Source organism: Aptenodytes patagonicus, chromosome 7, assembly GCF_965638725.1.
Source record: "Aptenodytes patagonicus chromosome 7, bAptPat1.pri.cur, whole genome shotgun sequence".
In the NCBI taxonomy this organism is placed as follows: domain Eukaryota; kingdom Metazoa; phylum Chordata; class Aves; order Sphenisciformes; family Spheniscidae; genus Aptenodytes; species Aptenodytes patagonicus.
This window is the reverse complement of record NC_134955.1, coordinates 69,180,232-69,292,082: the sequence shown is the minus strand read 5'-3', so window position 1 is coordinate 69,292,082 and position 111,851 is coordinate 69,180,232. Positions and strand designations below refer to the sequence as shown.

Genomic DNA, 111,851 nt, shown 5'->3' with positions numbered 1-111,851 from the left:
TTTTGGGACTTGTGCTTTGTAGAAGGGAACGTAAAAATCTACAGTGGCCTTGGGAGCACGAAGACGGCGTGAGGTCCAGCCACAGGCAAAGCAGCTGGGCAGGAGGTGTCTGCACAGGGTTTCCAGGAGAGGCATCCCTATCTCCCGCAAGCTTCCACACCAGGGACAGCTGGGACGTGCCGGCAGAGCAAGTGAGCCACCAGCCAGGTCTCTGCAGGGAATTCACGCCACAGCACAAGGGAACCGAGGCCACTTCTTTGCACCGTGAGATAAGCAGGACTAACCCCCTCCCGGGGGCTCCTGGCTGTGAAAAGTTGCCTGAACCGAAGTATAAACCTGCACCTGGAAGCGGGACGCAAGGGGAGAGGACCAAAGAGCCTGCGCCGAGGACCCGGCTGGGCACGGCCCGGGGACTCGCTTGAGCGATCACTCCGCAGCACGCGCGCAGGAAACGATGGGAGACACCCAAAAGTAAACGACAGCGATAGAAAAAAACACAAAGAAGCTGCTTATATGGGGGACTCCTGAGGAAAAAAAAAAAACAAACCCTGAGAAGCAGCACGTACCACTGGAGGGTGCCAGGCAATGAACAGAGCAGGTGGGATCAAGCAGGTGGGATCCTGAGAGATGGGGTAGGTTGGGGGCGGGGGGGGGGATTGTCATCTTAATAACAGCTTTTGGTTCTCTTACAGATTTGGTTCTTATCGCTCCCTCCTGGTTTTTTGAGCTGCACTTTCAAGCTGAGTATTTTTTCACCCCGATGAAAACAGATTTTCCCATGATGACAAAACCAGGCAGGCTCCTTCCCAATCCCACACCTAAAAAAAAAAAAACAAAGAGGCGGGGAATAGAAAACTTGTTGCAGAAGTGCCCGTTGGTGAAAACAGGCTGTTTCCCACCACAGCCGCCAGCTTTAACGTACAACCGTGGGAAACGCAGAAGTCACTCAGCTTCACGACAAAGGCAATTCTTGACAATGCTCCTGGGGCTTCCCAGGAGGGTTGTTTCCAAATAGGACAGACCATTTGGGGGAAAAAAAAAAAAACCACAAAGGGCTGGAGGGGGCTTTCATTCATTACTCTTTCTCCATTTCTGACCACCACAGCATTCGCCCGCAAAGCCACGCTGTACCAGCAGATTCCCCGTCCCCGCCCACAGCCCAAAAACTTCTCTGGTTGCCTTTTCCCCACCCCGGCCTGGTTTATCTTGTGCTTCGGCACGGAGAAGTAGGTAAGAGATTAAATAAGCGATTGCTTTAATGCCTTCTTTTTTTTTTTTCCCCCCTCCTTTTCTCATCCAGGCTGCAGAAAAGCCTGGGCCAGCGCAGCCTGATGAGGGCTCCTGCCAGCGGTCGGCAGCTTGCAGGTCAGGCTCACCGGTCAGCGCAGCCACGGCTCCAACCGCAGCACAGACACCACCTGCCCCCCGAAACTGCCCGGCAGTACAGAAGAGCAAACGTTAGGTGTGAAAAGGGCTACACAAAGGGACTTCCCTGGAGCACGCAGGCAGAGCCTGCTTTCCTTCTGGTGGCTCTGGACGCTGAGAAGCGACAGGGTGGCTGCAGGCTGTCCACGGGTGTACGAACACAGCCGCACGCAGCCCCCCTTCCCTCTCTACTGCCCACGGGCAAAGCTTTGGCTACAACGCTCCTCGGGAGCCTGGGAATCTGTAAGTTTTGTATTTATTTCCCCCCTCCCCGCCCTTAATTTTGCAGTACCTGCATCCTGGGAGGACAGCGGGGAGGCTGGAGGACAGCAGGAGCGTCTTTAAGACAGCCTCCCCACCCTGAAGGGGCAGCACCGCTTCTGCTGGCACAGGCCGAGCTCATGGCTGTGCACGGTGGGGTGACCCAACCAAGACTTCGCCTTCAAGGCCTCTTGCTGCACCTGCCTCACGTCTGCTATTAGGATGTATTTGTTCAGGTAGTTTAAACATTTGGCCAGGAACCAGGTACTTCCTCAGTGAAGTGTGATGAGGCATCCAGAATGGCTTAAGAAGCGCACAGGAGGATGCTAAGCCCCCAACGAGGCTCGAGGTGTGCAACAGCCAGCCCAAAGCAGCCTCTGCTTCCCACCTTCCCTGCCCCCCTGGATTTGCTGTTGATTTCTCGGGCACCGAGGACCAGTAAGAAGGCGACACCAAATCTTGGGGTGGTTTTTTTTTTGCTGCCCAGTCAACAACCGGGGACTCAGCGGGGGACAACAGCAACTACTGTCCCAGAAGAGCAACCCAACACCTCATGACAGGCTTGGAGCACCTCCTAGTGCAGAAACAACCCCCGCCGCCCAAGGAGACGGGGCACGTGCCACTTCGTTGCGCGATGCCACGGCCTCCAGGTCACCAAGGATGCTAGCACTCCAAAGGATAATACTGTGCTTTAATGTTTTAGAGACAATGGACTTTTACGCGGTACAACAGCAGGCTGTATGTACTATACATATATACACACCGGTTGTAGTTAAAGCTTGTGTATTTGAACAATACCAATGTTCCAAAAAAAAAAAAAAAATAAATGCACCAAGTCTTACAACAACAAAAATGTGAACAAAATCCAAGGCCACAAGTATAGAGAGGTATGTTTTAAGGACTACGGGTCACATGGAAATAGAAAACAGTGGTGGCGCAATGCAAACTTTATCCTGAATAGAGATAAGTGGTTAAAATGCAACTTTTCATTACCTCAGGAGCAAGACAGCGTTTTACAGAGACTTAATTTCCAAACTAAAGCAAGGAAGAGAAACAAATGTACTAGTGCGTGCCCCTTTGGTCCTCAAATTCTCCTTCCAGTCGTTGAGCTAAAAAGAGAAGGAGCTTTACTCTGAACTTCAGGCAAGAAAGATTTAAGGCTTTTCAGCTGGGTACATATACTGAACCGGAAAGCGGCAATACCTGCTCTCAATCATTTAAGGAAAACAAATGCCATAGAGTTAGTGTATTTTAGAAATGTGCAATACATACCTTGTTTACACTAGCAGACAAACACTCTTTAGCACCTAACTCTACAGAATCCAGGACAGAGGATATCGTAAAAGATTTTTCCAATAATGCTGTGAAGGTCATCAAGGTAAAATTAGTATAATTAAACGCATGAGGTTGTCGCTCTTGAAAGTTCTTTAGGCCCAATGGAAATTTGACCAGACACGATTTTCATTTCGTTTCCAACAGGGGTTGAAGCAAGAGACAGGAATGTTGGTTAAGATCGAGCTTGCCAGACCAGGAACTGCCTTTTAGGTTAGCGTACAGAACATCTTGGAGTCATATTCGGCGAAGCAGATACGACTGTGGGAACCTGCATTGTGGGCATCCGACACCCTGGCTGACATTTTATTTTGTAAGTTTTGTCTCCCGTGCCTAGTTTGAGAAGGGTGGTTTTCATTTGCGCCTCATGTTTTCCCAATTAAGAGTTACAAAACACCCATTAAAATTGTAACAAAGTATAAGAAGTTCAGCCAAGTCCAGCTGACTGAAACTTTTTGTACCAATACTGCCACATACAGCGGTTGCCCCATACGCAGAAAAAAGTGGTTGAATTCATTTTGATGGCCCTGGAAATGCTTTTCTCAATTGCTCTTACGAAATAAGTTCTTGTCATTTCAGGTTACTTTGCCCCGAAACGACCTGCCGCCAGGCAGGAGAGGTACAGTGTGCTGCGTTCAGGATTTCAGTGCTCACCTTTGGTCCAACATTTTATGAGACGCAGATCTTGAAATACTTGAAGAGAAATCTTCGTTTTCAGGTTATCAGACTAGACTGAGCTTCTCAGTCTAACCCATGGAAATCCAAGAAGGAAAGCTCAAGATATAAACATCATTAAAAACCTCTTTGGCTACCTTAGCACTTTGCAGACAGGCTCTGGGGTTTTTTTTCCTCCCCTCTGTTAAAGTTTGCTTAAAAATAGTAAGAAACTGACAGTTAAAGTGGTCAGACATTCCGAGGCACAGAGAAGAAGGTGCATAAAACCCTTTATACTGAGATAAGACTGTGCCCCCAATAATTTAGAAGTTAATTCCCTGCACGTTAAGAGGCTAAGAAAAGCGTGTGTGTGTGAGAGAAATTTAAAACAAAAAAACCACACAAAAAAAGAGGGTTAATACTAGCAAGAATATAAAACACCACCAGAGGTAACATCTCAAAGAGGTATAACGTACATATCCAGATATTGAAACAGCCACTGCAGGACTTGTAATAAAATATAGCCAGAGATAATTGAGGACCACCCTTTCCAGCAGAGGTACAGTATTTGCAGCGTAAGTGGTCTTACAAGGATCCACAGCCTTTCAGTTGTTTCCTGTGCTGCTCCATATTTATTCTAACAAACGTAACTATTTCATAAATATCCATTTCACCCCCAAGCCCCACTCTTCTCCTAACAGCAGCATATTCTGCATTGCAGATGGAAAAACATTTCCAAAACCCTGTTCGTAGCTTGTAATTCTGTGACATCAGCATCATTGGAAATCCAGGAGAAGCCTACCTTATTGTTACATTTTTCATTCGCCATCAGAAGTCTTTTACTGCACAAAGACTATGACAACAATTCACAACAATTTAGTTTAAAAGTGAGATGTAGGAACAAGTAAGAACAGACAGTGACACTGAACAGAACAATCTCCAGAGTGCGTTTAGAGGATAACACAGTTTTAGCTCCTGATGAGTGTCAAGAATTCTTCACGGGTCTTTGGATCTTCCCGGAATACCCCCAACATTGTGCTGGTTACTGTCTTACTGTTCATTTTCTGTACCCCACGCATTACCATACACATATGCCTAGAAGAAATGAGAGAGAGGAGTCAATAAGTCAGGCATACTCAAAAGAAAGAAGTAATCCCACGAAGAGAGAGGCTTCTTACACGGTCACGTTAAATTCTGGGGAAGTGACAAAACCTCCACATCCAGAATGGACATCTGTCAGTAGTACCTCAGCTGTCCTCTGGAGAAAAGAGTCAAGTTCCCAGCCCCCCGCCTTCTCTCCTCTGATCCTAGCAAAAGCCCACCTTTCCAAGGTGCATTCTGATCACGGGGACGTGCCCGTTGCTAGTCCCAAGCAACTTGAGGAAGTAGAAGGTGCAGTGAGGCAGAGCACGGCCCCGGCGCAACTGGGACCGCTGACCACACTGCCAGCTGCCACATCTCTGCAGCGGATAAGGTAGGCCCCTGTTTTAAACGGCTCCAACCCACCAGGCCGTTTCGCTGAACGGGAGAGGATCACTCCCTGCCTCATAAACAAGCACGGCACACAGCTACCGCTGCCAAAGAGGCAACACACAACAGCTCTACAGCACACAGCTGGAATCACGCGCGGCCCGTACACCACCACAGAACAGCTCAGAGTAACTTACGTAGCTTCAATAACCACTCCAACTCCAGCGGGCTGTAAGGCTTCTGTGATGGCTATTGCAATTTGTTTGGTAAGGCGTTCCTGGACTGAAAGAACAACAGGGAGTTCAGACGCAGTGTTAAATCGGACTAGCATCAACACCACCACTATCTGCATAGCAACATTGCATCCTCACTTCCAAGTGTGCCTGTTCCCCACCACCCCCACACACGTACTGCTCTTCCTAAATAAATTTTAGTAGTACCAAATCTTATCTTATGTTTTGTACCCTGGAACAGACCTTTTATTGGCTTGTTTATGTTGGGAGTTGTTTTGCATTACACCTTTGCAGGAATTGCATTGCCATGACTTGTTATAACAGCTCTTAAGTTTCCTATTACACAGGTACATTTTCTTGCTCCTCTATTTTCTTTCAGTTTTTATGTATTTGTTCACTGGCTTTACTGCTGCACTAAATGGAGATAAAAAATGAGCAAATTAAGAGAGTCTATTGTCCTGCAAAGCTTTACTTCCCGCAGCTCTAGCACCCTCTATTCACCAGTCTGACATCTAATGGTCACTAACACTTCTATCCCCAAGAACAGGCCAAATTTAACTGCAGGACAGTGACAGCAGGCTGAGCCCAACCCAAGGCCTCAGATCCCGCAGCTTCCTCCGCTTCTCAGAGGCAGCGGGCAGGCAGTCCATAACATGGCAGCTCCCGCTCCATCTCTTCAGACAAGAATTCTTGAAGGCATCTCTCAAATTATCTGTAGGAGAGTTCATCTCCAGCAGCATCCAACTAGTTTAGTTATTCCTGGCAGCTGTATCTTGTAGCACATTTATCCTCTGAATCAGTTACTGCCTACATCTATTTTCATAGGCAGATTTTACTCCTCACTGGAAACATGTGACATTTCCATGACAGAGGATGACAGCTGAGAAACTCCTGTTCGAGAACACAGTGCTTTTCTTCACGCTAAAATTTGCACAGCTGTAGTCCACCTACAATTACCAGTACCCTGAGCTAGCTAGCAAAGGACTGCACACAACAAAACCAAAAATTCATCTGTTTACCTTGTAATCTTCTACTGTATATTTCCACGATCCTAAAGGAGAAAGGAAAAAAAGACAATGTTATACTTATTCCTATCTAACCATTGTCTGATCGTCACAATTAACTTGACACGATCAAACAAGATCACTGTACGGATCTGTGTCCTTCCTGGAAATCTACACGACATCATGCTGCTGCTCAGCCCCTGGCTGGCACGGCTCAAGGACCTCCCTTAGCACATCACTGTGTTTAGTGACAGGTACCCCCTACCTGCCACCCCAGAGACTGTTTCAGGGGCAAACCTGTCACTTCTCCTTAGAGCTTCTTCTGCTGGCTGTTACTTTTGAATTACTTGCAACTGTGTGATGCAGGTGGGTGGTGGTACAAGGGAATCCATGCCCAAAGACTCCCTGAAAGCTAATCCTTGAACTGAGATCAGACTAACTCCTTTTGCTTCAATCTAAACCAAATGCTGTTTTAAGGACAATTCAGAATTGGGATTCCCAGAAGGCTACTGAAATTAAGCAGGAGATGTTTTGGATTCTTGCATTTAACCGCAGATTTAACTAAGAACAACGAGACAGAGTTGTTTTTATTTAAAACAGATACTCGCCACCCATATATCACACCATCCTTCACATTTCAGTGCAGCGTTTACCTTAGTGCTCCTCTCAAACGTGACTTCAAGTTTAAGCCATTTGTGGGGCAATGCAAGTGATACTACCATCATTTGTAACCGCAGTACATTTAAGAAAAATGTAACTCACACATTTAAGAAAAATCTTATAACTGCTCTGTAACTCAATGGGTTACTCATGCCAACCGCAAATCCTTAATAACACGTCAAGTGGCCACGTAAAGAAGTTGCTACAGAAAGCTTCAATACCTGTCTGGTCAGGCTAGACAAAAAACAGACACTGGCTGGCAGCCTGAGGCTTTAGTTACAAGAAACATTTCTGACAATGAGGCTTGCGTGCTGTTTTGGAGAGAGAATTATATGCAGAAACTCCCCTCCAGAAATGAAATAGTTGTGTTATAGCTATTCTAAACGAAGCAACATAATATTTAGATTAAATATATGGAGAGGAAACAAGCTGATGCTGAGATATTTTTACACTGGTATTGCATATAAGAAGTCCTATAAGCATGTTTATGTAAAAACAGTTATTTGCATTAGCATTTTCAAGCCTGAGCTTAAAATCCAAAGAAAGATGTTTGTTTACTGAATACAGGTCATCCACAACTACAGAAACTCACCACATTAGACTAATCCTATTACGAAAGATTAGGTCTACAGTACCAACAGCCTCACAAATCTTTGTTTGAACACTGGTTGCATTATATAGGGCACGAAAGGGAAACACTATTTGGCCCACCAATCTCTTCATGGTAAGCACTCAAAAACAAGTGAGGACTGAGAACATTTTGTTATACAAAAATCTAATCTTTTCATTATTGCAGTATATGGGAGTTTTACCCTAGCTTGAAAAAAGAGGCAAAATTTAACCTTTCAAGCACAGCACAGGAAGCCCTGCACATATCCATGCATGTTTCTATACTGAGAATAAGTAGTAGGAAAATTGTACACTTCTAGCACCATGTTGCCACTTGCATTAAAAAAAAAAAAATCACCAAAGCCAGTTTCGAGCTCTTGTTTACATCTGCAATTCAGAAGTAACTAGGGACCAGAGCAAGCACAAATCAACTGATGCATATTTCAAATGCGATCCTTAATCCTGCATTCAAGCCCTGCAGAAATGAAACGAAGTCCTAAAGACGGTCTCTTCAGGAAGGATGTTCGCCTTCAGAAATCCAACTCAAAAAACCCCTCACCACTTAAAAAGATCCAGCCACACGAGCGCCAGCCAACACACAGTGCAAGCCATGAACTGCCACACAGACATCCCCAAGTGTAAGCAGCTACAGAAGGCAAAGTCTTTCGCCCAGCAGCTGCAGTGCTGTCAGCTCAGAATCTCACCCTACAGCTTCAGCAGTTAGGTACAGCCACAAAAAACATTTACGAAAAGATTTAAGTGTTGAACTGCCTGTTTCAGCCTTTTAATCGGAGCAAAGTACACTCTGTAAGCACTGCTAGACGATGTGAAGATGGCCTCCCTGCAATATGAGTTACATTAGCAAAGATGTCACCTCCAAGGGCCCTTCCGCTTCCAAACCAAATTCACTGTTGTGCAAGCAGAGCACAGAATAGAGCTGACTGACTTTAAAGCATTTTAGTGTCATACCCTACACATTTCTTACCCCCTAAGAAAACCCAGCAGGCATGCAGATTTACAAGGCTAATTCTCATTAGTATTACTGGAACTACAGCAAGATTAACAGACATTATCAGGGAAAGTATAAGCAAAACCTATGTGGTCTTTCTGAACTACAGCCAATTTTTCAGATTCATTTCTCAAGAGAGACCCTTCCACTCTGGTCCCCCAGTAATCTGCTTATTGAAGGGATCTACCATCCCCTTCCTCACCAGGACTAGAATGTGTCACTTGATAACAAGACTCAGCGCAACAACTGATCCAAGGGCACTTGCTGAGGAAAAAGCTATTTTACTAACAAATGTATTTCTCAAGTGTATAACTGCTTTGTTTCTTAGGCTGAACCTTATCTATAAAATCTACCCCACGGGTCTCTCAGCAGGTCTCGAGTGAAAGAAAGAAATGCCAAATTTATCTGTTAGCCGACTCTTCAGATAAAAGCTTTAGATTCACATTCTATCCATAGAACGTGTTCATTTACAGTTTGGAAGTTTTGGATTTTTGTTCTTATCGGTCAATATACACAGAAGTAGTAAACTGCTAGAGATCCCCACTGGTTTTTGTGGCCTGCCTTAGAACGTGACCAAATCCTCTGTTGTTCTTGCTTCTGTGCTCCCTACAGGCACCAATGCTTTGGATGAACGTACAAAAGCGTTACGGCTCTACTACAGTCGACTGATGTGAATTAACACAGAGCTCTAAGATTTATCTGTCCTCTCCACAAAAAAACCTAATGCTGAGGATTGGTCTAAATCCAAATCCAGGACACAAAATGGGCTGAGCTTTAGAGGGGGACCAGATTAGAAAGATTAGCACAGTTAGCACAGCTTGGAATCCTTTTTACAAATTCGCATCACTTTCATTACACTAACACTTACCTAGCAAGCTTGCTGAGGCCAAGGACTTGTTTGTTAGGAAGATAGCCAATATGTACCTAGACAGAGGAGAACAAACCATTAACAGAATCAAAACCACACTTCCAAATGCCTATGAAACTCATGCATAGAGAATGAGATGTGCATTTGCCCCAGAACTAACTCTGGAACAGTCCAGAAGTCCTAGCATGTGGGAGGAACATGCCACCATGCAAGCCTGAAAAATTGTGGAGCTAACGGAGACTGTAAATGCCTGGTGAGGTCAGTGTCCTGGTGAAGAACAGGTAAGTTTTCTGAGGGGGAGAAAAATCACAACTCTTCAAGAGTCAAGGCTTATGTTCCAAGTCTCAGGAATGCTACAGAGTTTTACTACATTTGGGTACAAAAAGCAGTCAGTTACTCAGCACAGCGCTGTTCATCTAAAATAAACATGCTTTTCTTTCAAGACCTAAAAATGGATTTAGGGAGCAGGAGGGAGAGGGACTGTACTTTACTTCCAGTGAAAGTTCTGATGGCAAGAAATACTTAGCCACCAAAATCAGGCTGCACTTGCTGATTTTTTTTTTTCCCCTGCTTTGGTAGTACCATAGATCACTGTATAATTAAGTCAGCTTCCATCCTGCTCGAATACGGATTTGCTGAACATTCATACTGAACACGTAGTTGCACTAAGGTGGAATAAGTTCTTGAGAAGAAAAGTGCTCAGATACGAAGGTAGGGGGAAAGCCATTTAGCTTCTTGTTTTTAGAAAGCAACATAGGCTACTGAATTCAAGTGGGTTTACAGTTATAACAGATTATAAGCCAGCGTTTGTGTCACTATACCAGAGACTTGAAAAATTAGCCAAGATACAGTAGGGGAGTGTCAGTGTAGGATTCTGTCTCAGCGCTTTGCCTAGAGGCCCCATCTCAGAATCCTGTATTGCTGTACCTGCAATTAGAGGTACCACAGTGCACCTAATTACCTGGCTAACTTGCTCATTCCTATCACTTCTGTTGGGTAATCAACCCACTGACACCTGAAAAGACATGAAACATTTCAGATAAAGTAAGAGACATAACTTAGAAACAAGTGTTGAATCCTGTTCCCCATAGAGTGTTTTTGTGAATTTCTTAATTCCATTTAAGATAGAACTGCAAATACCAGACCTACTGGTCCATATTTGCAGCCTGTTTGATGTACCCAACAGGAGAATGGTTAGTCTGAGAATATTTAGAGGCATACCAAGTCATTTAGCAGACCATTATACGAGCAGGACCAATTCGGTGTTTGCGAGGAGATTTCTCCAAACCACACAGGCTAAACAGCTAGATGTAAAAAGAATGCATATATTGCCACAGGAGTAACGAAGAGAATATACACAGTACGTGTAACTAAGAATAACAGGCAAAATAGAAAGCTTGCACAGAAAAGGAAGTTACCTTGTTTTCCAGTATAAAATACTAGCAGTAAGAAAAGAAAGCAGATGAAATTGAGTTGACTCAACTAAATAAACGGCTGGTTTCTGTTCGGGTATTTTATTTTTGGGAGACAGTTTACCTGGAACACATGTGGTACCGATCGAATTTTATAGACAACAAAAGCACTTGCTACTCTCTGGCCTGTGAGTACTTTATGGTAGAACAGATGGATCAGAATAAGCTCCATCCTTCTGTGCTGATATGGGAACGAAGGGGCCGAGATGTGCAGAAGGGACTATCCACTCCAAACTCTTCATCATGTTTACAGCGGTTAACTTGAGAATTTTTATTTTTCAAGTTGTTGGCATCACAATTTCAACACCATCTGAAACACCAGCCCCTTTCACGGGACTCCCAACCTAAGCAGCCTCCTGCTAGTCAGTTTTGACCACCCCCTCCCTGACTGGGCTTGCTTATTTAAGACAGGGCTGCTAATCAGAAGTTTGTTCCACTCGCAGGGGTTCCTGAGATGAATGTGCACTAGATAGCTCTGAGCCAGAAGCTAAATCCATGACAGAGCCAGCGTGCAGGGTGAGTCGGTTTAATATCAAGATGTCTGCCCTCAAGGCTTGCTGCTGCTTCACGAAGAAGAGCTTTGATATGAAATGTCAGAAACCATTAGATTACTTAGACTAGGAAACATTGAGCATTATATTTTAGGAACTTAAATCCAAATAAAACTCACATTAAGGAGGTCTTCCTTATTTGTATTCTGAAGATTAACTTCTAGAATCATAGCCTTAAGCAGTAAATACTGATAGCTTTAAAAGCTTTGTAGTTACAACTACAAAGTCTTTTACATGTACTTTAGGTCTTTTAACATGTATTCCCACATTTGTTTCGTGAGGAAGAGTTACCTTTCCAACAAATGGAACGAGGTGATGCTCACACAATGAGAACATGTCTATGTCCTTCACAATTACCATCTCATCATGATCTTCATCAAAGATGGCGTCATTCAGAACATCTGAAATTAAACATTTGCATTAAAAAAATATATATATATATATGCACAAGCATGGAAGGTTCTTCCAGCCAGTATCTGAGAAAGCTTGTAGCAAGAGCATAGCTCCTTCAGAACTACAGATTTCAGGGTTAAGATATGGGAGGCAAGTAACACCACAAGTACACTTTGGTTTGCAGATGACCACACAATTGCTACAGTGCTATGTCAGACTACCTACATGCTACACCAGAAGTCAGCCTATAGTGTTTTATTTAAAGAATAGTTTGAGCCCAGGTTAGAACGAGTCTAGTCTTTGCAGAATTACTGACATCTTAAGAGCAATTAAGACTACAGCTGATAAAGCCAGTGCTGAGGAGGAGAGCACATCTCAAAGTGGGCTTCCGTTAGTGCTTCCACATACCACAAGCAAAGCTGAGCCTCAGGTTTGAGAAAAGCTAAGCCATCACAGCAGTTTCTTCAAACAGTACCACACCAGCATCACTACCTTCAAGGAGGCTTTGTACACAAATAAGATACTCTTATTTCATCCTGAACCACACCAGCCAGCAGCTGTTTAGGCATACACAAAACTCGAAGAGACAGATCTGTATTCACAGATCGGGGGAGAGATTTGCTGTCCTGAAACCGAAAGCAGGCATGCACATGCATACTCCAGCCTAGTTCTGCATCTCAGAGTTAACAGTGAATTGAGGTGGAGAAACCCGCAAAGATAGAAGGAAGAAGAGACAGCTCAGTAAGAAAAGGAACATATAACGTGACACTTTGCTAGCCTCAGAGCTCAGCAGAACAGATCCTCAGTTGATTTTCCAGATTTAGCAGTCCCCTGACACGTCCACACGCAATCCTGATACAGGTTACAGCAGATCACTATAGTCTCCACAAAGACTGCAGGCAGCTGGACCATGCTTGCAGAGGTTAAAAGTAGAACAGCCTTTTGAAGGACAAGAGAGAAGAGCTGTATAGAAGGGGGGGGCGGAGAGAAGGAGGGGGGAAAAGGGAGAATAGCAAGAGAGAACTAGCTGTACAGAAGGGCTGATAATCAGAACAAAGAACTCTGCAAACAGTTAGCTTGAAGCCACGCTGACTACTTGGAGTTACTTCCAGGAACCAGAGTCACATACACCATGGCCAGAAGGGGAACCAGGGTGCTCAGGGACTGCCCAGCTTCATCCATGGTGGAGCTTAGCACCTGCAGTGGCAATTACACAAATCTAATAGTCTTGTCTGCTCTACTTGCCTTTATGCCTTCCCCTGACATGCACGTACACCTAATGGCCACCATCTGTTGTCGATAACGTATTATCATCATGGAGCATTTTAATTTCCTGCTTGCTATCAGCACTACACAGGTAACCCTGGAAACTGTGCACAAGATGTTCTGCCTGCGACGCACGTTCTTTCCTGAGAAGGGCTGGCAACCTGCAAGACAGCGAGGCTGAACCTCAGAAGGTTTTTGATCAGGTCAGAGAGCAGGAGTAGGGGGCACAAAAGAGGCCAGGAAACAACTCTGTAAAAGCACCTGATTTTGTTCTTCAAATTTCAGAGTCTAGTTTATACCAAACACTGTTGGAGAGGATTTTGATTACCTGGGGAGCATCACCCAGCTGTGTAACTATGAATTCAGCCAGGAATAGCCAGAATCCAAAACAGAGCAGGCTCAGAGGAGAGGGAAGGGGAGACAGAGCAGCTGTCTGGGTTCTTAGCTCCCTCCTGCAGCACTCTGCAGACGTGCCATTTCTACAGCAGAAAGGCAAACAGTGGTTTCACAAAACCTGCTACTATGCCCATTATTAAAACAAAATCCAAACAGATTCACAAAGCATCTCCAGAGTGACTGCTGCTGTTATTAGACCACCAGCTTGGCTCATACCAGCCTTGCCAGGAGCATATCAGAGCCCGATGTTAGATATGGATTTACGTCAGCACACTTGCGAAGCAGACTGTTCAGAACAATCAAAAATGGCCACATTCTCATTAAGTCATGGTAATGTGTGATGCAGCATAAGGCCAAAGCCACAACAGAAGGTACTTCAGCCATGAAGTCTCATATATATGTACATATATATGCATATACACACTTATTCATGTATAAAATAGCTACTAACAGATCCTTACAAACTTCATCTAAGGAATCTATTACTGGAATCCTGAAGAGCCGTGTTGTATCACGGAGACAGCTGTTAGGCCTATTTTAAAGCTGGGGGAAAGAGAAGGTTGAGTGACCTGTGAAGTACCACACAGGCAACTTAAGGAACAAAACGCATCCTTCTCACAGCTAAAGCAATCAAACAGGAACACAAAGGTCATCCATCCTTCTTGCATATCCCCTCTTAGGCTACAGCCCAGAGTCACAGCAGTTTGGGCAATGCCCCCTCACAGCCAAAGGAGTCTGAGAGGTGCATAAGCAAACAGATCCGTGCATCAAGAATATAACCACACAGCTGTGGGGTGCTTCTCATTTATACAGGTCTTGCCAATTTTGCACCTTAGGTTTATTGAATATTAGTGGCAAGTTGCAGCCAGATCACAGGTGATACCTGCTCAGACACATAACTTCTGCAGTAATGCCTGCAGCAAGGTGTGCTGATTTTAAGTCAGCACCAGTTATTCCTTGAGAAGGAGGGCCAGAGCCCGTAAAGGAAGAAACCAGCTTAGCGTTAGCCCCTCCAATAACCCCTTCACAACTGCCAGATGGTACAGGGAGACAAAGGTAAAACAAAATGTGAGACTGAAGGCCCCTACCCGAGTAAGTGGCCATGGTGTTAAGAGAGCCCCAGTCACCTCCATCCTGCTCCAGTCCCTCCTGCTCACACTTCACAAGCCTGTCCTCCTGAAAATAAGCCTAGCTTGAAGCCTGCCTATCCCTTTACTTCCCCCTTTGAAATCCAAGCCTTGTGTTGACAAAAGAAAAGTTAGGTAAAAGTAGCTGTGACAAGATGCTGTGCTATGTCCCACTGCAGCACTTGCTCTCGGTAATTACACAGGAGAGACTTGTTTGGCAGAGACTCAAACACTCTGTGCAGGGAGGCAACACCATTTTATCTAACTTTGTCTGGGTTTTTGCCCTTTTTTTTTTTTTTTTTTTTTGAAGTCATTCAATTTGCAACAGCATCAAACGGGGCCCTGACAAGCTCAGCCTGCAGCACATGTTCTGGAGAACTTAATAGAGCTGAAAAGACAGAAGGGAAAACAGGGCCTCAGATTAACCAGGCCAGAAGCAAAGCTGGGGAGAAATCTGTGCCTCTTTTCCTATTCTTTCATTCCACCTACCAGGGCACACTGCCTGCTTCACTAGCTTGATTTCGGTTTCCTCATTTGGAGGCCCCAAAACATTTACTCTTGCCACTCAGGGCAAGATCTGAAAGTTGTGTTGTCCCTCCCCAGGCCTGTCCTGGTTCACACAGAGCAATGTGGCTGTTACATTGGCTGCGTCTCAGCTCTGAAATACCCACCTGCCCTTCCAATGCAACTGCATCTTGTCCATCCCTTCTTCCTGCAGCACCAGGATCTTCAAAGCAAAAGCTCAGAAGTCAACAGGGCTTTCAGAGGGAAGGAGAGCTAGAAGGAAATATTGCTAGCTTGGTTTCCTGACAAAGCAAGGCACCTGCAGCTCAGATGGGCTCCTCCTCAACAGGCTACTTTTCCTTAGTACGAAAAGGAAATTCTTCCTCCCAAATGAAGCAACACTTTTACTCCCTCCAAGTACCACCTACGCAATCACCCACATCAGTAGGACAGGACTAGTGTCTCCTCTGCTAGCAAGAAGATGGGCATGTTCACACATCGTCCCTTGGCCTCTCACAGTCATACCTCCCTCACTCTGCTTTTATTAGTCACAGCTATGCTCAAGTGCTGCCACCAAGCCCTGTCTATAAGCCAAAGGAGACTGCAAATAACACCATTTTCATTCTCCACCACCCCAGAAAAACTAAGGGAATTTACTGCTTAAGTCCTTAAGCCTAGACACATCATGTTAATGAAAAGCTAAGATTCAAATTAAAATATATGGCTGGGAGGAAGGGAACAAGCATTATATGCACAGTCGGGGCACTCTCTAGATTATTCCAGTTGATTTTTCCTTCAGCCCAGAGTTCAAGTCCTGTTGTAGAAACTTCAATGGGCTGCTAAAACTGAACAGTCACCTCTGGTGCAAGTTAACTCCTGAAACAGAGCAGAATTAATTTTCCCCTTTAGCTTCAAAAAGAGTTGATAAAAGCAAAAAATCAGAATTGGATGAAGACAGAATGAGAAAGACCTTTCAGGATTTTGCGTCAGAGCTAAGCAAAAAGACCTGTTGCTATAGAAACTATTTGCATGGCTTTAATGTGACACAGACAAGCAAAAGCACCTCCGGCAGCCAAAGAAGCTAGAGCCCACCCGGCAGCTGGCTCAGTAGGTGAAGGGAATGAAGGATGGCAGCACTCTGCAGAGCAGCACTGCATCAGCTTCACAGCACTTCAGATGTCCCATTTTTACTATGCCTGGGACAGAAGACTGAAGTGATGTAGGTTATTCTCACTATCAGTTAAAGTACTTCCCCACGGTGTTAAGTTGCCCCACTTTAGAGGAGTCAGACTGAGGATTGTTCAGTGTCAAGAGGATGAAGACAGTTTCAGAGATTCCCTGATACTGTTCCTTGAGTTCATCCATCCTGGCAGAGACGTAAGGCACAAGGTTCTCCTGATACCCATTACACAGGTCCAGACTGTCCTCACTGACGGCCCCTATGCTCTCCATGGTGACCCATAAGTCGCAGCAGGCAGCTGAGGCCGTCATAGGAATGGGTTCAGGCCAAGGGATGCAGACGTCCTGTGAGGGCGGTGGGGCAAGTCACACCATACCAATGCCCGTTAGCTTGAACAAACTAAAGTACAGGCTGGGGTCAGGTACCTTCTGCTCTCCCGGGAACACAGACTGAGTTACACCAAAACCAGTGGCAGGGGACCTTGCATGAACTAGGAACAGGTCGTGGTTTGGAGGATACTCCAGAACAGCAGTGCCGTGAGCCAGAGCCCAAAGGCTAACCATTCATTAAGGTATGCTGGCAGATACCCTTGCCTCTCTCAGAAAGAAGTTCCTCTTCATCTGAAGACAGATGTAATTGACAGAGCAGGAGCCATGAACTAACAGCTGAATGTGTGGTAGGGAAACCAACTGACTACAGGGTCAGAATTAAATCTGGAAGGAAATTGCTATAAAAACCTTTCAGTTGCTGCTGGGTAAGCAATAAGATGTAGAGTCAAACTGAAATGTTTTATTTATTCATGCGATGACGCTACAGGATAACTGTAGTTAGAGAAAATATTCCAGACAAGAAACAAGTTATTGCAGCTTTTCAGTATTAAAAAGGTACCAGGAATTTATTATGCATACAGAGAAGAGAATCAGGCTACAAAAACACTCATTCATATAAAGAGAGTTTGTACTGCTGCAGAAAGTTAATGACTTCAGGTTGCTAAGAAAGGGGGTGGTCTGGGTATGCCATTTGCTTCAAAAGTCTTGAAGAGCTCTAGAAAGAGCCTAAGATGCCACATTACTATTTAAATAGGCAGCAGAGTTCAAAAGCTGCAGAGAAAATTAAATGAGCACTATGTGGCTTCCTTGCCACAACATACCTTCCTAACAGGAACCAAGAGAAACCTCAGACACAAAAGAATTTACAAGTTTACGACTAGTATTTCAGATTTCATCACTGCACGCCAAAGGACTAGAAACAGACATTCAACTTCAGACAGGAACATTTGCTTCAGAAGCAAATCTTAATTCCGCAGTTACCAAAAGAGAGGTGAACCAGATGTGTAATTTAAGGCACATTTCATAAAAGCAAAGACAGAGGAAAAACATCATTGCTATTCAACTAATTCTGGCCATCATTTGTACAGATTCGTTTATTTTCCTGTAAGACACTTTCCATGTTGCAGTGAGAGAGTCAAGTCTATTCATAAGAGATCAGTTATTGCAGACTCTCAGATGAAGCTACGATTAGGTTCTAGAAGCTGTTCTCCGCCAGGAGGTTTATTAATATGAGGGAAAGCAAGGTTATGGAGATGCTCATTGAAATGGTTATTGAAATCCTGATACATTTTAATGTCTCATGTCATAGAAGATGCTGAAAGTCCCCCCCATCCACACTTCTTTCTGAAATTGAAACAAAGGAAAATCAGAGAAGGTGAAACACCACTTTGGAAAAGCAGCTGCATGAAGAGATCAGAAGCCTTTAATAGTTAAGATCCAAGAGGTTAAGAAATTTAATAAATTCCTGACAAAACCCCAAACAAACTTGATGTTACTTGAGCATTAATGGGCAGGGGAGATCATCCTGGAAAGTCCTACAGCCCTAGTTCCCAGCAGAAGTTTTGCTGCATTGAGTACCTGTTTCAGCACGGTAGGCTTCACTCATGTGGGGGTAGAGGTTGAGGAAAGAAACCCCCAAGAACCTTAACCCGGTATCGCCCACCCTCTGGTTTACAAGAAACAAGCCATGGCCATACCACAATAATGCTGATGTAATAGATTAGACTGTTGCATCTATGCGAAGCAAGAGAACTTGCAGTACCTTGCTTCCAGGAAAGAATGAAGGAACTCACCAGCTCTTAGCAAAGGGCAGTGCTGCTCGTCAAACAGCCTTGTTTGTTTAAGGCACTGCCTGTCTATTTTTACGTAGCGATGCTTAGTACCTCTCATCCACAGCAAACTGAGTAGGCTTGGAAAAATTTATGAGCTTACACCATTGTTGTAATCCGTCAAAACACCAAATCCACACAGACAAGAAGATGAAGAAGAGCGTATTAAGGTTGCATTTTTTCACCCTTCACCATAGGAAAAGCACATAAACTAATGAGAGAGGAAAAGCAACATACACACAGTTCAGCAGGTGTTAAATCTACTGTATGAGACCTAATTAGTTGTTATTTGCTTTAAAATAAAAGCTGCACAGTAGAGTCACTTAGCTTCCAGGCAAATAAAGCATACATGCAGCCTTTCAAACCACAGAGGTTCAGAAAGCAAAGTTATCCTCTCCCAGTATTTCCAATTTTCATTTCCCTATTAAACATGCTGAAAGGGCAGCTGAACCTGCCAACATGCTTGAAAGCTAACATACCTACCAGAAAAGTCTTCCAGCCTTTATTCATGTAACAACTATCGCCATTACCAGCAAGTACACTGTTTAATGAACATGCTGGTTTTCTTAGAGTGCTTATGGATGATGAAAACAAGTTCACTGTGCTGCAGATGCAGGCAGCTTGTTCAACCTAATGCTTCCTACAGGACTATACAATCAGAACCAACTCCTTATGATTTACCTTTTGAAGCTAGCATCGTTGACACTCACTGTAACTGACACTGTTTCTGTAACTTATCAGTTAGCTCTGCTTAGCAAGATTGATTCTGAAGTCTGAAGTCTTCAGCTTCAGTTACAAGTTAGTACTGTCTGCAATCTTGTATTTCCATTTATTCACTCATTTACTGCATTTGCACATGCTTGTGCTTTGTAGTATTTATATATAGACTCAGACAGCACCTCCGAGTATGACATTAAGCCTTTAGTAAAAGGAGGGACAGATCTGTCAAGGTTTAGTCTCTGTGTGGCAGGCAATTGCCTGAATCAACTATAAGAAAGCTAACTGCAACTGGCTATCAACAGTCCTGCTCATCTTTATTAACCAAGAGGGCAGGTTACCATTTTGTAATATAATTTACTCCCAGAAGTATGAAGCTGATAGATCTGACCCTGGAAAAGAAAAAACATGTTCTTGGATGCTCATGCAGAAGCACTGCAGGAAACTGAAAAGTAAAACTTTTGGTATCCCGTCTGCTCTGCCATCCTTACCAATACATTAAGAGGTTTCTGTTGCAATGGCTGTTAGCCTACACAGATGCCCAAGCATGAACTGCTAGCATTTTTTAATCTGATTCCCCAGGTGGATTTTGTTTGAAGTCACTGGAGGCATTCTTGCTACTCCAATGAAAGTTTGATGACTAGTACTATAGAAGTGAGATCAATACATTTGAATACAATTTGTCAAAGAAAGAGGTTGAGGCCTTTAATAAAGCCAGGATTAATAAGAGAAAAGACATAATCTAGAAAGAACAGAAAGAGCCAGATTTAGACATTTAGCAAGTAAACTCTACTAATGGCTCTGAAATACAATACTGACCAGCTGCAGAACACAGATAGCAAAGATCAATAGGGGTAAAGCAGGAACACTGTTACTCTGCACTGTGGAAAACAAGCTAGGAAATACACACACAGTGGAAGCTGGAAAGCAGAATCAGCTTCTCTGCTATTCACATAAATCTGAATGGAAAGAAGGGACAGAATTTAGATGTAATCTTCCCTACAACACTACACAGTTAAGCTATGGGAAGTACAAAAATACAAATACAATCAGGTGTCATGGAAGCAAAGTGACAACACCCAGGAAAGGAGATCAAATGTCCAGCACATGCCCAAATGTATTATGTTCTCAGACACACGGTAACCAAAAGATCAAGAAAATAGTTTGTTCTTAAGAGTGAATTATCAATCAAGGCTCAAAAAGAAAAACAATACCCATTTGCTGCCTCGGTTGAAACCACACAACAGCTCAGCAGCTTCCAAAAGCTTTATGGGTTCCTTAAGCCAAACTCCCCACTTGCACCGCTTGGTCTTCTCCAGTGCCGCCACCACAGAGGACAGATTGCTGCAGGGCAGGTAAGGCCATCATCCCTCACCATACCCAAAAGCTTCCAGCAACCTGACTGCACTCAAAACCGTTCAGTGACAAGTAAGAGCAAGGCGCCACTCAAATCACTAACCTCTGAGAGCAGTGGGCAGCATTCAAGGCAGTCAGGTAGCTTAGTTATGTGACCAACCACATAACCCCCGTGTTCTCACTTAACAGCAAGCGAGGCTTGAGTCAAGCACATTAAACACTGAGGACCTCCCGCAGTGTACTTGCAGCTTTACGCTCTCCATCCTTCACTATATTTAATAATTTGGGAATATATCTATTACATCATTCTTTTTAATTTTCCATATGGGAACACAAATGTCATCAGAAGTGAATTGCTTTTCTCCTGCCTACCTAAGGCAGATAGTCAAGCAGACAAACTCAGAAGGCTGATTTTAAAGCCCGTAGCTGTACCAACATTCACTACCTTGGTTCGCCTTTGTCACTCTTTTCTGGCTGTACAGTCTGGCAACATTTCCATATACTGGCAAGGGCTGTGAGCCCAGCTGGAGACAGGTGCCTGTTGCAACACACTTTGCTTCTAGCCCTGGGTTTGTACGATCACCACCACAGACTTTTTCCTTGAGAAACCTTTTATGAAGAGGTGGGACTTACAGCTATTATAACTGTCTGTTATCTCCTGCCTGTTGGGAGGGTAAACTTGAACACACTCCTCATACATCCTGCAAATCACTGCTTTAACCTCTGCCTATCCAGACAGTTCCACATAAGGAGATGAATAAACTGCAAAATAAACCTGAGAAAACAAGAGGTCAGGTTTTTGCTGGGGTTTGGGTTGGTTTTTTATTTTTTGGGGGGGGGGGGGAGGGGGGGGCGGCATATTGTTTGGGTTTTGTTTTGGTGGTTTGTTTTTTGTTGGGTTTTTTTTTTTTCTTTTCTTTTCTTTCTTTCACAAGCCAGTTCCTGGTCTAGTTCACAGCCTGGCTAGGCAGACAGTTGTATTAGCATAACCAAGTGAACAGCACATCGGGATGCTGCAGTAGAGACAAATAGCAGGAGCTGCAGTCCCACAGCTAGCCTTGTTCCCAAAGACTTTGTAGTTGTTGGCTCTAGGTTTCACAATGTATTTAAAACTCTTCCACCAAGTGGAAGTTACCTCCATATCAACTCTCCCAGCCAGCTCCTCATCCACTAGTCATTTTGCTAGCTGCTGTGAACTTGACCTTCAGCTACAGCTCGCTCTTCTGTTTGGCTAGTACGAGTGGGAAGACTGGAAGCTGGGTGTTGTGCAAGAAGAGGTGAGTAGCTGGAAAGTAAAAGGATTCCCCACCTGACACAGGAAGGAATGTTAGTATCACAGCTTCATTTTATTTCCTAGAAAGGAAAGCAAAAAGCAGTCCAAGAGTACAGCACCCAGCAGTGACACTTTCTACTCTTGGATACAATACAGCTGAATATCCCAGGTGTGGATATTCAGGAGGGGACTATCCAGAACTACTCTGCTTAATGAAATGTACATGAGAGATTGGGACAGACTATTCAGGTCCCAGAGAATCCACACTGGAGCAGAAAAAAAGCTATTAAAAAAACCTTAAGGGAATGTGTGGCTCTGCACACAAAACTGGCAGCAAGGTAAGAGAAGACCTAAGATGGGCAGCAACCTCATCCAGGTTCAGCACAGAAATTCATGCTCAGACACCATCACTAAAAAATCCTTCTGCTAGAGACTGGCAGGATGACTGAGAGACCTCCTGTGTTTTACAGCAGTAAAGAGACACATGCAATCCCCAAATGAGGAAAGTTATTTCCAGTAGACAAAGGATTATTCTGTGAGACCCTATGAAACCTCATCTCAAACACACCGTGCAGCAGGACTAAAGGAAGAGGGGAAAGAGGATGGCCACTGCAGCCCAGAGCCTATTTCCAGATGTGAACCCGAAAACCTGGTTTGGTCAGAAAGGCAAAACAAAGATCGAGGCAGAAATACTCTTCCTGGGGGAAGCCAGGACATGACATCGGCACATAAGTCAGCCGTGAGTAAGTTAATGCTGGAAGTTATATGCAATCTGATTTCAGAAGAGACAACAGTTGAGAAGTGAAAAAGAAACTAAACACCAAATCCACCCTTTAAGCTGAAGCACAGTGCACTTACGAAAAGGACTCTGACGTGTTAGCAGAAGCTCCCTGATGCCAGCCATCCGCATGGTTCAGCCTTTTCATTCAGCTGCAACACCCTGATGCAGTTCTGGGGCAGGCTCAATACACCACTGCTGTACTCCGGAGAGCAGAACACGCTCAGCTCCTTTCTGATTCGCATTCAAAGGTCCTTGCTGACAGTGTTTGCATCCCTTACGCACTAACAGGAACTTGCCTTCTACTGTAAGAGGGAGCAGAAAGGGAAATTCCCCAGCTTCCCGAGCCCTTTTTTACCGTTTGTACTGGGTACAGTCCTTAGTGGAAAGGCTGAGAACAGGAAAACTGATGTAAAAAGTAAATTTTCAAGCAGGGTTTACCCTGCAATAGAACCAAGAGACAACTTTGGAGCTGCTGGTGATGAGGAGAACAAATCCCACCCAGTTCCTCTCCTCCTGCCCTCAGGGAGGGCCCGCAGCCAGCAAGCGGATAAGACACTCGCCTGGGGCAGGGATGTGAACCTGGGGTACCTCTCTACACTTGCATTCACTGCAGGGACCCTGAGATGGGGCAGCGATCTCCCCGGCCTCCTCCTGTCTCCTTAACGCCTCAAGTTTCGTTCCCACCTTTGCAAAACCTCACCTGATAAAAGCATCAGCAGAACAGGACCTTTTCTGAGAAAATTCAAGCCACCTACGTCTGCTAATAGAAGCCAGCGTTCCTACCCCTTCCGAACGCAGCCTAGCTCAGCTGGGGACAGAAGAAGGTACAATCAACAAGTTCCTGTGCCAGAACTTGAAAAGTTTACACCAGAAGAGGGAAAGCAAAAGCGCTTGCTCTGTTCACCAAAACCAGAAGCACAGAAGTTTATGACAGAATGTGAACTTTACCAGCGTGGAGTTTAAAAAAAAATAAATCGGGGGGTGGAGAGGACAGAGAGACCCCGAGGTACAGGTGTTTCTGGCACACATTGCTGATGACTTACTGAGGAGGGGCATCAGACGGACGGTACGGCGGCAGGGCAGCGGCGAAGCCCATTTTAAGAAATAAAGTAGGAAAGCCAGCACCACGGCTGGTGTCAAAGCCCCGGCTCCGCCGCCCCCGGCCCGGAGCCCTCCCCGGGGTGACACCCGCCCGCCCGGGGGGGAGCGGTCCCTACCCGAGATGGTCTCCTGGTAGCCCTTGGTGAAGAACTGCATGGCGGTGGCCGCCCTCCAGGGCGTCTTCAGCAGCCCCTGCCGCTCGGGGTCCTCGCCCAGCGAGCGCAGGATGGTGGTGTAGGCGGCCGCCAGGCTGGGCAGGCTCAGCTCGTTGTCCTCCTCGCTGCGGGGCCGCTCGCCCCGCCAGCCGTCCCCGCTCCCGCCGCCGGGGGAGACGCGCTGCTTCTCGGCGGCGGCCGCCGCCGGGGAGGCGGGGGGCGGCGGCGGCCTCTCCTGCCGCGCGTACCCGTTACAGCTCCGCGCCGCCTCCATGGGCCCCGGCAGGGCCCGGCCGACCCGCCCGCCGCCGTGCGGGCAGCGCGCTGTGGCGGAGCCCGTCGCCGTCAACGCTCCCGCCCGCCTCAGCCCGCCGCCGCCTCAGCGCTCCCGCCCGCCGCCTCAGCCGCTCGCTTTATACCGCCCGCGCCGCTGCCATTGGCCGCCGCCGCCGGCACGTCACCCGCTGTGTCATGAGCCGGCCGGTCTCAGCCCGCCGCGGCGCGGAGGGTCGCGGGGAACCGGGGGCCGGGGGATCCCCCGGGCGGGACCCGCCGGCAGAGAGGCTGGGCTGGCAGTACGGGGGGGGGGGTCAGCCCCCGAGCCGTTGTAGGGGAGCCCCCTCCATCGCTCCAGCGTGGGGAACGTCCGTGGGGAAGCCCAGGGCGAGCGGCAGGGCTGCTCCGGCAGAGGATGGGTGGGGAGGGTCCCGCTGGGATGCGGGTCCTTGCCACGTGCAGCAGCTCCCCGCATCGTTCTCCATTTTCTCTTCACCCTCTCAAACTTCGAGAGGTGGTCCTGTTCCCGCCAGGGTGACGCTGGCGCGTCCCGCTCAGTAGCTCCCCGCTGCTGCTGGAACACCATCATAACCGTTCTGGGGCGCTTTGAGCGCTGGCGGCGGGATGCATCCACCAGAAAGATCCCGGGAGTGCGTTTATCCTCCTTCGTGACAATCCCTACCACTTAATCACGGCTGGGTGTCGGTCCCTTCAAACCTTATGAGCTCTGCAGACACCTTCCCGCTGCATGGCTCATGTGCCCCGATGTTCTCCTGTTCCCACCTGCGGCTCTGGAAATGCGCCGTCCCTGACGATTGAGACCAAATTATTTCGGGGTTTCCGCGGGGATCTGGCTGGGACGTCACCCCTGCCAGCGGTTTGAGCATCCTCCATCCTCCAGGCACTTTTGGGGCAAATGTGGGAGACAAAGCGCAGCTTGTCTTTGCCAACGGCAGCTGTCAGGCCTTTCTGCCCCGGCCTCACTTAGGGTTCAAATGTTGTCGAACAAATAAATGCTGGGGCGAGTGGTTTGGAAGGGAGGTCCCCTCTGGCCGAAGCTATTCTGGGATTTTATGAGGTAGAAGCTGAGTCTTAAGGTTCAGCTGAGCATAGCGTGTGCACTCCATCGCCCATCGCCCCAAGCACAAGCGGGGTAACTAATATTTTCTGGATTACCATCAAAATAAATGGCCGAGATGCTAAGGGACACAGCAAAGCCCTCTCTTTTCACACGTCATCTGTCCGAAAGGCAGCAGGGGCAAATTCTCCCCCCTTGTGCCTAGGAAATGGTAAATTGCTGGGGAGATAAGGAGGGGAAGGAGCTGTCGGAGGGATGGGGCGCGGAGCATGACTCACTGGCTTTCCTCCGTCTCCTCCTGGCGCAAGAGCTACATTTAACCGAGACAAGCGACAAAAAAAAGAAGGAGGGGAAAAAAAAAAAAAACCCCAAACAACCCAGCAGCAGTAACGCGCTCCACATTTATCATTCCGTTTCCAATCATACGTTTTACCAGAAGAGAGCCAGGATGACTCAGGTGAAATCAAGGGGCCGGCGCTGGCCTGCAGCCAGCCAGGCTTTAGTGCGGTTTCATTGCCCCGGGGCTCAGATCGGGGAACAGAAACTGCCGCGCCGGAGGATTTGAAGCCCTGAACTCCATCCCCGCTCCTCCCCAGACACCCACCGAGGTGCAGCTGGGTACCTCGCATCATTTCGCAACCCTCTGAGGACGTCCAAATCCTCCGTATAAGCTAGGTGGGTTCCTTTACTAGAAACTTGCAAAAAACGTTCATGGGGCTCAGCAGAACGACTACCACTTTCCTTTGGACCTAGACTAAGCTGACGCGGTTCAAAGGGTTGGGTGGCATTTCTTAGGAGCTACAGACCACTGAGACCTAATCATCCGTATGAAAAAGGGGTTAGTAAAAGGCATCTAATTATCTCGGCACTCCCTAGTCTTTGCTACCTTTATTCTCTTGGAAAAGGAGAAGATAAGCTCCCTCTGGAGTCACCCCCGACTTTATAACAGTCTGAACTCAGCAGCTGCGGGAGTTGGTTGTAATTCTCCTCCTATTTATGGGGCAAGAAGGGCAGTTGCCACCTTATTTGCTAGGGTAAGCACTGCGTGGATTCGCAGAAAACCACTTTTTCTGGGTATGTCTGAGCAGAGGTTGCACACGGGGGAGCCGGTGCCAGCAGTTCTGCCGACAGCATTTGCAAACGCAGAATTAGTAGGTTTAGGTAATTTAGATATGTGTCAGGGTGTGTTAGGACACAGCCCGATTTCCAGCCATGGCGAAGCCCTCTCCCTCTGAAACACAAACCCACATCAGCTGGGAAAGCAGAAGCACTAATGCTTGGCCTTTTTTTTTTTTAAGTGCCTTATGATAAGATTTTATTGATAGTTGCCTATTGATTACACCCCATGTTCTCATGTAGCCTTCCCGAAGAAATTTTTCTTTGCTATTTCTGAGTATATCCCCAAAAAGGTGAAACACAGGCTATAAAACAGAAGAGCAGCAGATGGTCCCGTGCAACGTTGTTAAAAGATACTCTGAATTTCGTAGAGGGAATCTGCCCTGTTTCTCTTTCCCGTGCTCGCTCAGAGCTTGGGGGTTATTTTCGCTGTTGAGAGGTTGGAGATTCTTAGAAAGCAACAAAACAGGGAGTGCAAAAAGCTCCGAGGCTGTAACTTGAATTATTTGCAAGTCTAGAATAAGGTGTAGAGCAGGTGAAAGCCCAGTGCACCCGCTGGAGGGTACCTGGGGTGTCCCTGGGAGAGCCAGGGGATGCTGCAGGGTGCCAAGGTGGGGGCACGGGGGTGCATGGTCCGTGGTAAAGCCCATCGGAGGCCTCTCTTGTCTTCAAAAGTAGAGAAAATACAAAATAGGGACAGGATGGAGCGGGTTTATATTCAGGCTCCAGCTCCTTGACCTGTTTTAGTCGGTCGAGCTTCCCCGCGGTGCCAGTGGCATTGAGCGGGACCCAGCGGGGAAGGGCTGGAGCGTTGTTCCCTGCATGCCCGAGATGCTCCTCAGGGTTTGAAGAGCGGGCTTTCGAAAGAAACCTCGTCGTGCCAAGCTGGTTAAGGATGAAGAGACCCTGGGCAGTCTTCACTGGGTCAGATGAAGCCGCCTAAAAGGTATTTCAAGGGCAATTTCTGCGCTGACAGCTGCTAAAAGGCTGAGATATATCACGCACAAAAGACACCTATTTTTCCTCCATTGACTATAAAGTGGGAGCGTTTGGGACTGGGCTCAGAGCTTAAAGTTCGAGATGATGAATTCCACCTTTTCAAACCATCTGCATCGACCCAGCGTATCATTAACAGCTCAAGCAGGAAAAGAGCAATGCACATCGATCCTGCTATTAACATCAAGCCAGAACGTGACCCGAACGTGATCCTTAAATAATAGCTGAGCCCACAGCGGCGATGGATGGCAGCGTCGCAGCCTACTGACATCCGTCCCATGCCCTGGAAACACAGCTTGGGATTTATCAGACCCTGGAATCACAGCGCGTCAGTTTAAAGAGTGAATCACGAGCAATTTAATTCTATTACCCAGAATAACAAGCAAAATTGATAACAGGCTCCTAAAATACTAACCTCTTACAGGGGGATTTGTTGCTCTGCAAGGACAGAGGATCCCCAAGGTCTGAGGGGTTTTCTTCAGATGCGATCTGCGTTTTAACTTCCCTGGTGAGGTCTCACATTTTAGAGCTGAAACTGGAAGCGAAGGCAGCAGTTTTGCCCTGCCCCGGCTTTCCCCTCACGCCTTCACAGAGCAAGGACGCAGGATCTCACACCGATGGACTCCTCCAGCCTTTGCTCCCCGAAATTTGGAAAACTTCAGAGGGGTGGCCCGGGCAGGCTGTAGGAGGTAAATTCATATTTATGCTTTTAAGAACGTGAAAACAGCCCTATAACACAAGTCTCCAGGCTCCCGTGGACCTGTGCCCTATTTCCGACGGGAGCTATCTGACATCGGCCAGGGCGATCTCTAGGTCCCTCCAGCCCATTCCTAAACCAAGGGCGGGTTTTGATTCACACGCCGGGCAGACGGGAATAGCAGCTGTGCCCCCGCATCGCTCCCCTCGGTTGCTTCTCACCGTTATTACCCCGAGATCGATTATGTGATTTGTAGACTGGATTGTTCCCTGGTAACACGCGACTTGAAACTATTCCTGCAAATTTCCTCTGCCATTCGTGTCCAATTGAGTCCAGCGTCAAGTGGCTCTTTTGGCAGCCCGGGTAGGTATGTGTGTTTTGACTGCCTTTAAGTAAATTAATTAATATTGCATTTATACGGCAGCACATCAGCCGGGAGGTGAGAGAAGCGGCCAGGTCTGCTGTTCTCCATCAAAAAACTCTACTGCATGAGACACCCGACCCTCTCATAGGCAATTCTCACCGCTATTGTCTTCTCCTCAGACTAGCCAGCCAGGACCATCAAGTTGAGTCACTCCACGACCATCACAGTTATGTTCTTTAGAAAGAAGTTGAGGTGCGTTTCATAGCCAGAAGACGTTTGAGAAGGGAAAGCTTGTCCAAACACAGGCCCTCCTTTGCCCAGCTCCACCCCAAGCATCCCAGCTGGTTGAGTTTTCTTGACTTTCCCACCCCAAAACTGTTCCCTGTTGGTATACGACTTTCTTTTACTGCCTACGAGGTAAGAAACACTCCCAGCTGGAGTAGCCAAGCTGCTCCGGCTGTGCGCGCCGTCGGAGGCTGGTGACAACCACAGAGCTCTGTGAAGGTGACTTACACCGGGTTCATAAAGCAGATCTTCATTTGAGTCTGATGGCATTGCTCACTCCTGCAGCAACAAAGGGAGAAGGAGAAGTTATAACCAACAGTTACTAATTTTCTAATCAGGGAATGCAATGCCAGACAAGCCATGGGAACGTGGCTTTAGGTGGATGCAAATCCTCAGTGAGGGACACAGCAGAAGCCCTGGAGAACCCTAACCGACACCAGCGGAGCTAACCCAAGGACGAACCAGGTTTGCTGCAGAAACCGGAGACACAGGACATCCCCAGAAGCCAAGAGGAGACATCTCTCTTCCCTGATGGAGATGAGCATCTTAACTGTAAATGCATTGCCACAAAACATTTGCTATCACACTCCAGTACCAAACGCTTGAGATAAACTTGTCGGATGTTGTGCTGCAAATAGACCTTCTAATCTGACCACTACCTACACTGAAAACAACAACAACAAAACTTAAAACTCCCGGTATGAAAGGCGGCAATCAGCTTTACGCCATTCACTTGAAAACAGCTACCGCTCTGTGCTGTGTACTACACGTACTCGGCCTCCTCGCCAGAGGCTGCTTGTCACTAGGATTTAAAGCACAGCCAAAGAAAACTCTCCAAATCCAAAATAACACAAGTCGACACGGATTCATGACATGCGAAGGGCAGAGATATTTTTTTGTCAGGATTTGGCATTACACACCGTTTAAAAAAAAAAAATAATAAGAGTAGGGTATGCAAAATACGATTTCGGTGATGTTGTTGGAGCCCAGCTGCAGCATCGCCTGCCCCTCGGCTGCCAGCCCGCGGGTCTGAGCCCAGCAGCGAGGGACAGGCAGCAGCAAGTAGCTCAGGTAGAAACCGAAACGTCGTGGGAAGAGTGCTTTCCTCCCCCGACGTACCTGTTGTCATCCTCCACACTCAGCTCGCGCCTTATACAGCAACACGATGCTCCGAAGGCAAGCGAGGCTTTTTGCATTGGTTTTATCAGCTCAGCTCGGCGGTGTCGTTTTCTTTCATAGCAAAATTATATTATGGAGCAAGTGCTGGGAAAGCCAAAGAAAATATTCTTTAGGAGGTGAGCGGATATTTTATTTATTTACAGTACAAATGTTCTTTCCCTGAATAAATGCCGAGCTTCCTGCAGATCCGGCACTCCCTCTGAAGTCCAACAGGTTAGCAACACTCCAGCAAACCTAGCAGGTAATTTATAGATGTTTTTATAAGATAAAGGGCTTGAAATGCTCTGTCAGCTGCAGAACAGGGGAGGTGGGTGTTTGCTACTTTGGATTATATCCCCCATGAAAAGCTGTCAGACTCTGCCCATCGTTTTGGGACTATCCTTGTTGGTTTTTAGTAGCTGCATCTTTCCGGCAAGGAGCATCTCTGGAGTAAATATGGAGCAACAGCAGCAACAGAGGTAACTGAACAAAACGCCACACGCACAAATATTTAGCAATATTCTCTTTTGCAGGCTCCATCACCTGCTATCTGTTTTCATACGCTACTTCTTTTAACATGACTTTCTTCTTCAGAAAAAGTGCATGAGGAAGGGGTTTATTTATTTTTTTTTTTTTAAGGTCAAATAACATAATGAAACAGAAGAGGATGACAGACTCAGACGCAGAGAACGAGGAAGAGAAGGTGCTTTGTGTTCCCGGATTTGAAGAGGAACGGCAATCATCAGGTAGGGGCATCGGGGTTGGGTTTAGACGCAGCAAAGCGTTTTGGCACAGCAACATGAAGAGCACGGTCGCAGCAGAGCCCCAGTGGCGGGTCAATAGCTGGAGCCTTTAAAATCTGATCCAAAGATCGGCTGTTTCAGTGGTGTAATCCTCTCTCTCTGGTTTTCTGAGCACAGTAGGAACCACCAACGTCAGGCAGGTTTCTTGACATAGTTTCCAGGTTGGCTTTTCTAGAATACCTGGTTTTTCAGTGGAAAGATGGCAAATTCAGCACAAAGAAGCATTTCTGAAGAATTCAATGAAAATCTATTAAATTCTTTGGGGGACATCTTTAAAAAAAAAAAAAAAACAACCTAGCCGAGATTTAAACTGTTTTCACTTGAAAATCCATTCCACGTTTTCTGTTCATTTTTGGTTTGGCATTTCATTTCCACCCGAATTGAAAGTTATACTTAGCGCTGTCCCGCCGGTGCTTTTGCTGGATGAGCGCGCCCCGTTCCCGGCTGGCTCAGCGCAGCTCCCTGGAAGGCTCCAGGTGATGGAGGGTGTATTTGCAGCTCTGCCTGCAGCTGCGTAATAGAGCAAAATCCATCTTTGATGAAAGAAACGCGACAGCAGCCTAGTGGGAGATGATCCTCCCAGCATAAAAGCAGCTGGGTACTCGCTTCCACGATCTCTTGGCTGTTTATTTTATTGCTGTGGACAGCAGCAACTGTCATAATTAAAAATCCCTGCTGCAATCGCCATTGCCAACCATGCAGCTCCGATGCAAAATTTCAGATCTGATGCTGGAAACAGTTTTGCCGCCTCTAACCAGCCGTGGGGGTAGCAGTGAGATCCAGACTGTGACCCCAAGGCTGCGGACATTGGGTTTGATGAAACCCACAAGCATTATAGAGCGAAAATTAAGCCAGGAGAAAAGCAAACGGGAACCAGGGACGTGCAGGGTGGTGCCCGACATCCCCAGTGATTTCCATTAAACCATCCACAAAATCCAGGAGCCTCCCTCTAAACAGACCTTTGGCGTGTTTGTTCAGAAGAGCTACATGATTGCGAACGTCCAGCTCTCCGAAAACTCTCATGGAAGTTTACTTTGGATGTTCCCTTCCTCCTACAGGAGCCAAAAGGACTTTGGATGCTCTGTGGGACCAGCCGTTTGCAGCAGCGGATACCTACCCGCCTCCGTACCGGATTTGTGCCTGTAGTTGGAAGCAAAGCACAGCCTGCACAACAGGGCGGGACGGTGGACAGACACGGTCCCAACAGCCAGAAGCACAACTGGCTTCAATGGCCTGAGCCCAAGGTATAAATATCTTGCTCAAGCCTTTATATAGAAGCCCTGAGGAGTCACTCAGAAAGCTTGCTTGCTTACTTACTGCAGAGGGTGACTTGATTTCTCGTATTTGGCCTGCAGAAAGGGCACCTGACAGGCAGCTCAGCTCGAGTATGGATTCTACGTATACAGATGAAAAGAAAGGCCATCCGTTCACACCCAGCCCATCTCGCAGCGCCACGGCCAAGATGCTCAAGTCGTCATCAGAACAACCTAGCCTAGCAGAAAGAAAACATTACACAGTTCACCAAGCTCATAGTGATTTTTCTATCAGGCTGTTTTTCTTACCAATGCAATTCCGTTTTTCTCCAATACAGCCAAATGTGGAAATATGCTTTACTGCTTAAAAATAAATCCCAGTCTCTGATACAATCATTTCTTTCCAAAGGATGTAGAAAAATCACTATAATACACCACTACTCTCCTGAACTTCCTGTATTATGCCAATACAGAAAATTAATTATTACTTACATTACTTATTATTTGCTGTCTACTGTCAGCATTAAACAAATAAAATGTCCAACAATATGTAAGAACTGTGGATGAAAAAAAGCATTTAAATTGATAGGTCTTCCTCTATTTGTATTTACCATCCCTGGTTGACATCATGACACACCACCACCACCCCCCCCCTTTTTTTTTTTTTTTTTTTTTTTTTACATAGAGTGAAAACAGGAGCTGTTTTCTCCAAAATGACCCACAATTGCTAAAAAAAGTCTATAGCAAAACACATCTTACACTAAGATTTAGTGGCTTTTACAGAAATCTCACTGAATCTTCAATCTACAGATTTCAGAGTTAAAGGTGTGTTCTAAATGGGCAGTCATCTGCCTTTTCAGTAATAATGTGAAGACAAATAAAGAATGAAAAGTTGCGCCAGGGGAGGTTTAGATTGGATGTGAGGAAAAATTTCTTTCCTGAAAGAGTGGTTAAACATTGGAACAGGCTGCCCAGGGCAGTGGTTGAGTCCCCATCCCTGGAGGTATTTAAAAGACGTGTAGATGCGGCGCTGAGGGACATGGTTTAGTGGGCATGGTGGTGTTGGGTCGACGGTTGGACTCGGTGATCTTAGAGGTCTTTTCCAACCTTAATGATTCTATGATTCTATGAAAAAAAGCAAACGATGAAAGGATGTCCAAACCCAGGGAAAAAAACCCTAGTTTAGAACTCTTCAGTCTCAGTTGTTACGCTAGAGTTAAATTATTTTACCTTGTCCTTAAAAAAAAAAGTTTCAAACTTGGAGTTTGCTTCAAATACATTTATTAGACATACTGCCTTTTCTCCAGAGAAGGTAAATACGACTGCCTTATGACTTGTAGGCAGAAGTCTGTTTACTTTCATTATAAAAACTGCAAAGACCACCACCTTAAAACAAAGAAACATTCACATTTTATTTAAAAAACAAACATTACATAAAACAATACAGAGATTTTCAAGTACTGAGCACTTTCTGGACCCTGCTGAGGCACAGATTGGGAAAGTACATTTGCATAGTCTGGAATGGCTCATTTTTGCACATCTGACCTTCCTAATTCAGCTCCTGTCCTGGTTTTCTCTCCCTGCCCAGATCAGGCTGCTCTCTGCCACCGTCACAGCCAGAGACGTTGAAAATGCAGCTGAACATCAGCACCATGTTAAGCTATCTTCCCCTCACTCCCATTTCTTTGAGTGACCTTCTCTTACAAGTGTTTGCAGCAGGCAGAAGGAATGGTACAGAAGCCATTACTTTGCCTCTCTAAAATCACAGGACAGCTTTTGGACATAGTTTATCCTTTCCAGAATGACTAATCCATATTTAGCATCAAATATTACAAGTATCGAGGCGCACAGCTACACAACGCTGTGTGGAACTGTGCTTCTAGGTAACAGGTCCATTAGTATTAGTTTTGCTATCAAGCTTTATGCTAGTAACTTGCAAAAGAGCGGGAGAGTGGATTCAACATTTCCCTCAAGAACTGGTAATAAAATACTTTCTAAAAGACTATTTGGAGCAAGGCACTCTTTTTGCTAGTACTCTTTGAGCACAGCAGCAAGTTTCTCAGTACAGAACTACCTAACGTTTTCAGAAAACAGACGCTGAGAAGGTACCACGTTACTTAGCTTTGCTTGAACGCAAAAGCTGACAATCTGACATTTGTAGATTGATCTAAAGGCTTTGGTTTTTTGGATAAATTTGAGTCCTCTGATTTTTGCTCCTGATTCTTTTTCGCTTCGTCTTCATCAGCTGTGGGACGCTTTCGCTTTTTGTCTTCTTTTAAATCATTAACCGTTCCTCCTTTTGCTTTCTCGGTCCACACCTTTGAAGAAAGTACATCATTAAACAGAAAACCACTAATTAGGCCACAAAACTCACCACTTTATTTAATACACCTACTTTCTCTGATTATAAGGAAGCACTGAAATAATTCCTGTTAAGAACTAATAAGGATCAAGTTAGGAACAATTTCCTCACTTTCCGTTTTTGTGACAGCGTTCTCCTTCAAAACTATACTTCATTTGAGCCTGTATATTAAATTGAAGCTCTCGATTGTCTTTCTGGACAAATAAGAAGCCCAAAAGGCGTTAGAACAAATTTAAGCCCCAATGAATGAAGCCTGCCTATGTCACTTTTAACTCCTTCCCTTCTCTTTTGTTATTTCTTCATTGATTACGTTTCTCTCACATGCCCCACTCTGGAAAAGCTGCTTTCTGCTATTACTTATTATTCAGATAGCTTATATTTTCATAAAGTATATGTCATAGATCATGGCCCTTCTTCAAAACTGAAGTCCATGAAGATGGAGGACAGTGGAATTTAAAGAAAAAACTCCTAACCGAAAATAACCAAGGGATTCCGTGGGGGGAAAAAGTTCTCAAAAAACCAGAATTAGAGAATGCTTTCTTACCATTCTTTCTTCTGACGACAGCATTCTAAAGCGACTCATGCCTTCTTTTATTACTTCTGCTTCATTCAGATCAGGATTATCTGTCAAAATGTTTGCTCTGTTCTCTTCTAGCCACATCTGGAATCCTGTCTTTGGTCTAAAACAAGCACATGAAAACTGTCCGTGTAAGAAGGCTATAGGAAAACCATATCCCCCAAAACAACATTTCCAAACACCACCTAACTGGACTTTTTTGTTCTTGAAAGAAAAGACATATATATATAGTCAGCAGTTTGCTTTCTCCTATTGCAGTATGCTTAAAGAACATGCTGACAAGGCAAGACGAAGTCAAGCATTTTTATTAAAACTGTGATATATATGGAAATTAACATTTCAGTTTTAGAATGACAAAGCATAATGGTTCTCTTCCTTTCTGACAAGGTCCCATCAACCTAAAAATAGAGCACATATATTAGCATGTTTCAGCTAATCCTTTTCACAATTCTCCTTGCCACTTGTTTTAGAACATTGTCTGTAAAGGTTAATGAAAAGAATGCTAGTCCAAATGAATAATAATTACCTTCATCTTCCTCAGTTAAATGAAGTCTAAATGAAACATGATTATAATAATGCAAGTTTCATGAGGACTGGGATTGTTAGAAAATACATCTGCTCCAGAGGAACAAGACAGATTAGAGTCTTAGCTAGGAAGAGACATGCTCCTTAGGTGATGTAGCTTTTCGTTTGCTTTTTTAAAAAACACGCTAAAGTAAAGCTTTTACACTTTCACGTAAAACCCTTTGCTTTTAGACCTCCTTTGAGATTTGCTAGAGATGTTTAAACTTCAAGTATTTCCTATACTTGGAACTGGCACAGCAGCACGGTTTCATTTATCATTCAAAGGTCATTATCAGATGCATAAGTAGTATCAAGGCAAAAATCGTTGCTTAGAGCCCCAAAATGACATTTTGCATTGTTCATTTATTATTCACTCACGCATGTATTTGTCTCAGGCCGATGCAAAACTTCTACTTTGAATAACACTGCCATGCGCACCGGGAAAGATTTAACGAACAGCATGCTTTTCTCTGTTCTTCCGCCGTGACTGTAATGTGGCAATTTGAAAATCCAACTGATGTGTTTTATTGCAGGTTTGTTTGATAATATGCATAGTGTAAGTAGCAGTTTACTAAATTTCTGAAGCGAGTTCACAAGCGTGACAACTTGTGAGCTAACACTTTAATCTTGATGTTATGCTACTTCGGCCAGTCCAACGCCTTCAGAAACAAAATAGTTTTTGGACTTTGGACTTGCTATTCTATTGAAACTGGAACATGGCATCGAGATGCAAGCGTCCACTCACCTTTTATTTTCAGTGTTCTCCTGTGCAGTGACTTTGACTTCATGGGACTCGTTTCCTGCTTTTTCTTCTCTTTCTTCCACTGTTTTTTCACTAGAGTTAGGTGTACGAGCCTGGAAGAAGGAGGCTGCTAAAGCCTATAGAAATTAAGGTTAAAAAAGAAAAAGGTAAGGACACCTCGCTCTCAGACAACACCTACCATGTAGCCTAACAAAAACCAAGCCTTTCCTAACGACATAATCATCACTTGCATTAATATAGCATCTAATCCGTTCAATTTCAGCACAGCAGATGTTTAGTTAACACTATTTCAAATAAAAGCACAAGATTCAGCACAGAATGTAATTTCTACAACTGAAAATGTTTTTTGGCTGTTTTATGTGTTTTATAGTTTCTGCAGTATGCTTAAATGAACTTTGCCATCTAAGACGCTTTACTCAATCAACAGGGTTTCATACTTGATAAAAGCCAGTAAAATTCAATTTACTGTTCTTTGCTCACTGAAACAACGTAAAAAGACTAGAAACATTACCTGCTTGGACTTGGGTTTGGGAATCAGAGGCTTTATAACTGGAGGGTTCTGCTTGTTTACGGCTCGACTGCTAGACAAAGAAGTTTTCTTTGAGTATTTGCTCATAGTGTCTAGAACATTTGCTGAGGGGACCACTGGGTCCTTTTTGTTAGATGACACCTAGCAAAACAAATAAATAGACATTTTATTTATTTTCTGTCATGTTCCCCTCCTCTGTCGCTCCCAGATATCTATCATAGTCATATTGTAAACTTTAGATATAATAATCGATTGTGATTTTCAGAACACCGCAATCAAACCAGCTGCAAAATTCTTACCTTAAAGGGATTCACTCGTCCTTGGCTGCTTGATGCGATTACAACTATTTAATAGGAAAGAAAAAAAAAAAAGTAAAAATGTGTGCATGTGTACACACACATATATATAAAAATCTATGACGCAATGTGCACATTCTAGATGAGTAGGTGAAACAACATCAGCCTTATTTCCAAAGAACAAGGCTAACACTCATTGTATGTGTTTCAGCCTCTGTTCATTGAAAATTGAAGAGGAGAACTGAATCAAAGGCATCAACTATTCCACACCAAAGAAAATAAGTTCCCACCAAGCTTGAAAGTGGTCGGATAAAGAGAAAGACACTTTAATAACCCCATGAAGGTTATACTATACGTGCTCAGCTCTTATTAGTCATCAGAAATGCCACACAGGACCAACAGCTTAAAATACAAATCCACAGGAAGACCCAGTACTTCCCCCACTCCCAAATCCGTTTCCACTCCTATTGTTCTTGCCAGAGGGCTGGCAGGAGGGAAGAAGCAAGCAGCAGCAAGAGGTCGCATTCTGCCCCTGCTGCTCAGATTCACAGTTCTACGGCAGGGTTACTAACTCTGCCTTGTAAGTGCAACCAGTAAATGTGCCTGCGATTAGTAAAACAAATCAACTGATCATTCTTCTCATTTTTCCCCCTGTCCCAAAGAATGCCTTCATGACACAGGCAGGCAAGACAACTGATTCGGCATCTGGCACAGCTAAGGCAATCAGAATAAAGTTATGGAACATCATTAGGTAATGAAGACATCAACAGGAATAGGGAACCTCTTAAAGACATGAGAACAACAATCAGTGCAAGTTACCACTTGACAACACTGCTATGCACTGAATTTTAGTAGTAATGGGAGAACGGAGGATAAAAACAGGAGCAGATGTCGTGAAGCATGACAAAGTTCTCATCCTGGAATAAATGGAGATTTACTCACTAGACTTCGGAGTAGTCACCTCTGCTGAAGTGACACCTTTGGAGAAAGGATTTGGTCCTTCAGAAAAAAGAGAGAGGTACATATTCAAGTGCAATAAAATGTAATAGCATAACTTCTTTAAAAACAAAACCCCAAACAGACAAGTAAGTTATAGTAAAGCAATCTGTATTTTAAAGCATGACTTTCCATTTTCAAATTGTACATACACTTTTACAAAATCATCTGTTATCTCTACCTAGATTTAACTTAGAGTTGTATACTTATTCCTTAAACCTTAAACTTATTCCTTAAAGTGTGCCCAGCAAGCTACTTGTCTATCAGTTCAACTCCTGCAAGACTTGAGCTGAAACCAAAAATAATGGTTTCACAAGGTGACCCAGTCCATTAGAAATAGTATCAGACAACAGAAAAACTCCCCAAGGGTCCCTCAAACGGTTACTAAGTACAATGCAGAAGCAAGCTGCGACAGAGCAGATGACACACTAAACTTGTTACTCTGCAGCGGCTGCAGGCACAGTCTGGAATACAGACCCGCTCACTCAGGTAGGCACTACCACTCATCTCCCACAGGGAATTCCAGGTAACGGGAAGCCCGCAGGCGGGAGTTACTGCATCTCACCCTGTTATTCCTGTGCATTTTTTTCACATGTCAACACCCAAATAAGACAGATCAGAAACTACCAGACCTGTTCTGACTAGGTAGCAGAAAACCTAGTCCCTGCTACAGTTGCAGAGTTTCAAAACTCAGTGAAACAAATGGGATTATTTTCTATTTACATAAATGGCTTCTAAATCAAACCTCCTGTACCTCACTTGTGGTGCCCCGTGACAGGTGGTGTGCCTGTCTTTCCTAAATTTTATGTCAAAAGAACAAAACAAAACGACAGACAGAAAACCCCATTGTTTGCATAGTCCTATAGACTGCTGAGTTATCCAAACTACAAATTACCTGGGAATTTTCTAGAATTCCGTATTAAGTCTATGAAAGACACATCTAGATAACTTCCAGCCTATTCAGAGGATATATTTTTCTTACTCTGTTTATGCACTTCTGGTGTTTCTTCTGCTTCCTCATAGGCATCAGTTTCCTCAGCATCTTCCATTTCTTGGTCCTGCTGAACGTTTCTGACCGGCAGCCGACTCCACTCCGTGGCAGAGTGGCTGTAACTAAATGGAAGGAATTCATCAGAAAGGAAGTGCTCACCACATTCAGAAGGAAAATTGGAACAACAGAAGGCTAACTTACTTACCTAATTTAGGAAATAAGAACAATAACATTTGGCATTTATTTGCATTATATCTCGGATTAAACTGTGATGATTACTAAAAATAAAATAAAGATTCATTATTCACTTCATTTCACCCTGAAACACCAAGTGCAGTCGCCTGAAGCGGTACTCATGTAGTTTTAAGACAGATCGCACACGGCTACGAAACTGCCTGGAATTCACACTCAGCTACACGTACATGCGCTGGCCTTCAAACAGCTCCGCACGCAAGAGCGAGCACCCGAACAGAAACAGCAACCTTTTGCCACCTTCAGAGTGCATCGCTATTGTTGCCAGAACACTTTGCTGCAAATAAATATGCAACCATAAAACACCTTCTGTAATCTCCATTTAAACACATATACCTCCAATATCAAAATCCAACACCAGATTACTTTTCTGCTTACATGAATAAATACACAGGTGGTAACACGGATACATATTTTCAGTCCGAAGCTTAGGCAGCAATAACCTGATTATTCTCTAAATTCCCAGTATAGTAGTATGTACATTTCTTGCATTTCCCTCCTAATCTTTGCTGATTACTAAAATCTGTGTATACATAAACTGAAGGTTCCTTTACTTCAACCAGAATGTCAGTGATTAATCTGGCGCTAAGAACAATATAGTGTTTGTGATGAATTTTAACCCTCAGGGTGGCTGAAGTCACAGACATGGGATTTTTGCTTCCATTCATGACCCAGAAGAACAAGGTAGAGCATTTAGAAAGGAGTTTTAAATGTGCGGTTTCACACAGAAGAATAAGGGAAAGGCTACAGGGAAGTTCAGGGACTTATCTCTTCCTCTTGCTTAAATAAGTTCCAAACTTCACACACGAAATTGCTTCTGACAAAACGTTACGACATTTTTCGGCACTATCAGGCTGGTGGTTAGCAATTATTTTCCTTACAGCTGTACCGTCCAGAGGCCAAGCAAGAACGCAGCCCTTCTGTATGGCCTCTATTTTTAAAAAAAAAAACCCCACACATCTTTTGCCTCATCGTGCTTTACAAAGCACATGCAGGTAGGAGAGGAAAGGTAGATAGCACAGAGGGGGGAAAAAGGCATAGCAAGCCTGTAGTATATCCACAGCTTCGAAAAGCTGGGGTTAATTAGGAGGCAGTAAGACTAAATAGGATACACTGAGATGGGATACTGAAAGAGGGGAGGGCTGCAGAAAGATAGAAGGATTTTAGGATAGGTGTGGAATGAAGTGGGATAGAGAGGCTGATACAAAGAGGAAAAATACAGGTTGCAGTCAAATAACCAAACCCCAAGCACAAGCTAGAGGAAGGGGAGGGCGGGGGAAAAAAACAATTCTAATCAGAGCAACTTGGTATTGAGTCTGCTTTGCCTCCGAAGCTGTTGTACACAGACATACAGTAAGCAAGGAGTGGAAATATTTCCCTTTGTGTTAGTATCCTGGTACTAATGAGTCCTCACAAGATATCAACAAGAATGTACCATTTTATATGTACAATTTATGAGCAGAGCAACACAAACTGTTACTTCGTAACAAATACATTGCAAAATATGGTCCGGAAAAGTGCATCAACTGGACCAAAATGTTAATAGATCAGTAAAAATGTTCCCAGGTCTTTAATCACAGAAATTTGTGTTACCCAGCACTCGGATGCTTTCGGAAATCCTCTTCCTCCTCTTCATCTTCCAGTGCTGTTGCCAACTCACTTGCTTTCTCTACAGCCATTTCACTAAGTCGCTGAGCTAAATTTAGTCTTCGAGAGCGAGAAGCATACTTGATAGCTAAATTCACAACGTTTTGTGTCATGAGGTCAGCAAGTTCCACACAACGAAATTCACGCTCCAGTTTACAAGAAAGCTGAAAGGAAAGAAGCCTTGAGAGTTACACACTTCACAGTTACACAGCTCTCAAGACTCTAGGACCAGAATATTATGGTCTTGGTGGAGTGAATGAATAAAGCCAAACCACCATCAATCATGAGCTGCATAGCAAAGAAAAAGCTCTTTTTTTTTTTTCCTTCTTCCTCCCACTCTTCATACCGATAAGCAATAAGAGTATTAACTGCAATCCACCTCTTATCGTAGTCTGTGAACTAGCTGGATTGCCAATCACTAGCCAGACTTCTAATAAGAGGAATCACCTCCAAATTTACATCAAATGCCATCTACTCAAAATAAAGTCTCAGGGGTTCTTTCTATTCTTTATTTATTTGTACTTACGGCAAACAGCTTCATTAGAAGTTCCTGCTGTTCTTTCACTGATTGACTTTTAGCATTTTCATCAAGCGCATAGCCATTTTCTGCCAAGTAATCCACATGGTTGTGAAATACAACAGAACGCCAGTACTGTTCCTGAAAAAGGGAGAAAGATGCATGCTGCGGTCAGAGGGGAAGAAACAGCCCACAACTTAACGCCTAACAATTTACAACGTATTTTATCAACTTATTCTTAAGTGTTCCTTTCATCTTATAATGAGGGTGAGGGGCAGACAATTCTCTTTAAAAGCCAATGCCTGCTGAGGAAAAAGTAGACCACACTAACAACCATCTGTATACAAACTGATCCAAACAGTCACCATACATGTTAAATTCCATTTATATTACAGGCTTTCAGCAGGATGAGACCTACATGTTCACCAGTATGCTACCAGGACAGGCAATTCTAGAACAAGTTGATTATTTTATCTTCTAACTTCTGTCCCACAGCAAATTGGAAGGATTCCAGAATAACTCAGTGACTGTAGGAGTAATAACTCCCGTTGTTCAGGGAAATACTATTATGGCTATTAGACCAGGCTAGCTCTGTTACAAAATAATTATAAACTTAATTCAAAATGAGGATGTTTTCATCAGATGTATTGAAATAACGTTTCTTTACCTACACAGAAGTACACATTCCCTCAAGCTAAATTAACAGTTCCTGGCGTTTCCCTTCTATTATATTGGGGGGGGGGGGGATGTGGAAGACATACCCCATCAAATAAAGAACAAGACGACTTGAACCGAATGAAGGAGAATTCATTAAAAATGACAAAGTATTTCTTATTGAAACTTTTTACCTACACTTCTATCAAAGAGAATAAATTTCAAATAGCATTAAACTGCCTCTAAGGTTGAGGTTAGAATTTCATGTTCAGTTCTATTTTGTGCACTACAGCTGAACCCCACAAAACTGAAATATTTAAACCTATAAAAAATTGAAGAATAAATACAGATATTCTTCTCTAAGTTCTCCACAGGTACATCTTGCTTCAACCAGCCTCTACCTTAAGAAAATAAGTCAAGCCTGAAGGCCTATGTTTTCAGAGTGATTATATGGATTGGAGCACTTCGCACATCTTTCAAAAAAACACGTTCCAGAAATTTTGTTACGCCTAAAATATTAAAAAACAGGCACCTTCAAGAGGGTCTTGATTTGGATCCCAAAATGTGGTGCTTCCTAGAACATTAATCACTACCGACTAAGAAATAAAAAAAGAGAGGGATAGAAAGACTTCGTTGGTCAGAAATAGATTATGTGTAAATATAACCTTGCATCAGCTCTAACAGCTTTATTTTGTATTCTTCTACAAACAGCTGTGAACCAAACCAAACCAGAAAAGCCGTACAAAACACCGAACCCAAACAACCTCCTTAGTCACATGTTTTACTCAGACTTCGTACTACCCTCTTTCATAGTAGAGATGATTAATAGGAATCTTGTATAAACCCTACTATGGGGACATCTGAGACTATCAGCTGTGGACTCAAACACCATTCCGTACCTCCATCTGTCCCTTTTCTGTTGTAACTTGACAGTAAGGAAGTTTAAAAGATAATATTGCTACAGCAGGCCGTGGGAGCGTAGGAGGGAATCGGGCTCCTTTACAAGGAATACACCTGTGCAAGGGAAACAAAAACCACATACAATCCTCGTCACATACAGTCACCAGTTGTTCTACACCTAAATCATGTCTCCTAAGAAGCAAGGTACTTTAACAGGATCTGTTCTTTAAAAAGTAGTATTGCTTAAATATAGCAATATGTAAGATTGCATTATAAGGGTTATTTTTACATTGCAACCAATAGAAGATTTTAAAACCAGAAAAGCGCGTACTGCTTTTGTTCACACCAGAAACTCCAAACGTGGCACAGAGATCTGCCTCTGTTATCTCGCACAACACACGATATAACAGCTATTACAAAATGTAAATGCAATTTATTAAAATCAGAAACTACTGAACAACTGAAGGCCACTAGAACAAGAGCAAGCACGTCTACCGTTTATTTTGATGAGGAGTTTTGGACTTCATGAGGAGAGTGCTATGTTCAGACACACACGGGGGAAAAAAAGGACAAAGAGAAAAAAAAAAAGAGAGGGGTGAAACAGATAAGCATATACTAAAAGTGTAGGCTGACTGTTTCATTATATTTAAACTAGTACTTTCTGGTAACAATCACTTAAGCAAAACATTGATTGGGGAAGAGCTGTATTTCCAGCAGCACCAATGCAGCATTGATGAAAATGTCTGGTTTTATAAGCTACTGTTTCAGACACTCGAAAAAAAAAAGAACAGGAAGCATTAGTGCTCTGGCTATCTGTGTTAATTAAGGCATATGGTGTTTCTACAACAACCCTTCCCCCTTCTTATCTTTAATATGCTAGTGGCTTTGAATAAAATGTTCTTTGCAACTCAAAAAGTAGCACACTCTCTCTTGGAGTAGAAGATAAAAAAACTCATGACGACAGACTCACAGTCAACCATCCCATCAATGTGATGTCCCCTGCACATTTTTGGTGAATTTTCTGGAGGCCAACATGACTTAATAATTTGGAGGAAGAAACAGACAGTGAATTGACATTTACCAGTGATATCAAATTATTTCCCTTATTACAAAAAACCAGGCAATTACAAAGAATGTCACATAAATTTAAATTTTTTTGGTTGGTTTCCCACCAACCTCTACAATTGTGCATGACTAGCAAAGTAAAAGAGCCTAAATTTCAGTAAAATATGTGAGCTGATGGATTCTGCCCTGGTAGGAAAAGGACACAGATTACTGAATAAAGAGGACTGCAAACAAAGCTTAGCAACTAATTGTCCAGGACGCATGTTACAACGAAGAGAAACAGTTATTTAGACATCACGAGTATCACATTTTATAAAGTAACGGCTAACTCTCAGCTAAATATTTCAGCAATTTTACATACAAAATTGCTCTTTGTGGCCACAGTTTAAACATAAAAACAGACGGTTCCGATTTATCTATGCCTAACGATGTAGATTAGTTACAGGATTGGATTCTTCTCAAAGGGACAAAAGGGGAAAACATAGCTAAGCAAAAAAAAAACCAACCCCACAACCACCAAAACAAAACAACAAAAAACCCAAAACGCATCAACAGCAGCAGCAGGTTCGTAACAGCAACCGTAACTTTTTAGCAGGTTCTCTAGCAAAATGCAGTCTTATGAATGTGTCTGCATCAGAGATGTGTGACTTCATAATAAAGTGCACATGCGCGTTAGCCAAGGCAAAAAGCCACAGTTAGTCAGTTACAAATTATAAAACTCTAATGAGTCTATTCAAAACCAATTTTAGCAATGAAACATCCGTGCAGAATTACATTCATGAAGTAGATCATTTACTGTGCATATTTACTAGCCACCTGTTTTAGTAAAAGTTGTTTCCAGTTTCCCTTAGTAAGAAGTGCTCCGTAATTGAAAACCAAGACAAAGAAAGCACTTCCTTGTGAAATATCTGACCTGAGCTGCTGGGGATTTTCATGGATGCCAACTACCCAGTAATGATCAGATTTTCCTTTGCAATGCTCTCTCGTGTTACACACTGGAATCCAAGTATTCCCAAGTCCTCGGTTCAACATCCGCACAATTCCCTCAGAATCCACGTAACAAGGGGTACCTGTTTGTTACAAATGGAAACCATTATTCTGACAGGCAACTAATTACAACACGAGTAAGTTTGAACTGCTGGATACTGCTGGGAAAGGATGGTTTACGTATCTCAAATACGACATCCTCTCACCCAAACGGTACAACCTAGCTGAGAAAAACTAGTTTCCTTAGAAAGATGCGCCACCTTCTGACAGTCAACACTACTGCTAGTTAACTGACTCAAGTTCAAATTTAAAACATTGTACGAAGAAATCAAAGTCCTACTACTTGGGTAGATTCCCCAAAGAAAATTAGCTATTTCACAATTACTTTTTCTGGTTACCATGAAAACTTCTCCCAAGCTACCAACTTTTTGGGGGAGGCTTTTGCCGAGATAGTTGAACATGCCTATTTATGGTGTACTAATGCAGTTTATTTCTTTTTGCTGAGCAGGGCAATCAGTCGGGAAAACAAGTTCTGATAACATTCAAGTGTATTCTATTCATAGCGGAAACATATGAAAGATTTCTGATAAATATATTGAAAAAATAGAAAAGTAGAATTTTGTTTAGCATTGAGGAGATCGAAAAAAAAGTGTAAGTCCCAAGATCACCATTACTAAAAGGGCATCAATCAGCCAAACTCTCCTCCAAAATTCCCCCAATACTGTCAAGATTTCTCAACGTCACTCATGCAGATATTTCATACCTTCTGCGGAGAATCCAACCCATATCAAATAGGATTTCTTTGTAAGAGAAAGAGGGTCTCCATGCAAAATTTGTTTCTTCTTTTTTCCAAGCTCCATCAGCTGTATTCCAAGGCATTGGTCCCCATCAAACCCAGTACCTAGGAAGAAGTTGTTCAATGACTATGTTAGAAAACAAAATAATTGTCTTGTCTCTTGGCTAAATTTAAGTTTTGAATCAAAAACTAATTCTAATGCAGGGTTATCCATGAATACCACTGTCAGACGAGCGACTATTTGTCATTTTGGACATACAAAGCATGTACAACAACTACTTCCTTCATTTCCTACAGTAATTCATTCTGGCGTATCTGAAACCCAAGTTTAATCTATTCGTGTCACTGTTATAAAATTCTCCCCTTCCCCACACGTTAATCTAAGCATCCCAATATAAAACGTAGGCTTTACTGTCAGATGTCAGAGATCTGTGGGCTGTGACAGTAAAAGCATCACCAAGAAAAGAAGAAGGATAAGCATCATCAAGAAGAAAAGAAGAAGGAGGATAAGTAAAATACTTCTGGTGATTACATACAAATTAACCAATGTTTGAAGCCAGTAACATGAGGATTGAAAACATAACCCCAGTTCAAAAAAAGGCAGAAGGGAGAAAACTACCTCTGTGATAAATTATAATCAGCTGCTCTCCATGTCCTGCCATAGACACCACTGGACCTGGGAGACTGAAGATCTCTTTTTGAACTCCTCCAACTGTAAACACACGAACTAGTAAGGCACTAGTGGCACAAGCAGCCCAGCCTTGACCTAGACAGATAGCCTCAATGTCTTCATCCTTCGGCATATCTACTGTCCACTCCTTGTTTGCATCCCATGAGCTAAAATGAATGCAGTGGAGCTTGCTAAAGCAGAGACAAGGAACAATAGTCAAATATCTCAACATGAAGAAAAAGACAGTATCTTAAAATATATTTATATATTACATTTTTATCAGAGACCTGGAATCTACAGGTCATAGAAAGGATCTACAAATTACAAATGGTCATTTGCAAAGGTGTTACTCTTATTATTCAAGAACCGAAGAGCCAGCTCGACCTCCAGCAGTGTAGATTTAGAGCCTCTAAAGACTGAAGCAGAGACAGCTTAGAGGTCTGAGGGGAGATTTTTTAGATGGAAACAGGTAAGTGTCCGGCTTAATTAACATTAAGAAGAACTGAAGGTGCTCGGTACCCCTGAATATCAGCCCTTGTTACAAGTCTGTCATATTATGCTATCTTTCAAAGGGAAAAAAAATTAGGAACTTCAGTTCTGCCATCTTAATAATTGAAAACTACCCACGACCAATTCACAGACACCGTGGCTTTTGACAGATTACCCACTTCCGTTGAGAAAAAAAAAAAAATAGAAATTCTCAGAGTCAGACAACCAATACATACAAATCCTACTTTTAAAGGTAAAGGGTGCTTTTCAACTTATCACAATGCTGTATGTGTGGAAAATAAGAAAGTTCTTTCTTCAAGATATTTCCACAGAAACCAGCAATAAAATATTGTTGCTATTGTTCTTAAATGCAAGAACAGAGTCTAGCTGGCCCAGCTGCATAAATCTTTCCATGGTTTTCATAAACTTGTGTTCTTCACGCTTAGAATTCTTTGGGTATCTCCAAACATGTCGTCTTAGCAACAGTGTGAAAAGAAATAGCATGGCCCTTACAATTTACCTTTGATCTGAGCAGACTGAAAAACTGCTCTTCGTGTTTACAGTTTCCTTTGAGTGAGCAATGCATTAAGTTTCCAGTGTATATATATTTGAAAAAGGGATTAAAAAAAAAATCCTCAGGAAGCAAAATACATCTTTCAATATTCTTGAAGTCTTCAAATGGGTGGATGTGAAAATCCTCCTCGAAAGTGGTCTCATAAATAAAAAGCACGATCAAAAGCCAAAAATCTCAAAAAAGTGATAGAAGCTGAAATTAAAAGCCGAAGTATTTGAAACAAGATAAGTGTAATTCCATACTATGGGTTTTGCAGAGCAAGGCCATGACTTACCTGGCGAGTTCCTCTGTACTCTCACAGGCTAGTAAAATAGCTTCAGTAGAGAGGTCAGCCATGGTGTGATTCAGAGAGTTTGGCAGGTGTGTTGCATGATGTACGGAGGTATCGTGAAATTCTATATCTATAGCATTGTCTTGCTCATCATTGTAACAGCGAATGATACCAACAGAATTCCATACCTATTAAAAAGACACCCCCCCCAAAAAAAACCCCAAACAATAAATCAAGCATACTGCCCTCAAACAGCCTGCTATAAAACTTTCTCATCTGAAACAACAGTAGGTGGGAGGCTGGAGGAAGACTGAAGACTTGTGTAGTCAGGACTTGTAGTTTCTAAAACAGCTGAATTAGGCAGAAACTGGTTTCATCCTCACTGCTTAGCCATCTTTCTCCTTACAAAATTAAGCGTGAAGAACTTGCAGTCAGAAAGAAATAGTGGATGACTTGTACGTACAAGTCTTAACAGCACAAAAATATCCACAAGTTCTGCCTAAAAAAGAATTTTAAAAACGATTTGCTAGAATTCAAGAGCACAGGTACCAACTGTATAGAGCTTGCTTTTGTCTTAAAGCCAAGTATTTATTTCTACATCAAAAGCAATTGAAATGTAAAGCATAACATTATGCAGTCTTTGCATTAAGGGACAGCTACTTTCCACTATTCAGCTTCACACTGTGAAGTATTAAAAAAAAAAAAATTCTTGGAAAAGATTAGATTAAGACACAGCAAGAACTGGACAATATGCAATATTAACAAAGCAACGAGATCTACATAACCACACAGCAGCGAGATTTACCATGAAGCGATGCATGAGATGTGCAGGAGTGGAGCCAGACTGGAATGGCTTTTGCTTGGGGGTTGGCATTGGCCCATCATAGAAAGGCTGTTGTGTAGATGGTGGTGGTAAAGCTGGAAAGCCACCAGTCTGATCATCATCGTCATCCTCCTTTTCAAGAAGACTGGAATTAGCTTTTATCATCCCAATATCTAGAAGTTTTAAAAAAAAAAAAAAAATTACATCTGCACATATTATTATGACAGAATACAGGTAAAAAGTTTAAAACAGTCAAGATTTCTCTGGAAAAATAAGGCAGAATATATCCGAGTAGAGGATGCAAAGAGATCGTCCCAATAACAGTGCTAAAGAACTCTGGAAAATCAGTTCATTCTGTACCTAGTGAATTATCATCATCATCAATTATTGCCCGTCTCAGATGGCCTGAAGTTGGCATAAGGTCATCAGCATCATCTTCATTAGCTCCAGCCTTTGGGGAAGACTGTGGTTCAATCATATCTCCACTTAAATAGTCATCATCATCTCCATCAAAGAGATCATTGTAGTCTTTTGTCACTGTACTGGCAACCTAAAACCAGATTAATAATCATCATAAAACTTCTTTTGGACATGGAATTCAAGAAATGAATTAAACACACAAGAGGAAACTTTCAACACACAAAATGGAACGTTCAATATAATTTGGTAACCTAAATAATCACGTTAATTTAAGAAATAATTGGTACTCATCACCTTGTCATTTGGTTTCTTTTCATCACCGATATTTTCCAACAACCCCAGATTTCCTTCAGTATCTGTATAAGCGATTTGCCTATGTTTGGGATGCCATGCCAATCCACAAATTGAGTAATTTTTCTCATGCTTCATCCTAAAAAGAATATAAAAATAATGGATTTTTAGTAAGCTTCTCAGGGCAGAAGCCTCCCCAAGAGTTATTGTAAAAAGTGGTAATATTTACTAGTATTAGGAAGTGATGTTACACATAATAAAATAATTAATAGGCCACCTTCAGAATAAACAGCTACTATAAAAAACTCGCAGGCCTTCCTTTTCTATGGAGAAAACCATTTAAACTTTAAAAAAAAAAAATCAAACAGAATCATATTCTTAAAACAACAGCTTCCTGATACATGTAGAAAAGACAAAGTAATTCCCCAGCAGTCACACATTCCAGAACCATCCAGTTATAAAAAGAACATTCAGTTGTTTCTCTTGTACCAAACTGATGAGTTAATCCTCTCTCTTTTCCACCCTTTATTCTCACAAAAAATCCTCCCATTAATTATTTACATAATCTGTCTTTAATTCTTAACATAGGCATTACAGTAACAATCATGTTTCTTACCCAAAATATTCAGACAGATAAATCATCCCTTCTCTTCTTCTCTACCTCACTTAATCATACTTTTTTTTTTTTTGAAAGAGAGATGCTTTAACTAACCAAGATAAAGTGCATTTTGCCAGTTTGTCCTTTTTTTGCCTACAGGTGAGGATGGCTGACTGATGTATCTGTATTTCCCTTTCCCTTTAGAAAATACATCTCACTGCCAATGACCTTGGGGTTTGCGACGTGAGGATAATTTCCCATCAAAACTATCCTTTAATCAAAATAATGAAAGATATTTGCACACAGAAAACTAGACTATGGAATTTGAACAAAATCCACATTCATGTCCCTTCCCTATTCTATTTCTAAGAATGTAATGTTTCCAGATACTTCTAGCAGAACGTTAGCAGAAAACTTACAGATTTGCCCCGTAAATCTTATTAAGGCTTTTCAAGAGGCAGAGTTCTACATTGGCACAAATAAGTCCTACAGAAAAGATAACAAAATTCTATTTCAAGAAAAAACATGTACTTAGGGATTTATGGAACAACAACACTGAATACCTCTCTACGCACTCCTGGGTTTCCACATTCCACACCACTATACTCCCATCCACACTTCCAGCTGCCAGATACTGCCCGCAAGGAGACCAGGCCACAACATTCAAGAGCTAAGGAAAAAATAAAAAATAGGAAAAAAAAAAAATTATTACCAATGCACACACAGCATTCATATTCTGGAGCTTAAAACAGACAGATATTCTGGAATTTAAAAAAAAAAAAAAATGATGATCTTTAGTAAATCACATCCAGTCTCCTGTACTAGAGCTGGCTTTAGGTAGTCCCCTGCAAGAACCATTCTTTCAAGATTAGCACACTTCCCCCCCCCCCCCGAGAATACCCATCTTCTGTCATTAAACACTGTCATGAGGTCGAACAAAACCTGATTCTAGACACGTAGACAGAAGCGCAGTATATTTTGCAAACTCAGCACTAAACATAACTATTTATTTCGAACTTAATACGGTTTCATAAATTAAAACCCAAGACTGTGTGTTCTCTATCTTAATAACACTAGGAAAATGGTCCTCTTCAACCCAAAGATTTCCAAGTATATAATGAGGTCAAAAGAAAGAAGATGGCACAGTTAGGGCTACTACGTAGCTAAATTTCAGCTTCATAAAATGTCAAGTGAACAACTGATACGTCCGCTCTGTACAGAAATAACACTCTTGACATTTTCCCTAAAACACTATGTATTTAGAGCAATTTGTGAAAACAGATGTTCGTCAGCTGCAGTTGGTGACTCACCGGTAGACCTTGAAAATCTAGTGGGTTACTATAAATGAAAGAGGGCAACCAGAGCCACATAAAGACAGGTTTGACACTCATCTAGTGTCTCTTGCCTTGTTTTCCAACACAAAGTAACAGGATCAGAAATTAAATAGAAAATGTGAGCAATCGTTACCAAGGGGCGGGGGGGGGGGGGGAGATACTGTCCAGAAGATAATTTCTAGCAGAATAACATTTAAATTATGGAAGATTTAGCAAGCACCTGGTTTATGTACCTACCTGTGTGATGAATGTATCCGATAGATCACATTGACTATCCCAGGTTTCTCTTCTGTATAGTTTAACAACTTTATCTACAGGAATTGCCAGCAACTGTTCAAAGGAAACAAGAATCAGACAATGTAGAACAAGTTACCTTTCAAACAGAACATTCAAATAGCATAGCTCCTTCATCCAGAAGTATTACAGTTGTGACTGCCTCGGTATTTAACGGTTCTCTAGTATCCTAGCAATGCCAACTGAGAAAGTAAAGAAAGATGAAGTAACTTGAATTACAAGGTTCTTTAATGCTTTCCACATGCAACATAGCAAAGCATGCCTGTTTTTGTTTTAATCTTCATTTCTTTCTGGCAGAAAACCGAAGGTAATGACAGCTGCACCATAAGGTTAGAAGTTCTTATTTATGAAACAGCTAACACACGCATATAAATAGTTTTCAATGCTCTGAGCATAAGGCTTACATTCTCCTTTTCCCTCCCTCCCCAAACCTCTTTTGATCGGGTTACAATTTCTCAACAAATCTTATTTGAATAGCTGATTCCTGAAATAGCTCATTTCATCTTTCACAAAACTACATAAATGTTATTGACTGTTTATTTTTTTAGGATTTGGGGTTTTTATAGACTTCTAACAATTTGCTTTGTAAGAGAAGCAAGACAACTACTTACATTGTGTGTGTGTGTGTGTGTGTGTGAGAGAAGAATTAGCCTAAAAATTAAAAGTATTTGTTTTTATGCAATATGGATATTGAAACAATTTGTACTGCAGGTAACATTCTCTCTTCCACAGAAAAGTTATACATAATGCTATCATAGCAGCCAGGTATTTTGAAGAGTGGACACGCGTGGACAGACACAAAGTCAGGGAAACAAGATTATTCAAGTAAGAATTGTGAGAAAACACTGGAAAATACTCTTTAGATGCAGTATACTGGCATGTCAATAAAGGATGAATAGGTTCTGCCACACTATTATCCCAGGCAAGAACAGAAGCCATAAAACAATTTTTCCAAACGGCCAACTTTCACTCAATTCCCTGTCCTTTACTTCAAGTATGGCAGGGCATGCCTCATTTCATATAGGTTCGCATTTATCTGCTCCTTCCTCCTCCCCCCTTTGCATTATCAGATGCTGCAGAGATGTTCTAGGTTACATGCTAGAGACACCTATATAGCTATACTAACTCCCCAGCCCGTTTTGGTAAGTGATCCATACATGGTACTACTGCAGCAGTACATACACAACGCACTAGACCTGTAGTATGTATCGGCACCACCTTTAGTCACAACAGAATCAACTTCGTTCTTCAGGTGAGAAGAAAGGGAACAACTTACTAAGGAAATATTTACAGAGCAAGATTACTGACAGGGCAAAATTTACTTGAAGTAGAGAAAGACTGAACTCTTTTGATGCCCTGTTGCAAGCAATTTGATTGTTTCCCTCGTGTACAATGTTCCTTCCTATTCAGCGCGGCATGACTGTTTAACATTGTGTTGGGCTGACAGCTGGACTACTGCCAAACGCAGTCTGGAGCTTCAACAAGTAACCATTTCCAGGCTTTTCCTAAAAGTGCACTTCACCCCAAATATTTTCCTTAGTCCCCGGAGCTGCAATTTGGGCTTGCCCAGATTGAATTCTACTGTTGGACTCTCAAAGACAAAAGAAGGATTAAGATGTGGCTAAAACAATGTCGCTTACCTTCCCACTGCCAGGTTGCCAGCCAAGCCTGCATATTGATTTAGCGTTTATCACATCATTACATTTCTGCAGCAGCGGCCAGCTTGTCGTGCATGTCTGAAAACAAAATACCAAAAACATGAGTTTTCTCGCTCTGTGAAAAATCTACTGTACAGTACAAATTCTTAAAGGAAAAGCGTGGAAAAAAAAAAACCTAAAAGGAAAAAAGATATACCATTTTTGGAACTGAAATAATCTCTTTCATCCAAATAAAATGGTACATACTGCCTTAAAAGAAACCAAACTGAAAAAATACCTTGCCAATATAGATCTGAAACTATTTTAATGACAATACAACTACTTGTAACAAATAAGATTACAGAACAAGTGTTTTTAATCAAGTACAGAACAAATGAGCTCACATATTTTTAGGTTATAGAGAAATCCGGCCAAAATGCATTTGTCAAACCCAGATCAACTGCAGCAAGGTGACACACATCAGCCTGAATCTCGCCACAGCAGTATGAAGAACGAATGGCTATATTCTCAAATTACGGCACAGATACATACATCATACTGCCACAATCCTAGGAGACTCTTAGTGTAATTGCCCCAAAAGGCACCTGCTGTCAGTCTGGATCACGAGATTTCACGTTAGAAGCACGCTTTTGTTTTAAAAAAGCAGCAATCCACAAGTGTGGGGGTACATTTTCAACTCTACTTACAGGAATAATTCCACATGGATTCTTATTCCAGTCAATGGCATTTAGCAAAAATAATCCCACATAGATACGCAGAATTGCCTTATTAAAACGTTCACTTGAAACCTCTTTTCAAGTTCCTTAGAGTTCCAAGAGCAGAAACTAAATTTGATTCTCTCACTAAATCTAATTTCATACAGGCCCTGAACTATTTCAGCCAAATACTGTATTTCTAATAAATTATGTTCTTCAAACTGTGATTTGCATCCTTCTTCTGAGAAATTGTTGTGAAGTTTGTAATAAACAAACAAAAAAAAGTGGAATAGCAAGCCCCTTGTCCATAGCCTTAAACTCATTCAAATCTAAAAGGTTGAAATGCACTGAGCTGAACCTCGAATCCTTAGAAGACGAAGTATGTGTGCCACAGGCAGAGAGCAGAAGAAACTGAAGCAACACTGTGTCCAAAGTCCCCTATCAAAGAAAAATGTTATCATCATGGGCATCACCTCAGTGATCCTGGCATGTGAAATCCATCTCTCTTCCCAATCTCAGGTCAAAGTAATCGCGTTCCTATGATCAAGGCTAACCAACCAGACCACTTCTAAAAGAAGATACTGTGCAGCATCTCGGAGCATTATTCCACCTTCACCAGTCAGTCTACAATCCTGAAAATTATTCATTATTTCATAGGAAGCTTGGTAAAAATAAGTAAAGAACAAAATACACCTAGATAGTTGTTTATTAGAATAAAAATCCTTCCTTAACCCTGAAAGCAATGAGCTGAAATTGCGATACAAGGAATCCTTCGTCAATTGCTGCCTTTACACAGAAGCGTTATTTCTGAACATGCTGAGGACAAAACACAATGTTGGCCAATGAAGAAAGATGAACAGAAGAAATCAGGGCTTCCACAGACAGGAAGAACAATCCTCAGCTACCCAGGCAACATTTCATAATCAGGCTTTGGAATTTCTCCCAGAAGTAGATAAAAGCATTCTGTAAAGCGTAGTTAGATTTCTTCCCCAAAAAAACGAATTCACCATCCATTTTTTCAGGTGCTCCAGTGCATAGCTACCCTTTTACTTGCACAAGAACTTCAGATATAAAGATTTTGTAAATACTAGCAGCAGCTACTGATGACATATCATAAGACAAGAAGCATTTATTCCAGTAGGGTTATTCCAGTCCAGCTCTTCTCGCTGTCTGTGAAATCCTGGATTTCTTATGAAACACTTAACTTTGAAAGGCAGGCCTTTTACCTGATCTGCGATTTTCCATACTCTGACAGAACCATCACAGCTTGCCGATGCCTACGGAAGAGATTTTTGTAAACACATTAATAACTAAAGACATAGAGCAATTAATGCTACAAAATTGAAAAAAATCCCTACAACCAATGCTACAGACATACAATATATAGGCAGTTTTAGAGAGAAAGCATCTCTGTTTAAACCATTTTAAGACTTAAAAGTTTCTAGTACTGTCATCTTGATAATTGTACGTGACTCCAAGTTACTGTAATTACAAACCCTCATACTTCAAGTGAGCTGATTATCCGCAAAAGAGGCTCAAAATTAATATTAAATTTCTTTAGTGAGCCATCTTTTCCCCTCTAAAAGCAGATTAGCATTAGATTCCAGAAGAACACAGACAGTAATTGAGTAGTAAAGCAAAGACTGAGTTCTCCTGGGAGGCAACAAGTTGTCACACATTCCATCATCAGTAAGGTCAGCTGAAATGAAGTAGTCTCATGTGCCCCATCGCTGACTTTTTTTTTTTTTTAAAAGTATGTATTTATTTTCTTTCCCAGGGAAAAGGATATTCAAAGTAGAAAGCAAACAAGAAAGTGTTTTTACCAGGTAAACATCCCTGGGGTCAAAAGACAGGCTTAAAACAGGAGCATCGTGTCCTCGCAATGTTTTCTGCTTGCTGCTATCAGTCACCTCCACAACTTTGACCATAAAGTCACTGCAGATCACAACGGCACAGACATAAAAGTATTACATTGGCATCAACGATGAAAAACTATGTGTTTATGGCAATAAAAACTGGGCAGTAAGTATCTTTTGGGGAAGTTATGGCTCTCAACACTGTATGATCTAAGGGAAAAAGAGAATCTTGAGGCTTACCACAATAGGAGCAAAGCCAGATTATCTTTATCAGAAAATAATTTTTGTTCATGTCAAAGTTCATCAAATATGGGTGCTCTTTGAAGAGGATATTATGTACACGACCATATACCTGTTTAATATAATATTCTAGATGACCTAATGAAAACCTCTGCTTAGATACCAGAGAGCTGACTTAACAAGAACTCTGTTGAATGGGACCGATATTCATTACTACGATTATTTGGCCATGTGGTTTTTAAAAAAAGATAGAGCAAGTAATTTATTTTGTGATGTTTTTAACAGGATTTTTAAGACCATTTAGTGTCTCAGAAACAGTAATGGATTTTTTTACAACTTTATTCCCTCCTTCAAAATTACAGACATCACTGCAGTTTAACTCAAAATATCAATGCTAACTTCTAAGCCAAAGAGCTCCTGTGACAATCTTTCAGTACCACTCCCTCTCACACTTCATTGCAACACCCTCAGAGAGAAATTTAATTTTAGGACCTAATTCTATAGGGTTAACCATTACTTTAACTATATTCAGAAACACAACCTCAGTTTTGTCAACTATCTGATGCTAACCAAACAGTCATAAAAGGAAGTCTATAAGCTGTATTGCGAGACAACTAAAAGTATGTTAGCCCTCTTAAACAATGCAAGACAACTTAAAGAAAAAAAACAGGCAATAGGATATTTTTTGTTTATTTGAGAAGCCACACAACTGTTTTTCAAATAGTTCACGTGAACTTTGGCAGCCAGCTGGATGTTAAACTTTTATAAAACTGAAGTTTACAGACTTCATGTAAAAAAATGGAGAAATCTGTGACAACCAAAAGCAATTCTTCTTAGCTGCATTCCTTCACTTCATGGCTGCCACCTTCTCCTTCAGTACGTTACAGAAGACCTCACTGAGGGGTGGCCTCACAGTCTCACGAGCTCTTTTTCCTAACGTGAGGGCCCTGGTCAGGCTGCAGAAGTACTGGGTTTTTGTAAAAGTTTTAGAAACAGAAAAGAGTTTTGCCGTCTGCCTAATCTCTCTAATCAAAGTCAGATCCTGGGGCAGAGCTGTTCCCTCAGAAACAAGCACTGGCAAAGGGCCCAAACTCATGATCCCTGTCAGATTTAGAGATTAGAGTGGTTACTGCCCCCAGCTGTCCAGCCTCCCAGTTTTGGTGGAGCTGGTGTGTCTGCTCCGCAGCTGCCAGAGTTCACAGTCCAGCACATTCATCCAAATTGCTTTCTAGTTCAATTCACACTTAGAGGAGCTAGGGAGCAGATGCAACGCTCTGCCGTCTCTACTGTGGGGATGGAGGGCAAATTCCAGCAGAGAAGCAAGCAGACAGCCTGGGTTAGCTACAGCTGCCCGGAGTTTTCACCAAATCCAATTAAGAATCACCTGAGCCTTAAATAAATGGGGAAAAAAAAAAAATTGCCTGCTTGCTATTTTGCCATCTGTGTTAATGGAATAGAGTATATTACATAAAAGCAAACACGCTGCCCTACGAAATTAACTAACTATGCATTTAATTCCCCTCAGTCAAGTCTTGCAACTGTCATCTGTTATCATTTGGCAGAATGGTGATGATACTTATGCCAGAGAATGACTCAAAGCTCTCGCACAAATCAGAACCCATCTAACTTCCGCGTATGTATATACATCTGCGGCACCATGATCCTGAACAGTCAGGACATTATCTTTAGCGCACAGTAACAAAATCCTTGATGCTGCAGTGAGATCCATATGGGCGAACACTTATGCTTATGCATTATAGGACTGAAAGCTGAAAACACTCAAGCCTCCTAAAGAAAAGGAATTATTTCACAACACCAGATTTCCATTTAAAATTATTTGGTGGATCAAGTATCTCTCAGAGCGTTGTTTCCTAAAGTCCTTTTCATTCCTTTCCTCCCCTCCACCCCCAGAAGGCATTTTGCAATACTTTAAAACCCTCAGAAGTATGTGGATTAATGACCTCATTGGTAAAAAAGAAAAAATCAGCATGCAAGGAAGTTGCCAGATTTTCAACAATGGCAATGCTTTTCCTTATCATGCACAGATTACCTAGATCCAGCAGCAATTTTGGTACCATCGCTATTAAAGATGACATGGTTTGCATTCATGGTGAAACGGGTAAGGATGCCATCTGGAGCTCCTTCAGGAAATGTATGTATCTGAACAGTATTGTTTGATACTGCTGTGATCAATCTTCCATTCTAAAAACAAAATCCATCATAAAATTTGTTAGTTAAAACACATTTATGTCCACGGAGCCAAAAAAATTGCTCTGATGTGCCTAATATTTGGGCAGATTAACTTTAGTAGTCCCCAAAGAGGTCTGACAGTAGGAGTAGTAGGGGAAATATTCTTTTAACTTGTATTTCTTCTCCCAAAAATGCAGACAAGCACAGTAACTTTAATACTTTATCACTTTAACCAAACTATTCAAAACTAGAAAAATTATTCTCTTACTTTCGGTCCTGTAGAAACACGCTGCTAGATTTAATACTGAAACTCAAGTTGCTTCAGCAGATTTAAAATCCATTATGCTAACCACATGGCAATTTACTGCATCAAGACCTTCCCAACTTGTATCTTTACTAAAATAATGAATACTCACAAGTCACTAACGAATTTCAAAGAGAACTAGCCAATCTTCTGGTGGATGGAAAACTCACTCCTTTTACATAAGCAAGAAAGCTCTTAGAACAGGAAGGCTCCTGCATCCTATTTAGATGAATATGCTGCAGTATCAGGAGAGGGCACCCTCGGATCGAACTTCTCAGTTAAATGCCACCGGGGAAAGATGAGAAGTTCATGAACTATAGCTTAGTTCTTTTCAGAAAACAGAAGGCAGACGTTTACTAAAAATGAATCCAGATTAAAAGAAGTGCAAAAGAAAAGAAATAATTATCCTATACTTGGAAAAGTAATATCTCTTCTTCAAGTGACAATACTATCCCTCAGTTGTACGTAGCAGTAAGTTTTTGAAATATATAGAGAAATGCCTTATTTTCTCGAGGGTTTTTTTGTTTGGGTTTGGGGGGGGATGTTGCTTTTTTTTTTTTTTTTTTTTAAGGTGCCTGATGTTATAGTAAAAATCCTGAAGATAAACAAAGCAGCAGCCAGTACTAAATAACCTAACTAAATAAGAGATGAGATTTATTACCTAGATTACATTGACATCTCAGATCAGTTCCTCATGATGTTTTCGTTAATGAAGAATAATTTTTTAAATAAGATCTCCTGAAGTTAAGTCTCACAAAGCATTCTTAGTCTCACTGTTTAAAAATACAAAATCCCTCAGAACTAAAAGCACTTTACAATAAACTTAAGACCACAGGATTTTTCCTACTGGTATCAAAAATTAAAACCAGGATTTTCCCTCCTCTATTCATTAACACTTTTAGCAATTTCTGGCTCGGCCACTGATTTGCTAAGAAAACTCATTCAAGTCACCCCACTCGGTTTGTGAAAAGATAAGTAACGCGATGAAAATCGACAGCAAAATACCCTAAAAATCAATGATGAAAATAGATTATACAGGTATTGAGGAATAGATACATGATGTGTGTTAAAAACGATGTAAGAGGTTTCACTTAAGGCAGTAGTTCTGAATAAGTTTCAAATGAATATTTTTAAAATATAATACATATATGTTAATTCTCATTTATTTCCTCTTTCATACTCCTCTCCAAAATCACAAATAGTTTAAAAACAATTTAAAAAATTTCCTTTATCACTGCAAAGTTAACTACACGATATCTGAAGAACTGATACAGACTTCTGGAATTCCTCTCTTCTACAATTGTCACAAAGACAGCATTTTGGACCTTCCGTTACTAATGTAATAGAACAATTGCACGTAAAGGAAATACTGTGAGAATTCTCAAGCTAAATACATGAACATGCATAGTAAAAAGAATTATTTTCTATTACACAAATTCATATAGGTAACTTATTTGCCTTGGTTTTTTACAAATAACGACTCCTGAAAGATCTACTAAAAGGAACTGCCTTGACATTAAAACAAACAGGGCAGGTTATGCTTCAAATGCCAGGCAGTCGGACTACAGAACTGCCTCTAGTCAGCATTCTCACAAATTCTTACAACTTATGCAAGCAAGAATCCTGTTCTCTTCTGACTTTGAGTATGGTGGGTCAGAGGCATCTTTGGGCTAAACAACAATTTTGAGAGCAAAATATCAACCAATTATAAAAAAGTATTACCAAAGCATTACCAGACACTGACTTTGTGAAAGTAGTTTTTGACTAATACAGCTTAAAATTCCCTGGACCTTAAAACAGGCCCACATAAAACAACCTCTTGGCTCTTTTTCCTAACGCTTGATGATCACATCTTACGCTGGGAAACTTTTTGCAACTCGCATTGCGAGAAAACACTGAAACAGCCTAAAAAGTTCACTGCACAATTAGCTTAATCTGCTGGGTTTGTTTCTCAGAAAGGAGATCAAAGTCAGAAATGAGTATAACTGAATGCGAAGAAAGAGGAGGAAAAAAAAAATTACAGAAGTTTAGTATAAGGAATAATTCCTCTGCAATCCTGTATGGGGTAAAATGAATTGTCAGAAGTAGTCTCGATTTACATAAAATACTTCATTTAGTTGAAATAGTCAAAAAGTCTATAGGCACATTTAATCGATTAAATTTCTGTGTATTTCAGAAAATTATGTTTTCAATGCTTTAATATTTTCACTCAGACATAAAGGTAGAATATGTTCATATGCTCAAATTTAAACCCCTGCCGCTCATTAAACAGCATTCAATTTATTTTGTCCATACATTAATCTGAAGACAAAGATCTACATATTTAACATACATCAGACAGAGGTCTACATATTTAACATACATCAGACTGAAATGCGTTATATACAGCATTATTCTTGCCTTTTCCTGTATATTATCCCAGCGTATGCTTAACGTCACCCACACAAGCAGCATCCCCGAGCTTGAAAATCCAGCACCTGTACAGTCATGTATCAACACCAGCATGACAAAACTTAGAGGAGTTCTGTTAACGACGATACCTTTAGAGCGCATGAATAGGCCTTTTCTCCCACATTAATGGACTTCGGATCGTCATCATCCAGGTTTTCCCAAATCCTAACATCTCCATCACTGCCACAAGTTACAATGCAGCTGCGGAAAGACACAGGCCTTGTTAACATTCAGGAATGGAAAGGACAGCCACCGTGACTTTCAATCCCAAAATGAAAATGTTACTAAAGTGTTAGGGCTTTTTTAAAACTGCAACACAAAACCTACTATGCAATACAGCGAACACCTACATTTATTATGTCTAAGTAACTTATTAAATCTGGGGGAGAAAAGTCACGTCTGGTAGCATAACGCAGTACCTTGAGTCTCCGATAACTACCTAGGCCTGGCACTCATCTGAACTGACCCTTAGATATTACCGGTCAACCCATTTTTCTCCAGGACCTCGAGCGAATTTTTCAAAGGACTTAATTCGCACTCATTTCGCCAAGAACTGGGCATTTAATTGCTTCTTAAGACTTTGAAAACTTACCTTACAGCTGATTTCAAAGTTGAGGGCAAAACTAAGAGCATTAATGCGTACTTGACTGAAGTTTAACAAGCTTAACATGTTCCAGGCCTACAGAGCCCTTAAAAAATAGTTAATACGGAATTCAAGTTGGCTGGAGTTAACTTTCACAATTTTAATGCAGTAAACAATTACCTGAAGTCACAGAGCAAATATACAGAAGTTTGCCCGGAATTTTTAATTAAAGACATCATGAATCTATAATCAAGCCTTGCGTTCTTTTTTCCTAAAGCTGTTTGCAGTCCCAAAAAATTCCAATGAAACAGCAAAGTGTTACAAAGCCAGTGGTGAAGCCGTGACATTGCTCCTCTTAGTTCTGTAAGGTCTGTACTTTGACAGCAACACAACACTCTTGGTATTGAATATATATCAATATATTGATATATATTCAATATATATTGCTGGGGAGTCCAGCAGTAGTGGACCTGTGGTATTTGGCAGATGCCTGCATCCTTTTTTAAACATTTGCATTGTAATGGCAAACAAGGCTTTTTGTGGTTTTGAGGGACTGTTATTAGACTAACTCTTAAGAGTAGTCTTTGTACCAAGGTTAATGGACTAAAGAAAGGAGTAAGAGAATATGGACTTAAACCATACTCAATAGATAAGACTTACTCCTTGAGTTCATTTTGAGAGGGCTTGTTTTCTGGTTTACCATTTATTTTTAACCAATAAAAAGGTAATGGCAAATATTTAGTTTATTTTTATACATTCAAGAACTAGCGCAAGAATAACCAGAAAAGATAGCAAGCCCAATATTGGATTTCTTCAACTGTATTTTTAATTTCTTAGTGCATATGTGAACATATTTACTCCCACACTACATTGATTTCTGCTAGATTCTATGAAGTCACTCTTATAAAAAGTGCATATAGAGTTTTTATATATATACGTACATACTATCTATAGATACATATATATATGCTTACATTTAAGTTATAAATCAATCACTTCAAAACTCAGGGCATCACAATACGTCATAAAGCCAGTTCTCAACACAGGCAAAACCCAAAGGATTTGCCCGACCAAGCCAGGCCATAAATCCATCCCAGCATCTCACGCAGCAGTGGCTGGTACAGAAACTCCTGAGAAAGCAACAGCCAGGAACAAGACCATCCCTCCCCCGGGTTACACTTCACCGGGGTCCCTCGGATTTCGGCGGTTACCTCCCAGTGTCATCGAAGCAGACGTCCGTGTGGCCTTCGGTGTGGCCGTACCGCATCGGCTTTTGCGTGGAAGGCATCTTCGCTCTCACCTGTTTATTTACGGAGGACAAAAGGGGGAGAAATAAAATAAATTTTAAAAAGAAAAAGCTTCGGGAAGAGCCTCAGACGGCAGGGCAAGGTCAGAGCTGCTGGGACACCCACCCACCCACCCAGCCACCCACGGGGGCTGGGGACACGGGGCTCAGCCCCCAGCCCTGCCCCGCTCGGCCTAAGCGGCTTACGGCCCGGCAGATGTTGGACACGGCGCCCGCACCTCCTCGCCTCGGAAGGGCCCGGCCGTGGAAGCGAACCAAGAAAGAAAAGGAGGGGAAAAACGGGTCACGGGAGGTCGGAGGGGCGTGGGGTGCCGGGGGCCTGTCCCTCAGGCACCTCAGCGCCCGGAGCAGGCCGAGCCGAGCCGAGCCGAGCCGAGCCGAGCCGGGCCAGGCCGCCCGCCGGCTCCTGGAAGGGACCCCCCCCCTCCCAGTCAGAGGCTGCGGCTCCCCCCGCGCCGGGAAAGGGGTCCGCGCCGCCCGCCGGGGCGAGGGGGAGGCCCGGGGTCGCGCCACCTTCCCGCCCGCTCACCGCGCCGGCCCCGCCGCCCGCTTCGAGCCTTCCCGCGCTCGGCCCCGCCGCGCCCGGCCCCGCCGCCCAGCCCGCCCCGAGGGCCGGGCCTGCCCCGTCAGAGCCCGGGGCGGGGCTGCGCGCAGGCGGGGCTGGGGCCGGCCCCGGCCGGCCGGGAGAGCGAGGATGGCGGCGGCAGGCGCGGCGGGGGCCGCCTCGCAGCAACTCCGCTCCGGCGGGTGAGGGGACCCGGGATCCGCGCCGCCTCACCCCGGCTGCCGCCGCGCTGCCCGCCGCCTGTGGGAGCCCGCACGCCGGCGGTCGCGGAGGTGCCGGTGGCCTTCCTCCTCCTGCCGTCACCCCCGACGCCTCGCCCGCCGCGGGTCAGGCCGCCCTGCCCGGCTGAGGGAGCGACTTGGGCGGCGAGCGGCTTCCCCGGGGAGAGCAGCGCGATCGGCCGCTCCCTCCGGACGATCGTAAGTTGGGGTCGGGAGAAGCCGGGCGGGCGGGTGACGGCTGAGGCGGTGTCAGCCGGGGTCTGCGCCCCTGTCGCCGGGGTGGGCTCCGTCCTCGGTGGGTGTTCACTTGTCCTGTGAAAAACCCTGTGTGGCTGCATCCCCGATATACGTATCTTAATGTATAGAGTGCGTATATATTTACTGTATATACTTAACGTATATCTGTTTAGTGGCAGTCCCTCAAGAGGCACAGGGATGGCAAGGAAAGCCCAAACGAGGGGCGCCCCCCGCTTAGCCGAAATCCCCATTGCAGCGAAGCGTTGCAGAGGGGCCGGGGCGTGCTCTCGCCCGAGTAAAGGCTGCAGGGTCAGACCCCTTTGGAGATCGTTATGGTAATCACGGAATTGCGCCGTAATTACAGCCATCCCGATGCGTGTGCTAGATAGAGCCGGCAGCGGTTGTAGTTAGGCAGGTAGCGATTGCGCTGCAAAAATCATTAAGCTTTCGTGTGCCGAAAAATAGGAAGAAAGCGTCGTGGTTTATTTCTCGAAGGACAGAAAAACGTTAAGAGCTTCGACATACCTGAAATAAGGAGAAAAAAATCCGAGTTAGCTGTTTTCCCTTTATGTAGCTTTAATGATCTGGCCCAGTTTGTTCCTGCTTCTAAGAAAAATTGCTTCCAGGCAAGACCGTTTTATCTTCAGTTTTGCCCAGCAGCGGAGTTATCAGCGGTTGGGGTGAGCAGAGTGATTTATTTATATTGGAAATGTGGTCGGGCTCTCTTTAACAGTCACATTGTTGGTACTCTCATGAATGAGTGACAGGATTACAAAGCAGGCACGCTTCTTTTAAAAAAAAAAAAATATATATATATGCCCAGATTTCATTGTTAAACCATGTGGAAGCTGTGTAGAGACATGTTTTCCATGGGTGTATCCTGACGTATTTCAGTAAATCGTGATTTCTGGCGTTCTAGCAAAATGTTTCGAGCTGAACCGCTTATCAGATGAGTGGGAAGACCAAGCTATTCTTACAGCAGCCTTATTGCAAGCCGCTGCCGGGGACGGAGACAAATGCACGCAACTGTATTTATTTTTCTTTATTGTTTTAATTTGCAGAAACTCTCGTACAAACTGCACCTAAAATATTCTACAATATAAAAGCCGCTTTAAGTTCAGTTCTGTGCGATAACTAAATTCATTGTCTGGAGGCGCTACCTGCTGGGATAACTCTTTGAACAGCATGGGAAAATTGAGGGGAGGTTGTTCGGGGGGTGGGGGATCCCGTGGTCACTTGGCCAAGGGACTGCAGGCCCAGTGGCTTTGTCACATCCGAAGTGGCACGGCATCAAATGCAAGGTTATTCTTTAAATCCGGTCGGGAACTCAACCTGCTGCTGACTTGATTAATAGGTGTAAGTGGCTGCGAGCGGAGCGGCAGGGCGGGAGCCGGGAATCACGCTGCTCTCCTGTTCGGTTTCTGGGTGGAGCACGAAGTGTTGGTCATGGACCATAAAGCTTTTACTGATTTAGTGCTGCTGCGGTCTGCCAAGCGCTGCGTGCGTCTCTCCTGCAGCACATGAGCAGAGTTTCATTAAAGCAGTACATACGAGCAGCCCTCGCCTTTGGCACCTGCTTCCAGATCACTTCTGCCTCCTGGGTGTGAATAAAATAGCCCCAGTGTTGGGGTTAGGGGGGCAGGGGCATGCCCCCCTCCTCTTACAGTTCTGGGGGAATACAGACCCCAGATGAATCAAGGGTATTTCCAAGTAAGAAGTATTGTAGGTTATAATTGGTATCCTTAGACAGTAATTTTCTTGTGTGTGTGTGTGTGATTACTGCTTTAATTTGCTGGAAGGGTCTCTGGAGTCTAGGTTAGGTATTTTTGGACAGTATCATAAATTAAAATAAACATAGTCAAAACTGAAGAAAAATAAGTTAAGACAGAGGAATTGAGACTTAACGCTATCCTTAATAGGTTGGGCTTTTTTCCAAAATAAGTCAATAACAGCTCAACTTCAGTGGAAGGTCAGGTTTTAAAATGCAGTCTCGCGGCCAAAATCTAATTGGGTGAAATTAATGAAAACAGCATGTGACCGGTGAGAATTTTTTTTAAATAACTTTTATGTAAGTTGAAAGAAAAAAGAAAAAGTACTCCAATTTATTACGGCTTGCTCTTCTCTCTCAGGATTTTATCAGCTCTAGAAGAATGTCAACTTGTATAACAATTCCAAAATTGATTTATTGTTCTTTGTGTGAGTCTCCTTTTCTTGTTTAATCAAAGGCATAATACAGCAACGCTTTGGCTTTTGTGTACTTGGACAGAAAACTTTCAAAGTATTTCCTTCACTAGAAGGGTTGTGCAGCGTGGGAGCACCAAAGAGGTGGTGGGATCTCCATCCTCAGATGTTTTCAGAATGTGGCCAGGCAGTGCCATGGCTTCCCTGAGGCCACGCTGGCAGCGGTCCCGCTCCGAGCCGGAGGGTGGGCTGGAGACCCCCCACCATCTGCTCCTTCGTTATACCAAAAGGGAAGCAGCTTGATGAAGAGGACTTGGAGGTACTGGGCTAGAGGCAAGGGTCCAGTGGCTCAGGACAGAAATATCTAGTTAAAAGCAATTCAGTATTTATTGAATAAACACAAAAAAAGGGTCTGTCTACGCTTACGGTTTTGATTCTCCTGTTGGAGTTACTGGGTATTTGCCGCTGATTTAATTAGACGTATGGTGAGGCTGTAACTGTCTTATCACAGTTGTTGATTGCAGCCTCTCTCTGGCTAGGAGGTAATATTGTTATTGCCTCCAAATAGCTACTAGATGCTGCTTTTGGTTTGGGCTTGAAGTCTTAGAGTCGAGGCATCAACGCTTGAAAGGAAAAGCATCTTGTGCAGCTGTTTGTGCCCCCCCCCCCCCCCCTGCAGCCTGGCGGGAGACGTGCCTCTGAAGGAGGGAGCTGTGCACGTTATGAAAACAACAACAAAAACCACCCAGCTCTCTGCTTGTCCTCAGGGACCGTAAGCTGTGACAGTGTTGGATAACCTTGAACTACAAGCCGGATCCCGTGGCCCGAAGTGAACTCTGCTTATCCCTGCACGTTGCTTTATCTCTGCCGTTTGCTTAGGCGGAAGAGTTTCAAGCGTAAGGGTTTTGTCAAATCTGCCCGCTTCTGAGATGCCTAAGGGTATCCCCGCATAGAAGGAGGCTTTTGTAAGCAGGAGACTAGTTGTATCTACCAAAAGGATCTCAGAACTGATGCGTGTAAGCTGCACAGTGCTGGACTCCTCCATTTAACCTTGCCCCGTAGGGAAAAGTACGCTCCGTGTTCCCTCTCTTTTATCCTTGCCCTTCTCTCCTGCTCTTTCAGTTGTGCTCCAGCCATTAATGGATGTACGGTGCACGGCATTTCCCTTGGACGTTTGCAGCGCAAGGAATAGCTGGGTTAGGTGGACAGCCTTAAGTGGTAATACAGCACTGAATGCCTCGCTGCCCTTTCTGCCTTTTTCTTTCCCACACCCACATTATTTTTGGTCCCCATTTTATTGGTGGGGCTGTGAATCACGGATTCGGAAGGGTATGAAGGCGTGACCCCTTAGCGTAATGCCAAACGGTGGGATTTGGGCACCTAAACACGCCGTGGCCAGCACGTGTTTCAGAAGGCAGCTTGCCTGCGAGCACGCGGACGTTTGTAGCAGATTTGGAAACCAAGATTTTTATCTCCCGAGTCTCAAGCTGACCACTGAACCATCCCTTCCTCTTCCTTCACAAGGTCAAGTTCAAACCTGGCTTTAGTAGGATGACATCCCTTTTTCTTCATTTCTTCCATGCTCTTTTCACGGGTCTAGTGTTATGTCTGATTAGCAATTACTGCTCTGATGTGGCAGAATTGGCGCCTCGGTTCCGGCAGCCTTCAAACCCCAGGGAAACAGCCTTCCGTGTTGCTGGCTAATGGTGCGTGTCTTACAGCATCACGTGCTATTTCTCCAGTTTAAGTTTCAGGGTTCAGGTACCACTAATGATTCGCGATAGAAGAAAGGTAGAGAGTAGAAGGTGGCTTTACAGTTAAATACAGCAGCAACCCAGAAATGACATAAAACACTGAGCTTATTTCAGTGGCAAGGCTGAAGTTAGGAGATAACGGGCCTTTTCAGCACTTCTGGGTTTTGTACGTTTTGCAGTTTTTAATTAAAAGCCCATATTCCGCGTATTCTTATTCCTTATATGGGCTGGATGTGCAGAATGAGATAATTGAAGGTTTCAAAAGCAATTGCAAACTGTCGTATCCTAATTTTTAAGTACTTGCCCTTGCAGCCTCAATGATCTCTCTCTGTCCAATTAAAAATCCCATATATAGAGAGTTAATGTATTTTACCACAGGATGAATCTACAATAACTTTTTGTCTTCAGTTACTTCAGATTATCACCAGGGTAAATGCGATTGCTTTTTTTCCTCCTTTTTAATTGTGGAGAAGATTCAGTGCTCCACTCTATTTGTTTCCGGATGAAAAATATCAATGTTACAAAAGCAATCAATGAATCTAGGTCTAAATAAAGGTCTTTCGGGTCTCATATACAAATGTTGCCTTTCTCCTATCTGCATTGCATCCTGCAATGTTTCCACTGAAAAGTGGTTTGCAAAATCCTGAGAGAAGAAAAAGAAATCTTTATTTTAAGCTTTGATTTGTCATTTTTGGAATATGGACCCCGTTCTGTGATTCCACTTGGTACCAGTGAGGTACTATTCATCTACATTGCTCTAATGCCAGGTTTTTTTCAACATATTTGCAATATTTAACCTATCTTACCCCCATTCTACATTTCTGCCTCTCCTCCCTTCCCCTCCCTTTTCCTTTCCCCCACAGCTCTCAGGTCTGTGGGTTGTAAATAAGGAATGCAATGTCAAAAATTCCTGGGTGAAAGTTACATCTGGGATGCATTTGGCCCACAGATTGCACGTAAGCCTTTTGGCACGGCAGTCTTATTCTTTTACTGAAAGCAGAGGCTAGAACTCAGCCTGCGCAGCCCCGGGGGACCGCAGAGAGGTTGTGTCATGCTGGCTAATCCTGATGATGAGAATGGATTGAATGGAGAGAGGAAGTGGATGCCCTTTTCTTTTCCTGCTTAGTATTTACCATGTCAATTAGTTTTAAAAAAAAAAAAAAAAACCAACACAACAGAAAACCCACAGCCAAAAAACCCCAGTGGAATAGAGCAGCTGTACATCATTTTGGTGCAAAAGCATCATGGTACGTGATGGGAAGTATTTCTACATTCTGCCATGCCTCGGGAGAGTATAGCATACATAACATATTGCTATCTATGTACCTTGAAAAAAATCTGCTCTACTTTCAACTGAGTAATCAAGAGAGGATTTTTTTTTTTTTTCCTTTTCAAAGCGCAACATTCAAAAGGAAACTCTCTTATCTATTTGAGAATTCAGTACGCTTTTGGAAACAAAAGAGAATGAAATCAGCAACCGTAGGTCTCAGAGCAACACTGATTTTAATAATGTAAACTTTCTTCTCTAATGAGTAATAAGCAGTTCCATCTTTCATGGCCTTTTAAAATTGCTTTTAGTAAGGGACTGGATTTGTTTTAATCCTTTTCAGTATGTAAAGCCCCAGATATTTCAATCCCTTAGGGGCTCAGTATTTTCTAGCTCCGATTGAAAAGGCAGAGAAAAACAGCTTTCAGAAATTGACGGAATCTGTGACTGATACAATTTAATTTTTTTTTTATCCAGAGAGTGACCCAAAAGTGTCAGTTAAGAAGAAGATGTCTGGCATCCCACCCTGTGGATTAGTAGCAAACAGGCATATCATCTAGGTACAGTAGCTCTTTGTGCTCTGACCTAGTTGTTTCTGTTCTGGTTTGTTCTTTCTTCAAAGGTTATTTGGAAGAGGTGCAGAATTTGCTCAATAAACAGCTAAAGCAGTATCACCTGCCACGTGAAGTGCTTCCCTTTAAAATGGGCCCTAGCCCCATAGGATTGCCAACACCTAACACTGTCTGCTCTGCCGCGTAGGCAGAATGGATGCTCTAAAAACGCCTAAGATGGTTTATTCTGGAGGATGCTTTTCCCAAGGAAGGGTTAAGAGAGCCTTGTCTGGGATCAGGCCGGTATTTGTGGGGTGTTCTAGTGAATTCAGCTTGATCGTATTATTTGTACCTGGTTAGCAATTAATTGTCGCTGTTGTCCTGTATACACCTGCATTGGTCTTGTGTTGTGCGCATGCATAACTCTTAACTTAGCTGTGTTTTCTTTTTCCTTAGATACTTCCAGAAAGTGCCTCGAGGAAGCTTCCTCATGTAGAAAAATCCTGCAAGAAACACAGTGCGCTTTCTGGCAACTTGTGAAGCAAAGCTGTCAAAATGGCAGAAAATAAGGACAGTAATATTAAAAACGCAGATGTGAGACCCAAAAGCAGCCGGAGCAGAAGCGCGGACAGAAAGGACGGTTACGTCTGGAGTGGAAAGAAGCTCTCCTGGTCTAAAAAGAGTGAGCATTGTTCTGACGCTGAAACAGCAAGCGCTGCGGGAAGGTCAGGGACTAATTTAAGGAGCCAAGAGAGGAAGTATAGCTGCTCGTCTATCGAGCTGGATCTAGACCGTTCGTGTGGTCACAGGTTTTTAGGCCGGTCTCTCAAACAGAAGCTGCAAGATGCTGTGGGTCAGTGCTTTCCCATAAAGAATTGTAGCAGTCGGCACACCTCAGGACTGCCATCAAAAAGAAAAATTCATATCAGTGAGTTAATGCTAGATAAGTGTCCTTTCCCTCCGCGCTCGGAGCTAGCTTTTCGGTGGCACTTGATCAAAAGACATACAGCCCCTATAAGTCCAAAAGCAGAAGACTGGATAATTGCTGATTTATCCCAGCATGAGGAAAGGGAGGACCAGCTGCGAGACGATGAGATTGCCAACGGGGGAACAGACTCTCCCTCCCAGTCCTGCGACTTTACCGACAGCGGTTCCTCTAGGGGTGATTCGAGGTCTGAGTTGGTTACAGGTAAGGTGGTAAGGAGCAGTAAAGATGAGAGCGATATGGACTCCGACGATGAAGTTATAACACTGTGCACAAGTTCTAGAAAAAGAAACAAGCCCAAATGGGAAACGGATGATGAGCTGCTACGGATGGAAACACCTCCGAAATACCATACGCAGATTGATTATGTCCACTGCCTAGTCCCAGACCTCCTCCAGATCAATAACAATCCCTGCTACTGGGGAGTCATGGATAAATACGCAGCTGAGGCGCTGCTAGAAGGAAAGCCAGAGGGAACATTTTTGTTACGAGATTCTGCCCAAGAAGACTATTTGTTTTCTGTGAGCTTCAGGCGCTACAGTCGTTCCCTCCACGCGCGGATAGAGCAGTGGAATCACAACTTCAGCTTTGATGCCCATGATCCTTGTGTCTTCCATTCTCCTGACATCACGGGACTCCTAGAGCACTACAAAGATCCAAGTTCCTGTATGTTCTTTGAGCCGCTTTTATCCACTCCGCTAAACAGGACTTTTCCTTTTTCTCTTCAACATATATGTAGAACAGTTATTTGCAACTGTACAACTTATGATGGTATTGACGCACTTCCCATTCCTCCGTCGGTGAAGCTGTATCTGAAGGAGTATCATTATAAGTCGAAAGTTAGAGTACTCAGGATTGATGTACCAGAGCAGCAAAGCTAGAAAATATTTTTATGAAAGAATGAAATTGTCTCTAAACAGACAAATAGTGTGTTCAGTCTTTCTTCCTTCTAGGGTTTTTTTTTAATAGCAATTTTTTTTTTCTTTTTCTGCAGATTATTTACCACCCAAACTAGCCTCTGTCTGAGGCTTTTTTATCCAAATGTACTTTGAGTCTTCCCAGCTCTCTTTTTTAGAAATTATATTCATTGTGGGCTTTTGGTACTGTTCCCAAACTAGAGTTTTATGGAATTTCAGGTAGACTTTCCTGTATTTCTATAGATGGATAGTCTTTAGATCTAAAAAACCCTAAAAATCAGTTTTGAACTTGATCTGTCTTTTATATTGTAATTTACGTACATTGCTGACATGTTTGAAATAATGCACTGTTAACTAAAGATTGACTCCTCTGTATTTTCTGCATTTCTTTTAAAATGAGTGCTCTAGCCTCTGTGTGTGCGTGTGTATGTCCGTCCATATCCAATACAGTAAATTCATCAGTCTATTTCTAACATTACTATTCCTAGCAAAATGAAGTTTGAAAGAGGATACGACCTTTCTATAAATACATCCGGGGACTAAACAGCAGGGAGGGGAAAAACAATTCAAGTTAAGGACAACACTCAGTAGAGGAACAAACGTGGATAAACTGGTCGTGAAAAGATTTTGGTTGGAAAAGAGGAAGGCTCGTAATCGTCAGAGCAGCGGGGTTCTGGAACAGCTTTTCGTTTTGTATAATGGCAGTAAAAAGCAAACTACTCATAAACTGGGATTTGATCAGTGTCTGGAAGGGATAATGATATAGTTACTTATGGTAGATGGGGCTTGGACTTGGTAACTGTTTCTATGTTGCTATTTCATTATATGAAATACCCAGTTTTCACCATAGGAGCTGCTGCTTCTGTAATGATAAAGCATGGGGCGGGAGGGTGAGAAGGAAGATATTTCCTTAAAAATCTGCATATTAAACTATCTGATCTTGCGTGGTCGATCCTGAGGTGATAATGAATAACTCTCTTACTTTGTTGGGGGGGGGTTAATAGGTATAGTTTAAAAAAAAAAAAAAAGTCTGCAGATTTTTCTTGCAGTGCGAAGCATTTGGCCGAATGGCCTCCTGCCAAATTCCGTGTACGGGAAAACCATGCATGGGTAATGCTCCTAAAAGCATTGCTTACATTACACGGATAGGCAGATCTGCTGCTGAATTATTGGTGAAATCCCAGTGAGACTCAGTGGATCCGGGTTCAGGCGAGAAACTCTGTGGCTTTCCAGGCTGGCCTCGGGGTGCAGCTCCGGGGGGTGCGGGAGCGACCTGCAGTTCTGTTGTCTTCGCTTGCGTGCGCTTTATCTCCTCTCACAAAACTGGGCCCAGAACTACTCTGCCAAAAGTATGCGAGATGATGTAATTGTAACTACAACCACCGCACTGTTTCCTCTCCTTTGATCACAGGGAGCGTTTGCATCCTCTTGAAATGCTTTTGAAAGGGAGACCCCGAGCCTGCACATTACAAATGTGTTTAATTTCATGCATGCAGAAGATCTTATCAAAAAGCAGCAATTACCCCTGTGCGTGAGGTTATGCATGTGTGCAGGCTGGGAGCGGCGGCAAACAGTGCTGTAGAGTCTCGCTCCCAGATTGTAGACTAAGCAATATTTCTATTTGAATCTTTTAATTTCACCTTGTACAGAATCCTACGGATTTGTGGACATCAAATCCATCCTGCAAGCTGGGTACTCGGGAGTTACCAAGGAAGCTTTGCCACGCAACTCCGCCGGGGACCGGCTACCCTGCCCTTGCCCACCCCTCCCCAGCAGAGAATACCCTTTCCGCTAAACCGCTGTCATTGTGATGATGTAAACAGATTTCCAGGGACATCTGCTTAGAGACCAGCCCGTTTGTTTTCACTGTGTTTTAAATAAGTTTTGAACCAAAGTCTCCAGGGAGAAAATGCTAACACACCAGTCTGTCGCATCGCACATGGATGGATACGCTAAGGGACAAGCTCTCAGCTGCTGTAAATCAGCGTGGCTTTATTGATACGCTTATAACAGCTTATACCAGCTGAGATTCTCCCTCCTCCATATGCCAATGATAATTGTATGACTGATGTCAGGAAAATTACCCTTTTCTTCTGTAATCTTTTCCTCGTGCTGCTTCCATTCAACTGGCGTTGCCTTTTGCATAAATTGTATTTTACCAAGGACAGCTTCATACTAGTAACTATTTTTCCCTCTATCTATCACTGCCATTTTCCAAATACAAAGTGAGTGAGCACCAGGGATCATCTTTGCTCTGCTCTTTTACGCTGTGCCCGTCATGGTGGAATGGTGACTGTGGCTGCAGTACGAAGTAATAGTATCTGCTTCAAAATCTGACTTCACAGAGTGACGTCGGAGATACCTGCAGTCTGCTTGATTAAAATTCTCTTTCAGAAACTCTTAATTAGGGCAAAAAGCTCATAATTTTAGATAGAGATTAGCATTATTATTTTTATCGCAAGACCACAAAAAATAGATTTTGACCCAAAGTTGTCCTTGCTTTGGAAGTTAACAAAGGCCACCATCTCTTTCAAAATCAGCGAAGATTTTGTGCCTTCAAAAGGAAAGGCCATGAAAGAACCTTTTTTGGGGTATAGTTCCCCAACGCCCTGTGTTTTCAGTGTCGTTCTGTGTGCAGCCTACATTGTTTTGACATTCGTTGATGCGTCACTTACCCCAAAAATGTCTTGAGCCTGCCAATTTTAGGAGACCTATATAACATAGCAGTTGGGGGAAGAAGGTGCAGCACATAAAAACAGTGCCTTTGGACTGTGGGCCAGTTAACTGCATTTTATTTAGAGAAATCATACGTAGAAAACGTCGATGAATGGGGTTTTGTGGAAGTTCACCCTATTTTTTTCTTGTTTTATTTGTCCAGATCGTTCATACCTGTGTGACATTTGTACCCAATGGCAGTGAGTTGTGCATACGTGTGCAGTCTGTGAGAGAAAGATCCAGTTCATGAAGTACACATTTTTTTATGAAACACGAGAACTCAGAAGGTCTATTTTGCTTAAATCCATGTACCCTTTTTTTTCTCTTTTTTCTCTCTCTTTTTTTTTTGTTTTAAATAAGCCTTGTAGAAATTAACTGGTTTTGCAATATGCCAAGAATTGTCATCCTAAAGTTTTCCTCCCGCTGCTGTCATTAACGGTCTTACCGGTGCTGCTCGCTCCAATAATACTTTATAAGACCTTGCATCTGAAGTATGATCCAAAGATAACCAAGTCTTGAAGTTCAGTGTTGAAGCCCTCTAAGAAATTAGCCTCAGAAACAGGGTAAGAACTTCCATTTTCTAAGCCCCAGCTCTTGCAAGACAGAGATCCCAAGTTCTTCAGGATGAAGATTACATGTGGAACAAGGAAAGGTACGGAGTTGTGCGGAAAAACACATGCTCAAGACTACGCGGCAGGGCAGTGGCTGAGCGAGGACGTAATCCAGAGGTGACCCTGGCCACAGCCCCCCTGTTTTGGGGCACCCAGCCAGCTCTGCATCAGGAATTGTGTCAGCATGACGCGGTTCGTATTGTTTTGAAGGCGGTTCCATAGGAGGACAGTAGAAACACAGCGTATTGAATGAGTGTGAACAGCTTCTGGTAAGAAAAAAGATGTGATTTCGGGAAACTATTTTTGTATAAGGGAGGGGGAAAATGTCGGGCTCTTGACACACACTGGGCAAACAACATATACGAGCTATTTTTACAGGATGGTTTCAAAAAAATTAAACACTCTTTCCATTAATTATGTTCTCTGGAGTCTGCTTTTGCCTGAAGTGACTTTTTGCAGCTCTATAGTAACGTCAGTTGTTGGCCCAGTACCGTCAATACAGAGCAACTCCAGCTCCATCGGAATCATTGATGGATTTGGGGTAGTTTGTGTGTCCGATAATTGGGAGTACACGTTTCTTCTCGATTTTCCTATTCTCAGCACTTGTCTTGATGAAATCCAGGGCACATTTGGAACAGGCTATGTGTATCTATAGTAGCATATCCAACTTAAAAAAAAAAATAAACTAGTGATCATAATTTAAATGCTTTCCTTTTAAAGACGCTGGTGTGTTTCCAAGAGAAAGAAGAAATCCTTGTATGATGCAGTCATACATGGCCTTACTGCAAAATTGACATGCTCTTAAATAATTAAAAAGGGGGATACTTTAATTTTGAAAAAGGATGCTGGAGGAAGGAGGTTAAAGGAAGCTTTTAGTCAGCTCTAAGGCTAGATTTATTGATCTAGTGATCAATCCCTTTCTCTTTCCTGAATTTAAAGCTAATGGGAGACTGTGGTCAGAGATGAGTGGCTTTTAGTTAAGGTTTTTGACTCTTATAAATAATACAACAAATGTCCTAGTAAGTAATAAGAAATAAGATACTCACTCATTCTTTTTAAATAGAACAAATGTGGCAAACAAGACTCGGCTGTAATTTTTGAAGTAATTTGTTAGACAAATTGCTCTTCTCTACTTCTTTTACAAGGGAGACATAAACCATTACATTATTTATTCATGAATCATAGCCATTAAGATGATAAATCAAATTATCAGCTTCCTGTCTCTCTTCGGTTTTAATCATTTTTTATCGTTCATGCAATATAAAGACGGCTTCCTTCCTATGAAACAAGAGACCTTCAGAGACCTTTTTATTGTAAACGTACATTTCCTTCCCATTTTTAAGTATATCCTAGTGACTTTCTCTGTCAATTTTATCTGCAATAAAAATCCAATAAGGAACTTGTACATTGATTCAATATAGCAAAGTTAGCTATGAAGTAAGTGATTTTGGTTAACCTCTGAAACAACGTGGTACTGGAAAACGCACTTAAAGGATTTTTTTCTGCCACCCCTAAATGTGCATGGTAGTATCCTACATTTAATAGAGAGAAATCTTGACACAAGCTCACATACTGATAGCAGGACCTTTCTCAAAAGGTTTCATATGAGCTCTGCAGTAGCACCGCTTTTTTTATACATCTAAGCTTACTTTTTCTGCTATTTTCACACAGCCAGTATGTCCTTGCCCCTTCCCATAAGGTGGGAGAGCTAAGGTTACTCTGTGAGCTGAGGGCGTTTCACGCAGCCTTTCCTCGCTTGCTTTCCGTCTGCATCTGCCTGGTTCAGCATCTAAAACCGTCGTAGGACGAGCCGCACGTGACGTGGTGTGGGTGGAGAAGTTGTCCATTCAGAAAGAAAGGCACATCAATTTCCATTCCGAACGGCGGCAGCTAACTGGTTTTAAACTTGATCGTCCTTGTTAAATATTGCTCTCAGGAAGCACCGATGAGGTCAGAGTTACCGAGGATGGAAGGAGAGCCCCTGTCTGCATCGTTAGAAATACTCATCTGTGCTACAGTGTAAAAATCAATACTTGTTTACTCAACTCTATGAATAATAGAGTTTTGAACGTAAATATATAATTTATGCATCTAAAATCTATAGCATGGGGCTGACGTGAGTTGCAGTAACTTCCCTTTTCCCTACATCCATTTTAAAAATCCCCTGGGTGTCTGCGTGATACATTATCTGGCCAAAATGCGTCCTCAGGCCAGCCTCCCCGCCGGCGGGTCCTTACGAACACCTCCCTGCGGGGATCCTTGCAGGGTTAGAAAAGACTGCCAAGTGCCCCGCGGATGTCCTCGCGTGGGTACTCCAGTGATTTTATCGCTGGGGAGAATCCCTTGAACGGCGTGTGTTTGGGACCGGTCAGAGGGATGTCTGGATCAGAGAGCATAGCTCCCGTGGCGACCATGGCGTAATTCAAGTCATAGCAGGCTCATTAGCCCATTAAGGATGTCTGGCCACTGTAGAGGGCCAAAGCCAGAGTCCCTCTGCGAAAGCTGGCCCTTGTGAATACGGGTCCCTCTCCTCCCCACCGGTGCAGAGGTGCGAGGACGACTGTCTTGCGAGATACAAGGACGACTGCCTCGTGGGGCAGCTGCCACGCAGGCAGCGGCGTCTCCACATTCCCACCGCGGTGGCGATGCCTTTTTGCAGAGAGCATGCCCTGTGAAGTCCACAAATGTTTGTCTCCCGGTCATCCTCATTATGCTTGTGGCTCCTGCATATGAAAACGGTGCAGCAGGGAAAACACCGGGCTCGTGTTACGTACCGTAACCCAACAGCACAAAGCCATTGCTGGAAAGTACCAACTTAAGAAAGATTTGAATCCAGCTTCGAGGTAGGAGGCCCTATTGGCTACCTGGGAGCCCTTCCATCTTATTTTCCTTATTTTTCTTTTCAATTCTTTGGGGAGGAAAAAAAAAATCTTAGTTATTTCTGAAGTCTCATGTTCAGCCACTAGCTAAGGGCATCTCTGAGTTTGCCTCAGTCAAACGGGTTCATTGCCAGACCTTTTTTTTTGACGCGCATCAACTGGGATAGACTACAGTCCACTGCTTGTGCGAACGTGGGATTTTTTGTTTAAGGCAAAGGCTGGGTTTGTCCTTCGTAGCAGTTACGTGATTGTGTTTCTAGGTCAGGTCTTTATGCGTAGTCACATGAAGTTTCAATTTGGACAAAACACCCAGTAAGGGTCTTGATGCTTGATGCAGTTATGGTTAGAAAGTTGTCTGATCAAATTTTGTTTCCAATTAAAAGAATTGGATTAGCTCTCAGACTGAGACCTTCGCTGTTATTTTTAGTCTACAACTAATGAACCCCTGAAAATAGAGTGTATAATGAAAATACGGTGATTGGTTCTGCTGGGATGGTTGGGAAAATACATTAGCAGATCAGAAAGGGTAATAAATCTTCTGTCACAACCTTCCTCATTAAACTAGATAATTTGAAATTGCCTCTAGTGTATTAAACAGTTCGTTATTTTGTAGGGGAGCAACACACAAGACAAAAGAGTAGTGTTCTTTTAATTGATATCCAAAGCCTGAAGAAAAAGATCAAGCAGATTTAGTCAAGAAAAATCAATCTGAGCACTGGCAGTGTCGCTATACAACTTGTTCGGAGCCATCCGAAACGTCACGTCCTCCGACTTTGGGGAAGGAGGAAAGGTCTCTAGAAGATACTGGGGGAGAGAGGGGCAGGGAGAAGGGAACAGCTCTACTAAATCTGACATAGTGCTTTCCTCCGCCAGCACAGTTGCGAAATTAGATAATTTCAGATCTGTGGATATTTTTTTCTGATGGTTTTGGCACATTAGAAATGAACAGCCCTCAAAACTTAATTTCTTGACTTTATCAGCACCTTAGTGTTACTCCAGAGGCATCTAATGCTTCCAACAGGCAAAGGGTGCCGTCAGCCCGGGGGAAGGCTGTCTGCAGGAGCACGAAACATAACCTGAGTGGGAAATTGCAGCAAGAAAGGGGAATTTGGGGTGACAGCTGAACCGAGGAAGGAACCCAGTGCCGGTGCGCAACAGAGACTTTTCTTTGTGTGGCTAGCTATGACCTCTCATCAGTAGGAATGGGAAATCTCCACCCTGGTGTTTTTGGCAAGGAATTTCTCTGTGTGACCTTCAGCCTCCCCAGAAATTCCTCATTTTTCAGGACACCTTTGACCTGGCAAGCTGGAGGCTGAGGGCAAGCTGAAGGCTTTTCTTGTCCATCTCTTTACAGCAAAAACGCTGGCATCAGACTAGAAGATGCCGGAGATCTCGCTGCCGCCAAGGTAACACAGGGTTGGCAAGGGGAACATCCTGTCACTTTTATACTCCTGTCGTTTTTATACTCTCCGAGCCAAATTATATCTTGGTGTGATGCTGCTGGCTCCGGTATCCTCGTACACAAGGAATCGTGGTCCCGTGCCCAAGGAGAGGGCAAATGTGAAGGGGAAATAGGAGAATGTTTTATTGGGGAAGACATATTCAAAGGTGGCACTGAGTGGGAGGGTGTGAGTTTGAGTACGCCAGCCAGATGAGGCACTTGCCCTTTGTCTCTTTTACGTTGATTCACTAAGAACACACACATTTATTAAGATAAGCCAAAAAAACCCTCCTCTCCCTGTTTGAGCAAATGCCTCTTCCCGAGTCCTCCTCTCCTCCAAGTGAGTCGGAAAAAAATCAGCTCTCGCCCTTTCCCAGCCAGCCTTTCTCAGGCATGGGCAATGCTTGGTTTCTGCTGGATATTCCTTCCTGACAGGATCTTCTGCTGCCACAGGTACGATCTGTTGGTACAAATTACCTGAGTGGGCGGCAGATTCTTGGCTAGACAAAAGACTAGCCAAGGAATAAAAGGATCCTTTCTTTCACAGGAGCCAGGGGGATGCACTGAATACTTTGATGTTGTTCTTCATTTAATAGCAAAAGCACAAGTAAATAATCCCTTGCTTTATCTGATGCGCTCCTTTATTGTGGTTTCAGGCAGACAGGATTATTGCGAGGGAAGGGAAGGGGTAGAACAGAGAAGACCTAAGGGGAGGGAAGGGGGAGGCAGGGAAACTGGGGAACCGGAGTCGCCTCTTTCCAAGGGCTTCCCAAGCCAAGCGTTGTGCCCCTGCTCTTCAATCTCCTGTCCTTCCTCCCCCAGATTGCACTCTTAGCTGCTTTGATACCCACAGGCTGTAACCAACCAGCAGGTCCCGGAAGCACATTTTGGAACCCTGTTTGTCAAATGTTTGGCCACGTTAGGGCAGAAATTATTCCAGATAAGTTCGTTCAACGCTTTATGAGCTAAAAATGGCACATTTGTTACCGCACAAATAACATATGGCATTAGCAAATGAAATTTAATGTTGCAGCAGCTGAAATCACAAGTGTAGCTTATCCACCTTAACCTGGAATGACCCGTGGTAGGAAGCGAAGCGAAAAGATGTACACCTCCGTCCGTCCCACGTTGGCTGGAGTACGGTCACGAGCATCCAAAATCCTTTCTTTCACTGCCTCTGCCAGCTTCGGCTTCATCGTATTTGTACTCTAACACAAGAGTTTTGCACTGACTTGTCCAGTTTTATATAGAAGTGGAACATGTGAATGGCCATGCCAGGCTGGGCCAAAAGTCCATCTAGGCGAGTGCCCCATCCCCAACAGCGGCCACAAGTCAAGGCTCAAGGAAGAGCAGCTCAGGCAGTGGCCGGCCCAGTTCAGCAATGGGTGCTTTACTTGTCTGAAAATCAAAATAAGCATCACTAGTAGTGAAAATGTTACGAAGTCATTCTGAATGAGGCTCTAAATGGCTGTATGCTGGTGTTTTTACAGTCTAAATGCGACAGCGTGTCTTAATTTCTAACAGTAGGGAGATTCATTGCAAACAACGGACTGCTCATCAGTGAATGAATGAGAGTAGATCTCCACAGAAGTATACTTAATTCATTTGCCAATTACAGTTCATTTTTAATTATGAAACTACATTTTAGCCGGCATGTAATATATACTTTGTCTGAAAGAAAAGTAATTTCTAGCAGTATCAGACCTAACTACAGTTCTGGCTATTAAATCTTTGCTGAGAGGGAAAGAGTCCATTCATTTTTTACCGCACTTCAGCATAATCGTTTTGAGGTCTGATCCTGCAACCTGTGCTAACTACTTGTTCCTTAGAAACAATTTGTGTGATTAGGAGCTATTCAGAAGTTTAAATAGCATTGCACTTCTGGTTTTTACCTCCTGTTACTTCATTAAACCTGCGGTTCAAAGAGCGGAGCTGGGGGAAGGTCTCCTGTTTGGGGAGTTGGTTCTTTCTGCTATTTTGGCAGCACATCTTGTTGTTTTGCCAGAACGTGTTTAGCTAAAGTAGCGCCGAGGAAGGAGTGTGACATGGTTCAGAACGAGACTGGTTTTCTCAGGTCACCAACCGGCCTGGACCCTGTGACGCTGGGCTGAAATATTACCGAAGAACTGTTATTCCTGTTCGTTATTTGTATTGCAACAGTAGCTCGATACTGCTAACCTCAAAACTAAAACAAGGAGATGCGCCATCTCCCGAAGAATTTCAAGTCCAAGCATAAAATGGGAAACAATATATGAACATAGGAGAGGTGGTGGAGGGGAGCGGGCTCTGCAGCAGTGGTACTAACCAAGCCCAGGGCAGCAGTCGTGGGATGGGGAATCAAAGGACGGGAATTCCGCAGAGGAGGAGGAGAACGAGCTCCTGCCAAGCCAAGCAAAGGCAACGGGGGACCTGGGAAAGCAGGCAAGCTGCAGCGGGCAGCGGAGTTTGCTGGAGGCAGTTTTTAAGTGCCCATTCTGCTAAACTGCCTCCAGCACAGCCCTGGGGAGCACGAAACAACAAGGCAATTAAGTCCTCAGATCCCTGTGATATTGTCAGAGTGGAGCCCAGCATGTTTTGCAATGTACTTTATCACAATAGCCAGTTCCTTTTCTTTCTAAATGGCTGTACACGAGGAATATTTCTGCTAATTAATTAGGATGCATTCACCCCTGGGAGGGGGGGGGGGGGAAGAGCTTACAGATTCGAAATCTGTTTCTTCAGACAATATTACAAACATTTACAGGGAGTAGCAGCGCTTACCCCCAGGCAGGGAGAACTGAGATAACACATAATGCTCACTCATACAGCCTGGAGCTGTAAGACTCTGGTCTGGCAGGGAGGAGAGCAGCCCGGCTGCTGGGAAGACTCGGGATGAAGTTCGGACGTAGGACTTCCATGAAAAAAAAATCCAGTGCCGGATTAACATTTTTTTGCCCTGCTTCAGTGAGAACTCCCACGGGTAAACCTGCACAAAGACAAACCTGTCACCCAAACGCAGCCAGGCTGAGACTTTCTCATCTCAAACCTCATACAAAAAGCCCTGAAATCAATGAGGAAGCTTTGCAATGAACTTTGGATCAGGCTCATTCCAAACCTTCCGTTATCTCACTTCCAATTTATCACTGAAACGTCTGTAATTCTCCCTGGGGAGCCCTTCTAGTATTTAAACAGCTACTACCCTGCATAATTTCTTCCTGTTTTCATAAGAGAGAAGAGGAACTGAGAACATTATGCTGAATGCCTCAAGAGTCCAAAGAATAGAGATTTTCATGGAATTTTCTGAATTTATTATCATTGCTAGGGATGTGGCTGGAAACAACCCCCAGGTTAAAAAGTTCAAATATTTGTTTTCTTTTCTTTTTTTAGTGGCTCTTGCTTGAAATGATCCCAACTTCAGTTAATTCCAGCCACGCTTGCACTTTAAAGAAGCTCTGTCAGACAGATATTAAAAATATTTAAATCCCATTTATTTAAAGGAATCCTTCATACTTGGGTGACTATTGACTTGACAAATCCATTTGACCTAAAATATGACTAAGAAGTGTATTTGCAGTGTGTTTATTAGTTCAGAAGGAGTCTTTCCCGGGCTAATCTCTTTTCCGGATGTACTCTTCCAGCAGGCTGATGAAAAATAAGACCCAAAGAAGGAAGTGGATTCTTAACAGCGGTCATGAAAACGGCTTTATTCTCAGGGCATTTTTGCATGGCATTAGCAACTAAAAGGCACCACTTCAGCGCTGGCACTTCAGCTATTTGCTGAATCAGGGCCTGAAAGCTGAAGGGAAGGAGGAGGAATGACATGGCTGTTAACGCCCACAGATTTTCTCAGAGCATTAAGTGACTATTAGCTGATGTGACAAGATTTTACCGGATTAAAGTTGCAGTGGATGTGCTCTTTCGATGGGGTAGCCCAAAACTGACAAGGCAGTTGCAGCCGTCAAGTCCCTGCCTGGAGCAGGGAGGGTAAAGGTAAGATACAAAACCTTAGTCCTGGAATGGACGAAACTCCCTCAGCTGCACCAGGTACCTGGTGAATGTTCATCCCGGTTCAGCATAGAAATGTTGGGGGGAACTATCCCCGCTCCGAGAGATTCCTAAAACTACTGAAATTAACAGGTGAGCATCAGTTTGGTCTTCATCTGGAGGATTTTGGGTCAGATGGCCAGCTTCTGTTCAGCTGCTACTCACACACCTCCCAAATGTGTGAGTAAAACAAGAGCCCCCCCCCGAGCCAGGCTCTCCACCAAACCTCATGCAAGCAGAAAAGGCAGCTCAGCCCACGCTGCCACGCACCCCTGGATCAGCACTGGGTGTAACGCTTTCCACGCAGTGTTTTATACTGAATACTCATGTCAATAATCCATCACACACCCTTCGGTAGCACCTTTGTCATATCAGTGACTTACAGATCCTTCACGAGCTCAAATGATCCTTACGTGCATCATTCCCTGAATTACTACAAGCCATTTGACTGTAAATGTGTTCTTTGGCACCAATCAGCGGATCGTTGACCTTAGCAGTACGGCTACCCCATCAATATACATCTGAAGTAGAGACATGAGCAACTTGGTATCGAACAAGTAATTCCACATATAGAAAAGCATACGTCAGCGGCTGTGCAAAAGTGGAGATCTCAGAGGGTTTGCAGAGGAAGCGCGGCCTGCCAGGCAGAGAGGAGAAGTGCCTGAGCACAGAAGCATCTCTCGATGACCAAACAGATCCCAACTGCTTTGCACAGAAAGATAAAACGAGGCACAAATTGGCACCATAGGGAAGTGATGAAAAAACTGAGCGAGGTTTAGCAATCCGGGCGCATTCTTCCTGCTGGGAGCTGCTCACAGGATCGCAGAGAGAACCAGCAGGCACCCCACGGCACGAACAATACCTTCGTACAGGACTGGCCCTGCCTTTGGAGGGTCGCCAGCTCTTGATGATGCAGATGTAACCCCAGACTGCCGATTGCCAGGGGCTCGCAGGCTTTGTGTGTGTGTGTGGGGGGGAGGATCATTCCACATTTCTTGTCTTTCTCCTTTTCCCAAGTATTTGGTGCGGCCCACAGTCACACGGGACTCGAGGCCAGCTGGACCTCGGGTCTGTCCCACTATGACTATTCTTAAGTTTCTCCACCAGGGATGTGTGCGTGTGCCTGCGTGTTTATATCCGTTAGAGAATCTGGGCTACAGGAAAATCAACTCTGCCCTCATTGCCAGGCCAAAGCCTCCGCAAGCCAGCTACTCCTCGCCCCTTTCTCGCTCTCCAAAGCGCGAGCTTCATTTACAATTGCAAAATAAGAGCGAAATAAAATAAGGGGTCCTTTTATTTGCTTTTCAAGCTTTTGAAAAAAGAGATTTTCCAGCTTGTCTCCACAGCAGTGGGCACTTGAAAACATGATCCTTCAGAGAACGAAGGGCCATAATTTCATATTATCATCTGCCCGTTGGAGCCGTGGCTGTGAGCCAAACAGCAAATGTCACAAAACTCCCCGAGAGGCTGTGAGGATTGCAACACCGCACCAGGAACCACAGTTTGGGATTGGGCATGCGGAGGAAGGGGGAAGGGGAGGACAGAAAGAGGACCGATAAAGGTTTGGATACCTCGGCGGAACCATGGTTCTCTCTTTGGGGATGGGGAGGAGGTGAGCGCCTCCCTGAGAGGACAGATGATGAGGTGGGTTTCATTGGTGTCACACAGAGAGGAATTTTCTACTTCTTACTCACTAAAGAACAAGAAGTGAAGAGAGCTCTGTCTTCTGCTGCCAGACATAACCACCAGCTCCAAAATCTGAAAACAACCTCGCGCAGTAGCTTGACGCGTGATCCAGGCTCCACCTATCCAGCACTGTGGAAAGAAAATGTACCCAAAGAATTCACTCCTTGTCACAGAAAACCCGTGTGTTAGTGCCTAAGTGACTGTCAAAGCGTCTTTAATGACAGTTCACCTGCTCATAACTTCACCACAAGAGACAGCCTTCTCTTCCAACAAGAGATTCCCTTCCAGTCCAATCCAGTTTATCTCATCTCCTCAACAGGGCGCATTTGCCATCCCAAGGCACTTTGAACCGGTTTTATGATTTTATCTTCGTGGCAACAAGCCTCTGCCTTGAGAAAGAGCACTTATTAACCAGAGACAGCATCATTTCCAAAGTGATTTATTTTATGAGGGTTTTGAAATAAATGATCAGTCAGTGATTGGCCATAGGGGAAAAGCATATAAAAGCTTACCACATGCATTGAACTTACCATCTGGTATCCTTTAAAATCTAGCTTCAGGGTGGCTCAGCTAATTCTTCAGAGCGCACGATGTTCACAGTGCATGAAGCATGAGTATAAAAGCCGAGTGACATAGCCCAGTAAGAATCAACACCGTAACCGAAGCTTAGGATCTTATATCTCACTGTTCTAGCCCATCGTCAGAGACTGGCGTTTTCTTAACTAAAACTGACGTTACATTCCGTAATTTTAATCTCGTTAAAAAAAATAAAAACTAATCCTTTTATTTTCTGGTCGGATAGAAAAGGGATGCCTCCGCTGTGTCGCAGATTTCCTCCTTCTGACTAGCTGATGTGAAAGCGGGAGGTACAAAAAAGATAGCGTTATTGTTCCTCTGAATTGATTGTTTGTGGCATGCACAGCCCTCTGGGTGCGATAAAGTTTCCTGACTCTGATGCTTGTCACATTTCAAGATCTGTGTTATTGTCCCTGAAAAGTACTAAATCGGACTCGTTGGGAAGCCAGGAACTGAAATCCCGTGATAGATAATTGAGGATCCAACAGGAGACATCCAAATGCTGACATTGCCTGTGCTCCTGCGTTCCCAGCAAAACTAAGGTCGATGCCCTCACGAATGGTATGATACTGCTTATAGTATAGAATTTAAAACCCAATTTAAGTATTGTCTGTTGGCCTTTTCCCCAAAAATAAAGGCTAGGGTAGGCAATTATGCCCAATTTTGCCACTGAAAGACAAGAGAGATGTTGACAACCTGGCGGGAGTTCGGAGGGGGGCCGCTGGCACGGCTGGGGGGCCAGAGCATACGGCGTATGAAGAGAGGCTGCGGAAACTGTATTTTTGAGCTAGGAGAGAGGGGAGGGGGGATCTCACTGTGGTCTCCAGCCACCCAGAGGGGCGTTACAGAGCAGGCAGATGCTTCGCAGAGGTACGTGGCAAAAGCACAAGAGGCAACAGTCACAAGTTGCAGCAAGGGAAAGTCTGACGAGATGCAAGGAATAATGGTAGTAGTCACCGTGACTGTATTTAGGGACTGGGCTGGACGTCCAGAGAGGTTGTGCAATCTCCGCCTTTGAGACACTCAAAACTCAAGCGGACAAGGTTCAAAGCTAGCCCTGTTTTGAGCTGGAGGTTAGACCAGAGCTTCTTTCCAACCCAAATATTTATATGATGCTGAAGAAAAAACAAAGTGGCCTATGCTTGTGTCCTGGTTTTGGCAGGGATAGAGTTAATTTCTTTTCTAGTAGCTGGTACAGTGTTTTGGATTTAGGATGAGAACAAAGTTGATAACGCACCCATGTTTTAGTTGTTGCTAGGTAATGCTTACACCAGCCAAGGACTTTTCAGCTTCCCATGTTCTACCGACTGAGAAGGCTGAAGGTGCACAAGAAGCTGGGAGGGGGCACAGCCAAACTGGCCAAAGGGACATTCCATACCATGTGACGTCATGCTCAGTACATAAACTGGGGAAAGCTGGCCGGGGGGGCCGCTGCTCGGGGACTGGCTGGGCATCGGTCGGCGGGTGGTGAGCAATTGTACTGTGCATCACTTGCTTTGTGTATTATTATTATTATTATCATATTATTATTATTATCATTTTATTTCAATTATTAAACTGTTTTTATCTCAACCCACGAGTTTTTCTAACTTGTGCTCTTCCAATTCTCTCCCCCATCCCACCGGGTGGGGGGGAGTGAGCGAGCGGCTGCGTGGTGCTTAGTTGCCGACTGAAGTTAAACCACGACAGCTTGTAACGTAGAGGCAACAGCACAGGCCCTGCAAGGTGGACCTGTAACAAAGAACATCATCACACCAAAGCGGCCCTTCTGAATAATTTAAATAATACCATCGCAGGTCCTACAATGGAGGCACGGAAAATGATGCCCCTTACTAATTGGGAGCCAAATTTCTTTCACACAGCTTCCATTGTCTTCCTTAAGAGCTGCACGCAAGCTCTAAATTTGCAATTTCATCCCAACTTTTTTTCCATTACATAATTTAGAGTGCAAAGTAATGTCTTCTGATAGGATGTGGCCAGGGCTCGGTGTTAGGCCCCCCGAGTCCTATTCCTAGCACTAAGACGGATCAACTGCACACAAATTATGTGAAGTCTGCAGCTCTTTTTACAACCTTCAGCATATACATACACGCAGATGAAGAGCTACGTTTGCCTAAAGCAGGGGGAAGCTGCGTATACAAATAAATATTTGTACAAAAATTCATCATCCTTTCAGCGTCTGCAGAAAGGGGGGTACCTTTATTACACGTCGGGCGATCCTAACGTCAAGGTTGGCGAGGTTGGCTGGTAAGGTTATTGATTAAAAGTGCTGCCGCAGTCCCAGTTTGTTATTTAAGGTGAGACTTCATCACCGCCGTCGGCCGCATGTGTGCTCCTTTAATTAAGGTTTCTAACGACCAGATTGCTCAGGAAGTAAACGTCATGCTCTGGGGACTCCTGCTGTCACCGCTGCCAGTCCAGGACACGGCAGCAACCGCCCACGGCGAGGCCTTTTGAGCGTGGAAAAGCGAAGGTGAGCTGAACCGCTGCGCCCGGCTCACAGCTGGGAGGAAGGCTGATTTCACTCTTATTTGCTCATTTCTCCCAACGAGGCCACGCCAGAAGTGCCGTTTCTACACAAACTCCCAGTGATCGCTGTACTTGGAAAGGCAATTGCGAAACAGCTGTGAAGTCAGCCCAAATTTTCCACGGCATTTAATGAAATTCGGGGAGAGCAGATTAACCGAGTTACCGTGCCATCACGGGACTGGGTCAGTAGCAAATACCCTTTCGGTTTAGGTAGTAATGATTTATGCAAATAGATCAGTAAAAATATCGCGGTTTCATGCCTGTCGCAGCTACCGTAGCGCCTGGGGTCCGCTCCTGCTGAGGATTTTTCCCAGTCGCTTCAGAAACAGCCGAATAATGACCTTGAAAACTGCAAATAGATGCACACTCGCGAGGGGAAGGGCGCCAGGGCACGAGGCACGAGCTCGGCATCGCCCGCGTTTCTGCCGAGTTTCACGGACTTATCTGCACGTGCAAACGCTTGCAGGATTAGTGCCAAAGCTCGGCGGGGCAGGGCAGGAAAACGGTGCTAGGTATTTAGTCCTCCTTACCGCGAGGGTCTGAGGATATGAAGGTACGCAGGGAGAGGGGGTTATCTCTTATGAGAAAAACTGCCAAGCTTTCAGGTGCGCCATCCACCCTTTAGCTCTGAAACGTGAAAACCGGACGTTTCGGGTAACTTTTAAATAAAGTCTGGTGGGATTTTGTGCTGGCCGAGAGGGAAACCCGGCAGCCGAGACGGCGAAGGGCTGCGGGCCTCCCCTTCGGTGGGCGGCGGATCGAACGTTGCCAGGTATTCCCGACCCTCCGTGCTCCCAGGCCGCTGCCGGGCCGGGGGGAACGGCCCGTCCCGGGCCGGCGGGAGGCGCCGGCCGGATCCTGTCAGCGCCGCGGCCTCCCCTGGGCGCGCGGGGGCGGGAAGGCGCCACGTGACCGCGCGGCCGCGGAGAGCCCGCGCGGGGAGGGGGCGCGGCGCCCTTCGGGGGTGGGGCCAAGCGCGTGACCTTCCGGGCGGCGGCGGCGGTGGGCGGGGCGTGTGACGCCATTCCGCTTCCGCCTGGGCGTCGGGGTGGCGGTGGTGCTGCGGGCCGCCGCCTGCTGCCTCGCTCCTGGCCTGCGCCGCGCCGCGCCGCGCTCCTCCCGCCCAGGTACCCGCCGCCGCGGCGGAGCGGAGCGGAACGGAACGGAACGGAACGGAACGGAGCGGAGCGGAACGGAACGGCGGTCTGCCGCCCGTCCGGCCCGCCGCCCGTCCGGCCCGTTAGCCAGCGGGAGGGAGGGCCTGACCACTGCCGGGGGGGGGGGGGAGGGAGGGAGGGAGGGAGGGAGGAAGGAAGGAAGGAAGGAAGGGGGTGGGGGGGGTTCCATCCTACACCGCCCCCGGGGACCGCCGGGCCGCAGCTGGCTCTTCTCCCTTCAGACCCCCGGGAGAGGCGGGCGGGGAGGTGCCGCCGCCTCTCCCAGCCCCGGCGAGCTGCGGATGGGGTGGTACCGGGGCTCGGTGGCCTCGAGCGAGCGGCAGAAGCCAGCCTCCCCCGCCCGGAGACCCGCCGCCTGGGGAGGGCGTATCGCTTCGGGGTGCCGGCGGAGGCCTAAGGGCTGCCGCCGCTTTCCGTTACGTGGGGCTGGCTTTGCTGGTGCCTGCAAAGCAAAGGAGGTTCGTTTGTAGCGGGTCCTGCCTTACTCTGCGTACCGGTGGTAGGTGCCGTGTCCTGACTGGGTGAAATAGTCTGTCGGCTTGTATTTATGCCAGATGGTCGTAATCTGTAAACGACTCTGTAGATGAACGTGGATCGCATACAAGTGACTGTTTAACTGGCAGGTTCTTCACTAAAGAAGGTCCCAGGCGAGTCAATTTCTCATAGTTCATGAGCAGCTGATGCATTTTATCAAATGTTAATGTACTGAAGGTAGCTGACTTGCTGGGAAAGCTAGCGCTGCGTGGTATCAAAGGGCACGTTGCTTGGAGAGAGAACTACTTACCTGTCAGGTTTTATCTCTGAGAGAGAACTTGTTTCCAAGTGAATTCCTTGGAAAATGGTGTTGATGTGATGCTGTCCAACCTTATTGTCAGTAGGTGTAAGAACAAAGGTAGCTTTCTCTTTGTTTTAAACAAAAGCGACACACCCTGAAACTACCCTTCCCAAGGCCTGTGGAGACCAGTGGCTGATGCAAAAATTTGTGGTAAATATCAAGCCAGTCCTCGGAAGCACTTTTGATATTCTTGAAACTTGAGTTAATTCAAGTACATTTTAACAGCGCCAGATCAAGATGTGAAAGATGCCAGCTGTATCCACGCAGTGAGATCGTATCCTGAAAAGCGGTTATCCTGGAAAAGAGCCTTTGTAAAGGAGCAGAAGGGTGTGTGGTTTTGTTTGTCACTGTTGAGGCTAGAACTGGAAGATGACACACAGTTTTGATGTTTTTATTGGGCGGGACACACACACCAAAAACCCTGCAGTGAAGATGTTTAATAGTCACTCACACTCGGGGTCGGTACGTTTATTTCATCCAAAACAAATGAAAATAATTAAGCTGATAATTCCTGAGTATATAGCTTTGGTAGGAGGCGGACATGGGTATTCTTTAAACAGCTTTTACAGCTAGTTCAGGAAGACTTCTGAAGAATTGATAATTGGAAGCTAAAGCTATAAATGAGAAATAAAGCACGCTTTTAAAAATGAGGATAACGTGATGAGAATGGGCTCCATAGCTCTCAAGAAAGTTTAGAGGCAGCTGTGGAAGATACGTTTTAATTATTCCGAGCTGCTGCACTAAAATATCTTTTGCAAGAGTCACGGGGTGGGATGGTGTGGACAGGAGTAATCTTTGGCAGTGGAGACTCGCTGTTCTCCACTGGGTTTGTATCACAGCTGGCACACAAACAAGCCACCTCAGAAGTGATATATGTTTGTGGGGTTTGGAACCATCTGCTTGTGATGTGGTGACTGTCTGAAGTGATTAGGTCTGCTCTTGGTGGGGAGGCAGCTGTGAAACTGAATGGCCTGTCATGGGTGGGAAACCGGAACAGATTACAGTTCCTTATGGCTTTATGTTTTACAGGTCTTGGAAAGTGATAAGACCTCTGTTTTGAAGAATTGTTTTTTCTGGTAGTTGATAATTTATAGCAAATGCACTAACACGCATCATTTTGGTTGCCGCTCTTAATTAAATCTGTCTGGAAAATATGAAAACTGAAAATGTGAAAACTAAAAATCTGACTTACCTCCTTTTTTTCAGTCGAGACAGACACGGGAAGGGGCAAAGAGGTCGCCAAACCTCAAGTAGCTACTAATGATGTAACGGTTACTTTTTTTTCCCCCCTGTCAGTCTGTTTACCAGTTGTCTTTATTCTCCCAATGAATAAACGTGCAGGTCAGGCTAAACGATTGCACGGTACGCAAGTGCATCAGTGCGGCTGGTGAGAAGGCGTTGTAAAGATAGGGAAAGGCCAGCTATAAAATGTTGACGCTTAATGCCTGAAGGTAGAAGCTGCAGAAATTTGCATATTTTAGAAAACATTTAGAAGCTGTCAAAGCCTTGGTCTCTCTTCCATTTTATCTGTGTAGCTATGTTGGGTAGTTATACTTATGTGGGCAGAAATCTTGTTGTAGATGAGGTTCTGCTGGTAGGTATTAGTCATGTTACAGCGACAAAAGAACCTCTTTGCTGATAGAGCCATGCCACCCAGTGGAAATGCAGCAGAGCCTGTTGCATCTAGAAAGCGTTTTTCTGTGTTTGAAAGATGATCTTGGAGACAGGAACTAAATCTGGCACATCAAGCATTTGAAAAATGTCATACAACTCAAAAAAAAAAAAAAAATTGAAAGCAGTTGATGCTTAGTTTTGGATAGCTTTAGTAAAAGAAAGAAAAAGTGTTTTGGACAGCTCTTTCTGGTGGGGGTCTCTGGGGACTGGTGATGGCTAAAAGCCAGGAAAGACCAGAGCATGGGAAAAGAATGCTACTACATCCATCGGTTTCGGTTGGGCTGGATGTGGTCAGAGAGGGTTTAGAGCTTAAAAAAACATGGTGGAGCTGTTTTATTGTGGAAGCTGACGGATTTAGTATGCCACATGAAGCACCACGCTTCCAAAAAAGGGTTTTTCACAGACCTCTCTGAAAATCGCCACTTGGTCTTGAACGCTGTCGGTAGAATTAGCATACCATTGCTGTGTCAGAGCGCTTCTCAACCTTCTTCCAGCCTGCCGCGTGGAGCCTGGCAGGCTTGCTTGTCTCACCTACCTGCTGTTAATTTTCGGGAGCGGCTCGTGGGTGTCTGGGAGGCCTTGGACCGTGGTCTGAAGATTTTGCTGTGTATCGTTTCTGGGTAGGTGTGGTGGAAGTCCTCCATGCCCTCCCATCCCTCTTCAGGATAAAGGATGAGAGAGATTCTGCTCCTAGATGCCTTTTTTGCAGACACGGGTCGTCTCTCTCTTTCCCTCGCTGTAGTTTTGCACTTCTGGCCATATGTGTTCTCAGAGGTGGCTGAGAAATGGTGCCCTGACCAGCTGATCTGCAGCTGGCAGGCTCTGCGCTTCTGGAAAGCGGGGGATGTTTCCTTCAGAAAACAAAGGAAATCTTATCTTACAGCACAGTGGATGCGAGCAGGACTTCAGTTTGAATGCTGCCGGTTCTGTAGTCTTTCTACTCCCTGCCAGATTACTTAAACTCCTGAACCCTCCTTCTTCCACTCGCTCTTTCTTTCCCCCCAACTCCAGGAAAGAGTAATTTGAAGTAGAGTTTAAATGTGGCGAAACGGACGTCTCTTGCATGAATCAGCTTTTCTCTGCTCATATCGGTGCTTGTGCAGTACTCTTCTAGGAAAGCTTCAAGAGAAAATGAGAGTCCATCTGTTAACTCTACCGACTCTAAAAATCTAGTCAAGGCACCATTCAGTACATTTATCTAAAATCTTGAGCCCACGCATGACCAGTGGGGACTTTAAAATGGAGTTGCTTGGAGGTCTTCTGTCTGACAGTGTCTCTGAGTCTAATTTGTGAGCATGTGAATGCCTTGGGCAATACTTTTACAAACGTAATTGATATTTCTGTAAGGTTTTGATTGAAATTCTTTATACCAGCGTTGAACAACTTGAATGGAATATAGATTCTAGATTTACGTACAAATTAGTTCATACATTGTCTGAACGTATCTGACGATAATTTCAGTTTCTTTTTTATTAAATGGAGGTGGCAGTACCCAGATTAAATGTATGTTTAAAAAACGTCCCTGAAGTAGGCCATCCTGTCTGCAAGAGGATCCTTGACATGCTTGGCATTGACTCAGTTATGCCAAATGGTGCCAACAAATGTTGCTCTCGTCTGCTTGCCAAAGTAAAAAAGCCACTAAATCTCATTATAAGCTATGCTTAATTACACTTTTTTTTTTCATAAGTCATGTAGCAGAATTGTTGCCTTAATTTTCATGGCACAGAAATATTTTGAAATTATGCACTGACAAATATTGGGGATATTTGTTGATATTTCGTAGTCAGGCCTGTCTCAACTGTATTCGTCCACTGCTTTGACTTGAATTTACTACTCTCTGTCACTTTTGTGACAGATCATGGGATTTTCTTCTGAGTTCTCCTTTAGGTTTGTTTCCTTTCTTCCTTTTCTCCCTTGCAGCATATGTTCTAACTTCTCCTGTGGGCTTTTTTCAATCTCTTGTAGATCTGTTTTTCAGTTGATCTTATCCCATCTCTCTCCATCTGCCTAAGGAAAGGATGATTCTCTTGGCCTGTTTTGGCATTGCTTTTTGCTAACCTGTTTTTTTTTGCTTATGAATACATTTACATGCGCACTTACGTAAAAAGTTATTTTTGTACTTGTCTCTATATTAATGATTGATTTCCTATATTTCGTGGGTTACATTAAATAGCTTCTGTGTCTGTATAGGTGAATTGAAGTACAGTGCCACTAAAAAGCACGTATCAGCTTCTGATTATTATTGAGCATGGTTCACTGCAAAAACTAACAAACTCTTTTAACATAAGAGGTATCTATTGAAGAGAAATTGAGCTTTTTCTGGTAGGTGTTTCTTGAACAGCTGAGCAGAATATAACGGGAGCAGAAACCACTTTCCTGATGTAGTTCAGTTGGTTTCTCAACTTTAAGCAAATGGTCATTGATCTGAACAGTGTACCTCATCTGATACGAAGACTCAGGTATTTGTACCTACTTGAAGGAACTACTGCTGTTATAAGCTCATGTTGGAGCTTTAACAAACCTTTGGATTCATGCAGTTAGGCACTGACTTCCACCAGGGCGCTAACTTTGTAGATAGGTATTTCTTAAAAGGTTTATTTAAATTATTAGGTATTTCTTAAAAGGTTTATTTAAATTATTAGGTGTAACTTGAGGAGTTCACTTTGTTTCCACAGGGGTCTGGGTTGCTCAGTGTGGTCATAAATAGCTTGGGAAATGAGATGAGCGGTGTCTTGTTGATATGAAGCCATTCAGGAAAGTACAGATTAGGTAATAAAATGGCAAATATAATTCAACATCGATAAATCTGATGTAATTCAGAGTAGATAAATGTAGAGTGGTGCATATAATTTCATATATAAAATGATGGGCTGACCCTTAACACCAAGGAATGAAATATTGCCACAAGTGTCAGTTCCGTAGTGATCAAAAAGCAGATGAAACATTAAGAAGTATTAGGAAGGAAATAGAGGACAAACCAGAACATAATTATGAAACTGTATAAATCAGTGGTTATCCCACATCTTGAATTCCGTGTGGTTCTTTTTTGTCACTCATCTCAAAAGATACAAAAGAATTGGAGAAGCCTCAAAGAGAGGCAGTGAGAATAATCAAAGGTAGGGAACAGCTGCTGCACAAGGGTCAACGAAATAAGGCAGAGCTCAGCCTGGAGAAGGAACAGCTAAAAGAAAATGGTAAAAATCTGTAGAATAATGAGCAGCATGGGCAGAGTGGATAAGAATAGATTTACTGATTTCCTCAGTGGCAAGAATGAAGGAGCAACAACTGAATCTAGTAAGATCCAGGTTTAGAACAAAAAGAAGGTGCCTTTTTGTGTAACAAATAGCAGCCCTGTGGGGTTCCTCGCCAATGGGTGTTGTAGGTGCAAGTGGGGAAACTAGATATGTTTGTGGCAAAGAAATTCTCTGAGGGTTGTTATTCCATAAGCATTGCCTACAACTTAGGAAGTACCTGAGCTTGGAATCATTGAAGTACTGGGGAGTCATCCCTGTTCTTGTTCTTCCCTACTGTCATTGCTGAAGATAAAACGGGATGCTGAGCTAAATGGCCCCTTGCTCTGATCCCGTACTGTCTTAAGATGAGGAAATTGTGTAGATAGTAATAAACTTACAATACAGTTTCAGAGAAGACTCTGGTTTATATATGCACTATTTGCATTACGTAATTTATAATCTAATGGAGCTTATAAACCTATTTGTCATAGTCTGTGTGTACAAACCTCCGTCCCCGAGACCAGTCTCTGTGTTAAAAGTCAGGTCTTCACCATCAACAAGGAAGAATAAGGATTGGGTTTTTTGTGGAGGTCAGCTTGGCAGTAGTAGTTGTACTCTTGACTTATATTTTGCATTTTTCCTCCTCTTATGTTCCTCTCTATCTCCTACACTCTCCCCTAAAACCTTCTGGCTGCACTGGGGCATGTCTACCTATTTCACCTGCTCTTGGTCATCCTCTCAAGAGTTCTTCACCTCTAGTCAGTATTTGTTGTCAGTTAGTCAAACTGAATATAACTTCAGGTTTGTGACGTGACAGCTGCCCTTTTGTCTGGCTAATAACGATTGACAAAGCCAGTCAGTTTTTGTTGTGGTGAAGCTCTGGAAAGCTCTAAGTGCAGTAGTTGCCTTCATGAAAAGATAGCACGTGACTCACTGGTCCCTATTTTCAATGTTTCTTGTAAGTGTTGAGAGGTTAGAAGTTAGGTATGTATTAATGACACCTTTGCCATACCTACATTCAGTTAAGGCTAGCTAGCTGGAGTCAGTGAACGTAAATAAGAGCATCCACTACCTTTAGTATGTTCTGAAATAATTGGAGGATAAAGTGTCAGCAAACTATAGGGTTTTTATTTCTGGCAGTAAGATCTGCATGGGGATTTAATCGTGTTTTGTTTTAGGTGCGTTAACTTCGCCTGCAAGCAGCCTGCCATAACTTTTCTGAGTCCCAGTTTAGAAAAGACCTTGAATACTTTACAGGCATCACTGTCTGGGTAGGCTGCCTACTCGGTGTGAATATTTGAAATATTTTTTTCTTAGCGTAATGTGACCCATTTACATTATCTGTCGGTCCTGTCTGAGATGAGACAGGTAGAGGCTGGAGACTTTCCTTTTCGTGAGAACTTGTATCAAGAGGAAAGTATTTGGGTAGCACGTGTCTGTATGGGCCAGGGTCATTAAAACAAGGCCACTGCTAAGAAGTTCAACACTTACTGTGGTTTGAATGAGACAAATGTAGAGTTTGTCTCATGAACTCTTGCTTGAAATACTTCTATTATTTTCAACAAATTTCACTTTATCTTACCTTACTTTTCAGCAAAATGTCTGGAACTGATGATTTTTCGGTAAGTAACAGTTTTTATTTCCTGAAGATCAGCCAGTTGTGTTACTTCATTCTAAAAGTTGACATGCTTTTTCAAGAAGAAGGGGAGCTTACAGTTGAGAGGCGATTTCCTCTGTATTGCAGTTGTGGTGTTTTCCTTCTGGGTAGATGTAGCAATCTGTGGACTAAACATACGAAGCTGCTAGGTGCCTTGTGGGTTCTTTTCTGCTGTGATATTAACAAAGGAGTTGTGCTTTAATAGTGTCAGAATAGCTATAATGGAAATCTATGAAAACCTTTTCTTTCTGGATTTGCACTGAAATTGCTTATTGCTGTGTGGTAGGTCGCCTTTTATCTTTGGTTTTCGAACTGCAGCATGACAGAATGCCTCTTCTACCTTAATGATAGAAGCTGCACAAAACCGAATGTAATCATCTGTGCACAGCAACAAAGAGCTCTCTTCCTCCCATTTTGGCAACTGAAACATATACACGTAGTGGGTGAATGTCTGCAACTAGTAAGTCCAGTAGACATTTTACATTCTCACTGATGCTTTGTCTTTTAGTTGGCAGATGCTTTACCAGATCAGTCGCCTGCTAAAACCTCCAAAGTGAGCAGTACAAAACCTGGTCAACAGCCTGGTCAGCCACCGCAGGGTTGGCCGGCTTCGAATCCTTGGAACAACCCAAGCGCTCCCCCTACGGCGCCAACCGGACTGCCACCAAATACGTCCGCTTCCAGCGTGCCATTTGGACCTCCACCAACAGGAATGTATCCTTCAATGCCCCCTGGACCGCCTGCTCCATTTCCTCCTCCTCCTACTGGACCCTCTTGCCCTCCTCCTGGTGGTCCATATCCACCCCCAACTGTGCCAGGTCCTGTCCCACCAGGGCAATATCCTCCACCAAATATGCCCTTTCCAGAGCTTCCAAGACCTTACGGTGGTCCAACAGAGCCAGCTGCACCTCCTGCTCCTGTTGGGCCGTGGGGATCCATGCCCTCTGGAGCATGGGGACCAACAATGGGAGGGCAGTATCCTGCACCTAGCATGCCATATCCACCCCCAGGGCCATATTCCACTCCTACCCAGACTCCAGGGGCTGCACCAACAGTACCATGGGGTACGGTCCCACCTGGAACATGGGGACCTTCACCGCCAGGTCCATTTCCTCCACCCACAGGATCATATCCAGCTCCAGGACTATATCCTACGCCCCCTAATCCTTTTCAAGTGCCATCTGGTCCTGCTGGTGCTCCATCAATGCCTGGTGGTCCCCATGTGAGTATTTAATTTTGGTCTTGAATTACTCTAAAATGTTACACTTTTAAGCACGGAAGTTTAGTAGCATAGGACCCGTTAGCGCAGGTAAGGAATTTCGGCGCATCTGTCTTACTTCTGTAGTCAGTGGAATAATAGCCAACTTCTTAAACGCTTAACTAAATATACTAGAACAGTGAACTAATGTCTAAGCATCACATTATAGTGGTCTTCCACCACTTGGAAAGCCTTCTCTAAAAGGCAAAAAAGGTGGGAAAGCCTTGTAATGATTTCTGAAAGAGGAAATATTCTAGTCTCTGTAATTTAGAGAGATTGCTTCTGGGGCACGTAGGGAGGGAATGACAAATTGTAAGGATGAATCTGCTTTTAATTACGAATTTTTGTAACTGTGAATTAACTGCTTTGTGAAAAGCCTGTATTGACCATGAATTATTGTCTCTTGCAGCCTTACCGTTGAATACATTCTGGGCAACAAAATACTGTAGCTTTCCACCTTCATCCACTACTTACAGAGATTTTTACAGTTTTTGTTTCAGTAATGTTTGGGGCTATGAAGAATACTTGCCTCATGTATGTGCATTTGAGGTATGAAGGAGCAGTTTGCATAAATTTACCTTGCTCATATGCTGGCATAATTGTTTGGTTTAATAAAGTGAATTATGAAGAGCAGAAATAAAACTAACGTCTGTGGTTCTTACGTTGGCAAGAATTCCTTGGAAGAATGGGAGTTGCCAAGTAAGGATTGTAAAGAATCAGGCCCGAGGACTTAAAAAAAAAAAATGTTAATTCTTAAATTTCCATTAATGCTTTAAGTCTTGTTGCCAGACTCGTGCTGGTCACTGAATGGATGGATAGGCGTATTTTACCTCTTTTCAGGTTGTTCTAAAATGTCAATAAAAAGTGTTTCAAGATTTTTGTCAAGAAATCTAATTTTTGAACATGCTACAGTAATTCAAACTAAAGAGACAGAGCATGTGAACTTGAAGGTTTTCTCAGCATTTTGTATATACTCAAAACAATTGCTCAGTCTGGGACTACGGAAGAGAAGATACGCGTTCAAAATACTTGGTCTGACTTGTCAGCGCACTGTTCGTGTTCACAAACAGGCATTGATGTGCAAATTAAATAACCTGGATGTGCAGTTAACTTTGAATCAACAAATGTGAGTTTTATGCATGCAAATGAGGACATCATTTTGCCAGTTCTCATTCTGTGGTGGTTGGAAGTTTGGCTTGGTCTATGTAAAGAGAAACTTGATTCCCACTTAGGTAAGGTACTTCCCTATTTCTAACCTGGGTTCTAGTCATTTAAAATTTGACTTTGCTGCCGAGTCGTGTAAACTGGGCAGACTTTTTCAGAGTCCCTAGAAACTGAACTTGAGCTTAAAAGATCAAAAAAACCCCAACCTGACAATTCCCTTCCCGGCAGTTTTTGGCATGGCATTTAGTTCTGTCAGCTACAAAGATCCTTCTTGCCACGGTTGAGAACGAGGAGGTCTCACTGGGGCTCCGCTGAGTCTTGTAATGGGGAGAAGTCCTCTGTTCTCAGCTAGGTGTCTGCATACCTCACCGAGTAAGTGTAATTTGGGAGCGATTGGAATGTCTAGAAGCCTTTGCGCTGCTGTGTAGCTGTCTCCCCTCTGAAGGGGCACTGCAGTAAGTTTTCGTATTCTTGCCATATCTGTGCAAAGAGCATGCAAGGGGTTTGCTGCAACGCTAGTTTAGCATTACCAAGACGCACAGCCACGTGTCAGTGAGGAGTTCTGGCACTCTTTGTGGTACTTCGTAGCCTAGTCCTGACAGTTTCTCATCCCCAGCTGGGGATGTCCTAACTTAGCCTCTGTAGGTAGAATTAGGAACAAATTTTGCTTAACGTGGTAGCTCATTAGGGAGTCTTTGTATCATGGAACCGTGAAAGCGAGTTAATTCTCTTCCAGTACCTTATCGTGGCTTCCTGCGCGCATGTGATGGACTTCTTAGAAACAAATGGGGTGACCTGGTGGTGATGCTTGTTAGTAGTCTTAGCCTTTACGGCAAAGTCCCGCAATACTTTTGCAGAAGAAAGCGGTCAGCTTAGCTGTGGCTGTTTTAATCTCATGTCCTGAAAGCTGATAGCAAAGGTATGTGTATTTTTTTGTTTTAGGAAGACAGTACTGGAGCTGAACAAAAATGCTTAACGTTTCAGCTTAAAACCTAGCATCTGTAACCCTAGAAATAGGATCTGAAAGTGCAAGTCTTCACTAACCTTAAACAAGCCCCGGTTGCCCCCCCCCCCCCCCCCCCCCCCCCCCCCCCCCCCGCAACCAACAGACTTGGCTTAGATCTTGGCAAGACTAATTAAAAATTAACATAAGAGAACATTGACTACATTTGCTCAAGTGCTTTTTTGATACCTGCAGCCTTAGATTATAAATCCGTGTAATGAGAAAACATTTATTCCAAATGGGTGGATCGTGCAGTAGCAGCACGCCAGTTTGCAGTTGCACTGGCCATATGTCTTTGCAGGGAATGGGAAGAGGTAGGAAAGGATAAAGCAAACGTAGCAAGTAATGATTTTTGGAAAGGGGATTTGTAAAAGTAACTAGACTTCTAGGTTCTTCCTGAAATAGGCAGGATTTATTACTGGAACATTTAGGCTAAAATTCAGTATATATGGGATGTTTTTCAATGTATATTCGTATTTCTTGAGGTCATGAAAACTGTTTCATAACCCCTTTGTTTTTGTGAGCAAAGTTCTTTGCATAGCAGTGAAAAGGGTATACCTGTTAATCTATTGTGTAAAAACTCAAGTTGTCACTATATACCGTGTAGTAACTTTATCACATGTTATGTCAAGTGTGAGCAACTTCTGGCCTGAAGCTTTTGCAATGGAATTTGTACATTTCTATGCATCATCTGAGTTAAATTGCTGAGAAGTTCGTTTTGACTTGTGCTTTGAGATTGACATACTGCATTTGTTTACAATATGAAATATAAGCAATCACATCTTTAAAGTATAGATTATCACCTGCTGCTGTATTTTCTTTAGATGAAACAAATATTGCTGTATGATAGTGAGAAGCTATAAATACAGGATTTGATATTTTTTTGAAAATGCTGTCACTTTTGTATAAGATTAGACATTAAACGTATTTTCAAGACTGTCGTGTTTACTGTTTTTCAATTACTGCTTTTGACATGCTTGTGTAGACTTTTGCCTTGAATGAATAGTAAAAATAGGACATCCTTGATTTGCAAAGACCGAATATAAAATCAGAATTGCTTGACTTCTGTGAGTGTTTTTCCTCTTCCTTTTGTGATTTTTGCAGCCTGTGCATAAGGCATCTGAAGTGTGGATGCGACCATTGCTATATTGTGGCACGTCAGCCTCGGGTGTTGCCTGCTCACAAACTGCCTTGTTAATTAAGAGAAAAAAGATCTGATCTTGCTTGTTCTAGAGGAGGAACGGGACTTATTCCTTACCTGACAAGAGTGTGGTGTGGTGGTTTGTTTTTTTTTTCCCTGGCTGTGAACAAGTCCTGTGCTAGATTGACACACGTGGATGTGGTAAGTGACCCGCAAACCACTGTTTTTATATGCTTTTCAGGAGTTTGATGGGATAGGGCGGATAACAGTAAAACTCCAGGGCTTGGCAGCAGCGTGAACTACAGAGTTTGGGCATCGCTCACCTCTACGTTTACATTCTTCATATATAGTGGCTTGCAGAACGGTTCACACTGAGCTGGCCAATGCTGCTACCTTCACCCTTTCAGGAAGGTAAAAAATGGCAGCAGCGAGCGGTAAAGAGTGGAAACAAAAGTATTTATCCACTTTAAGGCTTAGAAAACCAGCTGCTCTTAGACCGTGTGCCCTGAACGTAATCCTTGGATCTATTAATCGAACAGTACGATGCATGGCCAGTGCTCTGTCTTGACAGTGTTCAGCTGTGGGGTTGTCCGCTCCTCTGGATTCCTCATATGAATTGTCTTTTGCATTGGTAGAGATGAGGACGCGGGCATGCTGCTCAAATATATTAACTGCTTACTGCCCTGCAGACCCAAAACCAACTTTAATCGAATTTGGGGGGAGGGGGCATCTGACAAGTGATCCCTACACAATTCTTAGGGGAGTATTTAGCTTTGCAAAACTATTCCAGGGGTCTGGCAAAAAGCGGCGAGTATGTGCGTGGTTCGATCCACGACATAGGAAGTGTTCGTTCTGGCCTACTGTTGTGAAGGCGGGCGCCTAAACTCCCTCCAGGCAAGGTCAGACCCGTTTCTGTGCACAGGCATTGATTCACTGCCCAGCCTGTTTAAAGCTGCCCCCACGCTGTCCAGAGGGTGGGATGTTGACACGAAGGTTGTCTTTAGCCTCTGTGTAGCCAGAGCCCTTAGGCATCTAAGTAAGGACAAAACTTTTCGTAACGTATTTTTCTTAATAGTGGCTTTCCTATTTCTGACGTTGAGCACAAAATTCCAATTATTAGAATGCAATGCCATACGCTTCAACAGCCGTTACTCACCAGGCACATAATAAATCGGTAGTTAAGTGTCATCTGGCAAATCAAGAAATGCAAGCTTCAACTTTAATATAAGCTTCTCATCAACTAGTACGTGCTGCAAGATTAACTGTCCCTGCGTTACACAAGGTAGCGTGCTGACACCTGAGACAGCTAGAGAAAGACCTCGAGCGGACTTGGATCCGGCCGTGCTCTGTGGGTGGATGCGGGTATTCGTGACGTTGGGAGTCGCGAGCTCTGCGCTCGCTGTCTGGGCTCCACCCGGGAGCCACCGATACCTGGGTGGATGTGCTGCTGGTGCACGGGCGGGGGTTGCAGCACCAAAGGTCGTGCTCTGAAGAGGGGCGATGGCCAGAGAGACATGCCGTTTGCATCCTTCGCTTCGTCTTTGGATCCGGTTTTCCCAAATAATACATTTGCAAGGCAGTTGTAGTGGGAGGATCAACTATAACTTTTCCTCTGCCCTCACAATTCAGCGGAATTTGAATTAACTTGCTCTAAAAATGTGCATGTGTGCACACGCCCGGTAAGCTGGTAACAGCAAGGTAAAACTTTCTTTTTTTTGGTCACTCTTGCCTGCAGAATCTCTCGGGTGCGTGGGAAAGCCAAGGTTAAAAGCTGTGTGTGCACCGAGGCGGTACGCTGTTGAAAGCAGGTACTTTTGTTTCAGAGATCTGCTGATTGTCCACGTTGACCCGTTTCATGACAGTGAAGACAGCAGAACGGGGACTTTGTATCCTCCGTGCGGCAGATCATAAGTTATAGTTAAGTTACAAGTTACACCTAGATAAGGGGTAGCCAATGTAATACTACAAACGCTTCAGTTCTGTAGTATCGCTTTCCAAAGGGTACCCTCCCTGTTAAATGAGAGACTGAGAGATAAAATAGCCATACCTGTGCGTCTGTCCTCTTTCCAACTTTCTCATGACGCTCGGCAGGGCCGTGCCGTGCCGAGAAGTGGGTTGGCACGCCTTTGGGTTTCATTTCAGCTCCTAGTTCTGTTGTCTGCGCAAGATCTTACCTGCTCTTTGCAGATTCACGCTCTTGTGGTTAGGAGGGGGAATTCTCGTAGCGCTTAACCCTTAAACTCTCGCATCAAGCTGTGCCACCAATCACCGCGTTTGGCTTGGCAGTAATGATGGCTTAATATACATCTCCCTGTCTCTTCCCCCCTCTGCCGCCACCCCAGCTGTCTTCAAACCCGGTAACTTCTCTGATACGACCCCGCGTAACATCCCACAAAGTGTTCTGCTGAATGGGGCAGCTGGAGAGCGCGGTGTAAATGGGTCCGTGGCCTTGGCGAGGGGACGCTTGTATCAGGCTGGCTGTCAGGGGGAGGATGCTCATCCAGAAGAGGAGCCGGAGCGCGTGTCCACCGTAAGCGTTTAATTTCATGCTCTCCAGAGGAACTCATTTCTCTGAGCTAGAGAGGGATCCCGGGGAGGATGAGCTATTTAAATTATTAAAGGTTGGATCTTGGGGGGAGGTTGGGTAGAAGTCGGGTGCCCTGCTGTGCCTTACCCTGTTACTAGCTGTTTCTGAGTGACATTTAGGCTGGGGCTGGCGTCCTCAGCGTGAAATGGGGGGAATTATTTGTAGTTTAGGTTTAAAGAGGAAAACTTCCTGCTGGTGGTGGAGATCACGTCCTGAAGCGAACCCCAGCTTGTATTGCTGCAAAACTGGGTGGTGGCACGAGTTTAAGGAAGAGAGTCAGACCAGCAATAAGGAGAAACTTTTTCAGCATGAGGACAGCCGAGCGTTGGAGCGGGTTGCCCAAAGAGGTTGTGCAGTCTCCATCCTTGGAGGTTTTGAAGGCCGGCCTGGATAAAGCCTTGAGCAGCCTGGGCTGAGCTCAGAGCTGGCCCTGCTCTGAGCAGAGATTAGAAACCTCCCGATGTCCCTTCCCACCGGAATCACCCCATGACTCTAAAGAAATTCGCTGCTCCGTGTCTGATTAAAAGCAAACATGGAATTTATCCCTTCTTTAAACGAATTCAGGAGGTGACAAACGACCGCAGATTTCATTTGTGACTTCTTGGGCTTACTCTGGCTAATTAATGCAGTGTTGTTCGGGGGTAGATCTATGGCTTCTGATGGGAACCCAGTACGTGCTAACAAGGGGTGATCCGTCAGGATACTCCGTTTTACTAAGCTGTCAACAGATAATGAAAAGGAAAACTGTATTATGGTGCCTTTTCACAAGAATGTGCTTAATCTGCATGATGTGAAAAGCTTTATCTAGTGCTTTGTATGATAGAAATTGTTCAAAGGGGTTTTGAATCCTGTGCTTTCTAGTTTGCCCGTATTCCCTTCGGTTACAGGGCAACGCCCTCCAGCACAGAGAAGGTGGCGGAATATCCTATTTTAAGTTTGCTTAGAAGTGGGAAGAATTAATGCTTTAATATCCTGGTGCTTGTTCTCACTGCGTGTTGGGTTGTGTAAAGCTGGAGCTGGCCGGCGCTCCTCAAGGAGACGGCGTCAGAGTTGATTATCTTGAAAGCTTTTTAACACAGGCACTTTGAAGTCTTAGCAGCTTCCACTTCACGCTTTCATGTTTGCATTTCAACCTTGATGCTGTCCCCGTTTTCCCGCTCGGAAAGCCGAGCGTGAGCAACGCCGCGCAGCCTGGAATATGGGGATGGTCACATCGGTAGGTCTGAGCTGCCGCCGCCATCCTCCTCGTCTTGATCCTTTCCTGTTGGTCTGTACGGGCCGTCGGAGTAAGTAGCTGCTAAAAAAGACAGCGTCTGTGGAGTGACGCCGAGCAAAACCCGCTCGGAGTGGTTCAAAGAGCAATCAGATGCTGGAAAAATGAGCTCACGGCTGTTGTGTGAAAGCAAAGCCCGATGTGGTCCCCTCTGGTTTTTTGCTCTCCGAGCTGGTAGCTGCACATCCACCGTCCTGCTGCCATCAGCAGAGGGCAGTGGTGCTGCTCCGAGCCCTCGGCATTGATTATTTTTAGCGTTGAACTTGATTAAAAAAATGGGGAAAACCAGCAACATTTTAGTGACTTACAGTGCCGTTCGGGAGGCGGCGTTATAACTCGCATCTTCGCGCAGGCTCGTTATTAAACTGCGTTTGGTTTGACTTGCACAAGAAGACGACAAACACGCTGTACGCGAGGTTGAATTCTGAGCCCTGTGTAGGGTGAGGTTTCATAGGAGAATGGATTTCTGGCCTCTGCAAAAACCTAGCATCAAAAGCAGCGCAGCAAAGAAGGAAAGTCTGCTAACCTGCCCGGGACCCCTACAAAGCTCTTCCCTTTCCCATCTCTTCTGGTTTCCTGAGCTACGGTAAAAGCCACAAATTGCCATTGTAATAAAGTTCTTTTAAAGTAAATTTGTCAGAGTGGTTGGTATCGCAGCTGCCTTTCTGCTGGATCAGGCTGAACTGTCCTCTCCTCCTTTAGCCTTCACGTTTTCTTTCCAACCCCGTAAGTTCAGTGTGCTATCACACGGGGCTTTTACTCTCCTTATCGAGCATCTTTCCCGGGGCAAAGCTGTCTCTGGGCCAGCTGGAGGCAAGAAGCCCCTGGGGCCAGGTTACAGAATCATAGAATCATTGAGGTTGGAAAAGACCTCTAAGGTCATCGAGTCCAACCGTCGACCCAACACCCCCATGCCCACTAAACCATGTCCCTAAGCGCCTCATCTACTCGTCTTTTAAATACCTCCAGGGATGGGGATTCAACCACTGCCCTGGGCAGCCTGTTCCAATGTTTAACCACTCTTTCAGGAAAGAAATCTTTCCTCACGTCCAATCTAAACCTCCCCTGGCACAACTTGAGGCCGTTTCCTCTCGTCCTATCGCTTGTTACTTGGGAGAAGAGACCGACCCCCCCCTTGCTACAACCTCCTTTCAGGGAGTTGTAGAGAGCGATGAGGTCTCCCCTCAGCCTCCTCTTCTCCAGGCTGAACAACCCCAGTTCCCTCAGCCGCTCCTCATCAGACTTGTTCTCCAGACCCCTCACCAGCCTCGTTGCCCTTCTCTAGACACGCTCCAGCACCTCAACGTCCTTCTTGTAGTGAGGGGCCCAAAACTGAACACAGTATTCGAGGTGCGGCCTCACCAGGGCCGAGTACAGGGGCACGATCACTTCCCTACTCCTGCTGGCCACACCATTTCTGATACAGGCCAGGATGCCCTTGGCCTTCTTGGCCGCCTGGGCACACTGCCGGCTCATGGTCAGCCGGCTGTCGACCAACACCCCCAGGTCCTTTTCCGACAGGCAGCTTTCCAGCCACTCTTCCCCAAGCCTGTAGCGCTGCATGGGGTTGTTGTGGCCCAAGTGCAGGACCCGGCACTTGGCCTTGTTGAACCTCATACAGTTGGCCTGGGCCCATCGACCCAGCCTGTCCAGGTCCCTCTGCAGAGCCTTCCGACCCTCGAGCAGATCAACGCTCCCGCCCAACTTGGTGTCGTCTGCAAACTTACTGAGGGTGCACTCGATCCCCTCGTCCAGATCATCGATAAAGATATTGAACAAGACCGGCCCCAGTACTGAGCCCTGGGGAACACCGCTCGTGACCGGCCGCCAACTGGATGTAACTCCATTCACCACAACTCTCTCCACCTGCCTCCTGCGTCTCCTGGTGCTGCACCCAAGGAGACAACAGGGTCGTCGTCCCCCCCCCGTGGCTTTGGTGGGGGTAGGCTCAAACTGATTCAAGACCTTCCTGCAGCACAGCGCTGTTCCTTTCGGCTTTTTAGGCTGGATTAGTTTTCTGTAAGGTTGAATGAGCTGGCTGCGTGTTTAGGTGAGAGCAGAGCAAGGCCAAGAAAAGCACCGGCACCTTGTCTTTTTAGTGGCAACGAGCCATGGAGGTCTTCCACCCCATCCCCACAGGCGTTTGGGATCACTGTAGGGATTTCCCATCCCGTTATTTAATAACGTCAGGACAAAGAGGCTCCCGTAAGGGCCCCGGGGCAGTGTGCTGCGCAGAGCTTGGTGCGGCGGCGGCGGAGGAGGAGGAGGTAGTCACTATGAAGTTCAAAGCCAGGGGGGTTTTGAGGACTTTTGTAAACCTCTATTGACGCAAATTGCTACAAGACTCGTTTAACGCTCAGAAAGCAACTTAATGCTTAGATTGGCTCGTCAAGCACAAAGTGCTTCTCACTTATTCATCTTTAATAACATAAAAGCTTCAAACTGTAGCATGGTTTTGCTCGTCTACAGCATCGGCATTAGAAGCTGTGCGAAGCTTTCTGGGGGTGGACTTGCCCTTCTCCTGGCACTGTCAGAGCAGGCGAGAACTGGAGGAGCTGCAATTTCGCACCGGTACTCTCTTTTCTAGGAGAAGGAAGCTGCAAAGGCAGGAGTTTTGCTTTGGGCTTTATAAAGAGAGAATAAAAGGGAGCTGCTACAGGAAAAAGAGACCAAGTCCAGACGTGCTCGTACACGTGAAGGTACATGTGAGCAGCAGGGATGGTGCTGCGAGCACCGATGCTCTTCAGCTGCTGCTTTTCCTTTCTTCACCATCAAACTTGAGTTATTGAAGTTCTCAACCTTCCTCTGCATTGATTTTTTCACTAGCGCTAGAGCAAGGCGATGTTTCGGGGGGGGGGGGGGGGATGCAGCCAAGGAAGCTCTCGAACGAGCCACCTCCCCGAAAAGGGCTGTGTGAGGAGGAGCGGGGCCCTTCGATTCCCCGCAGGAGGCTGTCTTCAGAAGTCCTGGGAGGACGTCGCGTAAGCCTGGCAGGCCGCGGAGGAGAGTCCCGTTGCCTGCTTTCGCCGCAATGTCTTTTCTTATTGCTGCGGAGAGGTGGAGGTGACTCAGCCGCTGGCCTGCAGGGCTGAAACTGAAGTGACACCTCGGGGAGGTGCAGCGTGGGGCTCCGCAGAGGCATTTGTGGCACTCAGGACCTCGTTCCTGTGCCTGAGAAAGGAGGTGACGTCGTCGCGGTTCCCGTTCCCCGGCCTGGGAGGTTGCACGGGGAGGAAGGAGAGGCGATGGTTGAATTTAGCGCCTTGGGATCGCGCCGAGCACGGCCTCGGTGGTAGATCTGCAGCCCAAACGCTGCACGTGATGGTTGCTGCCAACCCCACGCACAACTCAGGCCACAGAAATCATGAGACTGATAAAATCAGGCCGATGTGCGTTGTTCTGCTCTGTAAAGGGGAGGGGATCTCATGTGCCATCGAGCTTCTTGCCCTCTGGAATGATTTCCTTCCCATTAATTTGCCGTCAGGAAGACAAGAGGGAAGCAGCTTTCTGTTTATTAATTTCCAATAAGCAGTTTGAAATTACTGCTTTAAAGTTATTTAGCTTTATAGAGAGAGGTCGCCCACTGGGGTGGGGTCTTTTGCCTCTGGGAGACCTGGTATCCACAAGAATAGACGACGCAGAAGACTAACTCCTGACTTCAGTCAGCGTTTGGGTTAATACCTAGACTGTAGTCTTCATCGTACTAGCCTGACTACCGTGTATATGCCCTTGAAGAGGAACTAAAAGACTGACAAAAGGGGAACATCCTGCCCTAGAAGGCGCCGGAGGCTGGATGCTTGCCAAAGAAACAAGAAGTCAGCAAAAACCACTGCGGTAACTAGGGGAAAGGTAAAGGCGGCAGGGGGAGATCGCGACCACCCACTCAATTCAAGACTGGAAAGACTTGCCCCCCCCCCCGGCAAGGAGCGTGCCTGCTACTTTACATGGCGAGCGAGGCTAATTTGAACATAACTAGTCAATGAGCGTGAACTTAGGCGGGTTTTTGCTAACCACGTAACTGTAAACACGCTGTAGTTCTTTCGTGTGGGGTGCTGGCTTTGCGGAATTCCCACCTAGCACCCTCATCTTTGCGCAAACATGAGGTAAAGAAATACCTCGGCTCTGCGTGTAAGACTGGCTTATCGCACACCGGGTACCGGACCCCACTTGCGGGACGACAAGCGTAGTGTAAAGGGTACTGGGACCAAGTAGAGGGTTGATAATTCTGAGTTGTAATTGCAAACTGTCATTTTTTAATTTTTTTTTTTTTGGGGTGTGTGTATATCTATTTTATGTAGAATGCATATATTTTTTTTAAAACTTCTTCAAAGCAAACCAACCCTCAAGCCTTAAGCGTCCGAACTCGGCATCCTCCTGCCCCTTTCCTGCAGAGGAGAGGGGCTGCCTGCGCCGCTGGCATGGCACAGCCGGCCACCTCCTCCTCCGGTCCCTGCCCGCGCGGTGGCACGAGGTGGCTGCTGCTCCAGCCCCCCCCGGCTCTCCTATCGCCTCTGCTCGCTCTCCTGGCTTCTAGCATCCAGTTAATTAATTTTTCATCGACTCAGTCTCGTGCGGTTCTTCTCCAGCTTAAATGGCTTCTTTTAAACTACCATAGTATGTAGTTAATTAACCCAACGGTAAACTTTGCTGTGACGCAACGGCAGGCAAGCCCCTCAAGAAAGAGCACTCAATAGACGGTGGCGCTTCCAAACTATTGCGGAGCAGCCTGTCAAAGGTTATGGCTAGAGGAAAATGTTTAATAATCTACGTTGCCGTATCGTGTAAGGGTGCCCGAGTGTCTTGGGGACCCAGAGCAGGTGGGTGAGTTACTCCCAGTCCTGGACTGAGCCTGAGCCCATTGTGGAATTGAGCTAATTAGCTCATCTCTGGCCTTATTGCTGGGTGGCCATTAAATATGACTCGGCTCTCGCGGGCTATCGGATGGATGCCGGGCATTTTAAAATGGGGAAAGTAAATTGCGTTTAGAGAATGTGTCTGGCCGCAGTGAAGGGCACGTCAGAGGGTACATCCCTAAGAAACGGCGTGATCTGACGGCCGAGCCGCCCGCCCGCCCGGGTCCTCTGTCTCTCCCACCCCTTGGGCCTGCAATTCGGGGCTTTAAATTGTACGTAGTACCAAGCAGGGTTGCATTTTCCATTAAGAGCCTCTAAAGCAAACAGGACACTTACGAGCGCTTTAAAAAAAAAAAAAAAAAATCCAAACCCCGAGTCCGTGCCTATTTTTGAGCAGCGACTGGGGTTTTTTATCCACTTTTGACAAGCAGCCAGCCCTGGCTTGCAAGGCTGCGCATCACAAGGTGCAACGCCGCAAGCGAGAGGCGCGGTCGCTCTGACTTACGTCTCCTACGGATCCCGGTGCGTTCGTGCACTGCCTGGCTTGCTTAGTGCTCTGGCTATAAACCCAGCGCCTCTCTTTTCTCCATCCCGAGGGGCAAAGCTGGGAAACCACCGTCGCCGCCTCCGTGTCCGACCGTGTGAGTCACAGCGGGGTGACTCAGGTGACGTGGAGCGGAGCGAAGTGCGGACGTTGCATAGCTCTGCGTGCAAAGGGCTCTCAGCGCCCACCCCGTGAACGTTGAAGGGACGCTCACTCGTCGTCCTCGCCGCTGCTCGGTTTATTTAAGTGAAGAAATTAGCTGAGATTTTGGTTCGTGTTCTCCCGTTTGGTCGAGCGTTTTATTAACACCGTGTATCTGTTGCATAACTGGAAGCGCAAAGCTTACGGCATTGGAACTGGAAAAAAACAGGCAAAACTCTTCGGTAAATGTTTGGGGCCTTCGAGCGAAATCCTGAAAATAGCAGTGCAGGTTTTTCATGAAAATGTCTCTTGCCAAAGACGTTTGGGAGGGTCTTAGGGAGGAAGGGAAAAAGCGGTGCACTAATGAGTTGATACAGCCTTATCCGGGAAGGCAGAAGTCACCGGTACCTGCTTAAAAACACTTCGTGCATATCGCTTTGATCAACTTTATGAACATGGGCTCTGCGCACGTGCACCTCTCGATTAATATACTCTCAGAAAGGCTGTTTTTTAGACAGATGCTGGAGCAAGGACTTGAAGGGTTGTTCCGAAGAGCGGTGATCTCCTCCTGCTTGCGTTACAGGCTCAGGAAGCTCCAGATGATGCAATATATCAGGGATCCTTCAACATTACTGGCTTAAATCCTCTCCGGGTCCCTTTGCCCTAAAACATCCCCACAGATATCGCAGTGTCTATTTACTGCGGTGAGGTTTGGGTGCTGTGAAACGCAAGTGAAGTAGCGCTCCCTGTTTAAGTATTTCCCCGAGTGGAGCATCCCGTGGGGGGCCGCTCCCTCGGGTATCCCCGGCATCTCTCATCAGCCCACGGCATTGTCACACGCTTAAGTTTGGTTTGAATCCCCGCGACAACTCCTTCTCTTCTCTTCTCTTCTCTTCTCTTCTCTTCTCTTCTCTTCTCTTCTCTTCTCTTCTCTTCTCTTCTCTTCTCTTCTCTTCTCTTCTCTTCTCTTCTCTTCTCTTCTCTTCTCTTCTCTTCTCTTCTCCTCTCCTCTCCTCTCCTCTCCTCTCCTCTCCTCTCCTCTCCTCTCCTCTCCTCTCCTCTCCTCTCCTCTCCTCTCCTCTCCTCTCCTCTCCTCTCCTCTCCTCTCCTCTCCTCTCCTCTCCTCTCCTCTCCTCTCCTCTCCTCTCCTCTCCTCTCCTCTCCTCTCCTCTCCTCTCCTCTCCTCTCCTCTCCTCTCCTCTCCTCTCCTCTCCTCTCCTCTCCTCTCCTCTCCTCTCCTCTCCTCCC

At 44.3% G+C, this 111,851-nt stretch overlaps 4 protein-coding genes and 1 long non-coding RNA gene across 9 annotated transcripts; 3 read left to right on the top strand and 2 right to left on the bottom strand.

Moving 5' to 3' along the window:
* Positions 1-2,358: 2,358 nt before the first annotated feature.
* GCH1 (GTP cyclohydrolase 1) lies at positions 2,359-24,229 on the bottom strand. Its single transcript, XM_076345724.1, has 6 exons — positions 23,917-24,229; positions 11,840-11,949; positions 9,526-9,581; positions 6,395-6,426; positions 5,340-5,424; positions 2,359-4,767 (listed from the first exon to the last, which is right to left on the bottom strand). The coding sequence occupies exons 1-6, from the start codon at positions 24,227-24,229 to the stop codon at positions 4,641-4,643; spliced, it is 723 nt and encodes a 240-aa protein (XP_076201839.1). The 3' UTR covers positions 2,359-4,640.
* Positions 24,230-25,860: 1,631 nt separating this feature from the next.
* LOC143163820 (uncharacterized) lies at positions 25,861-39,356 on the top strand. 2 transcript variants are annotated; one of them, XR_012995970.1, is made up of 4 exons: positions 25,861-25,984; positions 30,565-30,671; positions 31,787-31,972; positions 32,084-32,369. It is a non-coding gene; the product is annotated as an uncharacterized LOC143163820 (long non-coding RNA). The 2 variants fall into 2 exon arrangements; XR_012995971.1 differs by lacking the exons at positions 31,787-31,972; positions 32,084-32,369 and adding an exon at positions 39,092-39,356.
* Positions 33,255-63,474, bottom strand: WDHD1 (WD repeat and HMG-box DNA binding protein 1). The gene is made up of 26 exons (XM_076345723.1): positions 63,454-63,474; positions 62,830-62,918; positions 61,125-61,236; positions 58,141-58,292; positions 55,818-55,929; positions 55,221-55,271; positions 53,282-53,377; positions 51,585-51,677; positions 50,577-50,683; positions 49,419-49,554; positions 49,065-49,254; positions 48,687-48,877; positions 47,885-48,069; positions 46,497-46,738; positions 45,845-45,982; positions 45,008-45,164; positions 43,029-43,143; positions 41,485-41,616; positions 40,905-41,122; positions 39,051-39,181; positions 38,015-38,071; positions 37,076-37,119; positions 36,759-36,917; positions 36,230-36,363; positions 34,888-35,023; positions 33,255-34,299 (listed from the first exon to the last, which is right to left on the bottom strand). Exons 2-26 carry the CDS (start codon positions 62,904-62,906, stop codon positions 34,099-34,101), a joined length of 3,366 nt encoding a protein of 1,121 aa, XP_076201838.1. The 5' UTR covers positions 62,907-62,918; positions 63,454-63,474; the 3' UTR covers positions 33,255-34,098.
* Positions 63,475-63,688: 214 nt separating this feature from the next.
* SOCS4 (suppressor of cytokine signaling 4) lies at positions 63,689-72,010 on the top strand. 2 transcript variants are annotated; one of them, XM_076345720.1, is made up of 2 exons: positions 63,689-63,908; positions 70,157-72,010. In XM_076345720.1, the coding sequence occupies exon 2, from the start codon at positions 70,256-70,258 to the stop codon at positions 71,564-71,566; it is 1,311 nt and encodes a 436-aa protein (XP_076201835.1). In that variant the 5' UTR covers positions 63,689-63,908; positions 70,157-70,255; the 3' UTR covers positions 71,567-72,010. The 2 variants fall into 2 exon arrangements, with proteins under 2 accessions (XP_076201835.1, XP_076201837.1); XM_076345722.1 differs by lacking the exon at positions 63,689-63,908 and adding an exon at positions 64,610-64,627.
* A 15,947-nt stretch (positions 72,011-87,957) lies between these two features.
* On the top strand, positions 87,958-98,768 carry MAPK1IP1L (mitogen-activated protein kinase 1 interacting protein 1 like). Of its 3 annotated transcripts, none has more exons than XM_076345732.1 (4): positions 87,958-88,006; positions 96,577-96,604; positions 97,148-97,861; positions 98,307-98,768. In XM_076345732.1, exons 2-4 carry the CDS (start codon positions 96,581-96,583, stop codon positions 98,316-98,318), a joined length of 750 nt encoding a protein of 249 aa, XP_076201847.1. In that variant the 5' UTR covers positions 87,958-88,006; positions 96,577-96,580; the 3' UTR covers positions 98,319-98,768. The 3 variants fall into 3 exon arrangements, with proteins under 3 accessions (XP_076201847.1, XP_076201846.1, XP_076201848.1); XM_076345731.1 differs by lacking the exon at positions 87,958-88,006 and adding an exon at positions 89,127-89,189; XM_076345733.1 differs by lacking the exon at positions 87,958-88,006 and adding an exon at positions 89,677-89,698.
* The last annotated feature ends 13,083 nt before the right edge of the window (positions 98,769-111,851 follow it).

What these genes read in the sequence shown, in the direction of transcription:
- GCH1 (XM_076345724.1), bottom strand. Translation starts at nt 24,229, where the DNA reads ATGGAGGCGGCGCGGAGCTGTAACGGGTACGCGCGGCAGGAGAGGCCG. An exon ending in TCGTTCCATTTGTTGGAAAG is followed by an intron (nt 9,582 to 11,839) that starts GTAACTCTTCCT and finishes TCCTCTGTCTAG; the next exon opens with GTACATATTGGCTATCTTCC. An exon ending in GGCCTCAGCAAGCTTGCTAG is followed by an intron (nt 6,427 to 9,525) that starts GTAAGTGTTAGT and finishes TTTCTCCTTTAG; the next exon opens with GATCGTGGAAATATACAGTA.
- SOCS4 (XM_076345720.1), top strand. Translation starts at nt 70,256, where the DNA reads ATGGCAGAAAATAAGGACAGTAATATTAAAAACGCAGATGTGAGACCC.
- MAPK1IP1L (XM_076345732.1), top strand. Translation starts at nt 96,581, where the DNA reads ATGTCTGGAACTGATGATTTTTCG. An exon ending in CTGGAACTGATGATTTTTCG is followed by an intron (nt 96,605 to 97,147) that starts GTAAGTAACAGT and finishes TTTGTCTTTTAG; the next exon opens with TTGGCAGATGCTTTACCAGA.
- WDHD1 (XM_076345723.1), bottom strand. Translation starts at nt 62,906, where the DNA reads ATGCCTTCCACGCAAAAGCCGATGCGGTACGGCCACACCGAAGGCCAC. An exon ending in GGTTGGATTCTCCGCAGAAG is followed by an intron (nt 45,165 to 45,844) that starts GTATGAAATATC and finishes TGTAACAAACAG; the next exon opens with GTACCCCTTGTTACGTGGAT. An exon ending in GAAAATCCCCAGCAGCTCAG is followed by an intron (nt 43,144 to 45,007) that starts GTCAGATATTTC and finishes TCCCTTGCACAG; the next exon opens with GTGTATTCCTTGTAAAGGAG.